The 144,179-nt window shown below is 41.4% G+C and overlaps 3 protein-coding genes and 1 pseudogene across 5 annotated transcripts in view; 2 read left to right on the forward strand and 2 right to left on the reverse strand.

Annotated features, from left to right (window-relative positions):
• The first annotated feature begins 9,361 nt into the window (after positions 1-9,361).
• Positions 9,362-35,336, forward strand: SAGE1 (sarcoma antigen 1). The gene is given in 40 exon segments (XM_063721115.1): positions 9,362-9,448; positions 14,663-14,795; positions 17,569-17,661; positions 18,345-18,485; positions 19,117-19,257; positions 19,504-19,644; positions 19,891-20,031; positions 20,278-20,418; positions 20,666-20,806; positions 21,054-21,194; positions 21,442-21,582; positions 21,826-21,966; positions 22,601-22,741; positions 22,988-23,128; positions 23,375-23,515; positions 23,763-23,903; positions 24,151-24,291; positions 24,926-25,066; positions 25,701-25,841; positions 26,088-26,228; positions 26,475-26,644; positions 26,811-27,003; positions 27,251-27,391; positions 27,639-27,779; positions 28,026-28,166; positions 28,415-28,555; positions 28,800-28,940; positions 29,187-29,327; positions 29,574-29,743; positions 29,910-30,102; positions 30,350-30,490; positions 30,738-30,878; positions 31,125-31,265; positions 31,900-32,040; positions 32,283-32,423; positions 32,669-32,809; positions 33,446-33,586; positions 33,833-34,207; positions 34,572-34,665; positions 35,074-35,336. Coding segments are annotated over 40 exon segments (5,838 nt in total). The 3' UTR covers positions 35,174-35,336.
• Positions 35,337-64,415: 29,079 nt separating this feature from the next.
• On the reverse strand, positions 64,416-68,548 carry LOC129052838 (cancer/testis antigen family 45 member A6-like; annotated as a pseudogene).
• Positions 68,549-83,422: 14,874 nt separating this feature from the next.
• On the reverse strand, positions 83,423-95,200 carry MMGT1 (membrane magnesium transporter 1). The gene is given in 4 exon segments (NM_001133933.1): positions 83,423-86,526; positions 88,743-88,846; positions 92,389-92,441; positions 94,912-95,200. Coding segments are annotated over 4 exon segments (396 nt in total). The 5' UTR covers positions 94,991-95,200; the 3' UTR covers positions 83,423-86,366.
• Positions 95,201-106,917: 11,717 nt separating this feature from the next.
• Positions 106,918-144,179, forward strand: part of SLC9A6 (solute carrier family 9 member A6) — a 62,106-nt gene continuing 24,844 nt past the window's right edge. For 2 of the 3 annotated variants that reach the window (XM_054543983.2, XM_054543982.2), the window contains exons 1-10: positions 106,918-107,261; positions 116,011-116,210; positions 119,298-119,375; positions 119,674-119,750; positions 120,048-120,160; positions 123,274-123,379; positions 132,050-132,191; positions 134,594-134,699; positions 134,994-135,082; positions 138,317-138,430. In XM_054543983.2, the coding sequence (XP_054399958.1) occupies positions 106,937-107,261; positions 116,011-116,210; positions 119,298-119,375; positions 119,674-119,750; positions 120,048-120,160; positions 123,274-123,379; positions 132,050-132,191; positions 134,594-134,699; positions 134,994-135,082; positions 138,317-138,430 (1,350 nt within the window). In that variant the 5' untranslated portion in view covers positions 106,918-106,936. 3 annotated transcript variants of the gene reach the window in all.

Raw genomic sequence — 144,179 nt, forward strand, 5'->3', positions numbered from 1 at the left:
GATCGCTTGAGGTCAGGAGTTCCAGAGGAGGCCGGCCAACGTGGCGAAACCACATCTCTACCAAAAATACAAAAAATAGCCAGGGCCCTGCGCAGTGGCTCGCACTTGCACTTTGGGAGTCTGAGGTGGGCATATCACTTGAGGTCAGGAGTTTGAGACTAGCCTGGCCAACATGGTGAAACCCTGTCTCTACTAAGAAATACAAACAATTAGCCAGGGGTGATAATGCTTTTCTATAGTCCCAGCTACACAAGGAGGCTGAGGCAAGAGAACTGCTTGAACCCCGGAGGTGGAGGTTGCAGTGAGCCGAGATTGCACCATAAACTTAATCAAATTGTTGTTCCAACTGCAGCTGCTGTACTACAGGTGGTTTTGTTGTGTCAGCAACTGTGACATCCCTCGGAACCTGATATACAATATTGATCAGGTGAATGTTTTGCTTTCTTTCAGTGATTGTCATAGACCAGAGTTTCGATTCAGCTAGGAAGGACAGCAATGTACTATCATTTCCTATTTCAAGCTTATATCAACTCTCTAGGTTTATATTCTAAACGAGTTCTTAGGGAAAATGGCCACCTTTCTCTTAAACCAGATGTGACACCATTCTTTGCAGTGATGACATTATGCTGACTGAAAAGGGGGTAGCAACTAATCCAGACACAGTAACAACACACTTGCAAGACATTATGTGAGAAATAATTCTCACACAAAATCAGGGGCCTTCTAACTGAGTGAAGCGTTTAACAATCTGGTAGTCTGGCATGTCAAGATGGTGGATATAAGGTGAACCGTAAGTTCTTACATCTTGCCTTTCTTACCACTAAATAAGGAACATGAAACGAGTTGCATAATAGATGCTTGTTTTAGCATATACCTAAATGTTGTGCAGTACCGTGACCCATTGACAAGTGCCTGAAACCCTGCTAGCATGGACCGGGGCCCAGAAAAAGAGAAGCTTCCCTAATCCTGCACCTGTGGTCTCATGTGGAGTTCCCTGTGACCAGTTGACTAGAAAATAAAAAACATCATGCCTGATTTTCATTTGTTACTTCAGAATATACAGGCACCACATCTATTAAGTTTGTTACTAATGCAAAAGAAATTGTCCCCGATTCCGCAGCTTAAAACAACACAAATATATAAGCAGTTCTGTAGATCAGAAATCCATGCAGCCTGGATTGGTTTCTCCGCTTAGGATCTCACAAAATCAAACTTAGGGTATCAACCAGGCTGCTGACTAACTGAGGACTCAGAGAGAAACTGTTTTCAAGCTCATTTGGGTTACGGGCAGGTCTAACTTCTTAAAGTTGTGGAACTGAGGTAGCCGTATACTTGCGGTCTTGGCTGAGGCCACTCTAAGCTACCTGAGACACCTCCATACCTACTTGGGTGCACCCCTCTATCTTCTAAGCAGTAATGGTGCATCATGATTATGGTGACCCCACAGGGCTACGGTCATGTGTCCGGGACACAGCCACCCCCACCACGTTCCATGAGCACAGATAGTGCCCCCAAGGCAGAGTCCCCCCTCAGGACAGCGACTGAGCGGGAAAGAAACACCGCCCCACCCGAGGCCGACACAGGCAACGAAGGCATGGCCGCCAGCCCCCGGGCTCAGGTCATTTCAGCAGGAAAAGTCGCCTTTTCCATCACCGAGAGGGAGCCCCCAAGAAAAGCCCCTGGCCCCACAACATAGCCGAGACGGGGTGCCCAAGGAAAACGCTCCCCCGCGGCTGACACAGGCGCCCATGGCGGTGTCCCCAGAGCTGAGCCACTTCCCCAAGGGAGCCGTCCCACACACCGGACAGAGAACACCACAGAAAAGACTCTTTCTGAGGAAAAAGGACACTTTCCAGGGCGAAATTAAAGCATCCAGGGAAAAACTGCCCACTCACAGTCCTGAAGTCCTGACCTTGCTGGAGGAGAGACGGCGGCACCTCACAAAATGGCAGTGAAGTTGTGGCGCCTCCCCACTGGTGGCACTTTCTAGAAACCTACTCTCTGGGAGTTGTGGGAAATTTGCCCCCTAGGGCACCTGGGAGTGATGTGCATGGGGAGGCGTCTCACCAGAAGCACCGATCCCGTTTGGCCCAAGGGGGGATGGAAGGAAGGGAAGTAGCCAGCCACAGCGTGCCTGCCCCAGCCGAACACTCGGAACCTGTTGGGGGCGCCAGAATCCTGAGAAGAAGCCTCGTGGCCCAGAGAACCGGGAAGCGCAGCCCTCCCCTTCGTTGACTCTGGCGCCCTCTACAGGCAACCTTCAGTAACAACTACACAGCAACATAAGCAGAGGAATGCAGAACCTTCTCACACAGCGGGATGAAATCGCCTGGGTAACATAGTGAGACCCCGGCTCTACAAAGCAACCAATCAACCAAAAAAAAAAAAAAAAAAGAAAGAAAGAAAAGAAAAATACAAAAATTAGCTGGGCATGGTGGTGCATGCCTGTGGCTGCAGTCCCAACTACTCGGGAAGTTGAGGTGGGAGGATCGCTTGAACCCGGGAGGCGGAGGTAGCAGTGAGCCGAGATCGCGCCAGTGCACTCCATCCCAGGCCATACAGGAGACTCCATCAAAAAAAGAAAAAGAAAAAAAAAGAAACAACAACAAACTGAAATTTTCATTTGAGGGGATTGTTTTTTAAAGTCAACCCCACCCGGTGCAGTGGCTCACGCCTGTAATCTCAGCACCTTGGGAGGCCGAAATGTCTGGCTCACCTGAGGTCAGAAGTTCAAGACCAGCATGGCCAACATGGTGAATCACGTCTCTACTAAAAATATAGAAAATTAGCCAGGCGTGGTGGCACGCACCTGTAGTCCTGCTAAGGAAGGAGACCACTACCACTTCTGCTGCCCTCCTCCCCCTACCTTGCCTAGTTCACAAGACAGGAGGAAAGAGAGAAAGCAAAAAGTTGGAAAAAAAAAAAAAAGTAAAATAAGTAGCCAGACCACCTTGGCACCACCACCCGGCCCTAGGAGTTAAAAACAGTAATAATAATAACATCAACCCCTGACCTAAACTACTTGTGTTATCTCTAAATTCCAGACACTGTATGAAAAAAGCATTGTAAAACTTTTTGTTCTGTTAGCTGCTGCATGTAGCCCCTAGTCACATTTCCCACACTTGCTCAATTTATCAGGACTCTTTCACGTGGACCCCTTAAAGTTGTAAGCCTTTAAAAAGGCCAAGAATTTCTTTTTCGGGGAACTCAGCTCTTATGACGCAAGTTGGCCAATGCTCCCAGCCGAATAAACCACTTCCTTCTTTAATCCGGTGCCTGAGGAGTTTTGTCTGTGGCTCGTCCTGCTACATTTCTTGGTTTCCTGACTGGGTAGCAAGGTGATTAACGGATAGTCAAGGCAGCCCCTTAGGCAGCTTATGCCTGCCCTGTAGAGCATCCCTGCTGGGAACTCTTGCCAGCTTGAGCAATGCGGATCCTGAGAGCGCTCTGGGGTAGGCATTTGCCCCGGTGGAACGCCTTGTCAGAGCAGTGCACAGCAGGCCCCCACGGAGGATCAACGCAGTGGCTGAACACCGGGAAGCAACTGGCACTTTAAGTCTGGACATCTAAAGCTTGGTAAGACTGGTCTTTGGAACTTGCCGACTCCATTTGAGTGGAAGCGTGGCCAGATCACCCACGGTGTGCCTGTACCAGAACTTTGGTTTTTGTTTTTGACTTGACTTGAATTGCTTGATACTTTTGATTTTGATTTTGACTTGACTTGAATTGCTTGATAAAAAGGCATGCCTTTATTGGCACTTTGGTTTTCTTCCCATGGAATGTAAGACATTATTAAGAGACATTATTGTTAATTCTCTCAGAATGATCATAGCAATCATATTTAAAATTCCACTGTGTTAACAAAATTTTTTCTGAAAATTGACAAACAGATAAATGTTTTAAGTATATGCAAATTGAAGATTTGGTAAAGCTAAGACAATCTTTAAGAAAAAGAACTAAGTTGGTAGATATACACTACTAAATATGAGATTTACTATAAAGGTAGAGTAATTAAAACGTTGTGGTATTGGAGCAATGACAGGCAAATACACCAAGGGCAGAGGACACAAAGGCCAGAAACAATCTGGAAATGGAAAATAGCTAGATTTACCACAGAAGAGCTCCTGTAAATCATTGTGGAAAGACTAGTGCTTTTAATAAATGCACTTCATAAATGCAGGGAAAATACAAACTTTGATTCTTACCCCATCCCACTGCAGAAAGCGTTATTAAAGATAGTGAATCCAGTAAAAAATATAAGATATTAGCTTTACAGCTTTAGAATAGGCCAAGGAGTTTTTGATTAGGATAAAAAAGCTCTAACCATAAAGAATACATTGTTTAATTAGACATAATTAAATGTAAAACTTCTATTCCTCAAAAGACACTCTTAAGAGAGTGGAAAAGCAAAGCATATATGTAGATTACATATTATATAATGTATAGAATAGGTTATATATAAAAATATACATTAATCATATATAAACATATATATATATATATATATATCTGACAACAACTGAGTGGAATCCAGAGTATATCCAGAACTACAAATCAATTTTAAAAGCAAACATCACAATAAAATTTGGGGGGAAAAGCTGAATATGCACTTCATAAGAGTCGTACTCAAATATAGCTTTAATAATCACATAAAATATATCTGGACTCTGACTATACTCCATTTCATGAAAATTTATTTGAGGTGAATAGGGGATCTAGAAGAAAACTTAGAATATTATCGTCATGGCATTGGGGGCGGCAAAGATTTTCACTTAAAATAATAAAAAGCTCTAGCCATAAACAATAGACTGATTAATAAGATTAAGAGAATCTGTTCATCTAAAACACATTATTGAGATAGTTTAAAAGCAAAACAGATTTGTAGAAGACATTAAAATTGTATATATGTTTTAATATATGTACGTATATGCCTGTGTGCATGTGTGTATAACTGAAACCCAGAATATATGTAAACTACAAATCCATTTTTAAAATACAAACATCTCAATAAAATTTGGCAGAAAAGACCTCAAAAGGAATTTCCTAAAAGACATGGTTAAATGACCAATAAACACAAAAAAAAGTGCTCCGAAAAAAAATCAATAAATAGCTGGGAGCAGTGGCTCACGCCTGTAATCCCAGCACTTTGGGAGGCCAAACTGGGCAGATCACTTGAGTCCAGGAGTTCGAGACCAGCCTGGGAAATTTGGTGAAACCCCGTCTCTACTAAAAAATACAAAGATTAGCCAGGCTTGGTGGCATGCGCTTGTAGTCCCAGCTACTGAGGCACGAGAATCGAGCGAGCCTGGGAGGTCGAGGTTGCAGTGAGCCGAGATCACGCCTCTGCACTCCAGCCTGACCTCGTCCCAAAAAACAATCAAAAATCAATAATTGAACACTTTTTTAAAAAGGGTGCTCAATCTCATTAATTAGCACAAAATTGCAAGTGTAGACATAAGGAGAGATCACTACACTCCCAAAGAGTGGCTGGAATGAAAGAATAATTGCACAGTAAGTTGTGTGCATGTGGCGAATCTAGAACCTTCAAACATTTCTGGACCCCGATTCCCGCACAGACATCCGAGGCTATGGCTGAAAGGTCAGATAGACCCCGGGGAAGAGCTCCCTCAGGACTGAGAACCAACCAAGGAAAAGCACCCAACCCCGGGGTGAGACAGAGCCCCCAAGGTCAGCTGGGCGCCCTCATGGCTGACACAGAGTTCCCCGAGTCCCACCACAGGCTCAGAGAATCCAAGGAACAGCACCCCACTCCCCCGCAGCACCAGGAGACAGCACCCACAGATAATAATTTTAAAAACCCAGCACCAAGAGAAAGCGTCTGGTAAGCGTCCCCATCAGGGATAAGCAGAACCAAAGAAAAGCCAACACATCCTAGCTGAGAGCGAGCGATATCTAAGGCCAAATGTGCCCCACAGCCGAAAACAGCACTTAAGGAAGAGTCCCTCACAGGCTGAGATAAAGCCCGCGACGGAGAGTGACCCCACAGGGCTGCGATCATGCGTCCAGGGCACAGCCACCACCACCCCGGCCCTTGAACATAGACAGAGTTCCCACGGCAGAGTCCCCCCTCAGGGCTGCCACCGAGCAGGGAAGAAACACGGCCACAGCCGAGGCTGACACAGGCAACCCAGGCAGGGTCCCCAACACTGGGCTCAGGTCATTTCAGCAGGAAAAGTCCCTCGCATCACTGAGGGAGCCCCCAAGAAAAGCCCCCCGGACCCACAACATAGCCGAGTCGGGGTGCCCAAGGAAAACGCTCCCCCACGGTTGACACAGGTGCCCATGGCGGTGTCCTCAGAGTGGAGCCACTTTCCCAGGGAACCCTACCACACACCCGACAGAGAACACCTCAGAAAAGACACTCTCTGAGGAAAAAGGACACTTTCCAGGGCGAAATTAAAGCATCCAGGGAAAAACTGTCCCACTCACAGTCCTGAAGTCCTGACCTTGCCGGTGGAGGGGCGGCAGCACCTCACAAAATGGCAGTGAAGTTGTGGCGCCTTCCCACTGGTGTAACTTTCTAGAAACTTGCCTTCTGGGAGTTATGGGAAACATGCCCCCTTGCGTGCTTGGGAGTGATGCTCATGGGGAGGCGTCTCACCAGAAGCACCAATCCGGAAAGGCTCAAGGCGGATGGAAGGAAGGGAAGCTGCTGGGTATCGCGTGCCCTGCCCCAGCCTAACACTGGGAACCTGTGTGGGGCGCCAGAGTCCGGAAGAGAAGTTTTGCGCTCAGCAGGACCGCTGGCGCCAGCGGGAGAACCAGGAAGCACAGCCCTCCCCTTAGCTGACTCTGGTGCTGTCTACAGGCGGCCTTCACTATCAACTGCACAGCGGGCAGAGGCGGAGGAACACAGAACCTTCTCACACAGCGGGATAAAAGGGTGAATTTGGAGCTGACAGGCAAATATATCTTGTGATATATTTCTCTGGCTTTGATATCAGGGTAATATTGGCCTCATAGAATGAAGTAGTGTTCCTCCGTTATTTTTTGGAAGACATTGCTAAGTATCGGTATTATTTCTTCCTTAAATGTTTGATAGAATTTACACGCGAAGCCATCTTGGCTTGGCTTGTATTTCTGGGGAGATTTTAAATTACTAATTAAATCTCTTTTCATGCTATAGTCCTAATTCGATTTTCTATTTATTATTTATTTATTTATTTATTCATTTATTTTGAGACAGAGTTTCGCTCCTGTTGTTCGCTCTTGTTGCCCGGGGTGGAGTGCAATGGCGCGATCTTGGCTCACCCAACCTCCGCCTCCCGGGTTCAAGTGATTCTCCTGCCTCAGCCTCCCAAGTAGCTGGGATTACAGGCATGCGCCACCACGCCCAGCTAATTTTGTATTTTTAGTAGAGACAGAGTTTCTCCATGTTTGTCAGGCTGGTCTCAAACTCCCGACCTCAGGTGATCCGCCTGCCTTGGCCTCCCAAACTGTTGGGATTACAGGCGTGAGCCACTGCGCCCAGCCTGTTTCTTCTTGAGTCAGTAATTTGTCTTCCAAAAATTTTTTCCATTTTACCTATGTTGTTTAGTTTGTTGGCGTAAAGTTGTTCATAATGTATTCCTTTTAATTTATATAAGGCCAGTATTAATAACCCCCCTTTCATTTTTGATTTTGATAATCTGTGTAGTCCTTTCTATTTTTCTTGGTCAGTCAAGCTAAAAGATTGTTAGATTTTTTTTCACCTTTTCTGTGAACCAACTTTTGATTTCATTGATTTTTCTGTTTCTTATTTCATTGATTTTCTTCTACTCTAATTTTCATCATTCCCCTCCTTCTGCTTGCTTGTATTAAATACATCAGTTTAAAACTTCAGGAATAACAAATGATTTGTTTTGCAAAGGAAAATTTGAAATCTTAGACATGTGGAAATGCTTATGATATTGCAAGTAGCAGTCATTTCGACCAGTTAACCAGAAGGAAATTCGGTGTGCTGAAACCAAACAAGTTTTTTTTTGTGCCGGGCTTTTACTGATTTTGAAAATATCAAGTCTAGTTTGTAGGAAGCTGTTTATTGCATGAGCAGTTTATTTTTTAATGTTTTAATATAGAGAATGCCCATGTTCACTAAATCCCACAAGTTTGTTTGTTTGTTTGTTTTTAACTTAAAGGAAAGTATGTATTAACCAGCACATACACTATCCTCTTTGTGCTTTATCTCTGGTAATCCTTATAAGAGCACCATGAGTTAGATACTGTTTTATGCCCTTTTTATGGAAATAGAATCTTAGAGTGTACATTTAAGTAGCTCTGCCAGGTATAACCAGCTGGAAAAGTGACAGAACCTAGGTCTCTCAGATTCCAGAGATTGCACACACGAATACTATATCACACTGCTTACTGCTGTGAGTTCAGCAGAGAATTCCTTGTTTATATGGAAATAACAAAACTGATATTATCCAGGATAATTGGCAACAGTTTACAAACCCTCTTTACCCCCACTTTGGTGATTTTCAGTGGGGTCATCTGTCCACTAAATTAAACAGATCTTAGGCTGGTCACACTTCTAAAATTGTACACCAAGTCTGTGTGTAAAGGTACTTTCCCAGGGAAAAATATCTGTAGATTTAATCAAATTATCCAAAGAGGGTTAGGCCCACTATCCAGCGTTCCGTGGATGATAAGAGAATGCCATGGAGCCTACACCCTTCCAGTGGGAAGAATAGTGCCAATTTATTTGCCATTTATGTGCTAGTTTTTAATCAGAGTGTTCTAGTCACACACACATAGTTAGCTATGAGGAATATCTGCAGATGCTGGTTCCTCCACTTCAAACGAGTCAGCTAACTCTAGGTGAAGAGCTTTATACTTTGGACTATGTGGTTATAAATGATGGGCAGGTAGGATAACTAGAACAGTGTATGTGCTCATTAATACATACTTATCCTTTAAGTCTGAAAAAATGAACTTGTGGGATTTAGTGAAAATTAGCATTCTAAATATTAAAGTATTAATATTTAGAATTATAGATTTTTAGTTGGGATGGTGGTATAAGGAAGGTCAGCCCATTCTCAAACCGGGCTGGAGGAATAAGGGAGTCGTTTAACCTAACCTAGTGGTGTGAACCTACAGGAAGTAGTGATGGTGGACTGAGTCATGACTTAGGTAAAGGGAGATGATTCTAGATCATGGAACATGATATAAATTCTAGACATGAGATTCTAAACTCTGTTTGGTACCAAGGCACACATTGCTAAGACAGTCTGTGATCATGTACTCTCAAGAGGATCATATATTTCAGCTGTATAGCGCCAATTTGTGTGCCAGTTACGTTCCAGTTATAAATCAAAGTGTTCTAGTAACACACATAGTTAATTATGAGGACTATCTGCAGATGCAGGCTTCTCCACTTCAAACGAGTCAACTAACTCCACCTGAAGAACTTCATGCTGCTGCCTATGTGTTTACAAATGATGGGCAGGTAAGATAACTCTTTCTATTTCTGCCCTAATTGTGACATTCTTCGTGTAATTATTTTCTCATTGGAAAGATGAATATAAACTATATGTGTTAATTCTCTTGATTTAAAAGATAAAATATGACACAGGAGATCTTATGTGAACATAAAATGGGAACTTTTTGATCCAAGAGTGGATTAGTTGTACTAGGAACTGATTTATTTTATTTTATTTATATCTTTTTTTTTTTTTTTTTTTTGAGATGGAGTTTCACTCTTGTTGCCCAGGCTGGAGTGCAATGGCACGATCTCAGCTCACCGCAACCTCCACTTCCTGGTTCACGTGATTCTCCTGCCTTAGCCTTCTGAGTAGCTGGGATTACAGGCATGTGCCACCACACCCAGCTTATTTTTTGTATTTTTAGTAGAGCCAGGGTTTCTCCATGTTGGTCAGGCTGCTCTCGAACTCCCGACCTCAGGTGATCCGCCCACCTCGCCTCCCAAAGTGCTGGGATTACAGGCATGAGCCACCGCACCCGGCCGAACTGATGTTTTTAATTATCACATTTAATGCTCATAGTTGTTCTGCAGATGTGTATTACTATCTACCCTTTAATAAGAAATCAAGGCTGACAGTGGTCAAATGGCTTGCCCCACGTGACACATGATAGGAGATAGAACCAGGGTTTGAATGCATGTCTTTCTGACTCCAGAGTCTATATTCTTTCCCACTCCCCACAATAACTCCTTTAATATCGAGATTGCAGTCTACAGTCTCTCTTTCTGTTATCCAAGTCACTAGTGCTCTGTCTAAAAAAATGACTAAGTATTCCTCGTGGAATATGAAGCACTAGGTGATGTTGCCATGATTGGATTGTCCTGATGGACATCTTAATGTGAGTTTTGTGTTGTGTATGAGAGAGACATACTAACTTCACCATTAAAACATGAAGACAAAGGGAATTGCATCTGCACTCGTGGAAAAGACCATTGGTATAAGGACGCAATTAGGCAATAATCTCTTCTGTAACAAAACCAGACTAAAGTTATTCCACCACATTCCCAAAACTCCTCAATTAATTAGGCTTTTCCTTAATTTTCTGTGCCTTTATTTTCTCTTTTTTAACAATAGTCATAAGAATCACACCTCACTCATAGGGATTGGCCAAGGATTGAGTTAATACATGTAAAGCATTTAGAACAGTACCTGGAGGGTAGTAAATGTTCAGTAAAAATGTTTTCACACATTCTCCACTCCGCTTTTATAGGAAATGAAAATGGTTTGGAAAATTTTTTAATCAAAATTATATATTTGAATATAATTTTCATTAAATATGCTCCTGCATATTTAATGCAAGAGCATATTCTTTATTTCTTCAACTTTTATTTTAAGTCCTGGGGTACATGTGCAGGATGTGCAGGTTTATTACATAGGTAAACGTGTGGCATGGTGGCTTACTGCGCCTATGAACCCATCACCTTGGTATTAAGCCCAGCACCCAGTAGCTATTTTTCCTGGTGCATTCCCTCCCCCAACTCCTCCCCCGACAGGCCCAGTGTGTGTTGCCCTGCGCGACGTGTCCATGTGTTCTCATCATTCAGCTCCCACTTATAACTGAGAATATGTGCTGTTTGGTGTTCTTTTCTTGCGTTAGTTTGCTGATGATAACGGCTTCTAGCTCCATCCATGTTTCTGCAAAGGACATGATCTCATTCCTTTTTTTTTTTTTTTTTTTTTTTGAGACGGAGTCTGGCTCTGTCGCCCAGGCTGGAGTGCAGTGGAGCGATCTCGGCTCACTGCAAGCTCCGCCTCCCAGGCTCACGCCATTCTCCTGCCTCAGCCTCCCGAGTAGCTGGTACTACAAGCGCCTGCCACCATGCCAGGCTAATTTTTTTTGTATTTTTAGTAGAGACGGGGTTTCACCGTGTTAGCCAGGATGGTCTCGATCTCCTGACCTCGTGATCCGCCCACCTCGGCCTCCCAAAGTGCTGGGATTACAGGCATGAGCCACCGCACCCGGCTGATCTCATTCCTTTTTATGGCTGCATAGTATTCCGTGGTGTATATGTACTACATTTTCTTTATCCAGTCTATCATTGATGGGCATTTGAGTTGATTCCACATCTTTGCTATTATGAATAGTGCTGCAATGAACATACACGTGCATGTATCTTTATAATAGAATGATTTATATTTCTCTGGGTATATACCCAGTAATGGGATTGCTGGATCAAATGATATTTCTGCCTCTAGATCTTTCAGGAATCACCACACTGTCATCCACATGGTTGAAGTAATTTACACTCCCACCAACAGTGTAAAAGCAGTCCTTTTTCTCCACAGCCTTGCCAACATCTGTAGTTTTTTGACGTTGTAGTAATCGCTGGCATGAGATGTTATCTCATTGTGGTTTCGAGTTGCATTTCTCTAATGATCAGTGATGTTGAGCTTTTTTTCATATTTTTGTTGCCCGCGTGAATATCTTCTTTTGAGACGTGTCTGTTCATGTCCTTTGCCCACTTTTTAATGGGGTTGTTTGGTTTTCTTTTGTAAATTTGTTTAAGTTTCTTGTAGAGTCTGGATAGTAGACCTTTTTCAGATGGACAGATTGCAAAAGTTTTCTCCCATTCTGTAGGCTGTCTATTCACTCTGATGATAGTTTATTTTGCTATGCATATGCTCTTTGGTTTAATTAGATCCCATTTGTCAACTTTTGCTTTTGTTGCCATGGCTTTTGGCATTTTTGTCATGAAATCTTTGCCGGTGCCTATGTCCTGAATAGTATTGCCTATATTTTTTTTCTAGGGTTTGTGTAGTTTTGTGTTTTACATTTAAGTCTTCAATCCATCTTGAGTAAATTTTTGTATAAGGTGTAAGGAAGGAGCCCAGTTTCAAATTTTGCATACAGCTAGCCAGTTCTCCCGGCACCATTAATTAAATAGGGAATCCTGTCCCCATTGCTTGTTTTTGTCAGGTTTGTCAAAAATCAGATGGTTATCACTGTGTGATCTTATTTCTGAGTTCTCTATTCTGTTCCATTGGTCCATGTATCTGTTTTTCTACCAGCACCGTGCTGCTTTGGTTACTGTAGCCCCGTAGTATAGTTTGAAGTTAGGTAGCGTGATGCCTCCAGCTTTGTTCTTATTGCTTAGGATTGTCTTGGCTATTCTGGCTCTTTTTTCGTTCCATATGAATTTTAAAATAGCTCCTTCTAACTTGGTGAAGAATATCAATGATAGTTTAATGGAAATAGCATTGAATTTCTAAATTACTTTGGGCAGTATGGCCATTTTCACAATATTGATTCTTCCTATCCATGAGCATGGAATGTTTTTCCATTCATTTATTTACTCTCTGATTTCCTTGAACAGTGGTTTGTAGTTCTCTCTGAAGAGGTTTTTCACTTCCTTTGTTAGCCGTATTCCTAGGTAATTTATTATTTTTGTAGGAATTGTGAATGGGAGTTCATTCATGATTTGTCTCTGTGCTTGCCTGTTTTTGGTGTAGAGGAATGCTAGCAATTTTTGCACATGGATTTAGTATCCTGAAACTTTGCTGAAATCGCTTATCAGCTTAAGAAGCTTTTGCGCTGAGACAATGGGATTTTCTAGATATAGGGTCATGTCATCTGCAAACAAAGGTAATTTGACTTCCTGTCTCCCTTTTTGAATACTCTTATTTGTCTTGCCCGATTCCCCTGGACAGAACGTGTAATACTATGTTGAATAGGAGAGGTGAGGGAGGGCATCCTTGTTTTGTGCCAGTTTCAAGGGTAATGCTTCCAGGTTTTTCCCATTCAGTATATTGGCTGTGGGTTTGTCATATATGGCTCTTATTATTTTGAGGTATGTTCCTTCAATACCTGGTTTATTGAGAGCTTTTAATATAAAGGGATGTTGAATTTTATCAAAGGCCTTTTCTACATCTATTGAGATAAGCATGTGGTTTTTGTCTTTAGTTCTGTTTATGTGATGAATTACATTCATTGATTGGCCTATTCTGAAACGACCTTGCATCCCGGGGATGAAGCCAACTTGATCATGGGGGATAAGCTTTTTGATGTGCTGCTGGATTCAGTTTTCCAGTATTTTATTGAGGATTTTGCATCGATATTCATCAGGAATACTGGCCTGAAGTTTTTTTTTTTGTATCTCTGCCAGGTTTTGGTATCAGGGTGATGCTGGTCTCATAAAATGAGTTAGGTAGGAGTCCCTCCTTTTTAATTTTTTGGAATAGTTTCAGTAGTAATATTACCAGCTCTTCTTGGTACCTCAGGTAGGCAGGAACATATTCTTGGGTTATCCTTTGATGAAAACAGCTTTTAGTTAACATACATACTATACCCTTCATTTTCATGTTTTATCTACCACTAACATTGTAAAGCACACCCTACCCCTATCTGATTCCAAGATCAACATATTGGAATCTCCACAAGGTTGGAGGTGGGAAAATTTACCTTTTCAATCTATCCTACCCTTCATTATCTATATGTATCATCTAATAAAGTATTAATCAGTATTTGTTAATAAGTAACTTTAAAGCACTAAAAGAGGCCGGGTGTGGTGGCTCGTGCCTGTAATCCCAGCACTTTGGGAGGCCGAGAAAGGAGGATCAGGAGGTCAGGAGATCGAGACCATCCTGGCTAACACGGTGAAACCCCGTCTCTACTAAAAATACAAAATATTAGCCGGGCATGGTGGCGGGTGCCTGTAGTCCCGGGAGGCTGAGGCAGTAGAATGGTGTGACCCGGGGAAGCAGAGCTTGCAGTGAGCCGAGATCGTGCAACTGGAATCCAGCCTGGGAGACAGAGTGAGACTCCATCTAAAAAAAAAAAAAAAAAGCACTAAAAGATAAAAAAGGTATTTCTTTTTTTTTTTTCTCCCCTAACAAGGGCTGAGACAAAATGATGTGTACTTCATGAGAGAGATAACCATATGTTTATTCCTTTGGATGATGAAAGCCACTCATTCCCCAAGCATTCTGATTTATCATGACTGTACCATGTTTGACTTTGGATAACACCTTGTATTTTACCTTCCCTTGTTTCACTGAGACTAGATTAAAATTAGCTTGCCTTTTCTGAGAGCATCGTGTGTGTTCAGGGATGAGAAATCTTTGACCTGTGACTAAAACTTACATTAGTGATATAAATGCATGGCTGTGTATGCATATAAAGACTGTGACTTTGCAATGGTTGGATTTGTCTTTAATGGAATATGTTCACTGATGTTTTTCAGCAAATGAGGAGTGATGAAGTAAATTTACTTGCAACGGGGCATCAAAGCAAAAAGAAACATTCCAGAAAATCCAAGAGACACTCTTCATCTAAGAGAAGGAAGAGTATGTCCCTGTGGTTAGACAAACAGGAAGGTGAGGGGCAATCCAATCTTTGGGCCTCAACCATGTCAAAGGACATTTGTAGTCATGTCCTTGAGGGATGAACAGATATGAGCACATTTGCAAGTGGAAGGGCAAGGTTCTAATTAGGTGCAACAATTTGGAGTTGCTGCAAGCGTTAGATGAATGAAGCAGGTTCCTGAGGCAGGAGGAGATGGTGGGCTCAACAAGAGGATGGGTCTCCTCACTTTCTGCCTGTCCTCACATTCCGCTCTAACCCAGTGCGGTCTGGCTTCTTAGTGTACTCCAATGAAACTACTATCATCAAGGTCACCAGTGTTTGCTGCACTTTGGCATTAATGTCTCAGCAGCATGCGACACAGTTGTTTAATCCCTCCTGCACGGAAAGCTTCTTGGGTCCCCAGACACCTGGATTTCTTACCCTGTTACTAGAGACTCATTTTCCTTCTCTTTTCTGTTTTTCTCCTCTCCCTTCCCACCTCTAAATATTTAGGAGCCCCAAAGCTTGATCCTAGACTCTCTTCTCTTCAATATACTATCTTTTTAGGCGATGCCATGCTGTCTTAGAATTTTAAATGATTCACACTGCAAGAACTCTCACCATTATACTTCTACACTACAACTTGCTCCTGAAATCCAGACTCAAATACAACTACACTCTCAGTATCTTTACTGGCTGTCTAATAGGCATGTAAAATTCAACTGACTCTACATGCTCAAATTTCTGACCTCCCTCTCTCCAAAAATACTCTACTTTTAGCTTTCACCATTTCAATTAAAGATACTGTCCATTAGGTGAAACATCCACAAAGGTGTAACAACCAGCTGTTCACAGGTATGGGGGATTGAGGAATCCTGGTTTTTACAGTTTGCAGCCATCCATAGAGCAGATAATCCCACCATGGCCTAGTTCAAGCTGTCAACGTAAGGTCACGGAACCAGATTCAGGAAGAGTTGGCAGCACTCAGCTCTCATGGTTGGTTGCCTAACACCTCCTGAACACTCCTGGTGTACTTTTACTTAGTAGTTCAAGTCAAAATACTTAAAGTCACTTATGAGTTATCTTATGATTCTTTTATTACTCTCTCATTTCCCATCTCTTAGCAAGTCCAGCAGTAGATGCCCAGCATAAATTCTGCGTCCAACCATTTCTCTCTATGCCTCCAGTGCACACTGCCGTGATCTCTCTCCAGGCTAGTACAATGCCTTCTTAGCTCTGTGTTGCTAATCTTCGCTCATCTATCACATACTCTCTAACCCTGTGGCTAGATAATTATGTCAGCACGTAAATCACATCATGCCATGTCCCTCCTGAAAACCCATCCTCATCTCTCCTAAGCTCTCAGAACAGACCCTGAACCGGCTTTGGTCTGCGAGCCTCTGCACGGCCTGGCTTCTGTCACCCTCTCCTAACACGGGTCCCATCCATTTCCTCCTGGCTCTCTCTGCCTCTGTCCTTCACCTCTGTAGTGGCCGGTCCATCTCCACTCCATTCCCTACCCTTGGCTTCACTGCAGCCTGGAACTCTCCCTCTGCCTCTGCACAGGAGGCTATGCTTCTTTCTCCAAGCCCTGCCCAATGGCACTTCTTCAGAAGCCTCTGCCAAACCAGCTGCAGCCCCGGGGGCTCCCTCTGCTGCTGTCTCCCACAGGCCTGTGGACTGCTTTTCCAACACCAGCCCAATGCTGCTTGTTTCATTTGCTCATTGTGCATGTACTGTCTGACTGCCCCATGAGGATGTGAGCTCCGCAAGGGCAGGGAACGTTGCTCTCTGGGCTGTTTACTGCTGATCCCCGGGTCCTGGCATGCTGCCTGCCACAGATGATGAATAAATAAAAGAGGCTTCAGACCTGGAGTGAAAAGAAAGTCACTTTTTCTAGATGAAAGGGAAGGATCTGTAGAATCATATAAAAATACAGATGTGTGATGATGGAGTGGAGATTAGAGTGTTCAACTCCAATAGCCACGTCTATTGTCTCAGAGTATTTGGGGTAGAAAGGAGGCAGGTTAAGGAGGGCTCACTTAGTCTGGCTTCCTGCTGTGCACAGCGTGGCATTTATAGGTGAACTATACAAATAATATCGAATGAGAATTGTCTAAAGGGCAGCAAGATGATACAAAATGAAGAATACAAAAACCTGTGAATGTTTATTCTGCTGTCGTGCTTCTTTACTGCATGTATTCATTATGCCAAGAGGTAAAAAGGTAGTTTTATTGTATTATCTGACCTGATCTCTGTCGCAAGATCTGAGATTTCCACGTGGTAAATCCTTCTGTTTCATGAAATAAATAGTTCTTTAGAACCTGATTAATACATAGCTGTCCCTCTGGGGGAGGATGGGACAAAACACACCTATGTTGCAGCTCAACCTCTTCATTTGGTTTCCAGCTGCTAGCGTCACTCACAATGTCCATGAAGAGAAGGTAAAAAAATGGCCAATCCGCACACAATAATGTCATTGCAACTGTTCCACCAGTGCTTATTAGTATGGCAGCAGCTGGTATTTCATCCATGAGTACCAGGGAGCAGTGTAAATTTGCTCACTTGTTATACTGTCCTACGAGGATTCCACTATGCACTATATATGCATAGTGTCATGAGGGAAGAAGGTAATTTTGTTGTATTATCTTTTCTGGCCTCAATTTTAGGGTTCTCAGATTGCTACCTGATGTATCCTCCTTCTTTATGAGATAATTTCCTAAATACTGAGCATCAGTGGGGTATGCCTGTGCCATTGACGTAATGCACTTACCTCACAGCTCAACCACTTACTTTGGTTTCCAGATGCTGCAGTCACTCACAACATTCGTGAAGAGAGGATAAATAATGGCCAACCAGCACCTGATAACGTCTTGTCAACTGCTCCACCATGGCCTAGTAATATGGCAGCAGCAGGAATTTCATCCATGAATATGAGAGATCTGTGTATGTCTGCTTATTAATTGTGCTGTCCTACTTGGTTTCCATAAGCATGCATATTTTCATGAATTATAGAAGGTGGTTTTGTTGTATATTCTTTCCTAGCCTCAATTTGAGGGGTATCAGATGGCAACCTGGCATATCCTCCCCTGCTTTTTTAGATAATTTCCTAGAAATTGAACACAGAGGAATATACCTGTGGGGTTGACATAATGCACTTACCTCACAGCTCACCTCTTCACTTGGTTTCCACATGCTACTGTCAATCACAGTGTCCATGAGGAGGGGATGGAAAATGGTCAACCCCAACGAGATAATGTCGTGTCAAATGTTCTATCAGGGCTTATTAATATGACAGGAGCTGGTATTCCAGCGATGAGTACCAGGGATCTGTGTATGTTTGTTTATTAGTTGTAGTGTCCTCCTTGGTTTCCATATGTATGCGTAATGTCATGAAGGGAAGAAGGTGGCTTTGTTGAATTATCTTTCCTGACCTCAACTTGAGTGGACTCAAATCATTATATGATGTATTCTCCTGCCTTATGGGATAATTTCCTAGAAACTGAGCATCAGTGGGTTATACTGGTGAGATTGTCATAATGCACATACCTCACAACTCAAACTGTTCCTTCGGTTTCCAGATGCTACCATCACTCACAATATCCGTGAAGAGAGGATGGAAAATGGCCAATCTCGAACTGATAAAGTCTTGTCAACTGTTCCACCATGGCTTGTTCATATGGCTGCAGCTGGTATTCCATCCATGAGTACCAGGGATCTGCGTATGTCTGCTAATTAGTTGTACTGTCATACTTGTTTTCCATAAGCATGCATATTTTCATGAAAGGTAGAAGTCACTTTTGTTGCATATACCTTCCTAGTCTCAATTTGAGGGGTCTCAGATGGCCACCTGGCATATCCTCCCCTGATTTCCTAGATAATTTCCTAGAAACTGAGCATCAGCGGGATATACCTGTTCGGCTGACATAGTGGACTTACCTCCCAGTTCAAACTCTTCGTTTGTTTTCCAGATTCAACTGTTGCTCACACTATCTGTGAAGAGAAGATAAAAAATGAAAAAATGGCACCAGATAAATTCTTGTCTACTATTACAGCGGGGCTTATGAATTTCACAGGGGCTGGTATTCCACCCCTGAGTACCAGGGATCAGTGTGTGTTTACTAGTTGTACTGACCTACTTGTTTTTCGTACACATGCAGTGTCATGCAGGGAAGAAGGTGGTTTTCTTTTATTATCTTTTCTGGCCTAAAATTCAGGGGTCTCAAATCACCACCTTATATGTCCTCCTGGTTTATGGGATAATTTCCTAGAAACTGAGCATCAGAGGGATATACCTGTGGCACTGACATAATGCACTTACCTCACAGCTTGAACTCTTCATTTGGTTTCCAGATTCTACCGTCACTCACAATATCCGTGAAGAGAGAATGGAAAATGGCCAACCTCAACCTGATAACGTCTTGTCAACTGGTCCCACAGGGCTTATTAGTATGGCAGCAACTCCTATTCCAGCCATGAGTGCCAGAGATCTCTGTATGTCCACTTATAAATTGTACTGTCCTACTTGGTTTTCATATGCATACATAGTGCCATGAAGGGACTAAGGTGGTTTTGTTGTGTTATTGCTTCTGGCCTAAATCTGAGGGGTCTCACATCACCACCTGATATATCCTACTGCTTTATGAAATAATTTCATAGAAACTGAGCACCAGAGGGATATACTTGTGAGTTGGCATAATGCACTTACCTCACAGCTCAACCTCTTCCTTTGGTTTCCAGATGCTACAGTCACTCACAATGTCTGTGAACAGAAGATGGAAAATGTCCAACCAGCACCTGATAACGTGTTGTTGACTCTTCGACCACGGCGTATTAATATGACAGACACTGGTATTTCACCCATGAGTACCAGGGATCCATGTAAGTTTGTTTATTTGTATTGCTGTCCTACTTGGTTTCCATATGCATGCATAGTGTCAAAAAGCATACAAGGTGGTTTTGTTGTATTGTTTTTCCTGGCCTCAGTTTCAGGGGTCTCGTATGGCAACCTGGTATAGCCTCCTGTTTATGAGATAATTTCCTAGAAACTGAGCATCAGAGGGATATACCTGTGGGGTTACCATAATACACTTACTTAACAGCTCAGCCTCTTCATTTGGTTTCCAGATGCTATCATCACTTACAATGTCCCTGAGGAGAAGATGGAAAAGGGCCAACCCCAACCTGATAACATCTTGTCAACTGCTTCAACAGGGCTTATTAATGTGGCAGGAGCTGGTACTCCAGCCATCAGCACCAATGGCCTGTGTATGTTTGCTTGTTAATTGGATTATTCTGCTTGGTTTCCATATAAGTGAATATTGTCATGAAGGGGAGATGGAGGTTTTGTTGTATCATCTATCTTGAGCTCAATTTGAGGGGTCTCAGATCGCCGCCTGTCATGTCCTCCTGCTTTATGCAATAATTTCTTAGAAGCTGAGCATCATAGGGATATACCTGTGGGGCTGACATAATGCACATCCTCACAGCTCAACCTCTTCATTTGTTTTCCAGATTCCACCGTCACTCACAATGTCTGTGAAGAGAAGATGGAAAATGACCAACCACAACCTAATAACATATTGTCAACTGTTCAACCAGTGGTTATTTATTTGACAGCAGCTGGCATTCCCGGCATGAGTACCAGGGATCAGTGTATGTTTGTTTACTAATTGTAGTGTCCTAGTTGGTTTCCATATGAATGCACAGTGTCATAAAGGGAAGGAGGTTGTTTTATTGGATTCTCTTTCATGAGGTCAATTTGAGGTGTCTCAGATCATCACCTGCTGTATCCTCCTGCTTTATGAGTTAATTTCCTAGACCCTGAGCATCAGAGGGATATACCTGTAGGGCTGACATAATACACTTAGCTCAGAGCTCAAGCTTTTCATTTGGTTTCCAGATGCTACCGTCACTCACAATGTCTGTGAAGAGAGAGTGGTAAATAACCAACCACTACCTAGTAACGCCTTGTCAACTGTTCTACCAGGGCTTACTTATTTGGCAACAGCTGATATGCCAGCCATGAGTACCAGGGATCAGCGTAAGTTTGTTTACTAGTTGTGGTGTCCTAGTTGGTTTCCATATGCATGCATATTGTCATCAAGGGAAGAAGACGGTATTGTTGTATTATGTTTTCTGGCCTCAATTTTAGGGTTTTCGATTGCTCCCTGGTATATCCTAGTTCCTTAGGAGATAAATTCCTAGATAGTGAGCATCAGAGGGGGTATTCCTGTGGGATTGACATACTGCACTTACCTCACAGCTCATCAACTACATTTGGTTTCCAGATGCTACCATCATTCACAATCTGCGTGAAGAGAAGAAAGATAACAGCCAACCAGCCCCTGATAACGTCTTGTCAGCTGTTACACCAGGGCTTATTAACTTGGCAGGAGCTGGTATTCCACCCATGAGTACCAGGGATCAGTGTATGTTTGTTTACTAGTTGTACTATCCTACTTGGTTTCCATATGAATGCAGTATCATAAATGGAAGAATGTGGTTTTATTGTATTGTCTTTCGTGAGCTGAATTTGTGGGGTCTCAGATCGCTGCCTGGTATATCCTCCTGCTTTATGTGACAAATTCCTAGAAATTGAGCATCAGAGGGATATATACATGTGTGCTTGGCATAATTCACTTAACTCACAGCTCGACCTGTTTATTTGGTTTCTAGATGCTACTGTCAATCACCATGTCCATGAAGCAAGGATGGAAAATGGCCAACGAAAACAGGATAACATCTTGTCAAATGTTCTATCTGGGCTTATTAATATGGCAGGACCTAGTATTCCAGCAATGAGTTCCAGGGATCTGTGTATGTGTGTTTTTTAGTTACATCCTCCTTGATTTCCATATGCATGCATAGTGTCATGAAAGGAAGAAGGTTGTTTTGTGAATTATCTTTCCTGGCCTCAATTTGAGGGGCCTCAGATCATCATATGATGTATTATCCTGCTTTATGGGATAATTTTCTAAAAACTCATCATCAGTCGGATATATCGGTAGGGTTGACATAATGCACGTACCTCACAACTTGACCTCTCCCTTTGGTTTCCAGATGCTACCATTACTCACAGTGTTCGTGAAGAGAAGATGGAAAGTGGCAAACCCCAAACTGATAAGGTCATATCAAATGTTGCACCACGGCTTGGTCATATGGCTGCAGGTGGTATTCCATCCATGAGTACCAAGGATCTGTGTATGTCTATTAATTAGTTGTACTGTCATACTTGGTTTACATATGCATGCATATTTTCATGAAGGGTAGATGTGGTTTTGTAGTATATTCTTTCCTAACCTCAATTTGAGGGATCTCAGTTGTCCACATGGCATATCCTCCCCTGCTTTCTTAGATAATTTCCTAGAAACTGGGCATCAGCGGGATATATCTGTAGGGCTGACATAATGCACTTACCTCACAGATCAACCTCTTCATGTGGTTTCCAGATTTTACCATCACTCACAACGACTGTGAAGAAAAGATTAAAAATTAGCAAAAAGCACATGATACATTATTGTCAACTGTTACAGCAGGGCTTATGAGTTTCACAGGGGCTGGTATTCCACCCCTGAGTACCCGGAATCAGTGTATGTTTGTTTAATAGTTGTACTGTCCTACTTGACTTCCATACACATGCAGTGTCATGCAGGGAAGAAGGTGGTTTTTTTGCATTATCGTTTCTGGACTAAATTTGAGGGGTCTCAGATCACCACCTGATATAGCCTCCTGTGTTATGGAACAATTTCCTAGAAACTGAGCATCAGAGGGATATACCTGTGGCACTGACATAATGCACTTACCTCACAGCTTGAACTCTTCATTTGGTTTCCAGATTCTACCGTCACTCACAATATCCGTGAAGAGAGAATGGAAAATGGCCAACCTCAACCTGATAACGTCTTGTCAACTGGTCCCACAGGGCTTATTAGTATGGCAGCAACTCCTATTCCAGCCATGAGTGCCAGAGATCTCTGTATGTCCACTTATAAATTGTACTGTCCTACTTGGTTTTCATATGCATACATAGTGCCATGAAGGGACTAAGGTGGTTTTGTTGTGTTATTGTTTCTGGCCTAAATCTGAGGGGTCTCACATCACCACCTGATATATCCTACTGCTTTATGAAATAATTTCATAGAAACTGAGCACCAGAGGGATATACTTGTGAGTTGGCATAATGCACTTACCTCACAGCTCAACTTCTTCCTTTGGTTTCCAGATGCTACAGTCACTCACAATGTCTGTGAACAGAAGATGGAAAATGTCCAACCAGCACCTGATAACGTGTTGTTGACTCTTCGACCACGGCGTATTAATATGACAGACACTGGTATTTCACCCATGAGTACCAGGGATCCATGTAAGTTTGTTTATTTGTATTACTGTCCTACTTGGTTTCCATATGCATGCATAGTGTCAAAAAGCATACAAGGTGGTTTTGTTGTATTGTCTTTCCTGGCCTCAATTTCAGGGGTCTCGTATGGCAACCTGGTATAGCCTCCTGTTTATGAGATAATTTCCTAGAAACTGAGCATCAGAAGGATATACCTGTGGGGTTACCATAATACACTTACCTAACAGCTCAGCCTCTTCATTTGGTTTCCAGATGCTATCATCACTTACAATGTCCCTGAGGAGAAGATGGAAAAGGGCCAACCCCAACCTGATAACATCTTGTCAACTGCTTCAACAGGGCTTATTAATGTGGCAGGAGCTGGTACTCCAGCCATCAGCACTAATGGCCTGTGTATGTTTGCTTGTTAATTGGATTATCCTGCTTGGTTTCCATATACGTGCATATTGTCATGAAGGGGAGATGGAGGTTTTGTTGTATCATCTATCTTGAGCTCAATTTGAGGTGTCTCAGATCATCACCTGCTGTATCCTCCTGCTTTATGAGTTAATTTCCTAGACCCTGAGCATCAGAGGGATATACCTGTAGGGCTGACATAATACACTTAGGTCAGAGCTCAAGCTTTTCATTTGGTTTCCAGATGCTACCGTCACTCACAATGTCTGTGAAGAGAGAGTGGTAAATAACCAACCACTACCTAGTAACGCCTTGTCAACTGTTCTACCAGGGCTTACTTATTTGGCAACAGCTGATATGCCAGCCATGAGTACCAGGGATCAGCGTAAGTTTGTTTACTAGTTGTGGTGTCCTAGTTGGTTTCCATATGCATGCATATTGTCATCAAGGGAAGAAGACGGTATTGTTGTATTATGTTTTCTGGCCTCAATTTTAGGGTTTTCGATTGCTCCCTGGTATATCTTAGTTCCTTAGGAGATAAATTCCTAGATAGTGAGCATCAGAGGGGGTATTCCTGTGGGATTGACATACTGCACTTACCTCACAGCTCATCAACTACATTTGGTTTCCAGATGCTACCATCATTCACAATCTGCGTGAAGAGAAGAAAGATAACAGCCAACCAGCCCCTGATAACGTCTTGTCAGCTGTTACACCAGGGCTTATTAACTTGGCAGGAGCTGGTATTCCACCCATGAGTACCAGGGATCAGTGTATGTTTGTTTACTAGTTGTACTATCCTACTTGGTTTCCATATGAATGCAGTATCATAAATGGAAGAATGTGGTTTTATTGTACTGTCTTTCGTGAGCTGAATTTGTGGGGTCTCAGATCGCTACCTGGTATATCCTCCTGCTTTATGTGATAAATTCCTAGAAATTGAGCATCAGAGGGATATATACATGTGTGCTTGGCATAATTCACTTAACTCACAGCTCGACCTGTTTATTTGGTTTCTAGATGCTACTGTCAATCACCATGTCCATGAAGCAAGGATGGAAAATGGCCAACGAAAACAGGATAACGTCTTGTCAAATGTTCTATCTGGGCTTATTAATATGGCAGGACCTAGTATTCCAGCAATGAGTTCCAGGGATCTGTGTATGTGTGTTTTTTAGTTACACCATCCTCCTTGATTTCCATATGCATGCATAGTGTCATGAAAGGAAGAAGGTTGTTTTGTGAATTATCTTTCCTGGCCTCAATTTGAGGGGCCTCAGATCATCATATGATGTATTATCCTGCTTTATGGGATAATTTTCTAAAAACTCATCATCAGTGGGATATATCGGGGGGGTTGACATAATGCACGTACCTCACAGCTTGACCTCTCCCTTTGGTTTCCAGATGCTACCATTACTCACAGTGTTCGTGAAGAGAAGATGGAAAGTGGCAAACCCCAAACTGATAAGGTCATATCAAATGTTGCACCACGGCTTGGTCATATGGCTGCAGGTGGTATTCCATCCATGAGTACCAAGGATCTGTGTATGTCTATTAATTAGTTGTACTGTCATACTTGGTTTACATATGCATGCATATTTTCATGAAGGGTAGATGTGGTTTTGTAGTATATTCTTTCCTAACCTCAATTTGAGGGATCTCAGTTGTCCACATGGCATATCCTCCCCTGCTTTCTTAGATAATTTCCTAGAAACTGGGCATCAGCGGGATATATCTGTAGGGCTGACATAATGCACTTACCTCACAGATCAACCTCTTCATGTGGTTACCAGATTTTACCATCACTCACAACGACTGTGAAGAAAAGATTAAAAATTAGCAAAAAGCACCTGATACATTATTGTCAACTGTTACAGCAGGGCTTACGAATTTCACAGGGGCTGGTATTCCACCCCTGAGTACCCGGGATCAGTGTATGTTTGTTTAATAGTTGTACTGTCTTACTTGACTTCCATACACATGCAGTGTCATGCAGGGAAGAAGGTGGTTTTTTTGCATTATCGTTTCTGGACTAAATTTGAGGGGTCTCAGATCACCACCTGATATAGCCTCCTGTGTTATGGAACAATTTCCTAAAAACTGAGCATCAGAGGGATATACCTGTGGCACTGACATAATGCACTTACCTCACATCTTGAACTCTTCATTTGGTTTCCAGATTCTACCGTCACTCACAATATCCGTGAAGAGAGAATGGAAAATGGCCAACCTCAACCTGATAACGTCTTGTCAACTGGTCCCACAGGGCTTACTAGTATGGCAGCAACTCCTATTCCAGCCATGAGTGCCAGAGATCTCTGTATGTCCACTTATAAATTGTACTGTCCTACTTGGTTTACATATGCATACATAGTGCCATGAAGGGACTAAGGTGGTTTTGTTGTGTTATTGTTTCTGGCCTAAATCTGAGGGGTCTCACATCACCACCTGATATATCCTACTGCTTTATGAAATAATTTCATAGAAACTGAGCACCAGAGGGATATACTTGTGAGTTGGCATAATGCACTTACCTTACAGCTCAACCTCTTCCGTTGGTTTCCAGATGCTACAGTCACTCACAATGTCTGTGAACAGAAGATGGAAAATGTCCAACCAGCACCTGATAACGTGTTGTTGACTCTTCGACCACGGCGTATTAATATGACAGACACTGGTATTTCACCCATGAGTACCAGGGATCCATGTAAGTTTGTTTATTTGTATTACTGTCCTACTTGGTTTCCATATGCATGCATAGTGTCAAAAAGCATACAAGGTGGTTTTGTTGTATTGTCTTTCCTGGCCTCAATTTCAGGGGTCTCGTATGGCAACCTGGTATAGCCTCCTGTTTATGAGATAATTTCCTAGAAACTGAGCATCAGAGGGATATACCTGTGGGGTTACCATAATACACTTACTTAACAGCTCAGCCTCTTCATTTGGTTTCCAGATGCTATCATCACTTACAATGTCCCTGAGGAGAAGATGGAAAAGGGCCAACCCCAACCTGATAACATCTTGTCAACTGCTTCAACAGGGCTTATTAATGTGGCAGGAGCTGGTACTCCAGCCGTCAGCACCAATGGCCTGTGTATGTTTGCTTGTTAATTGGATTATCCTGCTTGGTTTCCATATACGTGCATATTGTCATGAAGGGGAGATGGAGGTTTTGTTGTATCATCTATCTTGAGCTCAATTTGAGGTGTCTCAGATCATCACCTGCTGTATCCTCCTGCTTTATGAGTTAATTTCCTAGACCCTGAGCATCAGAGGGATATACCTGTAGGGCTGACATAATACACTTAGGTCAGAGCTCAAGCTTTTCATTTGGTTTCCAGATGCTACCGTCACTCACAATGTCTGTGAAGAGAGAGTGGTAAATAACCAACCACTACCTAGTAACGCCTTGTCAACTGTTCTACCAGGGCTTACTTATTTGGCAACAGCTGATATGCCAGCCATGAGTACCAGGGATCAGCGTAAGTTTGTTTACTAGTTGTGGTGTCCTAGTTGGTTTCCATATGCATGCATATTGTCATCAAGGGAAGAAGACGGTATTGTTGTATTATGTTTTCTGGCCTCAATTTTAGGGTTTTCGATTGCTCCCTGGTATATCTTAGCTCCTTAGGAGATAAATTCCTAGATAGTGAGCATCAGAGGGGGTATTCCTGTGGGATTGACATACTGCACTTACCTCACAGCTCATCAACTACATTTGGTTTCCAGATGCTACCATCATTCACAATCTGCGTGAAGAGAAGAAAGATAACAGCCAACCAGCCCCTGATAACGTCTTGTCAGCTGTTACACCAGGGCTTATTAACTTGGCAGGAGCTGGTATTCCACCCATGAGTACCAGGGATCAGTGTATGTTTGTTTACTAGTTGTACTATCCTACTTGGTTTCCATATGAATGCAGTATCATAAATGGAAGAATGTGGTTTTATTGTACTGTCTTTCGTGAGCTGAATTTGTGGGGTCTCAGAACGCTACCTGGTATATCCTCCTGCTTTATGTGATAAATTCCTAGAAATTGAGCATCAGAGGGATATATACATGTGTGCTTGGCATAATTCACTTAACTCACAGCTCGACCTGTTTATTTGGTTTCTAGATGCTACTGTCAATCACCATGTCCATGAAGCAAGGATGGAAAATGGCCAACGAAAACAGGATAACGTCTTGTCAAATGTTCTATCTGGGCTTATTAATATGGCAGGACCTAGTATTCCAGCAATGAGTTCCAGGGATCTGTGTATGTGTGTTTTTTAGTTACACCATCCTCCTTGATTTCCATATGCATGCATAGTGTCATGAAAGGAAGAAGGTTGTTTTGTGAATTATCTTTCCTGGCCTCAATTTGAGGGGCCTCAGATCATCATATGATGTATTATCCTGCTTTATGGGATAATTTTCTAAAAACTCATCATCAGTGGGATATATCGGGGGGGTTGACATAATGCACGTACCTCACAGCTTGACCTCTCCCTTTGGTTTCCAGATGCTACCATTACTCACAGTGTTCGTGAAGAGAAGATGGAAAGTGGCAAACCCCAAACTGATAAGGTCATATCAAATGTTGCACCACGGCTTGGTCATATGGCTGCAGGTGGTATTCCATCCATGAGTACCAAGGATCTGTGTATGTCTATTAATTAGTTGTACTGTCATACTTGGTTTACATATGCATGCATATTTTCATGAAGGGTAGATGTGGTTTTGTAGTATATTCTTTCCTAACCTCAATTTGAGGGATCTCAGTTGTCCACATGGCATATCCTCCCCTGCTTTCTTAGATAATTTCCTAGAAACTGGGCATCAGCGGGATATATCTGTAGGGCTGACATAATGCACTTACCTCACAGATCAACCTCTTCATGTGGTTTCCAGATTTTACCATCACTCACAACGACTGTGAAGAAAAGATTAAAAATTAGCAAAAAGCACCTGATACATTATTGTCAACTGTTACAGCAGGGCTTACGAATTTCACAGGGGCTGGTATTCCACCCCTGAGTACCCGGAATCAGTGTATGTTTGTTTAATAGTTGTATTGTCCTACTTGACTTCCATACACATGCAGTGTCATGCAGGGAAGAAGGTGGTTTTTTTGCATTATCGTTTCTGGACTAAATCTGAGGGGTCTCAGATCACCACCTGATATAGCCTCCTGTGTTATGGAACAATTCCTAGAAACTGAGCATCAGAGGGATATACCTGTGGCACTGACATAATGCACTTACCTCACAGCTTGAACTCTTCATTTGGTTTCCAGATTCTACCGTCACTCACAATATCCGTGAAGAGAGAATGGAAAATGGCCAACCTCAACCTGATAACGTCTTGTCAACTGGTCCCACAGGGCTTACTAGTATGGCAGCAACTCCTATTCCAGCCATGAGTGCCAGAGATCTCTGTATGTCTACTTATAAATTGTACTGTCCTACTTGGTTTTCATATGCATACATAGTGCCATGAAGGGACTAAGGTGGTTTTGTTGTGTTATTGTTTCTGGCCTAAATCTGAGGGGTCTCACATCACCACCTGATATATCCTACTGCTTTATGAAATAATTTCATAGAAACTGATCACCAGAGGGATATACTTGTGAGTTGGCATAATGCACTTACCTCACAGCTCAACCTCTTCCGTTGGTTTCCAGATGCTACAGTCACTCACAATGTCTGTGAACAGAAGATGGAAAATGTCCAACCAGCACCTGATAACGTGTTGTTGACTCTTCGACCACGGCGTATTAATATGACAGACACTGGTATTTCACCCATGAGTACCAGGGATCCATGTAAGTTTGTTTATTTGTATTACTGTCCTACTTGGTTTCCATATGCATGCATAGTGTCAAAAAGCATACAAGGTGGTTTTGTTGTATTGTCTTTCCTGGCCTCAATTTCAGGGGTCTCGTATGGCAACCTGGTATAGCCTCCTGTTTATGAGATAATTTCCTAGAAACTGAGCATCAGAGGGATATACCTGTGGGGTTACCATAATACACTTACTTAACAGCTCAGCCTCTTCATTTGGTTTCCAGATGCTATCATCACTTACAATGTCCCTGAGGAGAAGATGGAAAAGGGCCAACCCCAACCTGATAACATCTTGTCAACTGCTTCAACAGGGCTTATTAATGTGGCAGGAGCTGGTACTCCAGCCATCAGCACTAATGGCCTGTGTATGTTTGCTTGTTAATTGGATTATCCTGCTTGGTTTCCATATACGTGCATATTGTCATGAAGGGGAGATGGAGGTTTTGTTGTATCATCTATCTTGAGCTCAATTTGAGGTGTCTCAGATCATCACCTGCTGTATCCTCCTGCTTTATGAGTTAATTTCCTAGACCCTGAGCATCAGAGGGATATACCTGTAGGGCTGACGTAATACACTTAGGTCAGAGCTCAAGCTTTTCATTTGGTTTCCAGATGCTACCGTCACTCACAATGTCTGTGAAGAGAGAGTGGTAAATAACCAACCACTACCTAGTAACGCCTTGTCAACTGTTCTACCAGGGCTTACTTATTTGGCAACAGCTGATATGCCAGCCATGAGTACCAGGGATCAGCGTAAGTTTGTTTACTAGTTGTGGTGTCCTAGTTGGTTTCCATATGCATGCATATTGTCATCAAGGGAAGAAGACGGTATTGTTGTATTATGTTTTCTGGCCTCAATTTTAGGGTTTTCGATTGCTCCCTGGTATATCTTAGCTCCTTAGGAGATAAATTCCTAGATAGTGAGCATCAGAGGGGGTATTCCTGTGGGATTGACATACTGCACTTACCTCACAGCTCATCAACTACATTTGGTTTCCAGATGCTACCATCATTCACAATCTGCGTGAAGAGAAGAAAGATAACAGCCAACCAGCCCCTGATAACGTCTTGTCAGCTGTTACACCAGGGCTTATTAACTTGGCAGGAGCTGGTATTCCACCCATGAGTACCAGGGATCAGTGTATGTTTGTTTGCTAGTTGTACTATCCTACTTGGTTTCCATATGAATGCAGTATCATAAATGGAAGAATGTGGTTTTATTGTATTGTCTTTCGTGAGCTGAATTTGTGGGGTCTCAGATCGCTGCCTGGTATATCCTCCTGCTTTATGTGACAAATTCCTAGAAATTGAGCATCAGAGGGATATATACATGTGTGCTTGGCATAATTCACTTAACTCACAGCTCGACCTGTTTATTTGGTTTCTAGATGCTACTGTCAATCACCATGTCCATGAAGCAAGGATGGAAAATGGCCAACGAAAACAGGATAACATCTTGTCAAATGTTCTATCTGGGCTTATTAATATGGCAGGACCTAGTATTCCAGCAATGAGTTCCAGGGATCTGTGTATGTGTGTTTTTTAGTTACACCATCCTCCTTGATTTCCATATGCATGCATAGTGTCATGAAAGGAAGAAGGTTGTTTTGTGAATTATCTTTCCTGGCCTCAATTTGAGGGGCCTCAGATCATCATATGATGTATTATCCTGCTTTATGGGATAATTTTCTAAAAACTCATCATCAGTGGGATATATCGGGGGGGTTGACATAATGCACGTACCTCACATCTTGACCTCTCCCTTTGGTTTCCAGATGCTACCATTACTCACAGTGTTCGTGAAGAGAAGATGGAAAGTGGCAAACCCCAAACTGATAAGGTCATATCAAATGTTGCACCACGGCTTGGTCATATGGCTGCAGGTGGTATTCCATCCATGAGTACCAAGGATCTGTGTATGTCTATTAATTAGTTGTACTGTCATACTTGGTTTACATATGCATGCATATTTTCATGAAGGGTAGATGTGGTTTTGTAGTATATTCTTTCCTAACCTCAATTTGAGGGATCTCAGTTGTCCACATGGCATATCCTCCCCTGCTTTCTTAGATAATTTCCTAGAAACTGGGCATCAGCGGGATATATCTGTAGGGCTGACATAATGCACTTACCTCACAGATCAACCTCTTCATGTGGTTTCCAGATTTTACCATCACTCACAACGACTGTGAAGAAAAGATTAAAAATTAGCAAAAAGCACCTGATACATTATTGTCAACTGTTACAGCAGGGCTTACGAATTTCACAGGGGCTGGTATTCCACCCCTGAGTACCCGGGATCAGTGTATGTTTGTTTAATAGTTGTACTGTCTTACTTGACTTCCATACACATGCAGTGTCATGCAGGGAAGAAGGTGGTTTTTTTGCATTATCGTTTCTGGACTAAATTTGAGGGGTCTCAGATCACCACCTGATATAGCCTCCTGTGTTGTGGAACAATTTCCTAGAAACTGAACATCAGAGGGATATACCAGTGGTGGTGACATAATACACTTACCTCACATCTTGACCTCTTTATTTGGTTTCCAGATGCTACCGTCACTCAAAATGTCCATGAAGAGAGGATGGAAAATAACCAACCACAACCTAGTTATGACTTGTCAACTGTTCTACCAGGACTTGCTTATTTGACAGCAGCTGGTATTCCAGCCATGAGTACCAGGGATCAGTGTATGTTTGCTTATTCAGTTGTACTTTCCTACTTGGTTTTCATATGCTTGCCTAGTGTCATGAATAGGAGAAGGTAGTTTTGTTGTATTATCTTTCATCAGTTCAATTTGAGTGTTCTCAGATCGCATATCCTCTCCGGCTTTATGATATACTTTTCTAGAAGCCGAGCATCAGGAGGCTATCCCTGTGGGGTTGACATAATGCACTTAACTCAAAACTTAACCTCTTTATTTCTGTTCCAGTTGCTACTGTCACTCACAATGTCCATGAAGAGAAGATTAAAAATGGCCAAGCAGCATCCAATAATGTCTTCTCGACTGTTCCACCAGCACTTATTAATATGGCAGCAACTGGTGTTTCATCCATGAGTACCAGGGATCAGTGTAAGTTTGTTCACTTGTTGTACTGTCATACTTGGTTTCCATATGCGTGCATAGTGTCATGAGGGAAGAATGTAGTTTTGTTGTATTATCTTTTCAGGCCTCAATTTTAGGTTCTCAGATTGCTACCTGGTATATCCTCCTTCTTAATGAGATAATTTCCTAGATACTGAGCATCAGAGGGATATGCCTGTGCGGTTGACATAATGCACTTACCTCACAGCCCAACCTCTTCTTTTGGTTTCTAGATGCTGCAGTCACTCACAACATCCGTGAAGAGAAGATAAATAATAGCCAACCAGCACCTGGTAACATCTTGTCAACTGCTCCTCCATGGCTTCGTCATATGGCAGCAGCTGGAATTTCATCCATGATTACCAGGGATCTGTGTATGTCTGCTTATTATTTGTGCTGTCCTACTTGGTTTCCCTAAGCAGGCATATTTTCATGAATGGTAGAAGGTAATTTTGTTGTATATTCTTTCCTAGCCTCAGTTTGAGGGGTATCATATGTCCACCTGGCATATCCTTGCCTTCTTTCATTGATAACTTCCTAGAAACTGAGCATCTGAGAGATATACCTATGGGGTTGACATAATGCACTTACCTCACTGCTCAATCTCTTCATTTGGTTTCCAAATGCAACCGTCACTCACCATGTCCGTGGAGAAAAGATAAAAAACGGCCAACCAGCATCTCATAACTTCTTGTTAACCCCTCCATCAGAGCTTAGTAATATAGCAGGAGCTAACATTCCAGCCATGAGTACCAGGGATCTGTGTATGTTTTCTTATAAGTTGTACTTTCCTACTTGATTTCCATATGCATGCATACTGTCATCAAGGGAAGAAGGTGGTTTTGCTGTATTACTTTTGCTTGCCTCAATTTCAGGGTCTCTGATTGCCACCTGATATATCCTCCTGCTTTATGGGATAATGTCCTAGAAACTGAGCATCAGCAGGATATCCCTGTGGGGTTGTCATTATTCACTTACCTCACAGGTCGACCTCTTCATTTTGTTTCCAGATGTCACCGCCACTCACAATGTCCATGAGGAGAAGATGACAAATGGCCAACAAACATCTGATAACTCCTTGTCAACAGTTCCACCACGTTGTATTAATCTGTCAGGAGCTGGTATTTCATCCAGGAGTACCAGGGATCTGTGTATGTTTGCGTATTGGTTGTACTGTTCTACTTGGTTTCCATATGCATGCATAGTGTCCTGCAGGGAAGAAGGTGGTTTTGTTATATTATCTTACTTGAACTTAGTTTGAGGGGTCTTGGATCGCCACCTGGTGTATCCTCTTGCTTCATGAGATAACTGCCTAGAAACTGGGCATCAGAGGGATATACTGTGGGGGTGACATAATGCACTTATCTCACAGCTCAACTTTTTCATTTGGATTTCAGATGCTACTGTCATTCACGACATCCAGGAGGAGGAGATGGAAAATGGTCAAACCCCTCCTGATGGCTTCCTGTCAAATTCTGATTCACCAGAGCTTATAAATATGACAGGACATCATATGCCACCCAATGCATTGGATTCTTTCTCTTACGACTTCACAAGTCTCAGCAAAGATGAGCTGCTTTACAAACCTGATAGTAATGAATTTATGGTAGGCACCAAAAACTACAGTGTCTCTGCAGGTGACCCACCAGTTACAGCAATGTCTTCAGTGGAAACTGTGCCAAATACACCACAAATATCTCCTGCCATGGCAAAGAAAATTAATGATGATATAAAATATCAATTAATGAAAGAAGTTCGAAGGTTTGGGCAAAGTAAGTACTGCAAGAATGTCTATCAATGAAAGCATGAGAAGTGTCTCATTCTATGATTTAGAACAGAATTGAGCTGCCTCTTGAGCTCCTTGTTTGGCTGAATTGGATCTGTATATAATTTAGCATGGCTTTAATTTCACTGAAAATTGCTAATATGTCTGCTTAAGTGTTTTGTTTTCCTTTGTTAGTGTTCACAATAGTTTCCTTAGTAATATACAGATGTTGTGATTTAAGCATTCAAAACACAAACACTATGTAACATTGTAGCCCATGAAAAATGTATACTGTGGTAGGGGATGCACTAAGATTGAGGTATATTTCATTTTCGTAATTGTAGAAATACTAATTTTTAAAATATCTTCAGATTATGAAAGAATTTTCATTTTGCTTGAAGAAGTACAAGGATCTATGAAAGTCAAGAGACAATTTGTTGAATTTACCATCAAGGAAGCAGCAAGGTGAGTGCAAAAAGGAACTCTGCTATTGTTTTAAGCTCTTGCGCCCAATTTGGGACAGGGGCAGGAACAAATCATGGTTTGTGAATAGATCACAAATCATGGTTTGTTCCTCCTAATCCCTGGCCCTCAATCATAGTTCATGCTATTTCCACAGGCATTTAGGTTGATACTATCTTATTCTAACACTTTCTTCCAATACCATGGAGCCTTCCAAATTTATCAAAATCTGGGAGTGTACGTGGGCCCTCAGTTGACTCACTTTGTATTTTTCTAGTTTGTATCTTTCAGTGAGGATGCATTTTCTATTTGCATGTAGATGGTAAACTATATTTTGTATCCACTCTACCTCTTACATCTCATAGATCCTGTAGGTATCCTCTGGTGAATGGAATACCTCTTTAATTTCAGGTTTAAAAAAGTTGTCTTAATTCAGCAACTCGAGAAGGCGCTTAAAGAAATAGATTCCCACTGCCATCTCAGAAAAGTTAAGCACATGAGAAAAAAATAATTGTGTTAGTGCAAAGACCAAGGAGAAACAAGGACATATGCTGTAGGATGGAACAGGTTATTGCTGAAGCTCCCTATAATCCTGAAGTGAAGAGAATTCCCTTCCAGAAGCTACGAAAAAGGGAGCTGTTTAAATTTAATAAATCTCTGTTAGTAAAAGCTGCACTTTTCTTGTTTGTTGGTTTCTTCTTCCACCTGAGGAGGGATATGAGTTAATAACTCACCAAGATATTTAGTATTACAGTCCTGGTTTCTGCAGCAGCTCACATTGCTGTAGCTGGTACTTAATAACTGCCTTCTTTCACTGCCCATTTCTCATTCTCTTTGCCCTGAGATAGTATGTCAGCCGGTCATGGTGCTTGGCCTCGCAGGATGACTCAAACCTTCATTACTGAACATTCTGGACCATTCGATATCCTGCCTGGATTGGGTTGCTGTAATTTTCCATTAAGTGTAATCAAAAAACATGGGAGGGGCCGGGCGCAGTGGCACCCGCCTGTAATCCCAGCATTTTGGGAGACTGAGGCGGGCAAATCACAAGGTCAGGAGTTTGGGACCAGCCTGGCCAGCACAGTGAAACCCCGTCTCTACTAAAAAAAAACAAAAAATTAGCCAGGCATGGTGGCCCGCGGCTGTAATCCCAGCTACTCAGGAGGCTGAGGCAAGAGAATTGCTTGAACCTGGGAGGTGGAGGTTGCAGTGAGCTGAGATCACGCCACTGCACTCCAGCCTGGGCGACACAGTGAGACTTCATCTCAAAACAAACAAACAAACAAAATGGGAGGTCTAAGCAGCTCTCTAGACATATCAGACATACTCTTTTTTAGCCCCTGGTGTAGTGCAATTAATCCCCCTTTCATCATCAGGTTCATCACCCCCAGCCACTAGATGACCCCCTCCTTTGACTCTAGATGGAAATTGATGAAGACACCCAAATGGCCAGCTGGCAGTATCTATCTGTTCTCAATAGAATCACTGTTGTGTCGCTTGGTGAAAGCATTTATTCCTTTGGAACTAAGACTTCTAGTTCAGCTGAGCCTAAAGTCAGAAGGATAAGAAGCATTTTTGCTAGTCGATCACTGGGGTGAATAGTGAATAGATACACTCCCAGTTTTACTTCTTGATTCTAGGACCCATGAATCCTAACTATGGGAGAGAAAGCAAAGTATATTGGATGCAGATATACAGCAAACACTGCTTCCTAAAAGTAATTTCTCTGACCTGCAAGGTATTGCCACCTAGCTAGCACTGTAACTGAGTTCCACAAGGCCATTCCACTGTTCTGTTGATCCAGTCATTTTAAGATAATGGGAGGCACTTTGGGAGGCTGATGTGGAGTCCCAGACCAAGTGGGCAAGACACTACCATCTCTTGAAAAAATGATGGGGAATATGGGGATATACGTAATAAGAACAGTGAATTTCTATGAGCATGGGCCATCACTGCACCTTTTATATTCTGTGAAGTGAGTGACTTTTTTCGAGGTGATGCTATGTGGAATACCATGATGGTAAATAAGGCATTTTTCTAAGTGCACAAATGTTGCTTTTCTCAAAGTACTGTGGGTGGGAAGGAAGATCCTTAATCAAAGTAAGCGTCTGTTTGAGGAAGAACACAGCCCTGTCCCTTCCATAGTGGAAGTGGTCCAGTGTAATCACCTGCCATCTGGTAGCTGGCTGTTAATTCTGCAGGCAGGTGTCATATAAGAGGCTCAGTGTTGGTCTCTGTTTCTGGCAGATTGTACACTCAGCAATGACTATGTTGCAGAATTTTGCTTCTTAGATAAGCTAAAACCAAGTTCTTGTCACACGACCAGGAAAGATTAGGTTCGCGGATGCATTGAAGGGTGAGGAGCGGAATTTATTGGTTGAAAAGGAAAAATAGGAAGGAAAAAAACTCTCCTGGCAAAGCGAGAGGGAGTCCTGCTAACAGGACCCCATCTCACATATTGATTCTGGGCCACCACACAGGAACCGAAGAGACCAGGCTCCCCACCGCCACCCCTGCACAAGGTGCAAACTTCCCGTGGCTCCACATCCTTCCCCCAGTACACATAGCCATTATTAAGAAAGAATCAGTTGGGAAAGAGTGAGCAAACAGTGACAGTTCTCCCTCTGGATCGCGGGTTACATTCAGGACCAGCAGTCTGGTTTTTCAACCTTCAGGCCGTTTTAGGCTTGAAGGCAGGTTTCTCCAGGAATCCTTTGCTGTCTCATGTCTTTATCAACTGTAGCCAGGGTGGCCCTGGTGAGTGGAAGTCTATGCTACTGAAGCATAATCTCTATCCCTGGTCACCTTGGCCACTTTGTGAGCCCATGAGGTTGTGACACAAGTGTTGGGGAAAGAGGCTGATTAATATCTAGATAATAGGTAACTTATCCTTCAGATTATTAAAATTCTGCTCTGCTGAGGTTACCCTTTGCTGAGAACTCTCATGAGACCCAAATATCTCATAGGCCTGGCCATCTCTCCTCCACACAGGAGCACTGCTCAAAGTTCTTCCCTCTGGGAGAATTTCCCTTCACCACTGTCCTTCAGGACTATGCAGCTGTCCACTTTTGGCTTTTGTGGTAGGCAGGCATTATGGACCGACTGAATATTTGTGTCCTCTGAGAAGTCATATGATGAAACCCTGACTCCCAGTGGGATGATATTTGGAGGTGGAGCCTTTGGGAAGTAATTAGGTTTAGATGTGGTCATGATGTTTGGGTCCCTATGATGAGATTAGTGCCCTTATAATTAGAGAAAAGAGAATTTGTTCTTCCATGCCTCTTCAACATGTGAGGATACAGCAAGGTGGCTGACTACAAGTTAGGAAGAGGACGCTCACCAGAATTTGAGCATGCTGGCACCCTGATCTTGGACTTCTGGCCTCCAGAGCCATGAGAAAGAAATGTCTAGTGATGAAGCCACCCAGTCTGTGGTATTCTGTGATAGCAGCTCGAGCTGAGACAGCTGTAGTCTGATTCCCCAGATTCCCATCTCCTGTATACTCAATCAAGCACTAATCCAAATACTGCTATGGTGGGATTTTGCTGGATAATTAAACTCTCAAGTCAGTTGACCTTGAGACATGGAGGTGGTGTGGGTGGGCCAGACCTGGCGGGGGAATCCTTGAAAAGCAGAGCATTTTTCTTACCAAGGAGCAGAAGAAGAGGTGAGAGAGTCAAAGCACAAGAAGGATGTGACACAACAGGCCCGCTCTGAGGATAATGCTGTGCTCCTGAGAAGGTATATAGGGTGGCTTTAGGCGCTTAGAGAAGTCTCTGGATGACAGCCAGCAAAAAAAATGGGAACCACATTCCTACCACCTTAAGGAACTAGGTCTAAATGAGCAATAACCTGAATAAGCTTAGAAGTGGATTATTCCACAGTCTCCACATCAGCACCCAGCCGGCCTGACATTTTGAGTTGGCCTTGGGAGACACACAGCAGAGAGGCCAGTTGAGCCTTCCCGGTCTTGATTTGCAGAGCTGTAGATAATAAATGCGTGTTGTTTTAAGCTGCTCAATTTGGGGTAATTTGTTATGTGGCAATAGAAAACTAATACAGGTGCTGCCAGCCCATTATAAAGAAAGAATAGTAAGTAAGTCAGGCCTAGGGATTTTTTGATTGTTTCTTTTTTAGACAACTCTGTTCATAAGGAACCCCCCTCGGAGCCATAGGTTTGGGTTCAGAGAGCTTTTCCTTGTACTAAGCCAAACTCAGAAGTAGCAGATTTTCCAGTCATTAGCAGATAAGTCACAGCAGCACACGCCAATGAGGTACATGTTACCACCATCAGAACCTAAAGAGGCCCACTATTTTTTGTGTCCCCTTTGAGTGGTAGGAAGGGTAAGATGTACCAACTTGCTGTTCACCTGATAAGTACTATGTTGACATGCCTCTGAGCGCTTGACCTTTAAATATTTCACGAAGTTTAAAGGCCCCTGATTTTTTGTGCGAATTAATACTTCGGTTGTCATGTCGGTGTGTTACCAGTGTGTCTAGAGTAGTTGCTAGGTCCTGCCCAATCAGCATAATGTCCTCAATGCAAAGTAATGGTGTCACATGGTTGGAGGGAAAGGAGATCAAGATCCCTAAGGACCAGTTTGGGACATAAGTTTATGATGCAGGATACTTTCTTGACCCCTTCACAGGACTCATGACGGGGTGCCCACCCATTTTGGCACCAGCAGGAGCAAACTCCTTTTCCTCGGGCCCACCGCACACCACCCCTCATGGGAGGGAATACGTAGGCAAGTGAGTGTGGGAACTGGCCAGCTGCTTTGGCACTGGCAGGAGCAAACTCGGTCTAGGCTCTGTGGCAGCATCCAGATAGGAATGCCTGTGACCCCAAGGCCCCAGAGTGTGTGTTACAATGCTCTCCTAGCTCTAACATCCACAGACAGCAGTGTGTTATCAGCTCAGTGGGACCTTTGCCTCATTGTTTGGGGTGGCTGCCCTCTGTCAGCAAGGGCAAAGGCCCAGTGTGACAGCCTTTCTGGGTATCCACACATGGTGGGTCCCAAATTCTTGTCTGGTGCCCAAGAAGAATGAGGCCACACAGATGAATTGAAGGATGGTGAGTGCAGAGAATTTTACTGTGCAATAAAAGCAGCTCTCAGCAGAGAGGGGAGCTGGAAAGCGTATGGGAAGAGCAGGTCGCTCTCCCCTGAAGTCAAGTCGCCTCTCTGCCTCTCTCCTCAGAAGTCAAATTGCTTCTCTTGGACGTGCAGCCATCATCTCTGAAGTCAAGTCACCTCTCCCTGATGTCCAGCTACTTCTCATCTTTACTGGCTGAATCTGAAATCTTTATAGGCATGGGACCGGGAGCAGGGCAGACTGTAGGTAGTTATGGAAAAGGCAACATTCGATTGGTAAAAAGACATTATTCAGAAAGAACCAGAGTGGCCAAACTGGGATAGAAGTTCTCACTTCAGGCTTTTCAGCTTGAATGTGTGGTTTCACCAAGGAACCACCCTTGTCTGCTAGAATTTCTCTGCCTCCTGCCTCTATCACTCAGAGAGTTGATATAAGACTGAGGTAAGAAGGAAAAGGGGTTTTGCTGGCCTTGCCATCTGAAACAGTTCCTCATGATCTTTAAAAAACATGTATAGAGTAAAAGGCATTCGCATGATCTGACACACACACACATATAGATATATGTGTGTATATATACATATATAATGTTAAATACCTATCTAATTTTAAACATCTGTCTACATAAAAGGGAGTTGCCATGTAGAATTGGTTTGATATAGTATTTTTACATGACTATTCCGTCTCTATAAGGCTCTTATCTCACGTATAATACTGGATAAGGGGACAAACATTTCTGGACTTGCCAAACCATATTTTGTGCTTGAAGAATAGAGTGGAAGCACCCAGTGAGGGTGCGTTCGCTGAAATACTGCCCTCAGTAAGCAGAGAGGCTCTCACCCCAAATACTTGAGGCTCCTGGGTCTGGGCACGGAGCAGCCCTGTGCAGCAGGCAGGCTGGATATTTGGCTTCTTAGACTCTGTTCCAACCCCAGCTGCATACGACCTGGGATGGGTGTTTTCCTTCTCGGGGCCTCATTTGTATCTCTGGAAAATGACAATCCTGGGATAACTGAACTCTGCTGTTCCTTGTGGCCTTGATAGTCCTGTCTGGGTAGATTGCTATCCCTGGCCACAAGAGTGGTGTCTTTCTGTAATTCCCTTATTCAAAGACTTCGAGCTGGTCTCGAACTCCTGATCTCAGGTGATCCTTCCGCCTTGGACTCCGAAAGTTCTGGGATTACAGGCATGTGCCAACGCACTCGGCCCATAATTTTTTAAAAATCAAAATTAATAGAAAACTTCCACAATGAACAAAATATTGAAATTTAAAATAAAGGCAAGATTTGCCCTTGCACTTGCAGAGCCCTGAGAGTCATGCACATGGAGGGGACATGTGGGTGCCACAGGCCTCTGACCTAAAATCGTCTCACTTGCAGTTTTCTGTGATGACCACTGCTTCCTTCTGAGGGAAGCTGGCAATTGTTCTCTTTCTATGCTCATGCAATCCATAGTGCCACAGGGTGGAAAAAAGAAATAGTTTGATTTAATTATAAATATGTCTGTGCAATTTTTGAAAATATTCTAAAGAACCCTCAAGTAGGTCATGCAAATTTTATTCATTAAAATATTTGACTTTTCTGAAATGGAATTTCATCAAATATCAAACATTTTCTGAAATAGTATTCTTTCACAGGAAAATAGCAATTATCAAAAAACCTTTATACTTTCTTCACTGAAGACAGTTATGAAAATTACACTGGTGTTCGCTTCATTTTTAAAAAATTAATTTTCAATAATTTTTGACAGTCAGATTTGATAAGAAGCCTGGTGTGAAATTTTTTACTCTTAATAACTATTTTTTATCTTTATATAAATTTTTATGGACATCTGTGTAATGACTACATATTGTAAATCACACAAGTATCCATAATTAATATAAATTACTTGATTATGTATTAGAGAGCACATTTACTCTAAATAGATTGTATTAATTAAAAGTAAATATATTCGTAAATTATACTAAAATTATTTAGACAGTTAAGGCACCAAAGGTAAGTGGTGTAATGTTCAAGAAAGAAGTAAAATGCATGTGGAAATTTATCAAAATTATGGGAGTCATTCAATTATGAGGTTGACTTGAAAAAGTATTGCAGCTGCTGAAAAATGATTTCCTATCATTGACATTATTAGAATACAGTTACCCTCAAATCCACTGAAAACTAAGGAAACTTTTTGAAATGGTAAGAAGAAATTGAAGGGGAGTGTTAGATATTTCAGAAACACATAGTCATGAGTTTGGGCTAATAAAACAAAAGGGGCTTTACTAGACAGAATATGGACAAGACCAAGAACAACATGCAGATTCTAATGTATTCATATGATGACTGGAGATTTTTAAAAAGATGAAAAGATGGGTGTATGGCTGGGCATGGTGTCTCACGCCTGTAACCCCAGCACTTTGGGAAGCTGAGGCAGGAGGATCACTTGAACCCAGGAGTATGAAACCAGCCTGGGCAACATAGCAAGACCCCATCTCTACAAAAGATATGAAAATTAGATGGGTGTGGTGGTGCACACCTGTGGTCCTAGCTACTCAGGAGGCTGAGGTAGGAGGACCATTTGAACTCAGGAGATCAAGGCTGCAGTGAGCTGTCATCCCACTAGTGCATTCCAGCCTGGGCAACAGAGCGAGTCGCTCTCTAAAAAAAAAAAAAAAAAGTATATGAGAAAATATGCTAACAACTAACAGAGAGTGGATTCATCCTGACTGGATCGTTTATTCCAAATAATGTTTGTCTTTATCTGACTCTCTGCAAATACTTTTTAGCAGTAATGTGACAGAATCAGATGTATGAAACTCAAAAAAAAGGGAGTTCACAGATTGGAAGAACTGAAATAGAATTTGGTAACATGAGAATTTCCTGTTCCAGCACGATGCTTTTCCAAAATAGAAGTGTATTATGGTATGTATATACAGACTCGTAGCTTAATAGACAATGGTTTGCAGGTGATTAAATCAACAAAAGTGGTAGAGTATTTTGGAGTGTTGTTGACGGCTGTTCTGAGACATTGGTTCTTGTTTTCTTAGTTTAAAAGAATTTAAACAAGAGACACACAGCAAAGGAGATGCAGCATAGAGAAATTTATTGCAAGGGAAAATGAATATTTTGAAAGTTAGATGCAGAATACAACCTGAGAGAGACAGAGAAGATTCAGGGCTGGCTGGTCATAAGGATGAGACGGCATTGATTATTACTGGGGAGACTCCCTTTATGGGAGTCTTACATGATTATTCATAAGGAGGTGGGAAGAACTGTTACTAGTAAGCATGTTCTGGGTGGTCCTCTGGGTCCACATGCCCAGCAGCTACCCATGCTTGTTCATACATCACATGTCTCATTAGCATCTTAAATCTCCACCCAGGGGTGTGTTTTTTACTATTATAATGAGCAAAAGGTCAGTTTGAGGACAGGTGAAATCAAAGTGCACATGTTCTCTACAGACGAAATTCCCTACTGAAGATAGCTTTGCTTGAATGAGCTTAACTGCAATGTGAATGCTGAGGCTTATTGTGTTGGCTGTACAGTCCCCACGGTTGCTGCGTGCCAAGGGCATGGTCACTTCCTTGACTGCCTACCCTGCCTCAATTCCCCCCTAAGAGATCTTAGGGCCTATCATCATATGGGAGGTTGAGGGGCTAGGTCATTTCTTCTGAAGCTGCTTCCTGCTGAGTGGGGTGTTGTCCCTGCCTAGCCTGGGCCCTAAAGTCTCTTCCTGCCTGATCTAATGCGGTATAAACCTTGTTGTTCACAGGACTGGTGGGCAAAGCATGAGATAGCTCATTAGCAGCTCAAGGTTGAAAGCCTTGTGAAACCATCAGGTGGACTTGAAATTGCTGTAAGCAGGAGAGTAAGAAATCAGCATTATAAACAAAGTTGGACCAAAAGTTAAAGTTAAATTATGTTAATGACCGGCACTATTAAAGGGAGCAAGGCAGACAATAGCTACTGCTTCCTAATTCCCATGGAAGTTCCTAAAGTGTTAATTTCATTTGCCTGAGTAATGATATTTTTAATATTTCCTTGGACTAAACCAGACTGATTGATGTAAAAAGAGCATTCCTCTTTCAAATACAAACATGTTTCTCTTTGTCCAGCTGTGAGAAGATTTAAGGCTTTTCAGTTTTGTAGGATTATACTGGCGAGGGAGTCCAGCTGTTGTTGAAGTCCAGTGAGGCCCTCTTCCATTTGTTGGAGAGCCACCGTGATCTCCTAAAACAGTTTATGCTGGATTCCCAAACCTCCACCTCCCGTAGCTGACCCTGATAATCCCAATAGAGAGGGCAGTACTAAACATAGGGGAATATGGGGTCTTGCTCAGAGGTGAATCTTGCTATGTTGGTACATGGGGAAAGGGAGAGATGTGTTAGCCCATGCGAAAGTTAGATAAGGGGAAATGTAAGCGATGGAGCATCACCCCTTCCACAGTGGAGGTAATTGTAGATATGCTGAAGATCCACAAAACCCCAAAATTTTTTATGATGGTGAAATTTCTGCTGCAAAAGTATTTTGCATTAAAGTGGTGAATGCAGTGGAGGTTCTCTAAAAGGGGTCTCCTATTTTCTGGCCTGTAAGTGAAAGGTTTTGTGCAGATAAGTTGGCAATGGTTACTGGGTCTATTAATGAATGGTAGAGTTGGATGGTGGCATTAATAAGTTCTTTAAATAAAGTTCCCCCTTTAGGGTTCCACCACAGGACATAGTTATCTTGTGATAGAATATGTTGACAGTCCTTGGGGGATGTATTGAGATAAGGTGAATAAGGGCTTCCCGTGAGAGGATGGCCTCAGCAAAAACTAGAGGTTGTAGTTTGGTTGATAGGAAATAGAGGTGGTGCCAGTCCGAGGACATAATAGAGCAAAAAATTGGTTGTCTGGATGAGGTGTCCATTTATTATTAGTTTAATTCCCGTAGAGGTATTGACTAAAATATGGGACCCAGTGATAAAGGGTCAGCTACACTGACTCTCTTGGAGTTCTACGAAAGTGGCAGAACTGCCATGATTAATGTAAAGGCAGAAGGGGAATTGCTCTGGATAAAAGGTATGTAAGAAAGCATTTTTTCCTTTTGAGATATTTGAACTACTGTTGATAATTAGGAGGAGGAGCTTAAGGAACCCAGGACCTGACCTAATAAAATCCCTTTGTATGGACTGTTGGGCCTGATATCCCCACTCTGTGGGCCAGTGGGTTTGTCCCTGGAGATGTGCTGGGATGCCAGGCCAGTCTTCTCAGGGCCCAGGTCTGGCATATCCCCAGCCTTTGGTAGTTATGCAAAGTCAACAAGGTTAAGTTTTTTTTTGTTTTGTTTTTGTTTTTGTGTGTGTGTTTGTTTTGTTGTGTTTTTTTGTTTGTTTGTTTTGTTTGAGACGGAGTTTCACTTTTGTTGCCCAGGCTGGAGTGCAATGGCACAAACTCACCTCACTGCAACCTCTGCCTCCCGAGTTCAAGCAATTCTCCTGCCTCAGCTTCCCAAGTAGCTGAGATTCAAGCACGCGACACCATGCCTGGCTAATTTTGTGTTTTTAGTAGAGACGGGATTCACCATGTTGGTCAGGCTGGTGTTGAACTCCTGACCTCAGTTGATCCACTTGCCTCGGCCTCCCAAAGTGTTAAGACTACAGGCGTGAGCCACCATGCCCAGGCCTGAGTTAAGTTTAATAGACTAGCAGTATGGTTAATTACTTCCCCAGCAGACAGGCCAGTGTTCTGAAAGTCATTACAGTACGGCAGGCAAGTACCAAGAAAATGAAGATGTTACCTATCTTCCAGATTGGCTTTATCTGGAATTGTGTTCTAGAACAGAAAGTTTAGAGCCTCTATGGGCTGGCAGGTATAATTAGTAGCTTCCTCTGGTTCCTGTAAAGATTTATTGCAAAGTTGAATTCTGATCATGTGAACCCGACTGGCTATTCCTTGTAGCTCGACAGCCACTGGGGTGGTTAGTAGTACTTGCTAAGGTCCCTTCCATTTAGGAAGAAGTAGATCTGCCAGGGGGCCTTCCTTCCAAGTTTTTAATAGGACCCTGTCTCCAGGTAGGATTTGGGGGATGTTTTTCACTTGTCCAGGTGAGGGCAGCACTGCATTGCCATACTCCTGGATAGCTTGCTGTACCCAGGTTAGTTTTTTGTTTTGTTTGTTTGTTTGTTTTTGACATCAGAATATTGCTCTGTCGCCCAGGCTGGAGTCTAGTGATGCAGGCTCGGCTCACTACAACCTGCGTGATTCTCCTGCCTCAGCCACCCGAGTAGCTGGGATTATAGGATGGCCACCATACCCGGCTCGTTTTTGTATTTTGGGGGTTTCACCATATTGCCCTGGCTGGTCTTCAACTCCTGACCTCAAGTGATCCACCTGCCTCAGTCTTCCAAAGTGATGAAAGTACAGATGTGGATCACCGCACCTGGTCCCTGGCTTAGATTTCGATTATATTGTATAGTAGACAGGGTTTCTAGTTTGATTAACAGGTCTAAGGTAAGGAAGGGTCTCCCAGAACTCATCTCAAACGGACTAAATTTTGTCTTTTCTTTGGGTGCCACTTGTATTCTCATGAGGGCTACAGGCAACAGAGTGTACCAAGACTCAGAAGTTTCCTGGCACAGTTTCACCAGGGTCTGCCTTGCAATTCGATTAGTCCTATTAATCTTGCAGGAGGATTGTGGCCTCCATGAGGAGTGGAGATGAAATTTAATTTTCAAAGCTTGGGCTATCTATTGGGTTACAGTTGCAAGAAAACAGGGGCCTTTGTCACTCTGCAAGGAGCAGGGGAGGCCAAATCCTGGTATGACCTCTCTTGGCAGTGCCTTGGCCACTTCTGTAGCTTTCTCTGTTCTGGTGGGGAAAGATTCTACCCATTCAATAAAGGTGTCTACAAAAACTAAAAGGTATTTAAAAACCCGAAAGGAGGGCATTTGGGTGCAGTGAATTTGTGATTCCTCACCGGGATAGGTTCATTACCACTGGACTGAGGTTAATAAAGGAGGAGACCCTTGTTTTTTGTTTGTTTGTTTGTTTTGTTTGCCCCCAAGGTAATTTTGAGAGCAAAGTTCACAAGCCCGAGTGACCTTTTTTATTGTGGTTGCCAGGCCTTTACCTGTAAAAACATGGTTCATCCAGGCAGGTCATAGCGTCCTGCCCATATGGAGGGAATTATGTAAACTTTTAACAATTTGCCACGGTGGGACTGAGGAAGCAATAGCTTTTGGCGTATGAGTCACCAACCCTCAGGTGTTACGGTCTTCAATTTTCTTAACCCATGCTCTTTCTTCTATAGTATAGGATGGATTCATATCAAGAGAATGGGACGGGCATGGTGGCTCATACCTGTTATCCAGCATTTTGGGAGGCTGAGGCGGGCGGATCAACCGAGGCCAGGAGTTTGAGACCAGCCTGGACAACATGGCAAACCCCTTCTCTACTAAAGTACAAAAATTAGTGGTGTGATGGCACATGCTTGTAGTCCCAGCTACTCAGCAGGCTGAGGCAGGAAAATTGCTTGAGCCCAGGAGGCAGAGGATGCAGTGAGCCGAGATCATGCCACTGCACTTCAGCTTGGGTGACAGAGCAAGACTCAGTCTCAAAAAAATAAAAAATAAGATAAAGAGAATGGGCAGAGAGGAATAAGGCCAGCGGGGCTACAGCTTCCATAGTTGCCCTGCTATCTTGCCTGCCAGCCTTTGCATTGTCCAATGAGACTGAGGAGTTTCCTTTTTGATGTCTCTCACAGTGAATGACCGCCACTTGCTTAGGATCGTTCACAGCCTCTAAAAGCTGCAGTATTTCTTTACCATGTTCAATGGGGGAATTCCTTGCATTTAGAAGACCCCGTCCTTTACAGATAGCAACATGTGCATGAAGGACAAAGCAGGCATCCTTGGAGTCAATATATATGTTTAGTATCTTTCTCTGACCTACAGCCAGGGCCCTAGAGAGGAGAATTAGCTCTGCTTTTTGTGCTGAGGCATTAGGTGGCAGTGCCTGGGCATCTGTTGTTTGCTGTAGACTATCCACATTATATCCTGCCCTTCTTTTTCCATTTTCCGGAAAAATCAGTGAACCACTCAGCATCAATGTGATTAGATATCGACACATTTGTATGTGAAATAATTTACCTCATTAAAGATAACAGGAAATTATTGAAAGTCCAAATGCTTTAATATTTCTAAATTTAGGTGAACTTACAGGTGTTTATAATGATGTTATGGTTAACAATACAGCAATGGTCATGTGTCTGATTGGTCTTAAAATTTCAAAACAAATACTTAATGCTTCTGGGAAATCATGTCAAATCTTTTGAAAACCAAACAAGCAAACTGTGTATTCTCACCTTTTTAAATTTTACTTTATGTTCTGGGATACATGTGCAGAAGGTGCAGGTTTGTTACATAGGTATATATGTGCCATGGTGTTTTGCTGCACCTATCAACCTGTCATCTAGGTTTTAAGCCCCACATGCATTAGGTATTTGTCCTAATGCTCTCCTTCCCCTTGGAGCATCTATGGCAGGTGTATACAAGGGTACATACCTGCCAGAATTTAATCAAAAATCATTATGCCAAACATGAGACTCATTGGGTTCATTTTTTTGTGTGAATTCAATGAGTATATGGAAGTTCTTATATCTGTTCAAAATAATACATCAAAATATATCTGGAAAATTATATATTTATATGGAGACATACTGGGCTTCAAGATAACATGCAATCAAGAAACTAAAAACTAATTAAAGATGGTTATCAAATATTAAAAGACATGGCCGGGCGCAGTGGCTCAAGCCTATAATCCCAACACTTTGGGAGGCCAAGGCAGGCAGATCATGAGGTCAGGAGATCGAGACCATCCTGGCTAACATGGTGAAATCCTGTCTCTACTAAAAATACAAAAAATTAGCCGGGTGTGGTGGCAGGCGCCTGTAGTCCCAGCTCCTCAGGAGTCTGAGGCAGGAGAATGGCATGAACCCGGGAGGCAAAGATTTCATTGAGCCAAGATCATGCCACTGTACCTGGGCGACAGAGCGAGACTCCCTCTTAAAAGAAAAAAAAAAAAGACATAGTATGAAATAACATAAAAATTATGCCAAGTAGAAAGTGTCTTTTCACATGTAGGTTACAAATATTTGTGCAACATTTTGGTTTAATAATATTTTCAACCAAGTAGAAAAATTTAATAAAGCTCTACAATTAAAAAAAAAAACATAACTAGGCCAGGTATGGTGCTGAGGTGGGTGGATCGAGAACAGCCTGGCCAATATGGTGAAACCCTGTCTCTACAAAACAAAATAAAAATTAGCCAAGTGTGTTGGCATACACCTGTCATCCCACCAGCTACTAGAGAGGCTGATGGGGAAGGATCGCTTGAGCTCAAGAGGTCGATACTGCAGTGAGCCGTGATTGTGCCACTGCACTCCATCCTGGGCAACAGAGCACAACCCTGTCTCAAGAAAAACACACATAACTACACATACAAAAAAGCAAAACTACCTTTGCTTACAGAAAGTGGAAGAAAGTGTGTGTATATATATATATATACACACACACATATGTGTGTGTGCGTATATGTATGTGTGTGTATATAGTAAATAACAAAAATAAATTAAAAATAATATTGTAAGGTTTGTGCACCTACTTTGCAATTTTTCAATACATTTGCAACAACTTTAATGTTCTGGAAACACTAATTGTTTAAAAATTTATGAAAATATGTTTATCGAGGTGCACATTTCCCCTGTGCCTTGGGCTCCAGTGTGACTGCACAGCACTAAGTAAGGGCAGGGGATTAGGGCTCTCCACATCCAGGCATTGTGAGTGACTCTTCCCGGAATATAAAAAGGAGAGAAGTGGAAGAAGGTAGGGGTGGCTCTGAAAGCAGAGGTTTTTCAGCACCATCTCAGCTGACATCTCACTGTCAACAACTGGGTCAGAGGACCACCCTTACCGAAACAGAGTCCAAGATGGAAAATATTTTTTTAAAAGGCTGCCCAAAACAAAATCAGGGTTACAATAGAGAGGAAGAAAGGGGAATGGATAGCAGGTAGTCAGGTAGCAATGCCTGCCCACAAATGAGACACTGAACCATGACACAGATAGACTGCAAGTGGTAGTGCTATGATGAAAACAAGGGGCTGAAATTACTGAGGGTCTTACTTTAGACTGGATGACTAAAAGGTCTCTCTGAGATAGTGGTATTTAAGGAGAGATGGAAAAGATGACCAGGAGCAGTGGCTCACATCTGTAATCCCAACACTTCAGGAGGCTGAGACAAAAGGACTACTTGAGACCAGGAGTTCAAGACCAGCCTAAGCAAAATAGAGATTCCATCTCTACAAAAACCAATTAAAAATAACATAAAATAAATAAAAATAACAAAATGGGAAACAGTTATTTGGGCAGAGGAAAGAGCAACTACAAAGGCTCAGTAATAGACACATGCCTGTCATGTTTGAGGAACAACAAAGAGGCTGGAGTCACTTCAGCACAGGGATGGATGGGAAAGGGACAGGTGGGTGGCACCAAGTGTGGTTGGGAATATGAAGCAGGGGCCTCATGATGCAAAGCTCTTCCAACTGCCCCTTCTGTGATTGCATCATCAGTCTTTCTTGGATTAAAAGTTTAAGAATATGATTTGGGTTTTTGTTTTTGTTTTTTGGCCTCCATCCACAATATCCTCCCTGCCCATCGTGGAGTTGGGGCTGGCCAAGGCAGAACCCATTATTCCTCCAGTTCCTTCAGCAGCCACAGCCTGGGATTGGTCTTGCTGCCAACCTCCTAGCTGATGCACAGGGGATGAGCCCTCAGCCTGTGTTCACAGAATTCCTTAAAGCCCTTTTCCCTAGACATGGTCCAGCTTTGTGGGACTGCACTTCTGCTCAGTTTCCTTGAAAAGCACTCCTGGACCCTGTAAAACCTGGAGTCTACAGAACCTTCCATGTATTTTTCCAAATTCCACAATTTACAAAACCTTGCACATATTTTTCCATAAGAGGCCCAAACCTCCTCTTTGTATCTCCTTTTCTTCCCTGTTTCTTAAAGAGATTGCTCAAGGGGCACCAACTGGATTGGACTCTTCCAGTAAGCCTCCTTCTTGGACTCTAGGCTCTCCCCTTGGAAACTGCAATATTGAGGCTCCAGGACCTGCTAGCAAGCTCTGGCCTTGTAGATGACAGATTCCGGTGTCCCAGGAGCACCAGTCCATCCTAAGTCCTTCCTTCCCAGTTCAGAGAAAACCCACAGTGGCTAAGCTGAGTTCTGATGCAGACACTACCTCTTTGGGTTCAAACACAGGTCTGTACACCCCACTGCTGGCTGCATAGCAGACACTGGGAAAAGGCAAATATCTACATTCCCCTTTTTACATCTCCTTGGGAATCACTTTTACTAATCTCCCTCACAAGACTTGCAGAGCACTTGGAACTTTCTCGAATGGAAAGATCTCTGTATACATAATTTTATGATCTGCAACAACTTGTTCAGAAACTTCTTCATTCTGGTTCTGAGACTAATGCATTACATACATTGGATATCACACTTGTGAAAGTCAGGTTTAAGCAGAATATCAAGTATATTCATGGACCCCCTACACATCTGTGGGCAAAACCCTGTGGGAACCATGCTTTTCCACCATCAGAGAAGATCTACTTTAAAGGAAAAGCTCTTTTGGGAATCATCAGGTTGGGTTTGGCATGGCAGCAGGGGCAGGGATATTAGAACACAAGTTATTGTCATTCCCCCCTCATCAAGGCCCCTAAAAGCATTGGCTGGCTCCAGTGGCCCTGTCTGGTTGTCCTCAACCATCAAGATTTGGATTTGCCATTTACTGACAGTGGGACTTGGGTCGTCCCCTCATCTTCTGTGGCCTGAACTTCCTCACCAGTAAAATGGGGTGAGCAATTTCTACTCCCTGGAATCCTCAGCAGGAGTGAAAGAGGTGTAACATTCCAAGTGTCTGTACCATGCCAGGGCATAGTCAGAAAATTTGTGGGCTAACGATGAGGGCAAAGATGAATGATACTGGCTGGGCTCATCAGTGCTGCATGACATCTACAGGGAGACAGACTCTGGTGACCCCTAACCCCCAGGAGAAACTGAAAAGGTACAGAGATGTCCGCCATGGAGCACAGCCTGTGGACAGGGAAACATGCACTTCGGAGGCAGGAAGATAGCCCGATTTAAGATGCTCTACATGAGCTTTAAGCAGAATCTCCACTGTCTAGTGTGAATTGATTTTCTGAGTATCTCCCCTAGAAAAGAGACTGTTGTTCTAGGTGCAGGTTTTCAAAAGAAAGGACGTCCCTTTTTATACAAGCTCCATGTTGCGGAAATATCAAGCGTCTGCCAAGGGACACTTAGCCTTGTATTATGGGCTCTTGAACCTGATACAGAGTTGCATCATATTTTAAGATGAAAGGGGTTTTTGCCATGGGCTTCTCCACTTGGCAAGGCAAAATCTTCGCACATTTTAGTTTAGGGATCTCAGTTTACTAAGGAATTTAGTTGCCCTTTTGTGTAGTACAGTCACATTGCAGTAGAGTTCTTAGAGCATTGGCAGTGGAGTTAGAAACACCTGGGTTTAAATCTGGGCTTAGCTACCAGCTAGTTGTCTGTCCTTGGCCAAGTGACTTAATCTCTCAAGGCTCAGTCTCCTCAGGTGTTATTTAGAAACCATAGCTCCTATCTCAAAAGGTTGTATGGGGATTGAAGGTGAGCATAAATGTAAGAAGTCATAGGCAATGCCCAGCATGTTTTCATTGCTCATGCGATGTCCTTCCTGGGTTGGTACGGCATACAGGAAGCGGACATGGCCAAGTACCTAGTAGATGTTGCAGCTCTGGGGCAGAGCGAACTTCAAGGTGGGTCATTTGCTGATTTTCAGTGATCCGTTCTGGGGTACACAGAGTGAAGACTAGCCCAGAAGGCCAGCAATAAGCTGAGTGAGGGTAATTGGGCCCTGACAGGAGACAGCTTCCTAGGAGTACTCAGAGCTGACAGGCTGAGGCAGAGGCAGAAGCAGAAGATGGGAGCTAAGCCCTCCTTCTCCTGAGAGACCCTGTAAGAGACGACGAGTGAGTAGAGAAAGTTCTGGAGTCAGGGTCATGTGATGAGTAGAACACAATGGGAGGCTGTGGGTCAGGAGGAGCCTAAAGCTGGAGAGTATGATGAGGCTGCCTTGGATGAGTGGAAAGTGCTTTGGGTTCAAGACAGAGCTGGAGATGAGGTGCTGCTACAGGTATGCATTTATGTGCCTATGACCTGGCACTAGTTACTTAACCTCTCTGTGTTTCCATATCCTCTTCTGTAAACAGAGGATGATAACAGCAGCTATTCCCTAGGATTATTGCGAACAGTAAAAGAATTAATTCATTTATTCAATACTGACTAAAAACCCTCTAAGTGCCAGGCACTAATATCGGCATGAAAAAAACAGTGAACTAAACTGTTCTTGTGGATCTTACATTCCAGTGGAGGGCAAATGCACTAAACAACCAGAGCAACTACAGAACATGTTATTCACCAAAAGCAGAAGTCAGATGAAGAGATGGTACAAGAGTGGATGGTACTTTGAACTTGGTAGTCTAGGAAGGCCTCTCTGAGAAAGACACATCTAACCTGAGACAGGAGTAAAGGACCTTATGCATTTAGTTCGGCCCTGAAAGGCTCAGCTTCTGCAGAGTCCCCTCTCCTCCAAGGTCAGAGAAAAAGGAGGGACACGGATTTTAGTAAGTCTTCCTAAGGCTTTCCAGCTCATGTCTTTGGGTGCAGTCTGCATGTAATCTTTTCTTCTGCATGTCTGCCCTGCTCCAGCACCAGAGGAGGAGACAGCAATCTTACAGAGACTCCTTAATGAGCTCCTACCATTGCAGAAGGCCCTTTCATTATGAAAAATCTGTACACACAGATATTATCGCCTATTGGTTCTGCTTTCCTGGTTGAAGTTTGATTGATATAGATTTTGGTATTAAGTGTGATTTCAGAAGAACAGAATTTTAAGAAGAAATTCTCTGAAATTGTTCTGGGTTTCTGGAGTTCTCTCTTTTATCTAATTTGATTTAAAGGCCTTCGTGACCCTGTTTCTAATGGTAAAAGTGCACTGGTAGTCTACAGCAAGAAGTGGCAAGGGATTTTCTTAAATTATCACTTTTAGTTACTTGCACTCAAGCACCTATAAGAATGCCAGAGTCTAGGTGATCAAGTAGGTGATTTCCGTAAACAAGTATCCCAGAACGTAAAATAAAATAAAAATTTTAAAAGTACAAAAAAAGCCTAGTATGGTGGCACAGGCTACTCTGGGGGATACAAGGTAAGGGGGCAGGGTAAGGCCCAGGCTGAATCTTGCAGTTGGCTGAATTACAACACGAATGCAATTCGTAATCTCTCAAGGTCTCTTCTGTTCATGTTAGAGCACTGATTGGGAATGAATGGGATCCTGAACATTTTAATGTGACATATATGTAGACTTTGATGAAGCTGGGTACCTTGAACCCCTAAATTCTGTGAGATATGTCTTTCAGACACCCCAAAAAAAGGTGTAAAAAAGTAAAAAACACCTTCACTCCCGCCTGAGGAGTTTATTTCTCCTCTGCCTGAAGAACCTGCAATAGTCTGGTCTGAGGTAGTGGCCTTGCAGGACACTGTTGATCCTCCTGAGAAACTGCACCCACCACCTTTGCTTCCTTCAAAACCCTGTAAGACTCAAGTTTCCACCAGCCCCAAACTAGAGGGTACATAGTGGGACCCATTAGTAGGGGTAGAATTTACTATAACAACTACTGATGGTTTTTTTCCAATGCTAATAGGCAGAAACCTAGGGACTTTGTGTGGAAATGCTTCTTGAGGGTGGGGTATGAAGGCAGAGAAAAAATAAATTTGATACACACCAGATTTATCAATATAGAGTCATTAAGCCAAGGTTCTGGATTCAGTGTTTTTCTTTGAGAGGATAAGGATGGCTCTAGCAGTTTGCTTGGTTGGTTGACTAAAATAGGGAAGCAAATGTTGACTATCCTTAATTAAGGAGAAATTCAAGGACTTCCTTGGTATACTCCAAAGGCTTAAGGACACTGGAATGTTACAGTGAATTTATCACGGAAGAACTGCTCAGCCACGCTGGTAGGTCCAGAGGACGTGACTTTCACCAAGGCTGCAAGAAATTACTTTGTATGCGGAGCCCAGAAATCTGTGAGGAGTTTGTGGTGGCTCTCTTCTTTAGTCAGACATCACTGCAGGCTTGCCCTTGAGGAAAGATCATGCTGCACTGCCTAATAACTATGCTGTTAATCGTTGTCCCGACCTTCCTCAACAGATCTGCTCCCAATTCTTACTGTGGCAGTGCATGGTGGAAAAGTAATCAGAATTCTCACGGATTACTTGATAAAGGCTCTGAACTGGTACTAATTCCAGGATACCTAAAATGTCCCTATGCTACTCTAATAAGAGTTGTTTCTGTTAATTATGTGGTTTTTCATCAGGAAATTCATGTGGTTTAACATCAGGTCCAATGTACAGTGGACTAACTTGGTCCATGAATCCACCTTCTGGTTGTGTCCCAGCTTCAGAATGCATAGTTGGGGACATACAGGGTGACTGACAGAATCCCCACATTGGTTCCCTGACCTGTGGAGTGAGGGATACTATGGATAGAGAGGCCAAGTTGAAGCCACTAGAACTGCCCTAATTATAAAAATCATAATCCACAAGCAATACTACTTTCCTGGAGGGACTACAGTAACTGGTGGTAACACCAAGCGTTTGAAGGACACAGGCTAGTGATTCTTCACCCATCCCTTTCAACTGAACTATTTGTCCTGTGCAGAAATATATGGATTTGTGGCCAGGCACGGTGGCTCACGCCTATAATCCCAGCACTTTGGGAAGCCAAGGCAGGTGGATCACTTGAGGTCAGGAGTTCAAGACCAGCCTGGCCAACATGGTGAATCCCTGTCTTTACTAAAAAATACAAACAATTAGCTAGGTGTGATGGTGCACAACTACAGTCCCAGCTGCTCAGGATGTTGAGGCAGGAGAATTGCTTGGACCTGGGAGGTACTGCAGCTGCTGTGCTCCAGGTGGTTTTGTTGCTTTCGTAACTGTGACATCCCTGGGAACCTGATACATAATATCAATTAGGTGAATGTTTTTTTTCTCTTTCAGTCATTATCACAAACAAGTTTGGGTTCAGCTGGAAAGGTCAGCAATGTACTATGACCTCCTATTTCAAGCTTATATCAACTCTCTAGGCTTACATCCTAAACGAGTCCTTAAGGGTCCTTGACCACCGTTCCCTTATACCAGATGTGACACCATCTTTGCACTGAAAACACTATGCTGACTGAGCGGGAGGTAGCAACTAATCCAGTCGCATTAGCAACATACTTGCAAGACATTCTGTGATAAATAATTCCCACACAAAATCAGGGGCCTTCTAACTGAGTGAAACGTTTAACAATCTAGTAGTCTGGCATGTCAAGATGGTGCTTATAAGGTGAACAGCAAGTTCCTACATCTTGCCTTTCTTACCACTAAATAAGGAACGCAAAAACGAATTGTGTAATAGATGCTTATTTTCACATATACCTCAATGTTGTGCAGTACGTTGACCCATTGACAGGTGCCTGAAACCCTGCTAGCATGGATTGGGGCCCAGAAAAAGAGAAGCTTCCTTAGTCCTGTACCTGCGGTCTCATGTGGAGTTCCCTGTGACCAGTTGACTAGAAAATAAAAAACATCATGCCTGATTTTCATTTGTTATTTCAGAATATGCAGGCACAACATGTATTAGTTTGTTACTAATGCAAAACAAATTTTCCCCAATTTAGCAGCTTAAAACAACACAAATATATAAGCAGTTCTGTAGATGAGAAATCCATGCAGCCTGGATTGGTTTCTCCGCTTAGGATCTCACAAAATCAAAGTTAAGGTATCAGCCAGGCTGCTAACTAACTGAGGACTCAGAGAGAAACTGTTTTCAAGCTCATTTGGGTTACGGGCAGGTCTAACTTCTTAAAGTTGTGGAACTGAGGTAGCCGTATACTTGCGGTCTTGGCTGAGGCCACTCTAAGCTACTTGAGCCACTTCTATACCTCCTTGGATGCATCCCTCTATTTTCTAAGCAGTAATGGTGCATCATGATTATGGTGGCTGACATAAAGATTATTCATGGGTTTGGCAAGATGAACTTTCATTTACCAGGTCCATCTCACTACAGCCACTGCACACTATTCAATCTGCCAGCAGCAGAGACCAACACTGAGTCCCCAATGTAGCACCATGTCCCAGAGTGGTCAGTCAGCTTCCAGGTAGCACTGTGATTACTTGGGTCTACTTCCACAATTGAAGGGGCATCACTTTGATCTTGCTCAAATAGACACTTATTCTGCATATGGATTTTCATTCCCACCCACGGTACTTCAAGAAAACCAATACTGTGCTATTAGGAAAGGCTGTATCCACCATCGTGGTATCCCACACTGCACCAGTTTTTTTTTTTTTTTTTAATACTTTAAGTTCTAGAGTACATGTGCACAACATGCAGGTTTGTTACATATGTATACATGTGCCATGTTGGTGTGCTGCACCCATTAACTCATCATTTACATTAGGTATGTCTCCTGATGCTATTCCTCCCCACCCCCGCCTACCCCACGACAGGCCCCGGTGTGTGATGTTCCCCACCCTGTGTCCATGTGTTCTCATTGTTCAATTCCCACCTATGAGTGAGAATATGCGGTGTTTGGTTTTATGTCCTTGCAATAGTTTGCTCAGAATGATGGTTTCCAGCTTCATCCAAGTCCCTACCAAGGACATGAACTCATCCTTTTTTATGGCTGCATAGTATTCCATGTTGTATATGTATCACATTTTTTTAATCCAGTCTATCATTGATGGACATTTGGGTTGGTTCCAAGTCTTTGCTATTGTGAATAGTGCCGCGATAAACATACGTGTGCATGTGTCTTTATAGCAGGATGATTTATAATCCTTTGGGTATATGCCCAGTAATGGGATGGCTGGGTCAAATGGTATTTCTAGTTCTAGATCCTAGAGGAATCGCCACATTGTCTTCCACAATGGTTGAACTAGTTTACAGTCCCACCAACAGTGTAAAAGTGTTCCTATTTCTCCACATCCTCTCCAGCACCTGTTGTTTCCTGATTTTTTAATGATCGCCATTCTAACTGGTGTGAGATGGTATCTCATTGTGGTTTTGATTTGCGTTTCTCTGATGGCCAGTGATGATGAGTATTTTTTCATGTGTCTGTTGGCTGCATAAATGCCTTCTTTTGAGAAGTGTCTGTTCATATCCTTTGCCCACTTTTTGATGGGGTTGTTTGATTTTTTCTTGTAAATTTGTTTAAGTTCTTTGTAGATTCTGGATATTAGCCCTTTGTCAAATGGGTAGATGGTAAAAATTTTCTCCCATTCTGTAGGTTGCCTGTTCACTCTGCTGGTAGTTTCTTTTGCTGTGCAGAACCCCTTAGTTTTATTAGATCCCATTTGTCAATTTTGGCTTTTGTTGGCATTGCTTTTGGTGTTTTAGTCATGAAGTCCTTGGCCATGCCTATGGCCTGAATGGTATTGCCTAGGTTTTCTCCTAGGGTTTTTATGGTTTTAGGTCTAACATTTAAGTCTTTAATCCATCTTGAATTAATATTTGTATAAAGTTTAAGGAAGGGATCCAGTTTCAGCCTTCTACATATGGCTAACCAGGTTTCCCAACACCATTTCTTAAATAGGGAATCCTTTCCCCATTTCTTGTTTTTGTCAGGTTTGTCAAAGATCAGATGGTTGTAGATGTGTGGTATTATTTCTGAGGGCTCTCTTGTGTTCCATTGGTCTATATCTCTGTTTTGGTACCAGTACCATGCTGTTTTGGTTACTGTAGCCTTGTAGTATAGTTTGAAGTCAGGTAGCATGATGCCCCCAGCTTTGTTCTTTTGGCTTAGGATTGCCTTGGCAATGCAGGATCTTTTTTGCTTCCATATGAACTTTAAAGTAGGTTTCTCCAATTCTGGAAGAAAGTCATTGGTAGCTTGATAGGGATGGCATTGAATCTATAAATTACCTTGGGCAGTATGGCCATTTTCACAATATTGATTCTTCCTATCCATGAGCATGGAATGTTCTTCCATTTGTTTGTGTCCTCTTTTATTTCATTGAGCAGTGGTTTATAGTCCTCCTTGAAAAGGTCCTTCACATCCCTTGTAAGTTAGATTCCTAGGTATTTTATTCTCTTTGAAGCAATTGTGAATGGGAGTTCACTCATGATTTGGCTCTCTATTTGGCTGTTATTGTTGTATAGGAATGGTTGTGATTTTTGCACATTGATTTTGTATCCTGAGACTTTGCTGAAGTTATCTGCTTAAGGAGATTTTGGGCTGAGACGATCGGGTTTTCTAAATATACAATCATGTCACCTGCAAACAGGGACAGTTTGACTTCCTCTTTTCCTAATTGAATACCCTTTATTTCTTTCTCCTGCCTGATTGCCCTGGCCAGAACTTCCAACACTATGTTGAATAGGAGTGGTGAGAGAGGGCATCCCTGTCTTGTGCCAGTTTTCAAAGGGATGCTTTCAGTTTTTGCCCATTCAGTATGATATTGGCTGTGGCGTTGTCATAAATAGCTCTTATTATTTTGAGATATGTCCCATCAATACCTAGTTTATTGAGAGCTTTTAGCATTAAGGTGTTGAATTTTGTCAAAGGCCTTTTCTGCATCTATTGAGATAATCGTGTGGTTTTTGTCTTTAGTTCTGTTTATATGATGGTTACGTTTCTTGATTTGCATATGTTGAATCAGCCTTGCATCCCAGGGATGAAGCCAACTTGATCGTGGTGGATAAGCTTTTTGATGTGCTGCTGGATTCGGTTTGCCAGTATTTTATTGAGGATGATGCTGGCCTCATAAAATGAGTTAGGGAGGATTCTCTCTTTTTCTATTGATTGGAATAGTTTCAGAAGGAATGGTACCAGCTTCTCTTTGTACCTCTGGGAGAATTCGGCTGTGAATCTGTCTGGACCTGGACTTTTTTTGGTTGCTAGGCTATTAAATATTGCCTCAATTTCAAAGCCTGTTATTGGTCTATTCAGGGATTCATCTTCTTCCTGGTTTAGTGTTGCGAGGGTGTATGTGTCCAGGAATTTTTCCATTTCTTCTAGATTTTCTAGTTTATTTGCGTAGAGGTGTTTATAGTATTCTCCATTTGTATTTCTGTGGGATCGGTGGTGATATCCCCTTTATCATTTTTTATTGTGTCTATTTGATTCTTCTCCCTTTTCTTCTTTATTAGTCTTGCTAGTGGTCTATCAATTTTGTTGATCTTTTCAAAAAACCAGCTCCTGGATTCATTGATTTTTTGAAGGGTTTTTTGTGTCTCTATCTCCTTCAGTTCTGCTCTGATTTTAGTTATTTCTTGCCTTCTACTAGCTTTTGAATGTGTTTGCTCTTGCTTCTCTAGTTCTTTTAATTATGATGTTAGGGTGTCGATTTTAGATCTTTCCTGCTTTCTCTTGATGGCATTTAGTGCTGTAAATTTCCCTCTACAAGCTGCTTTAAATGTGTCCCAGAGATTCTGGTATGTTGTGTCTTTGTTCTCATTGGTTTCAAAGAACATCTTTATTTCTGCCTTCATTTTGTTATGTACCCAGTAGTCATTCACGAGCAGGTTGTTGAGTTTCCATGTAGTTGAGTGGTTTTGAGTGAGTTTCTTAATCCTGAGTTCTAGTTTGATTGCACTGTGGTCTGAGAGACAGTTTGTTATAATTTCTATTCTTTTACATTTGCTGAGGAGTGCTTTACTTCCAACTATGTGGTCAATTTTGGAATAAGTGCTATGTGGTGCTGAGAAGAATGTATATTCTGTTGATTTGGGGTGGAGAGTTCTGTAGATGTCTATTAGGTCCGCTTGGTGCAGAGCTGAGTTCAATTCCTGGATATCCTTGTTAACTTTCTGTCTCGTTCATCTGTCTAATGTTGACAGTGGGGTGTTAAAGTCTCCCATTATTATTGTGTGGGAGTCTAGGTCTCTTTGTAGGTCTCTAAGGCCTTGCTTTATGAATCTGGGTGCTCCTGTATTGGGTGCATATATATTTAGGATAGTTAGCTCTTCTTGTTGAATTGATCCCTTTACCATTATGTAATGGCCTTCTTTGTCGCTTTTGATCTTTGTTGGTTTAAAGTCTGTTTTATCAGAGACTAGGATTGCAACCCCTGCTTTTTTTTGTTTTCCATTTGCTTGGTAGATCTTCCTCCATCCCTTTATTTTGAGCCTATGTGTGTCTCTGCACAAGATGGGTCTCCTGAATACAGCACACTGATGGGTCTTGACTCTTTATCCAGTTTGCCAGTCTGTGTCTTTTAATTGGAGCATTTAGCCCATTTACATTTAAGGTTAATATTTTTATGTGTCAGTTTGATCCTGTCATTATGATGTTAGCTGATTATTTTGCTCGTTAGTTGATGCAGTTTCTTCCTAGCATTGATGGTCTTTACAATTTGGCATGTTTTTGCAGTGGCTGGTACCGGTTGTTCCTTTCCATGTTTAGTGCTTCTTTCAGGAGCTCTTTTAGGGCAGGCCTGGTGGTGACGAAATCTCTCAGCATTTGCTTGTCTGTAAAGGATTTTATTTCTCCTTCACTTATGAAGCTTAGTTTGGCTGGATGTGAAATTCTGGGTTGAAAATTCTTTTCTTTAAGAATGTTGAATATTGGCCCCCACTCTCTTCTGGCTTGTAGAGTTTCTGCCGAGAGATCCACTGTTAGTCTGATGGGCTCCCCTTTGTGGGTAACCTGACCTTTCTCTCTGGCTGCCCTTAATATTTTTTCCTTCATTTCAACTTTGGTGAGTCTGACAATTATGTGTCTTGGAGTTGCTCTTCTCGAGGAGTATCTTTGTGGCATTCTCTGTATTTCCTGAATTTGAATGTTGGCCTGCCTTGCTAGGTTGGGGAAGTTCTCCTGGATGATATCCTGCAGAGTGTTTTCCAACTTGGTTCCATTCTCCCCGTCACTTTTGGGTACACCAATCAGATGTAGATTTGGTCTTTTCACATAGTCCCATATTTCTTGGAGGCTTTGTTCATTTATTTTTACTCTTTTTTCTCTAAACTTCTCTTTTCACTTCATTTCATTCATTTGATCTTCAATCACTGATACCCTTTCTTCCACTTGATCGAATCGGCTACTGAAGCTTGTGCATGCGTCACGTAGTTCTCATGCCATTAGGTCATTTAATCTCATGCCATTCAGCTCCATTAGGTCATTGAAGGTCTTCTCTATGCTGTTTATTCTAGCTAGCCATTCATCTAATCTTTTTTCTAGGTTTTTAGCTTCTTTACGATGGGTTTGAATATCCTCCTTTAGCTTGGAGCAGTTTCTTGTTACCAATCGCCTGAAGCCTTCTTCTCTCAACTGGTCAAAGTCATTCTCCATCCAGCTTTGTTCTGTTGCTGGCAAGGAGCTGCATTACTTTGGAGGAGAAATGGTGCTCTTATTTTTAGAATTTTCAGCTTTCTGCCCTGGTTTCTCCCCATCTTTGTGGTTTTATCTACCTTTGGTCTTTGATGATGGTGACGTACAGGTGGGGTTTTGATGTGGATGTCCGTTCTGTTTGTTAGGTTTACCTCTAACAATCAGCACCCCCAGCTGCAGGTCTGTTGGAGTTTGCTGGAGGTCCACTCCAGACACTGTATGCCTGGGTATCACCAGCAGAGGCTACAGAACAGCAACTATTGCAGAACGGCAAATATTGCTGCCTGATCCTTCCTCTGGAAGCTTAATCTCAGAGGGGCACCCAGTTGTATGAGGTGTCAGTCGGCCCCTACTGGGAGGTGTCTCCCTGTTAGGCTACTTGGGGGTCAGGGACCCACTTAAGGAGGCAGTCTGTCCGTTCTCAGATCTCAAACTCCGTGTTGGGAGAACCACTACTCTCTTCAAAGTTGTCAGACTGTGATGTTTAAGTCTGCTGAAGTTTCTGCTGCCTTTTGTTCAGCTATGCCCTGCCCCCAGAGGTGGAGTCTACAGAGGCAGGCAGGCCTCCTTGAGCTGCAGTGGGCTCCACCCAGTTCGAGCTTCCTGGCCGCTTTGTTTAGCTACTCAAGCCTCAGCAATGGCGAACGCCCCTCCCAACCTCACTGCTGCCTTGCAGTTTGATCTCAGACTGCTGTGCTAGCAGTGAGCGAGGCTCCATGGGCGTGGGACCCTCTGAGCCAGGCGCAGGATATAATCTCCTGGTGTGCAGTTTCCTAAGACCGTTGGAAAAGCGCAGTATTGGGGTGGGAGTGTCCCGATTTTCCAGGTACCATATGTCATGGCTTCCCTTGGCTAGGAAAGGGAATTCTCCGACAACTTGCACTTCCTGGGTGAGGCAATGCCCTGCCCTGCTTCGGCTCACACTCCATGGACTGCACCCACCATCCAATAAGCCCCAGTGAGATGAACCCGGTACTTCAGTTGGAAATGCAGAAATCACCCGTCTTCTGTGTCGCTCACGCTGGGAGCTGTAGACTGGAGCTCTTCCTATTCGGCCATCTTGGAACCAGAAATGGCCCACACTGCACCAGTTTTAAACATGAAACTCACTTTACAGGAAATGAAGTATGGGAATGGGCTCATGCTAATGGATTTCACTAGTCTTCTGATGTTCTTCAACATCATGAAGTGGCTGGCTCAATAGAACAGTGGAGTGATCTTTAAAGCCTGAGTTGTAGTTCTAGCTTTCTGGCAGTGCCTTGAGGGGCTTGGCTGACAATCTCAGAGGTGGCAATGCTGTATCCCAGCTTCAAGTATATGGAACTATTTCTCCCATAGCCACATCTATGTCTTCAAGAATGAAAGAGGCAAGATGCGGGCCTCCTCTCACTATTACTCCTGGGTGTCTAGTAGCAAAATTTTTCTTCTTATGCTCAAGAAGCAAACTTTGCTCTCAAGAAGCCAACTTTTGGCTTTGCTGGACTAGAGGTCTTAGTTACAAATTGAGAAATTTTCTAACAGGGGAACCAAAAATGATTCCATTGAAATGAAAATTGTGTCTGCCAGCTGACCACTTTGAACTCTTCATTCCTCTCAACAAAGAGACAAAGTAGGGGGTCCACTACTGACTTGGGTGATGGAAACTGAAAAAAAAAGGAGATCAGGTTCCTACTACACCAGGGGCTAAGGAAGAGTATGTCTAATATGTCTAGAGAGCTTCTTAGTCCTCCTGTGTTTTGCAATTAGAGTTCATGGAAAATCACAGCAACTCCATCCAGGTAGGACATCTAACGGTTCAGACTCTTCCGTAATGAAGGTTTGAGTCATCCTGCCAGGCCAAGCACCATGAACAACTGACATGCTATCTTAGGGCAAAGGGAATGCGAAATGGGTAGTGAAAAAAGGCAGTTATAAATACCAGCTACAACAATGTGAGCTGTTGCAGAAACCACGACGGTAATACTATTTACCTAATGGGTTAATAATATCTACCAGCACAGGTGGGAATACAAAACAACCAAAAAACAAGTTATTCTTTCAAATGAAATGCTTAGGGAAAAAGAACATCTTTTCCTAACAGAAATTTCTTAGCCTCTGGAAGGCCATTTGATTCAGTAACATATGCCAGGAGACTTCAGCAATATCCTGCTCCATCGTAGAAAACAGTAATCTGATCCTTTTCTCTCCTGAATCATTAATGAGATTATGCATTTGGGGTGTGATAATCCTCCATGGACAAGTACTCCCAAATCATATGTTCCAGTTTCTTCTCAAGGAGCTGAACAAAGTCTCGGCTCATATATCTGAAAAGAAAGAGACATGTCATTAACCAAAAGATAGCCAAAGAACCTATGCTGTAGGAAGCACCATGAAGGATAGAAAGATGAAGAAACAATCAGCATGGAAATAGAAATTCATCTGCATGGTAAGAGGTAGTCTAGCCAGCAATAACAAATGCTGGCGAGGGTGTGGAGAAAAGGGAACCTTCATACACGGTTGGTGGGAACATAAATTACTACAACAACTATGAAGAACAGTATGGAGTTTCCTCAAAAAACTAAAAATGGAGCTATCATATGATTCAGCAATTCCATTGCTGGGTATATACCCAAGAGAAAGGAAGTCAGTGTACCGAAGAGATATCTGCATTCCTATGTTTGTTGCAGCACCATTCACAGTGGCCAAGATTTGGAAGCAACCTAAGTGTCCACTAACAGATGAATGGATAAAGAAAATATGGTACATATACACCATAGAGTACTGTTCAGCCATAAAAAAAGAATGAGATTCAGTTATTTGCAACAACATGGATGGAATCAAAGGTCCTTATGTTAAGTGAAATAAGCCAGGCACAGAAAGACAAACTGCCCATGTTCTCGCTTATTTGTTGGAGCAAAAATGTAAAACAACTGAACTAATGGAGATAGAGAGTAGAATGACGGTTACCAGAGTCTGGGAAGATTACTGAGGGTGGAGGGTGTGGGAAGGGGGATGATTAATAGGTAGAAAAATAGAATAAATAAGATGTAGTATTTCATAGCCCAATAGGGTGACTATTGTCAGTAATAATTTAATTGTACATTTAAAAATAATGAAGAGTATAATTGGATTGTCCGTAACACAAAGGATAAAAGCTTGAAGAGATAGATGCCCCATTTACCGTGATATGATTATTACACATTGTTGTCTGTATCACAATATCTCATATACCCCAGAAATATATGCATCTGTTATGTCCCTACACAAATTTTTTAAAAGGCGGTTGTCTAGCAAATACAAAGAGCGTCAATCGAGGGACAATGCACACCTCAGACTATGATGATATTGGAAGTCTCCATAGTCTTTGAAGAATGAGTTAGATTCAGATAACATTAGCCTAAGTAACTGTGGAGACAGCTGTAACTGTGAGTGAGGACCAGGGTTTGAGAAACTCAAGGCAGGGGCTGTTCCCCCACGCTCACCCCCAGTATTCTATTGGGCCCAAGTGCTTAAAGAAATTGGACAGTTCCTATTTCTACCCACCTTGCTGCTTCCTTAATGATGGATTAAAAAAATAGTTTCTTGACTTCTATAGGTCCTTGCACTCCTTAAAGCAATTTGAAGATTTTTTCATATTCTAAAGGTGTTTAAAAAAACCTTCAGTATTATCAAATATAAAGAAGAATACAAGAGAATCTATACCTCAGCAATCATGCTTCATAGGCTAAAAAGTTTCAATTGCTTAAATCAAGATACTTGCACATATAAAAACTAAATAATAAAAAAGACACCTGCACATACATACCAATGAAACTCTTTTAACCCTAACCAAGTAAGAAAAGAAAAGCAAAAGGCATACTATGCTTTAGTCAAAGAAAAGAGGAACCACCGTAAATTATGTGCAAACTCAACTCTGGCAAAGAATGAGCCTCAAGAGGTAACATGAATATCTTCTGAATCATAGAAAGAGAGACTTCCTATAGTTTTATAAAACAGACATTCTTACACTATTTACTTCATCCAATGCATCGGATTTCCTTCACTAATTGACGTTTTATATCAGCATTAATTTCTTCTTGGCTTTTGGGAAAAAGGACTATTTCTCTGCATTCTAGGTCATCTCCAGAGAAATTGCTGGTAATGATTCCTCCCACAGGTGCATTGCTACCAGATTTCTGCCTCATCCCATCTTTGCTGAAGTCATCAATCTGAGAATCCAATTGGCTGGGTGGAATACCATCTCCTGTCATAAGCTCTGGTGAAACAGATTTTGACAAAAGCCATCAGTTGGAGTTTGACCACTTTCTTTCCCCTCCACACAGACCTCATGAATGACAGATCTGGAAACCAAACTGAGAAGTTGAGCTGTGAGATATGTGTGTTTCATCACCCCTCTGGGTATATCTAGGTGCTCCTCAGTTTCTAGGGAATTAATTATTTCATAAATGGGAGGACATACCAGGAGGACATCCCAGACCTGACAAACTGAGGCCAGGACACATAATACAATAAAATCACCTCTTATTTTCTGGCTCTATGAATAGATATGGAAACCAAGTAAGACAGTACAACTCTAAAGCAACATTCACAGATCCCTGGTACTCATGGGAGTTTCAGCTTGTTATGCTTTACAAGTTGAAAGCAGCAAGTCTCACTTGATATCATGATTTCTCAAATTCACTTACAAACTGCTATGTTTTACTGAGCTGGAAGCCAGACAACTGGGATACAACTCAACCGGTCTCCTGTTATATCAAACATATTCTGAGAAAATAGAGGCGGCTATTACTGCTGAAATTTCTATACGCACTCCATCACCAAAAAGTCCCTTTTAGTGTATGATTTTCCTCATCCTTCCTTTCTGTCTCACAAAAGTGACTTTCTTTTCACTCCAGGTCTGACACCTCTCATTTATTCATCGTCTGTGGCAGGCAGCATGCCAGTAGCTGGGGATCAACAGTAAACAGCCCAGAGAGCAATATTCCCTGCCCTTGTGGAGCTCACATCCTCATGGGGCGGTCAGACAGTATGTGCACAGTGAGCAAATGAAACAAACAGCGTTAGGCTGGTGGTAGGGAAGCAGTCCACAGGCCTGTGGGCAACAGCAGCAGAGGGAGCTCCGGGAGCTGCCACTGGTTGGGCAGAGCCTTCTGTGGAGGTACCCTTGGGCAGGGCTTGAAGGAAGAAGCAGAGCTGCCTGCGCAGAGGCAGAGGGGAAGTTCCAGGTTGTGGTGAGGCCAAGGGTATGGGCTGGAGTGGGGATGGACCAGGCACTATGCGGTGAAGGACAGAAGCAAAGAGAGTCAGGAGATGATGGGGCCTGTGTGAGGAGAGAGTGATGGAGGCCAGGCCATGCAGAACCTCGCAGACCAAAGCTGGTTCACAGTCGGTTCTGAGTGCTAAGGAGAGTAGAGGATGGGTGTTCAGGAGCGACATGGCATGATGTGATTTACATGCCAACATGATGACCTGGCTGCAGGGTTGGAGGGTATGTGTTTGATGGGGACAATAACGGGAAACATGGAGGTATCACAGGAGCTCAGTGATTGATCATGGCAGAGTGGAATAGAAGGAGAGAGAGAGATGCTGGGGTTCAGAAATTTTTTACAGTATTTAGAGAAGAGAAGAAAAAGAAAGGTAGAAAAAAGAATGACAGGTGTCGGGTGCAGTGGCTCGTGCCTGTAATCCCAGCATTTCGGGAGGCTGAGGTGGGTGGATCACCTGAGGTGAGGAGTTTGAGACCAGCCTGGTCAATATGGCGAAATCCCATCTCTACTAAAATTACAAAAATTCGCTGGGTGTGGTGGCTGCTGCTTGTAATCCCAGCTACTTGGGAGGCTGCAGCAGGAGAATCACTTGAACCCAGGAGACAGAGATTTCAGTGAGCCGAGATCGCGCCACTGCACTCTAGCCTGACTGAGAAGAGCGAAACTGCGTCTCAAGAAACGGACAAGAAATTTAAAAAAAATTGTGGAAAATGGAAATCCTAGAAGGCTTTCATGAAGAAGCGAGTGAACAACTGTCAAATGCTGCTGAGAAATTAATGGCAATGTCAGCTGAAACTGTTGACCTTGTCAAGGACAGTTTCTCTGGGGGGATGAGGCAGGAGGCCGACTGCACTGGATACAGCATGAAGAGGTGATGAGGACAGGCTTACTTACTGTTTTCTTTGGACATGGCAGAGCCTGCAATAAGACTGTCTCCTGCTCCTTGTTTCCTTGCCAACAGGGCCATCTTCTGCCTTTTCTGATATGAAGGACTGTCACATTCCCTGGGACGTTTAAAAACGGTTTCAGGATCTACAGACACCTTCCCTGTTTTATCGGTTATTGTTTCCTGAAAAACATCAATGAACATATTCCATTCATGACAAAAATCTAACAATCACAAAATGGCAAACAGTTTGCATATGTGTATACAACCAAAACTTTGAATCATTAATTTCACTTTTAATCACGAGCCAAGATTTACCAAGTCTCAACAAACACTCTGTTCTCAGGAAAAGAAACCTAATTTTAATGTACACTAAGTAAAACGCAAGAAAGATGGTATAACCAAATCAATCAGAATGCTTGTGGAATAAGCAGCTGTCATCAACCAAAAATAGATAAAAATATTATTACCTATTTGAAGATGTATAAGCCAATCTGTATTAACCCTTATTAGGAAAAATACATGTAGAAACCAATATGTATTAACCCTTATTATACATTATATTTTAAATTATATATAATACATTATATTATACATAATATATATTTAATATAGAAGTATGTATACTTATATATTATATATAGAAGTATGTATACGTATATATTATATAAATGTAGAAGTATGTATACTTATACTTATGTATTAGTATATAAGTATATTATATATTTATTATATATTCAAATAGATGTATAAACCAATCTGTATCAACCCTTATTAGGAAAAATGAGGACAAAGAAAAGGATTTTAGAATATTGATACAAAACTGATAACAACATCTGACAAGGACTTTAGAAGAAAGAAAAGCTACAAGATCAAGCCAAAATACAAGCCAAGATCACCCCTGAACTTAAGACACAAAATTTCAAACTAAACGTGAGCAAATAAAATGCAACAGTACTTAAAAAGGACATACATCAGCCATGGTGAAGTATATTGTAGAAATGCAACATTGATTTAACATTTGAAAATCAATAAATGTAATTCACCATATTGACAACAACAACAACAAAAACCCAGGGAAACACCACATGATCGTTTTCATATATGGTCAATGCTTAAAGTCCATTCGTGATAAAAACTATCACCAACTTAGGAAAAAGGGCAACTTTCCCATTCTGTTTAGCATATGTACAAAAAAATAGTAAATGCCATACTTCATAGTGACGTGTCAGTATTTTCTCCCTGAGTTTAAAAACAAGACAAAGATGTCCACTATCCATTCACCAATTTACTGGAGGTTCTAAAAAGTGCTGTAGCATCAGGAAAATATAATACGTTTAAAATTTGGAAAGAAATAACCTCGCAGACCAAAGCTGGTTCACAGTCGGTTCTGACTGCTTAGGAGAGTTAAGGATGGGTTTTCAGGAGTGACATGCCATGATGTGATTTACATGCCATTCACAGATGACATTGTTCTGTACATAGAAAATGCAGAAGAATAAAATCATTATGGTTAATAAGCAAATTTAGTCAACATACTAGACCTAATAAAAACCAATGGCATTTCTGTGTAATTAATAGCAACAAATAATTAGAATATGAGATTTCAAATGTCATTAAAAACAGTACCAAAAACATCAAATATTTAGGAATAAATCTAATCAAGATGTGCTAGAGTACTACACAAAAATTATAAAACATCACTCAGAGAAATTCAAGACTGCAGTAAATGGAGAAAAATATTCTTTCTATGCATTGGAAGACTAGGCTAGAGTGGAGTGGCACAGTCTCTGCTCACTGCGACCTCCACCTGCCAAGTTCAAGAGATTCTCCTGCCTCAGCCTCCCGAGTAGCTGGGATTACAGGCATCTGCCATGATGCCTGGCTAATTTTTCTATTTTTAGTAGAGATGGGGTTTCACTATGTTAGCCATACTGGTCTCGAACTCCTGACCTCAAGTGATCCGCCCACCTCGGCCTCCCAAAGTGCTGGGATTACAGGCGTGAGCCACCTCAGAATGATCATAGCAATCATATTTAAAATTCCACCATGTTAACAAAAGTTTTTCTGAAAATTGACAAGCAGATCATTTTTTAAGTATATGCAAATTAAAGATTTGGAAAAGCCAAGTTTTTTTAAGCCAAGGGAAAGTCAGTTTTTTTAAGAAAAAGAACTAAGTTAGTAGATATGCACTACTATATTCGAAATTTACTATAAAGGTAGAGTAATTAAAACAGTGTGGTATTGGAGCAATGACAGGCAAATACACCAAGGGAAGAGGACACAGGACAAAAACAATCTGGAAATACAAAATACAGAAGAGCTGTAAATCATTGTGGAAAGGAGAGTGCTTTTAATAAATGCACTTGATAAATGCAGGGAAAATACAAACATTGACTCTTACCTCTTCTCACTCCACAAAACTTTATTAAAGATGGATACACAATCTAGTAAACACTTAAGATATTGTCTTCACAACTATAGAATAGGCAAAGATGTTTTTAATGAGGATAAACAAGCACTAACCATAAAGAATGAACTGTTTAATTAGACATAATTAAATGGAAAACTTCCATTCCTCAAAGACACTATTAACAGACTGAAAAACCAAAGCATGTTTGTAGATTGTACATTATGCAGTATAAAGTACAGGTTATATATAGAAATATATATTAATTACACACATATATGCATATAGATCTGGCAACAAATGAGTGGAATCCAGAATACATCCACAACTACAAATGAATTTCTAAAAAACAAACATCCCAATAAAATTTGGGGGGAAAAGCTGAATATGCACTTCATAGGAGTCATACTCAAATGGCTAATAATCACATCGAATATACCTGGACTCTGACTTTACTCCATTCCATGAAAATTTATTTCAGATGATTGCAAGATGAAAAAGTTCTGGAGATCTGTTTCACAACAATGTTAATATACTTAACACTACTGAACTGCACACTTAAAAATGGTTAAGATGGTAGATTGTATGCCATGTATTTTTTCCCACAATTTAAAAATTTAATGAAAAATGAACTCTCATGGAATGATACCCTCCAGCAAATACAGAGATAATTGAGGGTACAAGCGCACATAAGACCGAAAAGTGCACACTACTACCAGCTTTCTGAATCAGCCCATATTTGCTGAGACTAGTTAATTCATTAAACAGATAATACAGTTAGTTGGGTAGAATACCATATCCTGCCGTGTTCATAACCTCTGGTGGAGCAGATTTTGACAAGGAATCAGGTGGAGTTTGACCACTTCCATCTTCTCCTCATGGACATCGCAAATGACAGTAGCATCTGGAAACCAAATTAAGTGGTTTCACATAAAAGTCTCACATGATGTCATGATTTCTGAAACTTGCAAATTAAATGGTTGAGCTGCAAGGCAGGTGCATTTCTTCACCCCCACAGGGACGTCGCTGTACTCTGTAGTTTCTAGGAAATTATTATTTCATAAAGTAAAATGATAAACCAGACAGAAATCTCAGACCTGAAAAATTGAGCTCATAAAAGATAATACAACAAAACTACCTCTTAACATCCTGGCACTATCAATATGTACAGAAATCGAGTAAAACTATACAACTAATGAACATTCATAAATTCCTGGTACTCTTTTTATTTATTTATTTATTCATTTTGAGACAGGGTCTTGCTCTGTCGCCCAGGCTGGAGTGCAGTGGCATGCTCATGGTCATGGCTCACTGCAGCCTTAACCTTCTGTGCTCAAGCAGTCCTCCTGCCTCAGCCTCCCTAGTAGCTGGGACTACAGGCATGTGCCACCACCCTCAGCTAATTTTTGTATTTTTGTAGAGATAGGGTTTCACCATGTTGCTCAGGCTGGTCTTGAACTCCTGGGCTCAAGTGATCCTCCCACCTTGGCCTCCCAAAGTGTGGAGATTACAGGCGTGAATCACCATGTCTGGCCAAGAAACTCTTCATTTAACGTTACCTTTTTGCCTTTTACAAGTTGATGAGCTGAAAGTCTCACATGATGTCATGATTTCTGAAACTTGCATATAATTTTGTGTCCTTTCTAAACTGAAAGCCAGACAACTTGGATACACCTTGACCTGCCTCCTGTCTACATCAAATATATTCTGAGAAAATAGAGGCGGCCATTAGTGCTGAAAGTTCTATACGCACTCCATCACCAAAAATCCCTTTTAGTGTATGATCTTCCTCATCCTTCGTTTCCAGAAAAGTGACTTTCTTTTCACTCCAGGTCTGACACTTCTTTCATTTATTCATCGTTTGTGACAGGCAGTGTGCTAGGAGCTGGGAATCAGCAGCAAACAGCCCAGAGAGCAGTGTTCCCTGCCCTTGTGGAGCTCACATCCTCATGGGGCAGTCAGACAGTACATGTACAATGAGCAAATGAAACAAGCAGCATTGGGCTGGTGGTGCGGAAGCAGTCCACAGGCCTGTGGGAGACAGCAGCAGAGGGAGCCCCAGGGACTATGGCTAGTTGGACAGGGCCTTCTGAGGAGGTGCCCTTGGGCAGGGTTGAAGGAAGAAGCAGAGCTGCCTGTGCAGAGGCAGAGGGAGACTTCCAGGTTGTGGTGAGGCCAAGGGTAGGGACTGGAGTGGGGATGGACTGAGCACTACAAGGTGAAGGACAGAGGCAGAGTCAGGAGGAGATGGACAGGACCACTTTAGGAGAGGGTGATGGAGGGCAGGCCGTGCAGACCAGAGCCAGGAGTTCAGGATTTGTTCTGAGTACTTAGGAGAGTTGAGGACAGGTTTTCAGGAGGCACATGGCATGATGTGATTTATGTGCCAAAATGCTGACCTGGCTGCAGGGTTAGAGAGTATGTGTTGATGGGGGCAAGAATGGGAAACATGGAGATAGCATAGTCACCCAGTGATTGATCATGGCGGAGTCGACTAGAGGGGTGGAGAGAAATGGTGATGTTTGGGGATTATATTAGACATGAAGTTGCCTGGAGTTGCTAAGAGATTGAATGTGAGAGAAGAATAAAAGAGAAATGACAGTGATTGTAAGGTTTTTTGCCTGAACCACTGGGTAAATAGTAGGGCCAGGAGTGTTTAGGAGCCAGCACACAACTTGCAAAAGCAGATTGTGCCCAACTCTTCCTGACTCAGTGTTCAATGACCGCAGGTTGATAGCTCGACATTAGCCAAGTCAGAATTAATTTACACAACATAGTAATCTGCAAACACTACAAACAAGGGCTTCTCTACCCTACCACTCTACACACACCTGTGGACAGAGAATTGTTACAGTTTTACCAGTACATCACTGTATGGTGTAATTAACTGAGTTGGCAAGTGCTGTATGTAGAGAAGTTTTTTTGGGAGAGACAGTTCAGGAGTTCAGTTTAAACACATGGAATGGGTTGAATTTTAAATGTTTCTTGGACAAGTAAGTGGAGATGCCATCTATGCATTTGAATTTGAGTCTGAAAGAATGAAATTGGACCCTGATCTCTCAATATATACAAAAATCAACTCAACGTGGATTAAAGACTTAAACATAAGACCTGAAATTGTAAAACTCTTACAAGAAAACATAGAGGAAAAGCTTCTTAGCATTGTTCTGGGCAATACTTTTTTGGATAAGGCCCCAAAAGCACAGACAACAAAAGCAAATAAGTTCTGGAAACCTATTGTATAGTATGGTGACTATAGTTAATAACAATGGATTGTATACTTGAAAGTTGTAAGAGAGTATACTTTAAATGTTCTCTCCACAAAACAATAAGTATATGACGTGATGGGTACATTAATTTGCTTGATTTAATCATTTAATGATATATACATATATCAAAACCTCATGTTGTACACAGTAAAAATATACAAGTTTTATTTGTCAATTATACCTTAATAAAGCTGGAGAAAAATAAATCAATGTAGAAAATACATGCAATGAAACACAATAGTTTCATAAAGGACAAAAGTAAAAGCATTAAGTAAATCTACCAAAAATCTACAGTGTGCATTATTGCTAGTGATTAAAAATTAAAAATATTCTTTGTAAAATCAAGAACAAGACACAGATGCCCATTAGTGCCACTTCTATTCAACACTGCATTATGATAATTTCTAGCTTGCATCCTGAGATAAATTATTTGTCTAAACTAAAAGCTCAAAGTAGTCTGTAGACGAAGAACTTAACAAGGTGGCTAGATATAAAATCAGAACATAAAAATTAACTGTGTTTCTATATAAGAGTACCAAGAAACTTAGGAAATGTAACTTTTTAAGGTAACATTAGCAAAACTATATAAGGAATAAGCATATAAAGATATATATGTAGAAATATATATCATATATATGTAGAAATATATATCATATATATGGAATACATACGGCCTATATATATGAAGTATGTGAATGTATATATATAAAATGAATATAAGGAGGTGTACCAACCAATATGTAGATAATTATAAAAACTTACTGGAAGACATCAGAGAAAACTTAAAAGGGGGGCTACACTGTGGATAGGAGAACTCAATGTCCATCCCCCTCTCCAGATTAACATATAAATTCACTAAAATGACAAAGATCCCAACACGTTCTTTTCATGGAACTTGACAAGCTGATTCTAAAATGTATATGGGCTGGGTGCAGTGGCTCACACCTGTAATCACAGCACTTTGGAAGGCCGAGGCGGACGGATCAACTGAGGTCAGGAGTTTGAGACCAGCCTGGCCAACATGGTGAAACTCCGTCTTTATTAAAAATACAAAAATTAGCAGGGCATGGTGGTGCGTGCCTATAGTCCCAGCTACTCAGGAGGCTGAGACACGAGAATCACTTGAACCTGGGAGGCGGAGGTTGCAGTGAGCTGAGATTGCACCACTGCTCTCCAGCCTGGGTGACAGAGCAAGACTCTGTCTAAATAAATAAATAAATAAGGCCAGGCGCGGTGGCTCATGCCTGTAATACCAGCACTTTGGGAGGCTGAGGCGGGTGGATCACGAAGTCAGGAGTTCAAGACCAGCCTGGCCAATATAGTGAAACCCCATCTCTACTAAAACATCAAAAATTAGCCAGACACGGTGGCAGGCGCCTGTAATCCCAGCTACTTGGGAGGCTGAAGCAGGAGAATCGCTTGAACCCAGGTGACAGAGGTTGCAGTGAGCCAAGATCACGCCACTGCATTCCAGACTGGGTGACAGAGATTCCGTCTCAATAAATAAATAAATAAATAAATAAATAAAAGGTATATGGAAAAGTAAATTCTCAAGACCAGTCAAGATAAACGTGAAGAAGAACAAATTAGGGGGGAAATGCCTTACTGTTTTCAAGACATTACTAACCTGTAATAATAATGACAGTGTGATATGAATGCAGAGGTACATGAATTGAACAATGAAAATAGAATAGCACAGCCCAGAAAGAGTCCTATGAATATGTGGAAATTTGACACATTTCAGAGGTATCATTGAACATGATTGGAGGAAAGAATAGATCATGTAGTAGTGGACAGCACTGGGACAACTGGCAATCCTATGTGAAAAATAATGCCGTTGGATTTCTTTCTTATACCATATTTTTTAAAAAGAAATTTCAAATGGATTAAGTACTCAAGTGTGAAAGAAAAAATTAATAAGACTTTAGAAGAAATTATAGAAGAATTTCTTTAAGATTTCAAAATAGAAAAATATTTCTTCAAGAGGATACAAAAAGTGCTAAACAGAAAAGTTTACTGTGATGGCATTGATACTACTCTCATCTTACATTTGATGGTATGCCCCTTTTATTAAGTTTCATCTTATATATATGCTCTGTATAGTTAACACATTTGACTACAAAAAGAAAGGCATATAAATTATGTCAGAGCAAAAGGTCAGTACCCTTTAACAATCATGAAAAAATAAGCCTGACTTGTAGCAGAATTCTCCTCCTTTTAGTGAATCTGTGGTTTAAAGAAATTATCATAAAAGCAGAACTAACATTGAGGGAAATTTAAAACCAAAATCCTAGCAAGCTATTTTTAATGAATACTTACTTCATCTCATGAATGCAAAGATGGGTCAACATTTGAAAATCTATTCTTGTAATTTGCCATTTTAATATGTAAAAGAAAAAATATATATGGTTATTTCAATATATTCCAAAAATGCACTTGAAAAAATTCAAGATCCATTCCCGAATTTTAAAAATAATGATAACAAGGAGTAGGATACAAGGTTAATATACAAATTGGATTACTTTCCTAAATCCCAATAATTGGAATTTGAAATTTAAAGGCAATGTCATTCACAAGAGCACCAAAATAATGAAATATGAGATGGAGTTTCGCTCTTGTTGCCCAGGCTGGAGTGCAGTGGCATGATCTCGGCTCACTGCAACCTCCACCTCTCGGATTCAAGCGGTTCTCCTGCCTCAGCCTCCCGAGTAGCTGGGATTGCAGGTGCCCCCCACCACACCTGGCTAATTTTTTTGTATTTTTAGTAGAAACAGGTTTTCACCATGTTGGCCAGGCTGGTCTTGAACTCCTAACCTCAGGTGATCCACCCACCTTGGCCTCCCAAGTGCTGGGATTACAGGCGTGAGCCACCATGCCTGGCCAAAATAATGAAATATGTATAATCCAAACAAAATATGTACAGGATCTACATGTGGAAAACTACAAGGTCTATATAAATGGAAAGCTATTCCACCTTCACAAGTTGGAAGATGCAATATTATTGTCAGTCCTTCCCAGCGTGATCTATAGATTCAAAGCAATCAACATCAAAATCCCAGCAAACTATCTTAGAGATATTGACAAACAGATTATGAAGCTTCTAAGGATACAGGAAAGACCCTGAATAGCCAACACAATACTGAAAAATAACAACAAACTTGGAGTACTCATACTACCAAATTTCAAGACACAGTATAAAGGTACAATGATCAAGACACTGTGGGACTGGCAATAGACACATCAACCAATGGAACAAAGTAGACAGCCCAGAAATAGATCCACACATATGCAGTCAATTGGTTTTTGACAAAGGAACAAAAGCAAAGCAATGAAGAAAGCACAGTCTTCTCAACAAATGGTGCTAGGACAAGTGGATGTCCATATGAAAAAAAAAAAAGGAACCTAGACAGATCTTATTTATACCTTTTGCAAAAATTAACTTCAAATGGATTATAGATCTAAATGTAAATTGAAAACCTATAAAATCTTTGAATGGAAACATAGGAGAATATCTAGATGAGCTTAGGTTTGAAAGTGAACTTTTAAATTCAACACCAAAAGCATGATCCATGAAAGAGAAACTTGATAAGTTGAACTTTACTACAATTAAAATTTATCTGTGATAGACACTGTTATGAGAATGAAAAGAGAAGCCACTGACCAGGAGAAAATATTTGCAAAACCCACATGTGTAAAGGACTTGTATTCAAAATATACAAAGAAGTCTTACAACTCAACAATTAAGCAAACAAACCAATTTTAAAATGGGCAAAAGACCTGAACAGATAGATACCTCATTACAGGAGAAATGCAGATGGCAGATAAGCACATAAGATGCTTAACATCATTTGTTGTTAAAGAACTGCAAATTAAAACAAAGAAATAGCACTACACACCTATTAATAACTAAAATTCAAAAACTGACAATACCAATTGCTGGCAAAGACATGGAGCAACAGGAACTCTCATCCATTGCTGATAGGAATGCAAAATGGCACAGCCACTTTGGATGGCAGTTTGGCAATTTTTTTATTTTTTATTTATTTTATTTTATTTTATTTTATTTTGTTTTTTGAGACAGGGTCTCACTCTACCATCCAGGCTGGAGTGCAGTGGTGCGAACACGGGTCACTGCAGCCTGGAACTCCTGGGCTCAAGCAATCCTCCCACTTCAGTCTCCTGAGTAGCTGGGACTACAGACATGCACCACCATGACTGGCTAATTTTTTTTGTATTTTGTGTAGAGACGGGGTTTCACCATATTGCCCAGGCTGGTCTCGAACTTCTGGGCTCAAGTGATCACCCGTCTTGGCCTTTCAAAGTACTGGGATTACAGGCATGAGCCACCGCATTCAGCTTGGCAATTTCTTATAAAGCTGAACATAATCTCATCATATGACCCAGCAATTCTGCTCCTCGGTATTTACACCCAACCAATTTGAAAAATCATGTCCACACAAAAACCTGCATGTGAATGTTTATGGAAGATTTATTCATAACCAGCAAAGACTGGCAGCAACCAAGATGTCCTTCAATAGGTGAATGGATAAACAAAGTGTGGGAACATCCATACAATAAAACTATTATTCAGAGATAAGAAGAAATGAATTATCAAACTTCTGAGAGAAATGGAGGAACCCTGAGTGCATATTGCTAAGTGAAAGAAGCCAGTCTAAAAAGACTACATACTGCATGATTCCAACCACATGACATTCTGGAAAAGGCAAAACTATAGAGACACTAAAAAGATTGGTGGTTAACAGAGGCTCAGCAGAAGGGGAGGGAGGGATAAATATGTGAAGCACAGGGATTCTTATGGCTGTGAAACTATTCTATGTGATAATACAATTGTGGATACCTAACATTATGAATCCATCAAAACCCACTGAACTTTCAGAAACAAAAAGTGAACCTTAATGTACACACATTTTTAAAAACCATTTGGGAGGTCAGGAGAATACCAAAATCGAACGTAGAATGTGACAAAACAATCTAAGTTTATCACAAATTTATGTAACAATCTCACCAAAGGAGGTGAGGGAAAAGGTCCTGACCTAAGTAACTTTCAAAATGAGTAGCCTGTGAAACTAATGGCAGCAAATGAACAACCAACAAAGCTACATAATCACTGTGCTCTAGTTGATAAAGTTGTTTCTTGTGGGGGAAAGGGTTAACAATTCTGAAGCCAGTTTATATGTATACTGGAATTAAACAATTGAAGCAAGAAGAGAGCCGATGGTGGGAGTCGGGTTTCTCAGTAGCAGTGGAGGTTTACAGATACGCAAAGGGAAGAGGTTAGAATGATCTATGTGGTAATGGATTGAACATCAGTATGAACTCATGTTTCATTTAATAGAAATACAGATGTTACATATTTACACTTAGGCATAAATGCACAGGTTAGTATGCACACATATATTTCCTTGATCTGTCTGCTGAAAAGGCCTAGAGGCAATGAAACGTCAGCAGCAATGACCGAACCTAGTGGCCAGATCTTGGTTTGTAATACCATTCTTCAATGAAAGGAACCATGCTCCTTGGAGAAATGGCTGATTCCAGGACTGCGGAAGGAAATATACAACACAAGCCCGGAACATCTTTGTAGTGCCAGGAAGGAAGTACTCAAATAAAAAAAAAAAAATAGAAAACTCACAATGACAATGATGGGAATATGTCAAAGGGACACAGGAGTTTACTGAAAAAGCTTCCAATGTCTGAAACTGGAACAATTTCAACAAGATATAGTATTAAAGGATAAAGCAAGGTATGAGTCCAAACTCATAAAAATAAATGAATAAATGGGGGAGAAGAAGCATATCTCCCATGCAGAAGAATTCCAAATAAGTTATGTAGATACTCTGTCCTCAAGGAGGTGGAGCATAACATGTCACTCCTTATGTGTGGGCTGTGCAGAGTGACTTCCTTCCAAAAAGTACAGTATGGAAAGGGGAAAAAACAGTACTTTACGTGGGGAAACCTGACAAACACTACCTCAGCCAGGTGATCAAGATTAACATCAGCAGTATAAATGTGTCCTTGATATGATGTGATAAGAATAGCACTTTACCTTAGTGGTCTTCCTCCAAAAACACACACAACTCCAGTTTAATAACCAAAAAATCATCTAACAAATCCCAGTAGAGGAAGATTCTACAAAATACCTGACCAGCACTCCTGAAAACTGTCAAGATCATCAAAAACAAGGGAAGTCTAAGAAACTGTCACAGCCAAGAGGAGCCAAGACATGATGACTAAACGTAATGTGGTCCTCTTGATAGAATCCTAGAACACAAAAAGGATACTAGGTAAAACCAAAGGGGCTGGACGTGGTGGCTCACGCCTATAATCCCAGCCCTTTGGGAGGCCGAGGCGGGCGGATCACGAGGTCAGGAGATCGAGAACATCCTGGCTAACACGGTGAAACCCTGTCTCTACTAAAAACACAAAAAATTAGCCGGGCATGGTGGTGGGCACCTGTAGTCCCAGCTACTCGGGAGGCTGAGGCAGGAGGATGGCGTGAACCCAGGAGGCAGAGCTTGCAGTGAGCCGAGATTGCGCCACTGCACTCCAGCCTGGGCAACAGAGAGAGACTCCGTCTCAAAAAAAAATAAAAAGGAAATCTGAATAAAGTATGGACTTCAGTTAATAATAATGTATTAGTTCAGGCACGTTGGCTCATGCCTGTAATCCCAGCACTTTGGGAGGCCGACACGGGTGGATCACCTGAGGTCAGGAGTTTGAGACCAACCTGACCAACATAGAGAAACCCCGTCTCTACTAAAAATACAAAATTAACCAGGCGTGGTGGTGCATGCCTGTACTCCCAGCTACTCGGGAGGCTGAGGCAGGAGAATCGCTTGAACCTGGGAGGCGGAGGTTGCAGTGGGCGGAGATCACGCCATTGCACTCCAGTAATACCAATAATAGTACTACTACTAATAATGTATTGACATTGGCTCATTGTGTCAAATGCCTCATGCTAACATGTTAATAGAGGAAACTGAGTATGGAGTATGTGGGAATTCTCTGTACTATCTTCCCATTTTCTCCATAAATCTAAAACAGTTCTAAAAAAATAAAGTTTGTCTAGAGAAAATGCCAGCTTAAAAAAGAGGTAGACAGACTTGAAAAGAGACTACGGAGACACACTAATAACGTAATTTGTGAACCTTGGTGGGGACAGCTATAAAAGCTATTTAGGGGATACATAGGGAAATATGAATATGAAACTTTGGGTGGTTGATCCATTTTTTACCTGTGATAATGGAATTGTGGTTAAATGGGAGAATCTCCTCACTCTTGCAGGAAAGGCATGCTGACATATTTAGTGATGTCCTGAAGTGTGATGATGAAGTTTGCAACTTAGCTCAAATGAATCAGGAGGGGAAGAAAAGCACATTTGGAGAGAGCAAAAGCAACAGTGGTAAAATGTTAAAAATGGTGAACCTAAATGAAAAGTATACTGGTGTCCATCCTACTATTCTCTCATATTTTCTGTAGATTTGAAATTTTTCAAAATTAAATGTCAGGGAAAATATAATTTTAGATTTGGACAAAATGATATGAAAGCTTATCTGAAAAAAATAAACATGCAGTAACTAGAAAAAATTTCTAAAAATGAGGTACGGACTAGCAATACCCAAGACAAAAATGTATAACAATTTAAAATAATTAAAAGACTCGTATTTTTTGCAACAGACTACAGAACCCAGAAGCATATCTAACCAGACATATGGAAATTTGATGTATGAATGAGGATGATGGTTTTTCCAATCAGTGTTGAAAAAGTTAATAAATGGGGTTAGAATAGATTGCATTCGAGAGAAAAATGTTGAATCCTCTCCTCACTCCTACTACCTAGACAAATTCCAAATGAATCAAAGATTTAAAAGTTAAAAAAAAAACCTTTAAAATATTGGAAAAATACATTAAATTTATTCTTAAATGCAAAGTGGCCTTTCTAAGCAAGGCAAAATCTCAGAAGCTGTAAAGACTAAGTTTAACTACATAAATAAAACTTAGGAAAATATTATTAAACATGACAATGGACCAATTTTCTTAGCTTACAAAAAGCTCATACAAATCAATAAAACACATATCACCTAATAGAAAACAGAATATGACTACACATTTCACAGGAAATATCAGTAATCAATAAACATGAAAATGTGTTCCATCTCCTTCATTAAAATGTACCAGACCTTCATTAAAATGCATTAGAAGTTCATTAAAATGCAAGATACCATTTATTCACTTTCACATGATCAGACTTCAAAAGTTTAGTACCCAGTATTGGCATGGGTTTGGTAAATAATCATTCTCATACATTATATGTGGAAGCATACTGGGCAAAGATTTCTAGAGGACAATTTGGCAGTAACTACTGAACTGAAAATAAAAAATACCCTCTGATCCAGCAATTGTATTGCTAGGTACGCTGTAGAATAAAAACTCATTATATGTACAAGTATATTCACCACAATGGGATTTAATATCGGAAACAACCTAAAGAGCCTATCAGTGTTTGAACATTTGTAACACATTCAAACATTAGAATACCACACAGCCACTAGAAATAATGAGGTATTTTTATATATACCGATACAGAAAGATCTCATAAAACACAGGTAGCAAAAAAAGCAAGGTACAGAAGAGTATATATAGTCTGATTCCATTAACATGAAATTTTTTTAAGTACAAATTTGCTGCTAAAAAATAAAAAATTATTTTCCTGTGAGTACAAGACACTTGAAACTGGTTACTTTTGGAGAGAAGTATTAGGGTAGGAGGGAAGGGACCAAGTTTTTATACCTTTCTGTACCATCTGATCTTTTTGCCATGTGCATATACTATCTTTCTTGCCCCCACTCCCCTTTCTAAGAACACTTAACAGGTTATTTTGAGATATTCCTAGGTAGGTTTCAATACCGGTGGTGTTATTTTTCAAAATACTGTACATAAGTGCCAAGTTTTGCAATTTAGAACTTCCCCTTGGATTTTCACTAAACTTTATATTTGCTCCCTTGATGCTTTAATCATAACGATTTCCTATTAAGTATAAAGTGACAGTTTTAATGGGAGTTTGGCTTTATAACAAATTTGTGATGGAATCATTAGACACTGCTGCTCAAGAACCCATTTTTACACCCCAAAGGGCATTTGATGATTTATAAACATCATCAAGATTATACATTCTATTTTGACTAATAAAAACATAAAACTGCAGTAAAATTTTATATGTACAATTAAATTATCCATTGAATTTAGTAAAACAGCATCACAGTAGAAAAATACAGTCATAAAATTAGCTCTTACATTTTTCTGGGGACAGAAAAGCAGAAGAAATGAGATTAAAAGTCCAAAAAAAAAAAAGCCCAAAAAACACTACCAAAAACAGGGTGAGACAATCATTTATTTATTGGACAGGGCAAGGTCATTTAAAGATTGGAAACATATCCCAAAAACATGTGTTTAGTTTGGTGTTACAGGCATTGATACTCACAACAAACAACATTATTCAATACATCATGTAAACAGGCCACATAAAACCAGGAAGATGCTGTCAAGCCACTGAGAAGCCACAATGCTTAGAAAACAATCATTAGGGAGTTACAGAGAATAATCACCTCCAATTCACTGATATGCATATTCTGCGGCTGCACAGTATTTGGCCGGTTCCCTGGTTATTAAGTGAGTCGTTCCGTATTTTAAAGAGCCTTGATTGGTACACACTTCTGAATATCACTGAAATCAGTCAAGTAAAGGCTTAACTAGCTCACATCATATTTTTGAACTACCCTAGGTAATAACTGACTGTCTCACAATACTGTAAATAAAATTCTGTACTTAGTACATTTAGCAGTGTTACAACGCATCCAAATCACCTTTAAGTCCTATGGTACATACTTTAAAAAGACAGCAGAAACTCACTGGAGTAAATGAAAAAAGAAATTTGGGGAGCTCACCTGGCCTGAGGTATACAAGCTGCTAGCAAAGATAGACACACCTGAAAACCACTTTGTCAATTATTTGCCAAGTCATTTGGCCTGATTTTTGGCCTGATTTTTAGCCTGATTTTTAGCAGGACTCTTCCCGACTGAGGAGGCAAAGATTTCAACATCCATTCTAGAGACTAGCCACAGTATTATAAGTAGTAATATATCATAAATGCTTGGTTATGAGGAAAAACTATTCAGCATAAGATTCACGGAGAAAAACCTGTTAGGTATCTGGCCCTCCTGTCTGAAATCTATGGATTTTACCAACCACTCCCTTTCACAGCAATAAGCGTTCTCAAGATGAGAAGAATTTTCTCACTCCATATAGAAAATCACATTTGGGAAGTCAGTCCCAAAAGACCAAATATTGTAGAATTCCATTTATATGAAATGACCAGAATAAGCAAATCTACAGAGAGAGAAATAGATTAGTGGTTGCCAGGGGCTCGGGGACGGGGTGGGCACTGGGAGAAAATGAGAGGTGACTGCTCAAGGGTACAGGGTTTCTTTCTGGGGTAACGAAATGTTCTAAAATTGACTGTGGTCACGGTTACACAACTTTGTGAATACACTAAAAACCACTGAATTGTACCCTTAAAATAAGTGAATTGTAAGGTATGTGAATTATATCTCAATAATGTTACAAACATATTAAGAAAGGAAGACATACCCCAAAGAGAAGGAAACAAGAGGCTCTTCCAAACCAAATCATACCAGAAGAAAACAGTAGCCAAGTCTGATGGAAGGAGCTTGTTTCTTGCATGCTATTTTATCATCATCACTTTAACCCCGATTTCACATTTTTAGTTCATTTCTAAATTATTTTAGGTTATCGGCAGATTTCTAACTTTGTTCTCATTAGAGAGCAGAGTCAGCGTTCCGCAGACAGACTGGGCTGGCGTAACAAACCAAAACTAAACAATAATAAAAACCCAATGAAAAATAATCTCATGCTTTGGGGCTATGTGTTACCAGTCAGAAGAGAAGAAGAGCTGATGTTCATTTCTAACGGAAAATAAAATGCCTACAAGTACAATGGCATCTTATGACTCATACCTAAAGCACATTTCCTTTTCAAACCTGCATACAGTTATTCCCTTTTTACACCTATACAATTCAACAAAAGCAATGCTTTTATACCTGTACAATCCAAAAAAAGCAACGTTCTCTACAAAGAAATGTTGAGCTTCCTACAGCTCTCTAGCTCAAAGAGCTAGCCAATTTCCTTAAAAGTAAAATTACTGTTTCTAAAAATATCAACTCTGTATCCTCATCCTCACTTTCAGCAACAAACCGTGAAGATGGAAAACTTGAAGCCTGCTATAAATCAGAAACTACAAAACAATTTCTTAAATGACCTGATTTTTCTAAAAACCTTAAAAACATTAGTTCCAAATACTGAGAGTATATTTGGCCCAATTCCTTTGAACTCTGTCTTTAGATTAATGACGAGTTTCCTTTATTTCACTTATTCACTAGTTTAGTATGAAATAAACAGAGTTTGAATCAGTTAAACTGGCTAATGACAATTTTCCTCAATGATTTTTCTTCTGCATAGGCATGATAATGAAATCACAAAAGGTCTTCAACTAGTCTTCAACTATTCTTACACTATATAATCAATTAGGGAAATTTTTACAGACAAATGAAGAGAACACAAGTAGCTTTACAGCAAGTTGAGCTTGTTACATATATTTGTTGACAAAGAATTTCTGACACAAAAATTGCTCACTGCACACAGAATCTCAGAGAAATGATGAAACAAGACAGCTGATGGTAGAAGGTATATGGGAGCAGGGTAGGGTGAAAAGTCACAAATAAATTAAAAACTGGCAAGTACTTCTGAAGCAGGGCCACTTTTTAGGGGACACAAGAAAAACTGTTAAATCAACATTTTGGTCTCATTAGGGAAGTCCATTTGTTAAGAATTGAAGGCCATTTTACCATAATTCATGCTGCAAAATGCAGCAGTCACACAGTATTTCCAAAAGGATTCCAAAAATTGTAGTGCAAAAGAAAAGAAATCTAAAAAAATAAATAATCACAAAAACCATCAACATTTTTCAAGGAAATGTGTTCAAACAGTGGCTTTTACAAAAGATGTGGATTTGTTTTAAATGAAAAAAAATAATTCCTATATGAAATACCAAAGACTCATTTCACATATAACTTACACTGCATTAATGATTGGATTAACAGTATATAAACAAGGGCCATGGTTTTTTTCTAAAGTAGGTCTGAAAGATCAATATAAATACTAATGGGGGCAGGGAGGAGTGTTTTATACCCCAAACTCCAATATTCCAGCTCTGTGTCCTGTCCTATTATTATAATTTGTAAAAATCTTAACGACGCAGTGATTCGAGTTTTCGTAACTTCAATGATGTGTTAGAGGACAATGCATCTTGGTTTGAAGAATTTGCTGTATCCGAAGGCCGGAAAAGTACTCGACCACGATGATTAAATACATAAAAGGATGGGTGATTCCTTAACGTATCAAATGTCCTTGAAAGAAGAAAAAAGCATCAATTTTAGATAAACCTTTATAAAACCCTACTTGAAAATAAGTAGGCTTCTAATGAATTATCAATTTACTATGGGTTATATTTTTTAACAAGTATTAATACATGAAATCAGACTATAAATAATAATTATACTGTATCTCTTCTCCTATATAAAGAAAATAAGAAACCTGGAAAAGCAGCATAAAGCTCTCAAATTTCTTCTTTTTAAAAAAAATAGAGATAGGGTCTCATTCTGTTGCCCAGGCTGGAGTGCAGTAGCACAATCATAGCTCACTGCAGCCTCAAACTCCTGGACTCAAGCGACCCTCTCATCTCAGCCCCCCAAGTGCTGGCACTACAGATGCGCACCACCACACATGGCTTTCTTTTATTATTATTTTTTGTAGAGACAGGGTCTCCCAATGTTGCCCAGGTGGTCTCAGACTCCTGGGATCAAGCAATTCTCCTACCTCAGCCTCCCAAAGAGCTGAGATTACAGGTGTGAGCCACGATGCCCGGCTTCTAATATATTTTTTTTATCCAGCCATTCCTTCCAGAATGCCTATGAATAACAACACAAATACTAGCTCAACTGTTAATCTCCCCTGTAAATCTAACAGTAACGCATGCCGAATAGTCTTTTTAAAAAAGCAGCACATAGATTACAGCTTTGATTATTCTCATTTGGCCCTCATTATTCAAGCCATATGATCGTTTCACAGATCTGTTTTCCAAGAATCTTTCAAGTACAACAAAAAATTCCTTTTGGCCCTCTGTACCTGCTACTGTCCAAACACATATTTTTCTACCACCTACTTAATGACATTGTTTTACTTCTTTCTTTCCTGGCCCCTTGCCTGTGATTCTTTGTAGACTCTTTGTAAGAGCAAGCAGTGATGACAGTAAAGTATCCTTTCTACTTTTCCAGTGAGAGATATGTAGTCTAAAAGAGTTCACAAACACCTTGGTGTGTGTCCTTTATGGTTTTTGTTTTTCAATATTATTTTCCTGGAAAGGATAGGAGAACTCTTCCTTTCATAAAAGCTCAAATCTCAGTCAGCCCACCTAAACATTCAAGCATACCCCCATACAAAAAAGGAGGCCTGATATGTAACTCCTTAAAATGTACATATTGGGTGGGGCGCAGTGGCTCACATCTGTAATCCCAGAACTTTGGGAACCCAAGGCGGGTGGATCACTTGAGGTCAGGAGTTAGAGACCATCCTGGCCAACATGGTGAAACCCCGTCTCTACTAAAAATACAAAAATTAGCCGGGCGTGGCGGCAGGTGCCTGTTAATCCCAGCTACTCAGGAGGCTGAGGCAGGAGAATCACTTGAACTTAGGAGGCAGAGGTTGCAGTTAGCCAAAATCATGCCACTGTACTCCAGCCTGGTTGATAGAGACTCTGTCTCCATAAAGAAAGAAAGAAAGAAAAATAAATAAAATGTACATAATGAACTGAAAGTAAAAGGGGGATATGACTTTCCTCTAACACATAAATGTTTACTGTGACTCCTTCTAAGAAAATATTGTAAAGGGGTATCATGTCCAGGATCAAGAAGGTGGGTAAAGTCCAGAGATGGAACTGAACAAAGCTAAAGGATGATTTTAGAAAGTAAAAATATGAAAAATAAAAGCAAACACAGCTCATGAAAATAGCTTAGAAGTAGTCCAGGAGAAAAAAAAGAAAGCAGAATAACAAATATACTTTTAATCCAGTAGTAGAAAAGGGCCTGGGAGCAGAGCTTATCTCACAGACTAGGTTCAAGTGAGAGGGGAAACCGAAAACCACTTACTCTTCCGAAGACTAAGCTGGGACAAGAGGATAGAAAGAGGATAGTAGGAAGAGAGGGATGGAAGGAGAGAAAGGGGGAAGGGGGTGGGGAAGGAAGGGAGCAAGGAAGGAATGGAAGGAGAAAGGTTAAAAATTCTGAGGCATTATTTTTCTATATATCTATTTTCATCCATACAACCAACCAATAATTTTAAGCAACATATTTTTTTGATTCTACTGTTAATAATCTGGCATTATCTTCCATTTTCTTACAGTATCAAATACTGCCTCAATGTTTTTACCTTATTATTCATACAAACTGCGTAATCAAAATGCAGAAACAAAACCAACTTTTATGTACCAGAAAACGTACTTTTTAAAACTATGTGAACACAGCAAACCTCTATGAAATGCAATGCCTATGAAAAGAGAAAGACTTACTTATTTTTCAGTTCTGAAGTGGCATCCATGTCTTTAAACTCTCCTGCAATATGAACTATACCGTAACAGGTAACTGCAAAGGCCAGAAGTGTCTGAAGAACTATCTGTGAGTATAAAGATTGAGATTACTAAATAACACAAACATTATTATAAATATTTACAATTTTCTCTCTACCTCTTTATTGCCTCTAACAGGTAGTCCTCTCACGGCCACCTTCAGGGAGACAATGCTCACTTGAAATGACTGGGATTCAGACGCAATACAATCTATAAATTCTGTGGATTGGCTGCAAAAATATCTCTGATGCTTCAATAAATAAATCTAGTGTTCAAATAAGCAAAATCACTGAGTACTGAATGGTACTGAGCCACTCAGAACTCAATGATCAAATATTACCTGCTTCCAAGAGCAACTAAGAATTTTTAAGGTATTATTGTTTTTGTTTTTTTGTTGTTGTTGTTTTTTGCTTTTTGTTTTTGAGACGGAGTTTCCCTCTTGTTATCCAGGCTGGAGTGCAATGGTGCAATCTTGGCTCACTGCAACCTCCACCTCCCGGGTTCAAGCAATTCTCCTGTTTCAGCCTCCTGAGTAGATTACAGGCATGTGCCACCATGCCAGGCTAATTACGTATTTTTAGTAGAGACGGGGTTTCTCCATGTTGGTCAGGCTGGTCTCGAACTCCTGACCTCAGGTGATCCGCCCGCCACGGCCTCCCAAAGTGCTGGGATTACAGGCATGAGCCACCACGCCCAGCCAGTATTATTGTTACATATCATAGAGTGCAGAAAGCATATGTACACAGTATAAAGCAATTAAAAGACCATGTACCCACCACCCAGCTTAAGAAATAGATCATTCCTAGTACCTTTCAAGTTCCACATGTCCCTCTCAGATTATATCCTTTACCTTCCCTCTCAAAGTTAACTATGGTCCTGAATTGTATATTACTCAGTTTCTTGTTTTTCTTGATAATTTTACCAGCTATTAAATATATACGAATCTCTAAAACATATATGCCTTACTTTTGCCCATACTGAACTTTATTTAAATGGACTCAAATGTATTCTTTTGTGTCTAGCTTTCCTCGCTCAACATTATGTCATTGTGTTTGTGTGTGTGTTTTTTTCTTTTTTTGAGATGGAGTCTTGCTCTGTCACCCAGGCTGGAGTGCAGTGGTGCAATCTCGGCTCACTGCAACCTCGGCCTCCCAGGTTCAAGCGATTCTTGTGCCTCAGCCCCCAAGTAGCTAGGATTACAGGTGCCCGCCACTGCACCCAACCGATTTTTGTATTTTTAGTAGAGATGGGGTTTCACCATGTTGGCCAGGCTGGTTTCAAACTCTGACCTCAGGTGATCTGCCTGCCTCAGCCTCCCAAAGTGCTGGGATTACAGGCATGAGCCACCACGCTCGGTCAATTTTCACTGTGCTTTGTATTTCATGATATGAAAATACCACAATTTATCCATTCTGCTGTTGTTATTGGATATGTGGGTTGTTTCCTGTTACTTTCACAATCAACATGAATATTCATATGCATGTCGCCCAGTTCATACATGGAAACACTGAGTGTAGAGTATGCATATGTTCAATTTTATTGAGTAATATCAACTGCTTTCCAAAGAGGTTGAGCAAGCAAAAACGCAGAATGTTTTATTTTAACCAAGATGGGATTACGGGCATGTTGATTATAGAAAAAAGTTCTTTAAAATAGACATAAATGTGTGTGTGTGTGTGTGTGTGTGTGTGTGTGTGTGTGTGTGTGTATCTACCACAAAAAAAAAGGTGATAGGAGGAGTTAATAGCCTCATCAATCATATATTTAATTACAGACAAAGTCAAAATTAGCCACAATCTATTTTCCTGTTTAAATTAAAATCTAACATCATATACAATACCAATTTACATTCCCACCACCAGTCTACCAAGAACACTTGGTTTTTGTTTTTGAGATGGAGTCTCGCTCTGTCACCCAGGTTGGAGTGCAGTGGCATGATCTCGGCTCACTGCAACCTTTGCCTCCCGGGTTCAAGTGATCCTCCTGCCTCGGCCTCCCGAGTATCTGGGATTAAGGCGCCCACCACCATGCCCAGCTAATTTTTTGTGTTTTTAGTAGAGACGGGGTTTCACCGTGTTAGCCAGGATGGTCTTGATCTCCTGACCTCGTGGTCTGCCTGCCTTGGCCTTCCAAAGTGCTGGGATCACAGGCGTGAGCCACCATGCCTGGCCAGAAGACTTGTTTTATACAACACAGTCACAGGCACTTTTAACAAGAATCTATATGAGCTGTCATGAAAATAAGATTGAAGTTGTTAAGTAATAAAAAAGTTAATTATAAAACTATACATATATACACATGTATAACTTTTTAAAGAAAAAAATAATACATGTTTGGATTAGGTAAAACTACACATACATAATGTTGTTTGTGTATAGGAAGAAGATTGAACTACTGCTATACTCCAAACTGTTGGGAGTAGAAGTGGAACTGCCAAGGAATGGGGCCAGGTTTTCTGTTGTTGGTGTTTTTATAATTGTGTAGGGTCAGTTTTAGTTTTTACTGTTTGACTCTGTTACAAAGAACTTACTACTTGTGTAATTTCAAGTCTAGTAAAGATAAAAATTGTGAGTGATGCTGGAATACTTATCATTTTAGTTTTAAAAAACACTTTCCTGGTCGGGCGCTGTGGCTCACACCTGTAATCCCAGCACTTTGGGAGGCTGAGGCAGTGGATCACCTGAGGTCAGGAGTTTGAGACTAGCCTGGCCAACACGGGGAAACCCTGTCTCTACTAAAAATACAAAAAAAATAGCTGGGCGTAGTGGTGGGCGCCTATAATCCCAGCTACTTGGGAGGCTGAGGAAGGAGAATTGCTTGAACCTGGGAGGCAGAGGTTGCGATGAGTCCAGATCGCGTCACTGCATTCCAGCCTGGGCAACAAGAGCAAAACATTGTCTCAAAAAAAAAGAAAAAAAACTAAAACTACTTTCATTTTACCACCTATGTATGTCCCTAAACAATGTACTGTTGGCTTTATTTCCTTTACATAAAAATGAACTTTTCTAAGAAATAAAGCTAAATAATCAACTTTTGAAGTCCATCCCATACTATGGACAGAGCATCTTCGAGAAAGACTATTTCGACTACAGCTCTAGAAACCAAATAGAGAAACCTTTCCAAATCTTTGAGCTTTATGAGTGATGAAAAGTGGAGATCACAGGCCAGGCGCGGTGGCTCACGCCTGTAATCCCAGCACTTTGGGAGGCCAAGGTGGGCGGATCACGAGGTCAGGAGATCGAGACCATCCTGGCTAACACGGTGAAACCCTGTCTCTACTAAAAATACAAAAAATTAGCCGGGCATGGTGGTGGGCACCTGTAGTCCCAGCTACTCGGGAGGCTGTGGCAAGAGAATGGTGTGAACCTGGGAGGCGGAGCTTGTAGTGAGCTGAGATCACGCCACTGCACTCCAGCCTGGGTGACAGAGTGAGACTCCGTCTCAAAAGAGAAAAGAAAAGAAAAGTGGAGATCAGATGTTATTTCATGTCCGGAAAATTTTACGAAAAACCAGTTAAAAAAAAAAATTATTACAAGCTATGTGGCTAATTTTAAACATACATGTAACGGAATATAAATGACCAACTTACATCTATTGGCAGTGATTCATCTTCTTTTTCTGTTAATCGCATGTAAGAACGATCTATAAGCCAGAAGCATACCATTAAGTAAATTGTAGTTCATTTTTCTTTCTTAAAATGACGCAAATCAATATATCAAAGAAGTGGCTGACTTATGTGCAGCACACCAGCATGGCACATGTATACATATGTAACTAACTGCACATTGTGCACATGTACCCTAAAACTTAAAGTATAATAATAATAAAATGAAATTAAAAAAAAGAAGTGGCTGACTTATATGCTACATAAAGTAATGCTAATCCTGGATTCCTCAAAACCTTCTATCTTCTAAGGTAGTCAGCCCTATCTTAGTCAACTATTTTATTTTCATCATGACCTGCTTTGTCACCTTATAAAATGGGTAAGAGTGACAAGTGAGCAAGTATGAGGCAGAAATACCTTAGTATAATTTTTCTTTCATTATTATAGAAATACTAGAAACTTCTCAAAACTGTTGCTTTCACTAACTCGCCAAATAAATCACAATTATTTAAAAAGTAAAGTCTACAGAAAATCTCAACTCTGAAATAGCACCACCACCACACAGTATGGACAAAATAATACTGGTATGGAAATGGTTCTCCTGAGAGGATACGCTGGGGCAGTAGTGGAACAGGAATTCCATGAAATCAATTTCTGCCTCTACTAGTTAATTATAATTCCGCTGCTGCTGCCTTAACCTCAGGAGGCAGCAAGGGATAAAAGAAAAGGATCAGGATTTGGAAACTGGTAAGCCTAAATCAGTGCCAGCTCTTCAATTTACTATAATTTCATTTAATTAAAGAAGCCCTCAGTGATCATAATACATATCTCAAGTTCAGAGTGTTAAAATGGGGGGTGTCTTAGAATCAAAGAAATACAGTATCTATTTTTTTTCATTACCTGAATTTCCACAACAGTAAAATGAGAATAATGTGAGGTGAGGATTAAACAAGATACAGAAAATGACTGGTGCCCTACTATAACAAAGTTCATTACAGCAAAGATGAGCATGCCACAGCGCCACATTGTGCCATCTGTTGCTACAGTCTGACATGACACACTTAAAGTTACATAGTACTCTCTCCCTAACATGAGCATTATATATAAAGTGGTCTCACTGCAGTGGCAAATCCACAAGGCATTCTCATCACCCAAAACATAAAATACAAAAATCTTAATTCTAGATGAACCTAGGACAATCCCTATTTAATAACGTACTTTGGACTAAATAATTCAAACTGTTTTTGAGTGCATGTGTATTGACTCTTGAAGGAGAATGTGTTTACAGACATTTCTTAAGTTTTAACCTACAGGTTTGTCATAAAGACAAGTGTAAAAGAAACATCAAACCAATACCAAAAATCGATTTTGACTAAACTCCTATCTGGTTCAATTCCTAGCTAGCTTGCTAGTTTGCATGAAGCCTCGCCTGCTTCTAACACTACCTTTAACCAGGAATTTCCTCATCTGTAAAATGAAGGGGTTGGACTTCAGTGAACCCCAAGGGCCCTTCTCGCCCCACAATCATATAATTCTACAGTTAAAGCTTACTGTAGAAAATGACACAGTACTCCAGTGGATCCTAATCTCTTCTAGGACAGTGTTTCTCAAACTAATGCGCATACAAATCACCCTGGGATCTTATTAAAACCCAGATTCTGATTGAACAGGTCTGGCCTGAGTGTCTTCTAATTACCTGCCAGGTGGTGCTCATGATGCTGGTTTGTTGACCACACTGTAAGTAGCAAGGATCTAGGATACTTTCCTTAACCTCCCAGTTCCCCCAAATATGACTGTCCCTGCTTCCATGCATCCTTATATACTTTTAGCATATCACTTTATTGTAACTACTTCTTGGTCCACTTGTTTTCCTTTAGACTTTGAACTGGCTCAGGGCATCACTGTATCTCTAGCACCTAACCACAGCGCAATTTCAACCAGCGACCCAAAACTGAATTTCATAACGCAGTGTAGCACAAATCTTTTGCCCAACGTCACACAGATGTAGCGGTAATGCAAGTTTTTAACAACCAGTCCTTTAGACTCCCAGTCCAGTGCTCTTTCTCCTGCACTACAGTGCCTCCCTGAGGCAATCGGTCACTTAACTACTCAGTCTCTGCCTGGACAGCCCAAGAGTGCCCAAGATGTTGTCCACTTGGTTGTCGTGGGACCATGAGCAACCAGAGTCCTCAATCTCACAACTGTGCCTGATGTGCCCCATGCTGGATCTGACATCACTTGTCCTGGATTCCTGGAGACTCCTATTCTGAACCCTCTCCCAGACACCTCTTTCCAACCTTCCTGCAATTTCAGGTGCCACACTCTCTCCAAATTCAAACTCCGAACCTTCCACTGGGAACTCCTGCACTGATTTTCTTAGTCACCCCAAACTGTAAGGTCTCAAAGGACCATTAATCTGACACTCGGTCCGATGGTCCCTTAGAAGTGCGCCCACACACCGCCCCTAGGGTTCCACACCGAAGCGGTCCCTGTGCCCCAGGCACTTACGCTGCGCAGCGGAAAAGGCGGCGTGGGCTAGGGCAAAGAGACCGATGCCCACCAGCCCCTTCCACAGCGACGGCGCCATGATGCTGAAGGAGCAGCAGCCCAGCGAAAGAAGCGAAGGGCCGCGGAGCTGTTTCTTCTTCCACCGGCGGGTGTCCGCGCGCCGCAGAAAGATGACGTCACTAAAGTCCTGAGCGCAAAGTGTCTCAGTGGTGGAAAATCCAGAGGGCTGTTAGAAAACGGAAACAGGAATGCCGGGAAGAAGGAGACAGCTACACGGAAAAAGGTCCGCGAGAACACACGAACCTGCGCTATGGAGGCCTCTCTGGGAGGGGCGGAGCCCAACGGAGTCGTAAACGAAGAGCGAAAGCAGGAGCAACGGGGAAGCGAAGAGGAAGGGCGCCGGCAAATGGGGGCGGGGCCGGTGGCGAGAACAGGGTGGGGCAGAGGGACGGGGGCCTGCATAGAGAACGTGTGGGGCGGGGTGGGTAGATGGGCGGGGTGGGGAAGACGGGCGGGGCCTGCAGGAGGGTGGGTGTAGCCGAGGAGCGGGGCCAGTGGGTGGGTGGGTGGGGGTAGCCAAGGGGCGGGGCCCTGGTGGGTGCGGTCGAGTGGCGGGGCCTGCGGGGAGGATGGGTGGGGCCGAGGGGCGGGGAGGAGGTGGGGCAGAGGGCGGGGCCTACGGGAGTATGGGTGGGGCGTAGGTGGGGCGGAGGGGGCGGAGGGGGCGGAGGGGGCGGAGGGGGCGGAGGGGGTGGAGGGGGCGGGGAGGGGGTTGGGAGGAGGTGGGACCGAGGGGGCGGGGAGGAGGTGGGACCGAGGGGGCGGGGAGGAGGTGGGACCGAGGGGGCGGGGAGGAGGTGGGACCGAGGGGGCGGGGAGGAGGTGGGACCGAGGGGACGCGGAGGAGGTGGGACCGAGGGGACGCGGAGGAGGTGGGACCGAGGGGGCGGGGAGGAGGTGGGGCCGAGGGGCGGGAGGAGGTGGGGCCGAGGGGCGGGGCTGGGGGCGTTGGGGAAAGGCGGTAGGTGCTGGATATAGACCCCTGACAGTTGTGTTTTGTGTGTTGGTTGGTTTTGGTGTTTCGTGAAACTGTGCCTTTTGTTTTCTGTAGGCCTTTCCTGTGCTTCAGCTTCCTGGAAACTGGCACTGCAGAAGGAGGCAAGGGTGTTAAAACGAGGAGGCAGTGTCAGGACAAAATCCCAGGATCTGGAACCCCAAATACTTGGCTCGCGGGAAGTGCTCAGTAAACCCTTTTAAGGTCCTGGAGAAAGATTCGTGCAAAAAGAGATGTAGCGCGGGGGGAGTGTTTTGTCGTGAAAAGAACCAGCTTACATTAAGGAAGAAATGAAAGAGGAAATTTTAAAATGCTAATAACGCAGTCTTCTTGCCTTGTCTCTATCTCTGATCCCGGTAAAATGTATACTCCTCTGCCCATTTTTCTTTGTCTTCATCTCCTAAAATGTAGACATTTAATAATGAGCTTCTCCCCTTGACTTCATCACTCTGCTGTCCCCTGGGGAGCTCACCCATTCATTCCCACCGCTTCAGCCAGCAAAGGTATTACAGTGATTCCAAATCGACATCTCTATCGCAAATCTCTCTCCTTAGCTCCAGGCCTGCATTTCTGACTACCAGATAGGCATTTATTTCCTGTGGCACTTAAAACATAATATGGCTAAAATGGAATTCATCCTTTTTTTCCAAATTCTGCACCAATTCCTCCAGTGACCCCTGACTGAGTGGCAAAGCTTTGTAAACTGCATATCACAAGGTAAATGCAAAGTATGATCACCATTCTTTTCCTTTAACCCAATCAGAATTCTACGTTTTAGTTGCATCAATTTGCTTTTGCTCAAAGATGCCTCCTATCTTGACCACCCCTTTTAAATGTGCAAAATTCCTACTCCTGATCCCCTTATTCTGTTCTACTTTTTATATCACCTTCTAACATACTATATAATTTAGCTATTTACTATGTTTGTTGTGTTACTGTTTACTGTCTGTCTTTCCCCACTGGAATGTAAGCTCTGAGAGAACAGAGATTTCTCTGTACCTAAAACTTTGACTGTCATGTGGTAAGCTTTCAATAAATGCTTGTTGAATGACAAATGAATTCTGGAAAATAATTGGGAGAGTATCCCTATTTGAAAGGATCTCTACAGAGAGTCCTTCCAATCTTTTGAATTGGGCTCAAAAATCCCTATGGACTTGCATGTACTCTCACATTTTGACAACCTTTTGATTGTAAACATTTTCTGATATGCTTGAGCTTCCTCAAAGCTGGAGAAAACAAATAAGACATCTCATTAGCTGGGCATAGTAGCACATGCTTGTAGTCCTAGCTACTTGGGAAGCTAAAGAAGGAGGATTGCTTGATCCCAGGAGTTCAAGGCTACAGTGAGCCATGATTATGCCACTGCACTACAGGCTGAGTGACAGAGCGAGATCCTTTCTCTAACCAAAAAAAAAAAAAAAAAAAAAAAAAGGAGAAGAAGAAGACATCTAAAATTAAACATATTTCCTCAACTTTACTTATGTAATTTTTGTCCTAGATCTCATTTTCCAAACCTTTAGTCATGGTCATTATTCTTTTCTGGGCCCTTTCCAATTTCTTCACCTCTAAGCCAAAATTTTACACAATACTTGATCGATGTCAAGTGCAGTATAATGCATTCCTTACAAATGTAGTTCTATTTATAAACTTCACAATCAGGAAGAATCAGGAGATAATCTCTCTGTGGTTGACAGGAAAGTGCTTCCTTCTCCGCCCCGGGAGGTAATAAGATAGAAAAGATAGTTGGCCAAAAAAATCTTACAACTTTGTTTTATCTAAAATAATGGTCAAATTGAAATTAGCCTTTTCAGATCCCCTGTAAAATTACCCCTTCTTCCAGACCAGCCTGGCCAACACAGTGAAACCCCATCTCTACTAAAAATACAAAAAATTAGCCGGGTGTGGTGGTGGGCCCCTGTAATTCCAGCTACTCAGGAGGCTGAGGCAGGAGAATCGCTTGAACCCAGGAGGCAGAGGTTGCAGTGAGCCGAGATCACGCCATTGCACTCCAGCCTGGGCAACAAGAGTGAAACTCCATCTCAAAAAAAAAAAAAAAGAAAAGAAAAAAGAAAAAAAAAACCCTATTAATATCAATTTATCTGAAGCAGAAAATGATTAAGAGTTTTCTTATAGGACCTGAGATCTGGTTCTTTTCCTTTAAAAAGATGAAGTTATAGGAAAAAAGAAATTTAGTAATGAATCTGATATTTGTATAAACCACCAATGCATTATCCTAGTCTTCAGGGAGATCACCCATGTCCAGATACTGAGTTTTGTTTTCTCTATTGCCCTCTTAAGATGCATTTCTCACTCTCTTTTTTACCTCTTTACCCATATACTGAATGCAAGAGAAACTAGCCTCGTTTCACATTTTCTAGTAATACACGGTTAAATTATGTTCAGGGAGTGAGATTTTAATTGTCTTTTCTGTAGATTCCAACCTGAAGAGAAGCCAAGGTATTCATAGTCACAGTTACCAAGGACTGTATCATTCAAATAAGTACCTTGGGTTCGCTCATACATGGTTCTTTAAGTTGCAGTTAATCCCAAAGGTGCAAGGTACAGCTAGTGGTAGCACTGTTTTCATGAGCTCTTAGAACAGAAGTCAAACCTCATGAGAAAGTGCATTTAAATTCCTAAGTGACCGCAGAAGTGCTGTTTGTTTTTCCGAAGAAAGAGCCATTTTCCATATGCACCTTGGATAAATGATGTGGATGTTATTAAAGATGGGGATAATGGTCTCTAAAGCGTTTCCTACTGAGATGTTATTTGTGAAGACTCATCACGTTTCCCAGGCTAGTTCACTGAATAGAGAAAGCACTGCTATCACAGACTCATCTTCAAGCTAATTGACTTTATTACATGCCACCCAGCTCCATGAGTGTCTTCACACACTGCTTATCCACGTCTCCATTTTCCATGCAGATTTTCCCTCGATCTGGCACACTGTCCTTTCCCACCTGGTTCAAAATTCCACTTTCCTTAGGAATATGCTCCTGACTATTATAGATATTTATGAGATATATATCTATTGTAGGCACAAAACCTTTCTTCGAGCTATTTATATTTCATACAGCCTCTCTGGGTAACACATTCTAGAAGTTTACTACCTGCTAAGTAAACTAGTACTTTCAATATTGAAATCGCATCCTGTTTACTTTTTTTTTCATTACCAAAGTGGTATGAGCTCATTGTAAGAAATTCAAACAATAAAAAAAAAAGTATTTGTCTTGAAGCATTAAGTGGTACCTTGGTATTTTAAGTTTTGAATCTGAGTAAACAATACTATGGTTACATGATTCATATCTTTAAGATTTGTTTACTTGCTGGATGATCTGCACTACAGTGGTTAAAAGCATATGCTCTGGAATAGTATTGGGTTTGAATCCTTGCTTTTCCTTTTCTACCTGAGAGATTGGAGAAGTTACTTAACTTCACTGCGCCTCAGTCTTCTCATCTGTGAAATGAGGATAATAATAGTGTTTACCTGCCTAGGTTGTTATCAGGATTGAGTGAGATCATACATATAAAGTGATTAGAATAGTCTTACACATAGTAAACACTAAGTAAATGTCAGCCATTGTTGTTGTTGCTATTGACTCTTCTAGCTATTTTTCTAAGCTAAAGAGGTTCCTTACCTTTTTAGTCTTTCCTAAAACATCAATTGCTTCTCTCCTTTGACTATTTTAATTGCTCTTTTCTGGACCATTTCCAGATCTACTAATATCTCTCTTAGGTTTCATTACCACAGCTGCACAAAGTGTCCTAGGTTAGTTGTGTGAGGTTAATATGATTATTCATTTCAAATAGACTTCCTAGCTGGGCACGGTGGCTCACGCTTGTAATCCCAGCACTTTGGGAGGCTGAGGCGGGCAGATCACTTGAGGTCAGGAGTTCAAGACCAGCCTAACCAACATGGTGAAACCTCATCTCTACTAAAAACACAAAAATTAGCCAGGTGTGGTGGCGCATGCCAGTAATCCCAGCTACTCAGGAGGCTGAGGCAAGAGAATCACTTGAACCTGGGAGGCAGAGGTTGCAGTGAGCCAAGATCGCACCACTGTACTCCAGTCTGGGCAACAGAGCGAGACTCCATCTCAAAAAAAAAAAAAAAAAAAAAATCAAATAGCCTTCCTAATGACACTGCAAATCTTGTTTGCTTTTTGAGCACATTGGGTTGGTCTGTTCAGAAAATAAAGTGAAACTGATCCAATATTCCCATAGACTGTTCTTTTTGATAAACGTAGAAATTGACCCTTCTAGTCTTAAAGTTTGAAACTTATATTTGTTTGATCTGAGTTCCTTCCTCAGGAAAGGACCTTCAGGCCTCTCAAAAAAAAGCATCAAAGAACTGAAATTCACCAGACCACCACACCAGATACCACCACACCAGATACCACCACACCAGATTCCAGACCCCTCATTCGTCATGATTGCTTCCTTGCCCCTCCCTACTTCTTGTTTTCTTATACATTATTGCATTTCTTCCCTGCTTTGTAAACCCCTAGTTTTAGTCAGTCAGGGAGATGGATTTGAGACTGAGCTACCATCTTCTCGGCTGCAGCACCCAATTAAAGCTTTCTTCCTTGGTAGTACTTATTGTCTCAGTGATTGGTTTTCTGTGCAGCGAGCAGCAGGGCCTAGACGGGACCCCTGGTATTTCAGTAACAAAACTGAAAACCTCAGCATCCTTATCCTGGGTACTAGCTGTGACCCATTCTTTGTTCCACATGAATATAGGCATTTTCTATACTACTGCCTTAAGTCCAAGTCTCTTTATACCTTCTCTTCTTTGGTGCTCCCACAGCGTCAATATTATGCATATAGCTCAAAAATCCGTCACTGGTCCAGTCTTTACTTCTGAACTGCAGAGCCAAGTTTCTAAGTGCCTATGTTGACATCTGTTCTTGGATATCCTACCAGTCCCTTAAATCCAACCTGTCCATAGTTGAGCTCTGCTTTCTGACTCCCACATTAATGCTACTGACAGCTCTCTGTTTTTCAGTTATCCAGGTTCAAATCTTTGGAGTCATCTCTCAGTTCTTCTTCCTCAGGCACTCCCCACTCACCCACCCACTCAATTCCAAGACAGGTTAATCCTACCTCTGCATTGGCTCTTTGCATCTAACTTTCCATATGCATTCCTACTGCACCTGCTAAGTTAAGGCCTCACTACTTTTCAGCAAGATGACCTTTATAACCTCCTAACTGGCCTCCCTAGTACTTATCTTTCCACATTTCTTTTCTTTTCTTTTTTTTTTCTTGAAATGGAGTCTTTGTTGCTCAGGCTGGAGTGCAGTGGCACGATCTCAGCTCACTGCAGCCTCCACCTCCCAGGTCCAAGCGATTCTCCCACCTCAGCCTCCCGAGTAGCTGGAATTACAGGCGCACACCACCACGCCCAGCTAATTTTTGTATTTTTAGTAGATATAGGGTTTCACCATGTTGCCCAGACTGGTCTTGAACTCCTGACCTCAAGTGATCTGCCCACCTCAGCCTCCCAAAATGTTGGGATTACAGGCGTGAGCCACTGCACTCAGCCTCCACATTTCATTCGCCCCCTTTTCTGTTGCCAAATTAATATTGGGGAGGTTTTTGACCAGGAAAATGAATGAGTTAAGATTTTCTGTGGCATAGAGGACTTCCACAATATGACTTCAACCTAGTTTTTCAGCCTGTCCCCCAATACATGATTTTTTTTTTTTAAGATGGAGTCTCACTCTGTTGCCCAGGCTGCAGTGCAGTGGTGCAATCTCGGCTCACTGCAACTTCAGCCTCCCTGGTTCAAGCGATTCTCCTGCCTCAGCCTCCTACCAATACATGAATTATTTAATTCAATGTTTATCAGGCACCTCCAATGAATCAATGACTGTGTTGACTAAACTTATCTATGCTGTTCAATCATCTAGTATTACACTGAGTGAAGCTCTCTTTTCAGTTTATCCTTGAATTGAATCTCTCTACCTGGAGAAATTTAATGTTATCTGCAGATATGAAGATTTCTTTGACACTTCATTAAATTTAAGAGATATTTATTTATTATTTTTAGAGTCGGGGGTCTCACTCTGTTGTCTAGGCTGGAGTGCACTGGCATGATCATAGGTCACTGTAACCTCGAACTTCTGGGCTCAAGCAATCCTCCCACCTCAGCCTCCCAAGTAGGTGGGACCACAGGTGCACACCACCATACCTGGCTAATTTTTAAAATTTCTGTAGAGATGAGTTCTCACTATGTTCCCCAGGCTGGTCACAAACTCCTGGCCTTAAGCAATGCTCCTGCCTCAGCCTTCTAAAGTGCTAGGATTATAGGCGTGAGCCACCATGCTTGGCCTAAGAGACATTTATTGATGCACAGATATGTTTTATTAAGTTCCTGTTTCGGTTAGGCCTTATGCTAGATGCTGTCAGTAAGGAAATAAATGCCTAGTTCCTGCCCTCAAGATGCTCATGACCTGTTGAATGACGAACTTGTCAATCAAACATGACAGTACATCATGAGAGCTACTAGGATAGAGATCTTTCCAGGGGGCCATAGAGCCCTTTCTGAAGAGGGGCCCTGTATTAGTCTGTTCTCACACTGCTATAACGAACTGCCTGAAGACTGGGTAATTTATGAAGAAAAGAGGTTTAACTGACTCACACAGTTCTGCAGGCTGTACAGGAAGCATGACTTGGGGAGGGGGATCTCAGGAAACTTGTGATCATGGTGGAAGGCAAAGAGGAAGCAAGGAGTGTCTTCTTATGGCAGCAGGAAACAAAAAGCAAGGGGGAAAACACCACACACTTTTAAACCCTCAGATATCCTGAGAACGCACTCACTATCACAAGAACAGCATGGGGGAAACTGTCCCCATGATCCAATCACCTCCCATCAGGTCCCTCCCCCAACACGTGGGGATGACAATTTGACATGAGATTTGGATGGGGAGACAGAGCCAAACCATATCTGGCTCCTAATTCAGCCTGAGGGCATCCTGGAAAATTTGGTGATCTTTAATCTGACTTTCGTCAGACAAGTAGAAGTTAGTTAGGTGAGGAAAAAGTTGAGGACTATCCAAGCAGAAGGAACACATGGAAAGGCACATAGACGGCAGGAAACCACATGAAGCATTCAAGGAACTAGAAGGAATTCAGAATGGCTGAAGCAAAATATATTTGGGAAATAAGGACAGGATATAAGGGTGAAGAGGCAGTCTGGAGGCAGAGTGTGTGGAGCATTGGGTGCCAGGCTAAGGAGCCAGAGCCAAAAGCAAGGCGGGGGGCATTAGAGGATTTGTGTTCCAGAAACACCCCTCTTATAAAAGTGTAGAGGAATGATTGGCAGAGACTAAAGAAGAGGTGAACATATCTTTCTGGCAAAGGGCCAGATAGTATATATGTAAACTTTGCAGTCCACAGTCTCTTTTGCAACTGCTCAACTCTGTCCTTGTACTGCTAAAGCAGCCATAGACAATAAGTAAAGGAATGGACATGGCCATGTCCAATAAACCATTATTGATGGACACAGAAATTTGAATTTCATATCACTTTCACATGTCACAAAATATTCTTTAATTCTTTTTTTCTCAGCCCTTAAAACATGTGAAAAACATTCTTAGTTTCAAGACATGCAAAAACAGATAGCAGGCTGGATTTGGCCCTCAGACTGTAGTCTGATTTTTGATAATCCCTGCACTATCCCTGCACTCCCTGGATAGGAGTGCAGAGAATGCAGACAATTCCTTTGAGAAGCTTATCTCTGAAGAGGAAAGGAGAGATAGTGCAGTAGCTGGAGGGGTGTGGATGAAAAGGTGTTTCTCAGAGGAGAACTGAAAATGTTCATGGAGAGCAGAAAGAGATGATAGAGAAGGAGCCACTGAAGATGGTGGAGGTGGAGGGCGGGGGTTGGGGGGGCGGTGATTGTTGGAGTAGATCCTGGAAGAAGAGGAAAGAAAGTGATGACATGCAGAGTACAGTTTGGTCAATTCACTTTTTTTTTTTTTTTTTTTTGAGACAAAGTCTCACTCTGTCACCCAGTCTGGCCCAATATCAGCTCACTGCAACCTCTATCTCCTGGGCTCAAGCCCTTTTCCTTCCTCAGCCTCCTCAGTAGCTGGCGCTACAGGCACACGCCACCATGCCCGGCTAATTTCTGTTAATTTTGTAGAGACAGGGTTTCGCTATGTTGCCCAGGCTGGTCTTGAACTCTTGGGCTCAAGTGATTCTCCCGCCTTGGCCTCCCAAAGTGCTGAGATCAAAGGCGTAAGCCACCATGCCTGGCCAATTAGCTTCTTAAGGGAGAAGGAAACACTTCTTCCACTGTGGCTGAGGGGAGAAAGAAAGGATGGGCACTGATGGGATATTTAAGTAGATAGCAGGGTAGGATTTTCCTAGAATGCCTTGACTTTCTCAGTGACAAAAGAAGCAAGGCTGGATTCCCGGTGAGTTGTCTATATGAGCAGTGAAGTCACTCAGGATGATGTCAGGCCTGGGGAGTGGGGTGGGAGGAGAGAGGAAGCCTGTGAACCAGATTCCCTAGTACTCAGCAAATGTGTAGGAGTGACCAGGAAGTCAGTAAGTGAGGACCATGGGGAAGGAGAAGGTGTTAGAGCTTCAATGGAGGGTGGAGGGATAATGAGTTTGAAACAATGTGAAACAATGGGAAGTGAGCACAGTGCCAACTCCTTCAGGCCACCTGATGCAAGGTGTGAGTTGTGTATACGTGTGTATATGCGTGTAGGACAGTGGGGCTGTGACCAAATGAACATGAACAACCTCCACTTGCAATAGCGTCAGAGCATGTGATATCCTGGGAGAGACGTGGATTCTGGTAATGAGAGGAGATGGAGGGACCATCCATGCAGTGACTGAGAGGGTTGAGTAGTATGTTTACAAGGAAGAACGTTCCAGGGAGCACACTGACAAAGATGGAAAGGGAGGGAAGTAGCAAGAGGAGAAACCCGAGTGTAGGCGTCAGAACTATAGAGCAGTGCTGGATGGAGACAGAAGTACATTCTCGGGGGAGCAGAAGCCTCAGGGGGATTGGCTGCCTGGTAGAAGTTATTACCATTTCAAGATTCCTCCTAGAACTCGAGTACAAAGAGATCGCTGAGGGGCATACTAAGTTGCTGGGGCCACATAAACAGAGATGGAGTCTGGTGCTTGAAGACATTTTCTGACTCTGGTCAGGGAAGCAATCTGTGGCTTCATTTTTTTTTGTTTTTTTTTTTTTCAAGTTCCAAACACTCAGTGAAAAGTGGGTTTGTGCTGGGACAAAACAGCCTTGGAATGAGCAGTTAGCAGGTAAGCTCATTTACTAGGTCTTCTGGGGAGAGGATGATGGGGAGACTGGGAAGGATCCTCACCTAGGTTTCTTGCTTCCACAAAGCCCAGCCCTGTGTGAACAGGACAGTGTGGTTCAAGTGGAGTCAGGGTATAGGAGAACAGGCAGCCATGAGGTTTCTTGGGAAGACACAGACCCAAGTACTAATAGCAGAGAATGGGCACACAGTCACTGGCTCTGATTTGGGACAGTTCCTGACCTGACAGGGGCAGAAAGTGGAATTGGAAATCGTTTGAGTGCTTTTTTTGTTTAGCTCATCATCCTGAGAGCTTAGAGAGCTGGTTAGTGAGGGTGAATGCACACAGGGGCAGCTTGGAGTTGCCTGAATATTACTTGTTTTAGCAAGGAGGTTATATGGCCATGAGATGGAAAGAACCATTTGAGAATCACGAGTTCCAGGCAGAATGATAGGAATTGAACTGATAGTGGTACCAACTGATGGTATGAAGAATTTGAGAAGGAATTTGTACTTGTAGGGGGAACTCATTTCAAATGAGCTCATTTCAAAATATTTTTAGTTTTGAGGGTGGTAGGAGCCTCAACAGGATATGCTCAGAATCCAACAGGTAGAGGCCTGAAGTTAGGGCAGCAGGTCAGGGCTTGAGACTTGTAGATCATTCATGTTGAAATCAAAGTCTTGAGAAAACAAAGAGCCCACACAAACTAAGGAGCGATCAGAGAAATACGGAAAAAATAGGAAGTCACTGTTCTCAAAAGACAAAGCTCCAGTATGGAGGTGAGAACTGTGAAAATTCTGGTGAGAGAGGTTGGACAGGCTGAGAACAGAAAAAAAATACTGTCCTGAGGAATACTAAAGAGGAGAGATGAGATAGGGGTCAAGGGTGACTTCGGAGCTGGGGACATTTGCTTTAAAACAGCAGTAAAAAGGAGCAAGAGGAGAAGGAGAAATCCACCACACCACCCAAGATTTTTTCTTCCGGAGGGAAGTGTTTACGAGCATTGGGAAATCTAAGCACAAACCGATCCAATCTTTGCTGTAAGGTTGATGAGTTTCTGTGTACAGATTCCTAGCGTGAGAGATGACTTATATCAGATGTTTACATGTAAAGAAAACCGACTACACAGACACACACATAATCCATACCTTTGAGTCGATTGTTTTATGAACTGCTACAGTGCTCTGTGTGTGTGTGGTGTTTTTTTTGTTTTTGTTTTTTCTCGATGAGGACAATACAAGGAGAATCCGATTTAAATTTAAATTACAGAGATGGAGATTGAGGCTCCTCCCAAGGGGACAACTTATCCTGTTAAGAGACACTGGGGGACGATATTGAGATGGGTTATGAAAGATCGATTCCCCTGAGAGCTCGGAGAATAGGATCAAAGTAGAAAGCGCAGTCTGCCTCTGCTTGATTACACTGAGCCGATGTTTCTTTAGCCAAAGGCAGTGGGCTAGTTTAGACGGCCTTTCATTCCCGGCAGCGCCTGTGGGTGCGTGTGACCTGGGACAGAGGGGCAAAGGAACCTGGCAGAGCGAGCTTGGGATGCCGCGGCCCCTTTAAGAGCGGCGGCGGCGGCGCGCGCTCCGACGGCTACCCCCGGGCCCCGCCCCTTTCCCGTGAGCCCTCGGGGAGTGGTCCGACCGCGGGCGGCCGCCGGTGAGGTAGGGGCGGGAGGCGGGGGGAGACATGGCTCGGCGCGGCTGGCGGCGGGCACCCCTCCGCCGTGGCGTCCGCAGCAGTCCCCGAGCCCGCAGGCTCATGCGGCCCCTTTGGTTGCTCCTCGCAGTGGGCGTCTTTGACTGGGCAGGGGCTTCGGACGGCGGCGGCGGAGAGGCTAGAGCCATGGACGAGGAGATCGTGTCCGAGAAGCAAGCCGAGGAGAGCCACCGGCAGGACAGCGCCAACCTGCTCATCTTCATCCTGCTGCTCACCCTCACTATTCTCACGATCTGGCTCTTCAAGCACCGCCGGGCCCGCTTCCTGCACGAAACCGGCCTGGCTATGATTTATGGCAAGTGCCTCAACCCTTGTCAGCCCCTTGGCTCTGCCCCTTTCTCTGCCCGCCGGCTGCTTCGCCTCCTCTGCTGGCCCTGCTCGGCCTACGTTCGGCTCCCCTTCTAATTCCTTCCATTTTCTGCCTCGCCTTCCCCCTACCCCGCGTTTCTCTGCCTCACCCCCTTTCCTCTTCAGCCTCGCGCCCCATTTTATCTGCCTCTCCACACCTTTTTCGCTTCCGACCCCACCCCCTTTTTCCTCCGCACCCCCACCCCCCCACCCTTTCCCTGTCTACCAAGCTCGGGACCCGGGGCTGAGGATGGAAAACGAGTGGGCGCGGTGTCTGGAATTGGGCTGGGGGCTGGGGGAGGGGAGACACCATTGCGATCCATTTCTCTGGGGTGTCAGTTTGTTTAAGGTTCATTGAAACTGCAGTAGTATCTCTACTGCCCAGAGTCTGGCGTTCTTTTGGAGCCAGAGTCGACCTTTACTCAACACCTAGCTCCTGCTACGCCCTGTCCTTTCGAGGTTGCAAAGGAAAATCTTATTCTTGTGGAGTTCGAAAAAAAAACCCGAATGTGAAATAGGCTACAGAAGGCTTAGGGCATTTTTAATGACATCCCATTTATTGTACTATGCCTCTAATATCTGATATGGATACATATGTTTGACCCATCCAATTCAGGCATACAAAAGTGAGGACGAGGAAGAGTTAAGGTCCTTCCAGAAGTGTAGTGTACTATACGATGATCAGGACAGTTCAGACAAACAGTAATTATGAACACCACGCATATGCAGTATGGGTGACTTGCTGTTGGCATGAGGTTATTGACCGATTGTAGAATAAATGGCTTCTGTTCTTGTGTCTCAGTCTGCTTTCTGAGGTTTATTATTATTTATTTATTTTTTTTGGTGACAAGGCGAGAAGGGGTAAATCAAAGTGTGGGCTCAGAGGCATTTTGAGCTGTGCTGGGGCCTCAAGAGGAGAAAAGAAGATACATATTGCCGACTGTATTAATCTGACTGTGCGGGTATTGCTAAAGAGATGAGGGCGGACAGTTCTTTCTGTGCAGTACATGTGTGAAGATTATCTTCATTTGGAACAGTTAAACCGATGAGCTTGTTGAGGTTTGTCTCTCAGACTTGCAGATAGGTAGATGAAGCTTTGGCACAAAAGACATTGCTCCATGCAAACCCCCGCCCCCTAGTAAATCCAGACTTCTGGAATGTGCATCTCTCAAGGGTAGCAAGGAAAAGTAGTTGTGTGCCTCAGGAAAATGCATGAACTCAGGCTTATTTTTAATTTTTAAGAGAATACAGTTCTGAGCCTGCGTGTAAAATATCTCTGCTCACTAAGATTCCTAGTTTTTAGACATATTAGATGGTTTTTATATTTCATATGTTTTGCATTTCATTTGCAGTGCACCTTAAGCCAAATTGGCCGGATAAGCTATATATTTCTATACAATTTTCTGCATAACAGTGTGTGATTTATTTACTATCCTCAACAAACATTTATTGATAAACCTTCTATGTATTATGCTCAGAAAATACAAAGAGGTATAAGATCTTTGCCTTCAAGGAACTTATAGGCAGGTCGTATAAAGAAAATAATGGCATCTTAAGTTTGGTTAAATGCCAAATGAGTATTATAGAGTTAAAGTAATGAACTGGTCAGAGATACTTCTTTTATAGAGAGAGATAGTATGATGTGGTAATTAAAGGTACAAGGCTTTAGACCAGAGGTCAGCAATTTTTTTTTTTTCTGTAAAGGGCCAGGTAGTAATGATTGTTGACCTTGTGGATACGTAGATCTCTGTCTCTGTTGCATTTTTTTCTTTGATTTTTTTTCTTTTTATAAAGTTTTACAACATAAAAACTATTCTTAGCTCTCGGGCCATACAAAAACAGACCAAGGGCTGTAGTTTGCCAACCCCTGCTTTAGAATCAGACCTAGATTCCCGTCCCACTCTGCCCATAGGTATGTGTGATCTTAGACAAGTCCCTTACTCTCTTTTACCATCATCTATATGTTGGGGATGATGATAGTAGGATTATTGTGAGGAAGAAATGTTTTTAGACTAGTAACTGACCCTTAAGTAAATGCCCAAGAAATGATAGCTGTGCTATTATTATTATTATTGCTGTTACAACTGCATTTTCTCAGATTAGGCCCAGAACAACTCTTTTAATTGGTCGGTCTCATAAGTCAAGGGACAAATACAGTCTTTTTAAAAGAATCAAATAGGGGCTTTGAATTGCCCTGGAAATATTTTCTCTTTGGTAGCTGATATCATTAACCTCATCTAACTCTAGGACTGAAGTAGAAAAGAAGGATTACCGATTGCATTTTGTGAGGTTTCTAAGTTAATAAAAAGTGATAGAGCACCTTGGTGTTACTATTTTTTGAAGGAAAAACAAGGGTATCTCTTGTGGAATGTAAAGTGCAAGAGTGTTAGTCTGGGAGTCAAATCTGGAGTTGACTTGGCGTTCTTTAGCCTGTCCTATTTTCTCATTGTGGGCAATGGGTGCTGTGGACCAAACAGCCTCCTAACTTAACTCGCAAGTCCAGTTCGAGAATAGATGGGATTGGGTCAAAGTTTCTTTCTTTCTTTCTTTCTTTCTTTCTCTTTCTTTCTTTCCTTCTTTCTTTCTTTCTTTTTTTGTGGGGGGTCAAAGTATTTTCAGTACCATGAAAATTGAAGTTTTCTTTTTCCTTTTTTTATTTTTGATAGAGTGTTGCTCTGTCGCCTAGGCTGGAGTGCAGTGGTGGGGTCATAGCTCACTGCAGCCTCAACCTCCTGGGCTTAAGCGATCCTCCCACCTCACCCTTCTGAGTAACTGTGACTACAGGTGTGCATCACCACACCTGGCTAATTTTTTGTTTTTATTTTTGTGGTGACGAGAGTGTGGGGGGTTCTTCCCATGTTGCCTAGGCTGGTCTCAAGCTCTTAACTCTTGGGCTCAAGCTATCCTCTCACCTTGGCCTCCCAAAGTGCTGGGATTATAAGTGTGAGCCACCTAGCCTGGCCAGAAATTGAAGTTTTCTAGTCCTTATTTATTGTCTGTCATTTTTCTTATACCTCTCACAACATCATAGCTATCTTATTATTATTAATATATTATTTTAAAACCTTTATTTTTCAGCATGACTCTGGGGTCAAAATGGGATGCCTAGATCTCTAAGATTCAGCCCACTAGTGATCTTATTCCTGTGATATTGGGTTAGCTACGTAAATCCTGGAAAATGCTATTAAAAATAAGCTTTTCCTTTATCTGAGAAGCAAGAGTAAAAACAGTTTAAATTGCCAAAGTGGTCAGTTTCTAGATTGTAATGTGGATCAATTGCTCCAGTTACAAACACACAATTGCAAAGTACCCACATGTTTTGCTCATTGGGTTAGCTTTCTTAAGAAGCTTAAAAGTGAGTCACAGTAAAAGTTGTCGAGGTAGTTAAATTAAGTCTGAAAAGTGATCACTCACTACACTGTGCTTACAGATGGTGTAGAAAGCAAAATATGGCAGAAATATTTGTATTGCCTTAAGCTTAAGGCATCTGGAGTCCGAGGTTTAACCAATGTGATTCATCAATAAATATTGATTAGATGTCTATGATGTATGGGATATGATGAGAAAAACATGTTTGAGCCACAGTATCTGCCCTCAAAGCACTTATCATCTAATGACTATGGCTCATACCTTATTTCTCATCATATCTTTCACAAAACTAATCTGTAGAAATTGTATCAGTTTTGGCCACACTTAATGCCCTAGTGATGTTCTTCCTATATTTTTGACTATCAGAGGCTTCAGGTGTGATCGGCTGGAAGAATGGGCTGAAATCCATGAGGAAAACAGTCACTGCCAACTGGGAGAATCACACATTAGTAGTGCCTTGGGTGATGCTGATTTTTTTATCACTGGGAGAGTTTTCAGCACAGGAGGGTCAGGAATGTGTAGGAGGGTTAGGACCTCTCTGTTTTGTGAAAGATATCTCTTTGTGGTTGTGGTTTTTGTTTTTGTTTTTGTTTTGAGACGGAGTCTCGCTCTGTCTCCCAGGCTGGAGTGCAGTGGCGCTAACTCGGCTCACTGCAAGCTCCGCCTCCCGGGTTCACGCCATTCTCCTGCCTCAGCCTCCCGAGTAGCTGGGATTACAGGAGCCCGCCGCCACGCCCGGCTAATTTTTTTGTAATTTTAGTAGAGACAGGGTTTCACCGTGTTAGCCAGGATGGTCTCAATCTCCTGACCTCGTGATCCACCCGCCTCGGCCTCCCAAAGTGCTGGGATTACAGGCATGAGCCACAGCACCCAGCCATGGTTGTGTTCTTTGTTGCCTGTTAGTAGTCATTTAAAATTTCATAATATAAATATTTTCTGTGCCTCCCTCTATGTAGGAGGCTAGAAGTTTCTGCTTTAGTCTCTTAACAAAGCACTATTTTTGTATACTTTCACTGAGAATTGCTTTGACTCTATGACTAGGATTTGGCCTTTTACAGAACCCTTGTTAACTTGATCTGTGAATTTTTTTCAAATAAATCCCAATTTTTCAGATGCCTGGTGCCATAATAAAGGGATCTTGATTTTGTTTCCAACCTAAATAATTATTCTCCATGCTGTTGTTTTATCGACCAAGGTATGTGTTTCAAATTTGCCCAAGTGCCGAGCTCTCCTCAGGGTACCCAGTGATGCTTCAGCATAGGGTTAGGCAAACAGTAGAACCAGTGGGCACTCGGGAGGCGGAGGTTGCAGTGAGCTGAGATCACGCCACTGCACTCCAGCCTCGGCAACAGAGTGGGACTCCGTCTCAAAAAAAAAAAAAAAAAAAAAAAGCCATGGTTGGGCTTGAGGACATGGAAGGAATTTATACTGCCATTATTAGCATTTGTAGTAGCTTGTCTTTGATTTTTGCATGTAAATATAAGAGGACAGCTTTTACTGAGCCTCTTAATTAGCTCTTGTGGAATAGTAGAGAAAAGAGCTGTTTCTTTCTCATACAGGCAGAACGACTGGATCTACAGGCTTTTCTCTTCTAGGTTATGTCTGTCAAGCACATTTGCTATCTAACAGTCAGTTTTTAATTTTGTTTTTGGAGGTGAGATATTTTTAAAAGGTGTCTTTCGTTTATTTTAAATTTGAACCTTTGTTTAAACGTTTTTAAAGTTGGTGTCATTATACTACTGTTCACAAATGAATCATTACTACTCTAAAAAATATATGTGACTATAAATTGACCAGAAGGATCCCTCCTCTCTGCTCCCTCTCTGCTTCCTGGGCAACTGGGCAACTACTGCCTTTTTTTTTTTTTTTGGACGGAGTTTTTGCTACGTTGTCCAGGCTGGAGTGCGGTGGCATGATCTCGACTCACTGCAACCTCCACCTCCTGGGTTCAAGCAATTTTCCTGCCTCAGCCTCCCAAGTAGCTGGGATTACAGGTGCCCACCACCACGCCCAGCTAATTTTTGTATTTTTAGTAGAGATGAGGTTTCACTATGTTGGCCAGGCTGGTCTCGAACTCTTGACCTCAAGTGATCCACCCGTCTCGGCCTCCCAAAGTGCTAGGATTACAGATGTGAGCCACTGCGCCCGGCTGGCAACGACTGCTCTTATACCTCCTCGTTTCTGCTTCATCACTTCTCACTTGGGTCTGGTTTCCACCCCTGCTACTCCACTGAAACTGCTCTTATCGAGGTCACCTATGGCCTCCTTGTTGCCAAACCCAATGGATACTTCTAATGCCTGCCTTACTTGACTTTACTGTAGCACTTGATAGTTTTTATCACTTTCTTCTCCTCAGAAATGAATTTTTTCCCTTTCTTCCTGACTTTTTCACCACTGGTTCCTTTTTTTTTCTACTCCTGTGGGTTTTCCTTCTCAGACTCCTTCATCAGCTCCTTTTCCTCCAGCAGCCCCTTAATGTTGGCTATTAATAGATCAAACCCCAGATCTATATCATAGTCTTCTAACCATTTTATTTGCTCCCCTGGTGATCTCATCTACATCTGACTTCAACCATCTTATGACTGCACAGTGTATACCTCCAGTTGAGACTCCTGGCTTTAGCCCCAGATACCACATACTCAACTATGCGTGTGTCACAAGTACATCCAACTCAACGTGTCTAAAACTGAACGTAGCCTTTTACCCTGTAAATCTGTTCATCTGTGTATGTTCCTTACCTCATTGAATGCCCTTGTTATCCCCCTCGGTGCTCAGGCCTGAGCCTGGTTACCAAATCAATTAAGATTCCTCTTAGTCTTTCATCTTCCTTCCTCAGTCACTAAATCTTACTAAAATATAATACCTTCTAAAAATCCTTCTCCCCCCCTGTCAGTACTCTCTTAGATTAGGACCTAAACTCTTATTGCCTGAATGCCTACAGTAGCCCTGTATCTAGCGTTTTAGACCCTTTCTAGTCTAGACCAGTCTTTCTAAAGTCGAAATCTGCTATCAAGCCTCTGCCTTCTATGACTTCATTTTACTTTTGGGATAAACTTCAAATCCCCTTCCCCAACAGATAAGATCTTTTATGATTCAACTCCTGCCAATCTTTCAAACCTCAACTCTTGTCACTTTATAAGCCAGCCATACTGAACTACTTGATTCACTGGATGGGCTGTGTTCTTGCCATCCTTGACTGGATGTGTACTACTGTTCCCCTACTTGGAATATACCCATTTCTTCTAGTTTGTTACCTGCCCAGGTGACATCTCTGGAAAGACTTCCCTAATGTCTTACTCCCCCAGGCTTGGGTAGTTGTCTCTTTTCTGTTTTTATAATACCTTGTATACATATATATATATATGTATATTGCATTATGATTGTTTATTCAGTCTGTTTTCACTAACTGGACCAAGTTTTCCTTGAAAGAGGGACCTTGTTTTCATCTCTGAAGCCTGGAGGCCTACCTAGCATAGTACACTCATTCACATATTGAAAGAATGGCTGGCTAGTCAGAATGAAAGGCAATAGGAAGGTAAAATGCAGCTAGTAGTGGTATACCATGCATGGAGTTAAGGAAAGTTCCAGAAGTTTGGGTTTTATTTGTAGTCGAGGTATGTCCATACAATGAAATATCGTTTGGTCGTAAAAGTAAACGAGGTTCTGATCCATGCTACAACATAGATAAACCTTGAAAATATTATGCTAAGTGAAAGAAGTCAGACACAAAAGGCCATATATTGTAGGAGTTCATTTATATGAAATGTCTAGAAAAGACAGGTCCGTAAAGAAAGAAAGTAGATGAGTGGTTGCCAGGGGCTGTGGATTCGGGCATGGGGGAATGGAGAGTGACTGCTAGTAGGTGTGGGGTTCTTTTTGGAGGGAATGAAAATGTTCTAGAATTAGATAGTGGTGATTGATATTCAACTTTGTGAAAATACTAAAGACCACTGAATTGTACAGTTTTTAAAAGGATAAACTTTTGGTGTTTGAATTAGATATCAGTAAAGCCATTACTAAACAATTATAGTCGATCAATATAGTTTTATAGGGCTGGGCATGGTGGCTCACGTCTGTAATCCCAGCAGTTTGGGAGGCCGAGGTGGATGGATTACAAGGTCAGGAGTTCGAGACCAGCCTGGCCAACATGGTGAAACCCCATCTCTACTAAAAATACAAAAATTAGCCAGGCGTGGTGGTGTGCGCCTATAATCCCAGCTACTCGGGAGGCTAAGGCAGGATAATTGATTGGATCCGGGAGGCAGAAGTTGCAGTGAGCCGAGATCATGCCACTGCACTCCAGCCTGGGCAACAGAGCAAAATTCCGTCTCAGAAAAAAAAAATTAGTTTTACAGTACCTAGAACATTGTGCATATTTGAATGTCAATAGGATGATCCAGCAATCTGTTTGATGTCATAGTGCCAGATTCAGGACTTCTATTCCATGTTTTGATTTTGAAGCAGATATTTTAAAATTAAAATCTGACCTTTTAGAAGTAGAAGAACTCAATCAACCTACAAATATTATTGACTTTTCAATTTGTTAAATGTACGTTATTTGGCCAGTCATGTGCTTTGGGAATAAACTTGCAAAGTGCATTGTTTAAGTCTTATAAATTGATGAATGGACGTGAAAAACAAATTTCTTTTCTTTTTTTTTTTTTTTGAAACAGTTTTGCTTTGTTGCCCAGGCTGGAGTGAAGTGGCATGATCTCGGCTCACTGCAACCTCTGCCTCCTGGGTTAAAGCAATTCTCACACCTCAGCCTCCTGAGTAGCTGGGATTACAGGCGCCCGCCACCACGCCCGGCTGATTTTTTGTGTCTTAGTAGAGTTGGGGTTTCACCATGTTTCCCAGGCTGGTCTCGAACTCCTGAGCTCTCAGGCAATCCACCCATCTTGGCCTCCCAAAGTGCTAAGATTACAGGCATGAGCCACCGCGCCTGGCCAGAAAACACATTTCTAACATGATTGCACTGTCGAGTTGGGACACATTGGAGCATATTCTGTCTACAGATGATTTGAAGATATTTTCTCCTTTTGTTTCCTTCCTCATTACTTATTTAAATATTGATCTAGAAATGCAGCGATCTGTGCTGTTGTCCTAGGGAATGTTTTTCTCTCCTATTTCACCGGATTATATGAAGATTGGGCTGTTTGTTGTATGAATTTAGTAATACTTTAAAACATAACTGCATTTCATCTAAAAATCAGTTCTGAGCTACAGGGAACTACCATAAGAGATTTTCTCTTATCCATAGTTATGCGTGGGGTACAAAAGAAGTGGTCTCTGTCGGCAAGAAGAGCTTATGTTGTTCTTTTTTCCAGGTCTTTTGGTGGGCCTTGTGCTTCGGTATGGCATTCACGTTCCGAGTGATGTAAATAATGTGACCCTGAGCTGTGAAGTGCAGTCAAGTCCAACTACCTTACTGGTAAATGTTAGTGGAAAATTTTATGAGTATACGCTGAAAGGAGAGATTAGTTCACATGAACTCAATAATGTTCAAGATAATGAAATGCTTAGAAAGGTAAGTTCTTAAAGGAAATCTTTGAATCTTTTTTGTGTCTAACTAGCAGCAAAATGATTCAGGAGAAAATAAGTAATGGATTTTTAATGATATTTAAAATAATGAGTCTTTTTCAATGGAGTAAAACCTCAATTAACAAATGTAATAATGTAAGGAAATGGATATGTCTGTACAACTCATTTTCTGATTGAGGCTAAGTAGTATAACTCTTTTTGTTTCTCTCTGGATTGTTTACAGCTTGTTGTGATAAATGGAGACTGGGATTGAGTTAAGCAGAATTTATAAGCATTTCTTTCCATTTGCAGATGGTCCTTATAGTTTTCTTTTTCTTTTTCTTTATTTTATTTTTTCTGAGACGGAGTCTCACTCTGTCGCCCAGGTAGAGTGCAGTGCCATGATCTTGGCTCACTGCAGCCTCCGTCTCCTGGGTTCAAGCAATTCTCCTGCCTCAGCCTCCCGTGTAGCTGGGATTACAGGCGTCCACCACCATGCCCGGCTGATTTTTGTATTTTTTAGTAGAGACGGGGTTCTACCATGTTGGCCAGGCTGGTCTCCAACTCCTGACCTCAAGTGATTCCCCCACCTCGGCCTCCCAAAGTGCTGGGATTACAGGCATGAGCCACTGCCCCCAGCCGGTCCTTATAGTTTTATAGTACTTCCGCACATTGGCTTTATTTGATAATACCTAAAATATTCTATTAATATTTCTTTCAATTATTTCTTGCCTTGCTTGTATTCTATACTGATCGCAATTTAATCTTTCTTTGATTCACAATCTGACACAACTTCAGGGGCCCTAAGTGTGAGTCTGAGTTATTGTACCATGCTGTGCATAAAGCTTTATGTTAGAGTTTGAGTTGCAATTGTACTGGCTCCCAGAAATCCCTGGAGCTGCTTTCTCCTGTCTCCCTCATAGGTTTATCATGACGTTTCTCAGTGCCACTTTGCTCATGTCTCTTTGTTTTCTCCTACCTTTGCTGTTTGCCTTCACTTCTGTCTGCTACATTGGCAGGACTTGACTTTTTTTTTTTTTTTTTTTTTGACACAGGGGTTTTACTTTGTCACCCAGGCTGGAGTGTGGTGGCACGATCTCAGCTCTCTGCAACCCCCGCTTCCCAGGCTCAGGTGACTCTCCAACCTCAGCCTCCTTAGTAGCTCAGACTACAGGCACGTGCTACCATACCTGGCTAATTTTTGTATTTTTAGTAGAGTTGGGGTTTCACCATGTTGTCTAGGCTCGTCTCAAACTCCTGGGCTCAGGCGAACCACCCACCTCAGCCTCCCAAAGTGCTAGGAGTACAGGCAGGACTTGATTTTTATAGCTACTTGGTTCTGTTTCTGACCATCTTTAATGCTTTTAAAATTTCAGATGAACTTGAGGTTTACCTTGCAGCAAGAGTTCTTTCCACCTGTGGAAAATTCCAATTACTTAAAAGTTCTAGTAAACGAAGTTTTAGCATGGGTTTGTGTGTAGCTACTTTGTGTTCATGTCACATTCTACTGCAGCCTTATGAACAGAAGAGGGTATTTACATTTTTATGGTGACTAGGTCTTAAAATGAGTGGGCTATCGGAAGTAGAAATCTGAGCCGAACAGAAACTTTTTACTACAATATTATACACCTTTAGAGATGTTATCTATGTAAGAAATCTGTTTCTTTTTGCCAACAATAATACTGTACTCTTAAGTTTTATATTACCAGTTTGGCGTTTCATTCATTCACTTATTTGTTGTTATTGTTGTTGTTTTGTTGTCTTTTTTTTTTTTTTTTTTTTTTTTTGAGACGGAGTCTCGCTCTGTCACCCAGGCTGGAGTGCAGTGGCGCGATCTCGGCTCATTGCAAGCTCCGCCTCCCAGGTTCACGCTGTTCTCCTGCCTCAGCCTCCAGAGTAGCTGGGACTACAGGCGCCCGCCACCACGCCCGGCTAATTTTTTGTGTTTTTAATAGAGACAGGGTTTCACCGTGTTAGCCAGGATGGTCTTGATCTCCTGACCTCTTGATCCGCCCTCCTTGGCTTCCCAAAGTGCTGGGATTACAGGCGTGAGCCACGGCGCCCGGCCTCATTCATTTATTTTTGGGACAGAGTTTTGCTCTTGTTGCCCAAGCTGGAGTGCAGTGGCACAATCTCGGCTCCTCCGCCTCCCAGGTTCAAGTAATTCTCCTGTCTCAGCCTCCCAAGTAGCGGGGATTACAGGCATGCACCACCATACCTGGCTAATTTTGTATTTTTAATAGAGATGGGGTTTTGCCATGTCGGTCAGGCAGGTCTCGAACTCCTGAGCTCAAGTGATCCACCTGCCTCGGCCTCCCAAAGTGCTGGGATTACAGGCGTGGGCCACTGCACCCAGCCAGGCTTCTTTTATTTAAAGCAAAAATAATGTTCATGCTTTCTCTTACTTTTTTTTTTTTTTTGAGACAAAGTCTCACTCTTTCACCCAGGCTGGAGTGCACTGGCGCGATCTTGGCTCACTGCAATCTCTGCCTCCCGAGTTCAAGCGATTCTCCTGCCTCAGCCTCTTGAGTAGCTGGGATTACAGGCATACGCCACCACACCCAGCTAATTTATATATTTTTAGTAGAGTTGGGGTTTCACCATGTTGGCTAGGCTGGTCTTGAACTCCTGGCTTCAGGTGATCCGCCCACCTCCGCCTCCCAAAGTGCTGGGATTACAGGTGTGAGCCACTGCGCCTGGCCCTATTTTTAACTTTTTTCTTGGTTTGTTTAGATGGAGTCTTGCTCTGTCACCCAGGCTGGAGTGCAGTGGTGCAGTCTCAGCTCACTGCAGCCTCTGCCTCCCAGGTTCAAGCAATTCTCCTGCCTCAGCCTCCTGAAACATTTTTTAATGACATAGTATTTTAATACACTTTCCACAGATAGGCCTTAACTGATTGTTCCAATGCTATCTCCTGGTCGTTTGGTTGAGAAGTAGAACAGAAGCTATCCTATATGAAATATTTTTAAGTTAACACAGTAATGTTCTTGCCTTTGACTAGTTTAACATATAGTATTTTTACTTTTTGATCATTTGATAATGGAATATGAGGTCTTCTAGGGAATTGATCTAAAATAACTCTTTATTTTAACAGGTTACTTTTGATCCAGAAGTATTTTTCAACATATTACTTCCTCCTATCATATTTTATGCAGGTTATAGCCTGAAAAGGGTAAGTCCTTTTGTCTTTCATATACTTTGAATAATCTTAAACTCCGTGGGCTTTGTAATATTTGACACTTCAGAAATGGGCTGTTCTTTCCAGATTACCCTCCTTTCTCCTCTCCTTATCCTTTTTAGATGCTGAAATTTATACCTGTACAAGAATGCTTTCTCTTATTTATCCTAGTGAATAATGCATTTAATCCTAGTGAATAATGCATTTACTATTAGCATAGCATAGAAAACCTTTTCTTTTTCAAGTAACTGGTAAGTATTCTAACAGTGTAACTTTTTCTTTTTTTTGTCAGAGACATTTTTTTCGAAATCTTGGGTCTATCCTAGCATACGCTTTTCTTGGAACGGCAATTTCTTGTTTCGTTATTGGGTAAGTATTTTAAGCTTAAAATACTTTGTAGCCTTCAAATTATAATTTTAAAATAATATATTTTTGATTTATGCAGTGTTATATATTCCTGACTGGGTCTAAAGACTTTTGCAATATTCACGTAGGTAATAAGTTGTTTGAATTTTCCTTAAGGCCAAAGTATTACCATATTTCAATGACATGAATTAAATTTGGGATTAGTCACAAAGTACTACAGTAAACCCATCTTCTTACTTTATCCTAATTTTTTTAACAGTTTATATTTTTTTCTAAAGTAGGACTGTGTTTATTGAACAGGTCAATAATGTATGGCTGTGTAACGCTGATGAAGGTAACGGGACAACTTGCAGGAGATTTTTACTTTACAGATTGCCTACTGTTTGGTGCCATTGTATCAGCAACTGATCCAGGTATGTTTTATATGAGTGGAGTTTACATACTTGAGGTACATTGTTTTGCAGTCAAATACATGTGGGTTTTTCTTTCTTTGAGGTGTAGAATTCATGATTAGATACTTCCTTAGTACTATACTTTCTAATTGTGGAGGAAAAAACAAAATTCATGATTCCTTTTGGCTTCAGCACAAATTTGTTTTCCTTTTCCTTTTTTTTTTTTTATTACATTTGCCTATTACTGGTCCACAAGTTGACGCTGTTTCAACAAGCACTATAAGGTACTTTCTTCAGAAATTCATGTTGGTCTTTATCCCTAGTGATTGAGTGTAGAGGAAGATGAACTAGATTATAGATTAGTTTAATTGGGTAATAATTATATATTTCCTTTCAAGCTTTTAGAAAACCAGTTCCCTAAAAATCTTTCAGTTTCTATTCAGCTGTATGCATTTAACAGTAAGAAAAAATGTTTACACATGATTGTTAGAAGGCAGTTGTGCTAATACAGGTTTGATTTGGAGTCATTGGAGGACTTTAATATACATTAAAGAATTGTCTTTATAAAATTGGCTTTATGATTATACAGTTGTTTGTTTAATATTAACACAACTTGTTCCCCTGTGCTTTTAGTGTCAGATCTTCTAAAAGTTGTGTTCCAGAATGAATTTAATTGTACTGAGTTAGGTTTTAGTTTTCCTGATAGAGTACTGGTAAACTTAACAGCTACATTCAAATTAGGAATTTGGAGAAGACACAGAATGGAAAGGTTGGGGTAGGAACATAGACTGATGTTTTTGAACTAAGGATGGAAGTTTTCTTTTAGCATGCTTTAAGACTTTCGTTGAAGCTCATTTTGTTTTACTTTTTAATCTTGTAAGTTAATCATCTTTAATTGTCATCCAGCACAATTAAAGGTAGAATCCTAAGGTTATCTCTGCATTCCTGTGTTAACTCTGATAACACAGGGCTTTATGGGAAGGAGAAAAATGTGTTCAATACTCTATGAGAGATATTTTGGCTGGACACAGTGGCTCATTCATATAAATGCCAGTGCTTTGGGAGGCCGATGTGGTAGGATCACTTGAGACTGTGAGTTCGAGACCAGCCTAGGCAAAACAGTGACACCCTGTCTCTACAAAAAAAAAGAAAAAAAATAACTGAGCATGGGGGTGCGTGCCTGTAGTCCTAGCTACTTGGGAGGCTGAGGTGGGAGGACCACTTGAGCCTAGGAGTTTGAGGCTGCAGTGAGCTGCAATGAGGCTGCAGTCTCATTCTGCCTGGGTGACAAGGGCAAGACCCTGTCTCCAAAAAAAAAAAAAAAAAAAAAAGATTTTAAAAGATTAGAGGGCCATTTTAGAGAATTTGTGTAGTTTAGCATTTTTAAAACTGGAAATTAAATTGCTTCCTTAAAGACCACCAAAGCTGTCCTCTCATTGTTTGTAGCTACTCCCATTATCAACATGAAGGTAGGATGGTTTTTGCAAGGAGCCGGTGCTCTCTGATTTCTGTGTCCTTTCATTATAAGCAAGCTTCTCAACTTTTCAAATCCTATGAGAAATCTGAGTCCATTGGCTTGGCTACATTATTTCAACTTTCTGGTTTTGTTTGATAGGACTATTGCCTGAATAGCCCAAGCAAATATCTTTTGCTTATATAAAGTTGGACTGTTATTTTTTTCGGAATTATGTAGGCACTTGCCCCATTTCTATTATTTTGCCATTGTTAACTTGCTCTCAGAAGGGTGAGGTATGGGTTTCTTTTAGAAATTCTGCACTATTGCTCTACTCTCCTTCTCCCCCTCTCTTGATGAGCTTTGGTATCAGTATATTCCAGCTGCAATGCTTTGTAGTAGAAACTATAGCTTTTAAAATATACTGGACATGGTGGCTCATGTCTTTAATCCCAGTGACTCAGGAGGCTGAGGCAGGAGGATCACTTGAACCTAGGGGTTTGAGGCTGCAGTGAACTGTGATTGTGCCACTGTACTCCAGCCTGAGTGACAAAGCAAGACTCTGTCTCTTAAAGAAAAAATAAATAAATAAAATGCAAGCTTCTTGTTTTTATGATTGGCATTTGAAAAGGCTCTCTCATCTGGGCCCGGTGGCTCACGTCTATACTCCCAGCACTTTGGGAGGCCAAGACAGGTGGATCATGAGGTCAGGAGATCAAGACCATCCTGACTAACACAGTAAAACCCTATCTCTACTAAAAATACAAAAAAAATTAGCCAGGCGTTGTGGCGGGCGCCTGTAGTCCCAGCTACTCGGGAGGCTGAGGCAGGAGAATGACGTGAACCCAGGAGGCGGAGCTTGCAGTGAGCCGAGATTGCTCCACTGAACTCCAGACTGGGCGACAGAGCGAGACTCCATCTCAAAAAAAAAAAAAAAAAAAAGGCTCACCTCTGGTTATGTTAATTTTTCATGTCCGCTTGGGTTTCTTTAGTAACTGAGCTATGTGACTTAGTAATTAAAGTTATAATATAACTTCAATCTCATCTGATTTTCTAAGATTTCTCATATAACTGCTTTCCTAAAAGGAGGATTTATTGTTTTTCTTCTTAAGCTGGAATATTCTCATAGTTGGCTTCTTATTAAGACAAATCTAGCAGCTGTAATTCTGGTCATAAATTTTACCCCAACCAAAAACTAAACCTGTTTTCATTTCCTACTGTCTTTGCTAAACCTTTGTGCTTGCAATTTGTAAGTCAGGTACAAATGAGTTGTAAGGCCCAAAGAAACAAAGTTTGCAACATTAGATTCTTTTCATAATATTCTTCTTCATTAAAGATTAATGACTACATGGTCTATAAGAAATTCTGAATATATTCTTTGTGGGAAAGAAATGTACAAGACACGATTATCAACATCTGCGTGAAGAATGTAGGCCAACTCAGTTCTTCAAGGTTACTTTCAGCCATTTTTAAGAGAGAGAGGAGAAGTTTGTGCAGGTACACAATTAGAAAAGAAAAATATTTATATAAAATTACAGGGTCTTTAATATGGTAAGAGAATGTTTATTAGGATTGAATTCTAGGAGGAAATGAATTTCTAAATAACTCTCAGTCATCTACTGAGGAGAATATGTTATATTTGTAATGTCTAAGTATTCCTCTGACTCTTTTTACTTACTAGTGACTGTTCTTGCTATATTCCACGAGCTTCAAGTTGATGTTGAACTCTATGCACTTCTTTTTGGTGAAAGTGTCCTCAATGATGCTGTTGCCATAGTGCTGTCCTCGTAAGTGTTTGTTTTCTTATTATATTCTGAATATTAAGTGTGAGGGTACTAGGAACTGAAAGTCACTTATTGAATAAAGTACATTATGAATGGAAACATTTGGAAGAATAAGGCATTTTTTTCCCTCTTGAAGAAATCCATATTTTATAGATAAATTGGAAAATACAGGGAAGAGAAAAATATGTACTGCCACCACCTAAAGACAATTACTGTAAACATTCTAGAACATTTCCTTTTTCTATGTATGATATTGTTACATAGTTGTGATTGTAGTGTCTATATAATTTTGTATTCGGTTTTAATATTACAACATGAGCATTTAATTTTTTAAATTAGATTTAATATTTTCTTTCTTTTTCTTTTTTTTTTTGGAGATGAGAGTCTCACTCTATCACACAGGCTGGAGTGCAGTGGCGTGATCTCGGCTCAGTGCAACCTCTGCCTCCCAGGTTCAAGTGATTCTCCTTCCTCAGCCTCCCGAGTAGCTGGGATTACAGGCACCCACCACCATGCCCGGCTAATTTTTGTATTTTAGTAGAGATGGGTTTTCACCATGTTGCCCAGGCTGGTCTTCTCCTGACCTCAGGTGATCCACCTACCTCGATTTCCCAAAGTGCTGGGATTACAAGCATGAGCCACTGTGCCCGGCCTTAATTTTTTCTGAATACATAATATATTCACGTGGCTCATAAAGTCATGTAAAAAGTTACACACAGAAAATTCACACTCTTACATCTGTCCTCATCCACCTGTCCCCCAGTTCCTTGTAGATAACTTTTTTTTTTTTTTTTTTTTGAGACGAAGTCTCGCTCCTGTCCCCCAGGCTGGAGTGCAATGGCACGGTCTTGGCTCACTGCAATCTCCGCCTCCTGGGTTCAAGTGATTCTTTTGCCTCAGCCTCCTGAGTAGCTGGGATTACAGGCTCCTGCCACCATGCCTGGCTAATTTTTGTATTTTTAGTAGAGACAGGGTTTCACCATGTTGGCCAGGTTGGTCTCGAACTCCGGACCTCAGGTGATCTGCCCGCCTCGGCCTCCCAAAGTGCTGAGATTACAGGCGTGAGCCACCACGCCCGGCCTAGATAACCATTTTTATTAGTCTCTTACCTATCTTAGTATTTCTTTATTCAAATGCAGGCACAACTGTGAATAAATAGTCTTATTTGCCTCTCATTTCTTATTTTTAAAGTCACATACTGTCTATCTTCTGGAGAACTTTGCATGTCAAAAGAGTGAGTATTCTCATTCTTTGCAGCTATATAGTATTCTCTGTGTGAACTGCATTATTGTTTATTTGCTCAGTCTCCTATTGCAGGACATTTGAAGGGTTTTTAATCCTTTGCTGTCCCAAAAGGTGGTGCAGTGATTAACCTTGAACTTACCTTGTTTTATACATGTTTAGGTATATTGGTAGGCTGAATGCCCCAAAGTGAGATTGGTAGGTAGGTTAAAGGGTAAAATCCATTTGTAATTTTGTTTGACATTGTTAATTTGCTCATCAAAGGAATTGTAGCACTTTGCACTTTCACCATTAAATTATTGGTCTGTTTCCTCACAGTTTCGCCAGCAGAATATTTGTCAAACTTTTATATTTTTGCTTACTTGATAATTGAGAAATAGCTCATTGTAGCTTAATTGTGTTTCTCTTATTTGACATAATCATTTCAAAACATTTTTAATCTCTAGAAGTGTTAATATATATTATAGATATGTAGTTATGTATTACTTATAACAATTTAATTGCAGACAATTTTGAATGAGCAATATTTTTTATCTAATTATAGAAAGTACTATACATGTTACTATAAGGTGTTTGCAGGTTGAAGAATGAGTCTGAACCTCTGAGGAATTCAATCCTGCCTCCCTACTCTTTTTTTTTTTTTTTTTTTTGAGACGGAGCTTTGCTCTGTCACCCAGGCTGGAGTGCAGTGGCACGATATAGGCTCACTGCAACCTCCACCTCCCAGGTTCAAGCAATTCTGCTGCCTCAGCCTCCCGAGTAGCTGGGACTACAGGCATGCACCACCACGCCTGGCTAATTTTTGTATATTTAGTAGAGACGGGGTTTCACTGTGTTGGCCAGGCTGGTTTCGAACTCCTGACCTCAGGTGATCCACCTGCCTCAGCCTCCCCAAGTGCTAGGATTACAGGCATGCACCGTGCCTGGCCCCTGCCTAACTACTCTTATTAGGCAAATATCTAACTCTATAGGCAGTTGCCTTTACTTCATACCAGAACTTTCTATGAGAGAGAAGTAAGAGCCCTTCACATTTTCTCTTTATTTTTATTTCTCTCCTTAATTTCCACTTTGTTAGTTATGAAAGAATAAAACATCACTGGCTCTGTTTTGCATAGCCTGATTGTCTTCTGCAAAGTTGGAAATTATTATTTCTGAGATGTAACATTAATCCCTTAAATGTTGTGTATGAAGATATACAAAAGGCCATATCCTTTTTTGTGAATGCAATGTATGTAAATATTACCCCCTCCCCACCATATTTATTGCCAGATTTTTTTTGCAGCTGTCTGCAATTAATATAAATTTAACTTGAGAAATAAAACCTAAAGGCTGTAACTCACATTGATACTGAACTTTAGCACCTTCAATGATGATAGGTGCAGAATAAGAGTTTTATATTATTTGAAGTAAGGGAGAAATGGATAGTATGGTTATAAAAAATGTTATAAAAAATGAAGCAACAAAGATTGTTGAAGCTTCTAGTACATAGGTACATGCGCGATTACCAGCACTACAAAGTAAAGAGAGTAGGTACAGGCAGTCACTTTTAGCATTGATTCCCTATCCTAGACAACAATTCTACTGTTCAGTCATCTTACTAGTAACTGTTGTCTTATCATTGCCCTAATGGCCTAATGGATTAAGAGTTAGAAAATCTCTGTTCTGGTCTTATCTTAAACTGATGTGCCCTGTGCCTTAGTTTTTCCTATTAATAAAATAGCCTGTTTCCTGCATCTTTAGGAACAGTTGATTAGCATTAGAGGAAAAGATAAAAACCCTCATTGAAAGATTTTGAGCTTGGAGTTATAAATAACCTATTTCCTGCAACGTTAGGAATAGTTGATTAGTGTGAAAGGGGGCAAAACCTTATTGAAAGATTTTAAGCTTGGGGGTGTACATACCAGTGTTGGTGAAGAATAAATGCTAAAAAGAGAGAGCCGGCTGGGCACAGTGGCTCATGCCTGTGATCCCAGCACTTTGGGAGGCCGAGGCGGACAGATCACCTGAGGTCAGGAGTTCGAGACCGGCCTGGCCAACATGGCGAAACCCTATCTCTACTAAAAATACAAAAATTAGTCGGGCGTGGTGGCACACACCTGTAATCCCAGCTACCTGGGAGGCTGAGGCAGGAGAATTTCTTGAACCCAGGAGGCGGAGGTTGCGGTGACCTGAGATTGCGGCACTGCCCTCCAGCCTCAGCAACGGAGCAAGACTGTCTCAAAAAAAAAAAAGAGAGAGCCATTTCCATAGCAATTCTCACAAAGGGCCATACTTCTCCTTCTCTTGCAGCGTTTCTCAAACAGGGTTTTCTGTGAGAGAATGAATCCTTATAGGAAACAATTTGAGTGAGTCTTTTCTCATTTCACCTAAGGATGATAGCGAGCTAGTGCCATTTTAAATTTATAAGAGATAATACGTTAACTCATTACAACCTCAGTGGGATTCTGGTGGAGAAGGACTGTATCTTGAGAGGAGCATAACAGAGAAATTGTTAGCTCTGTGTCTTAATAGAGTTGAAAAAATGAGTTACTGCCCAAAAGCTGAAGGGAAAGCAGCCGTGTGCTCACTGTGGGAGTTTACTAGCTGGAATGATCAGTGGTATGATGCTCATCATTCTTCATTTACCTTTTTTTAAATTTTATTATTATTATACTTTAAGTTTTAGGGTACATGTGCACAATGTGCAGGTTAGTTACATATGTATACATGTGCCATGCTGGTGTGCTGCACCCATTAACTCGTCATTTAGCATTAGGTATATCTCCTAATGCTATCCCTCCCCCCTCCCCCCACCCCACAACAGTCCCCAGAGTGTGATGTTCCCCTTCCTGTGTCCATGTGTTCTCATTGTTCAATTCCCACCTATGAGTGAGAACATGTGGCACTATTCACAATAGCAAAGACTTGGAACCAATCCAAATGTCCAACAATGATAGACTGGATTAAGAAAATGTGGCACATATACACCATGGAATACTATGCAGCTGTAAAAAATGTTGAGTTCATGTCCTTTGTAGGGACATGGATGAAATTGGAAATCATCATTCTCAGTAAACTATCGTAAGGACAAAACTTCATTTACCTTTTATGTGTTTTGAAGTGGGTTAGATGCAGATAGTCTACTTTGTGTTAAATTTTCTTAGTTTGAGGATTATCTACTGTCTGTATTCTGTGTAAGCAGCTTTGGATCAAAGGGGAGGGAACCCCTTTTTGAAGGAGTTCTGTTTGGCAGTTAACAGGTTAAGGCAACTCATCTTGAAATTTATGTTGGAGGTTGTTTTTGTTTCTGTCTGGTTTTTTTTTTCCCAACTTTTATTTTAAGTTCAAGGGTACATGTGCAGGATGTGCAGGTTTGTTACATAGGTAAATATGTGCCATGGTGGTTTACTGCACAGGTCAACCCATCACCTAGGTATTAAGCACAGCATCCATTAGCTATTCTTCCTGAAGCACTGTTTTGTTTTGTTTTTTTTTTTAACCTATTGGAGTAGCAGTTCTTTTACTTTATTTTATTTTTTAAAATAATACTTTTAATCCAGTGAGGGTGAAGTGAAATTGACTCCCTCATACATGGCTGCATGAGGTAGATCTATATGTATATTGATATATTATGTTAGATACAGTATATGTAGTTAAAGTATACGTTGCATAATATTCCACTGAATGGATTACCGTGATTAGCCTGGGGACCTAAATTCACATTAGTTTAAAATATGTCGTTTACAGTCATTTATATTTTTATGAAAGAAGATGTACAGAGAGACAACAAACGTGATAAACTGTTTAACTTCACTAATTACCAGAGATACATGCTAGGATCAGTAGCCATTTCTACCTATTCAATTAACAAGACATAACTTTTTTTTTTTGAGATGGAGTTTTGCTCTTGTCACCCAGGCTGGAGTACAATGGCACGGTCTTGGCTCACTGCTACCTCCGCCTCCCAGGTTCAAGCGATTCTCCTGCCTTAGCCTCCCGAGTAGCTGGGATTACAGGTGCACACCGCCATGCCCAGCTAATTTTTCTATTTTTAGTAGAGGTGGGGTTTCACCATGTTGGCCAGACTGGTCTCGAACTCCTGACCTCAGGTGATCCGTCCACCTCGGCCTCCCAGAGTGCTGGGATGATAGGCAGGAGCCACTGTGCTCGGCCAGAATTGTTAATGATAATGACATAGTACAGTCATTCTTAGCCAGGGGCAATTTGCCACCCCCTCACCACACACACACACAGGAGATATTTGACAGTGTCTGGGGGCATTTTGGCTGTCATCAATGGGAGGGGGTTCCTATTGACATGGCCTAGTGGGTAGAAGTTTTCAATGCACAGGACAGCATTCCCCTCACCCCACCCCCATCATAGCCAACAAATGAATATCTGGCCACAAATATCAATAATGCTGTGGTTGAGAAACCCTGGTGTAGTAAAACTAGACCACTCATACATTGTTGTTAACATTGAAATTGGTATTACCTTTTATCACTATTTATGATAATGTTAAAATATATTTGTGGCAAAAATTCAAAGCATTTGACTCAGAAAGTAGAAAATTCCTGAAATTTCAGCTCAGAAATAACCACTATTAGGATTTTAATCCAGACTTTTTCCATTAAGATAGTAGTATACATATAAATATGTTAATAATTTTTATAAACAATAAAGGCATAGTAGTATATATACTTTTCTGTAGCTTTTTTACTTGGATATTATACTATGTTAATACCTCTATATTATCACATCGGGTGGATGCATTACAAATTTACCTCTCCAATCCCCTATTGATTGATTAATATTTGATGTTTTCTAATATTGTATTATTATGACTAGCATGGCAGTGAGCATGTTTATGTGTAAATCTTTGTAAATCCTTGTAAATATTTCTGTAGGGTATTTTTTAGGAGTAGAATTGCTAGGTCAATGGGTATGATCATTAAAAAAATTGGGAGATATTATCATATTTCCCTCCAAAAAGGTAATGGAGACCTTTTGGAAGGCAGTGGAGCAACATGTAAAATGAGTCATAGGTATAGTAATAGTCTGTTTTTAGAAATATAGTGCAAGGAATAGTCTAAAATATATAAAAAGCAAGAAGATGTTCTTTCAGTTATTTATAGTAGCAAAAATAGTAGAAGCAACTTTTAAATGTCTAACAATGAGGAAATGGTTGAATAAATTGTGCTATATCCATTTGGACCATTGTGAAGTCTTAAAAACTGTAGTTATAAAGACTGAATTTTTTTTTTCTTGAGATGGAATTTTTTTCTTACTGCCCAGGCTGGAGTGCAATGGCACGATGTCAGCTCACTGCAACCTCCACCTCCCGGGTTCAAGAGGTTCTCCTGCCTTAGCCTCCCAAGTAGCTGGAATTACAGGCATGCACCATCACACCTGGCTAATTTTGTATTTTTATTTTTAGTAGAGACGGGTTTTCTCCATGTTGGTCAGGCTGGTCTCGAACTCCCCACCTCAGGTGATCCGCCTGCCTCGGCCTCCCAAAGTGCTGGGATTACAGGCGTGAGCCACTGTGTCCGGCCAAGACTATGAATATTTTTATGTCATTGTCAATTAAAAAAGCATAATTCAAAACCACACATTCACTGTGATTACAGCTAAATAAGAATTAGCGTGCATGTAACACAAAGAGGGGAAAGGAATACAGAAGGAAAATAAAATCGATCTATCAGGGTAGTGGAATGATGGGAAGATTTTTCCACCTAAACTGTACGTTTTATTACTTTCAGGGTTTAAAAAAAAGTATTCATAAAAAATGTTACTGCCTCAAGATAAAATATCAATTGATACGGAAAAGATGAGTTAAGATTTCAATCCAGAGACTAGTGTCTGCCTAAGAAAGAACAAAACGAGCCTGTCATCTGTTCTCAGCCCATCATGTTTCCCATGTGTCCTTAAACATTTTAATGATTAAAGAATGAAATAATGATTAGTGTGAATCTTGAATTTACATGAACTAATCCAGGGAAAGCAACCTCAGGAGGCATGGCATAGATGTTTTGTTCCAGAGAGCGTTTTGAAAAATACCACCAAAGAAAAAGAAGATTGTATAGCAATTTTCTTTTCTCCAGCCAGTTACTGTATTTTCATGTTATAATGAAATCAGATCTCATTTATGGTAGTGGCACCCTTTATATATATGTAGGTAAGGTAGCATGATGTTAAGGGCCATTTCATATATATCAAAATGATATCAAATCTACTGTTCCAAAATGATCTGATTACTTTGCACATTTAAACGTAAATGTTTAACATTTTCAGTTTAAAGTGAGTCTCAGAAATTTCTGGATCCCAGTATCAGAAATTAATATTAGTGCTATATTTCAATAAAATAAGTACAAATTAGGAGATTTTAGTTTGATCTTAGATTTTTTTTTTAACCTGGGAGATATGAAAAGAACTTGTACATGGTATAGCAAACACATTTTTCAGCCTTGAATCAGAAAAAAACATTGCAGCGACCACAGGGAGAATTCATTATATTTTTAGGAATGTGTTTTTCCTTCTTTTCTTTGACGTGATTTGTATGATGTTGTTGAGTCTGGACTTTTTATAATGCTGGTCTCTCAATTAACTGAGATGAGAACTGATTTAGTAACGGTAAGCACCGTTGCCAAAGACCTGCTGGCAACAGCAATTTTCTCAGGCATTTCTATTTCCTGGGGTGGTAACTGTTATAAAAGAAGCTTTTTCAGACCAGGTTTGGACTGTGAGTTCAAGATGGAGAGCATCTCCTATAATTGCCTGTCTTGGCCTGATATAGAGTGACTTTCTTTCAGAAGTTTGAGGTGGAAGATCCAGCTGGTTGTGCTGAAAGTACTGTTGAGTGGATTCTAATTCCTTGGGAGGTCTTTCGAGTGCTTTTTCCTATAATAGTCCATTTCAGTGAATGAATAGATATTAGGCGTTTGGCCCATTCTGGAATTCTAAAAGTTGGAAGGGTCCTTCAGTTACCTTTTTTTCTCATAGGAAAAACAAAATGTGACTGGGTTGAGTATTGAATAATGTTCTTTATGTTCTTATGCCTCTACTGGAAACAAGTGGGATTTTTCATTAGTTTGTTCACATTAGTATGTTAAGGCTTTCGGACACTCAGTACTAGTAATTCTGAAACAGAATCACTAAACAATAATACTGCACAGTATCTTGGGGATGGGGAAAAAGCTTGGTGCAATTTTCATATAGAGGATTTTACAATGTTCTACCTCCCTGAAATTAACATTTAAGGGAAAGCCAAATTTTCTTGCTAGCCAGATACATTGCAGGATTTTTGGGTAATTTTGTCTTTATTTTGGCAATTCCAATCGAAAGCTTTTTTTTTCTTCTCCCTCTAATTTCATCTTTCAAGCTCTATACTACATAATGTTTTTTTAAAAGTAAAGGTTGCTTCCAGAAGTAAAAGCAGTCTCTCTTCTGTAGCTCAATAGTGGCATACCAGCCAGCTGGAGACAACAGTCACACGTTTGATGTCACAGCGATGTTCAAGTCTATTGGGATCTTCCTTGGAATCTTCAGTGGATCTTTTGCGATGGGTGCTGCTACTGGAGTGGTGACAGCTTTAATATCCTTTTGTTATATTTATCTTTTCTTGTTAACATAATATAGTAGTTGAATGCTGTATTCCGTTGTTTTTCCTAGTTCTATGATTAGAATTATGTTAGGATTATTAATCTTATAACTAAGTACTTGGTTTGAAAACATTAAGCAACAGTCTTTGCCAATAAATACATAAAAGAACTGTATTGTTCTGCATAGGGTTTGGTGCCCTAAAACTTTCACTGTAAGTATATAATTAGAGATGATATCTCTTTGAGGGTGAATTTTATAGTTGTAGATTAAATAGCTGTAAAGGTAGACATATTCCAAAGAGCCTCTGGGTGTGGGTGTTCTGTGTTGCTGGTCAGCCTGGCAGTCTTTTGCTCTTTGTTTAATAGGACAAATAGGAAATGTGCAACAGCGATGCTGAATGAACAAAATGTGTTTCCTTGGTTAGGATATGTAAGAGTTCATCTCAGCTCTCCCGATTTTAACTTTTGTGCTCTAGAGCCCTGGACAGGAAGCCCAAAGGACCTGAGTTGTAGTCCTGGTACTACCACTTAGTCAAGTTATTCTTGTGTTCATGCAAAGGCCATTTTATCCCGGACTTCACCACCATGCAATACATCCATGTCATAAAACTGCACTTGTGCATCCTGAATCTATAAAAACAAATTTTATTTTTATTTATTTATTTGTTTTTTGAGATGGAGTCTCACTCTTTCTCCCAGGCTGGAGTGCAATGGCACAATCTCGGCTCACTGCAACCTCCGCCTCCCGAGTTCAAGTGATTCCCCCGCCTCAGCCTCCCAAGTAGCTGGGATTACAGGTGCACAACACCACACCCAGCAAGTTTTTTTTATATTTTTAGTAGAGATGTGGTTTCACCATGTCGACCAGGCTGGTCTCGAACTCCTGACGTCAAGTGATCCACCCACCTCGGCCTCCCAAAGTGCTGGGATTACAGGCATGAGCTACCGTGCCCGGCCTAAAAACATGTTTTAAACCCTCCACCCAAACAAAAAGCCAGAAGGCATGTCTTGATAACCTGCTACATGTGCTGTGCTCTGTGTATCAAAGCTAAAGAAGACAAACATGACCCCTGCCTCCCTGGTGCTTTTGGTATAGTGGCAGACACAAACATGCTAGAAGCTTTGATACTTCGCCTCTTTGGATCTCAGTGTAGGAAATTGGAGGGTGGGGACGGCAGGAAAGAGGAGTGGGACTAGATGATGTCTAAAGAGTTTCCAGCTCTGGCCTGGTGCAGTGGCTCGTGCCTGTAATCCTAGCACTTTGGGAGGCCATGGCGGGCGGATCACAAGGTCAGGAGATCGAGACCATCCTGGCTAACACAGTGAAACCCCGTCTCTACTAAAAATACAAAAAATTAGCCGGGCATGGTGGTGGGTGCCTGTAGTCCCAGCTACTCGGGAGGCTGAAGCGGGAGAATGGCGTGAACTCGGGAGGCTGAAGCGGGAGAATGGCGTGAACCCAGGAGGCGGAGCTTGCAGTGAGCCGAGATTGCGCCACTGCACTCCAACCTGGGCAACAGTGCGAGACTCCGTCTCAAACAAACAAACAAACAAAAAAAAGTTTCCAGCTCTAAAACTTCTATGATACTTGTATAAAACAGATACGTTATTCTTTGTCAAGAACTTCTTAGTTTGGTATACTTCAGCCTTGTGCTGGAAAAGGCTTCTTTTATGGCTTTTTATAAGTGAACTGAGGCATAAAGCAGCAGTAAAAAGAGTTCTGAAGGTGATGCCAAGAGAGATAGTATCTCTTCCCCATTACAAGTTCCTTGAGGGTAGAGAGTATATCTTGTTAATCATTTTGTTGTAGTGCCTAGTTGTAGAAATGACTCTAGATTCTAGCCTGAGATTGGTCGTAACTTGGCACAGGCCCTTCCACTGTCAGCTAACAAATACTTGTTAAACTAGTATAAGGGAGTGAAGTGCCTCGATTTCTTCATCATGGAATGAATGCTCTATATCACAGAAGTGGTAGAGGATGAAATTAGTGTAAAATCTCTTGGAAATTATGTATTTTTATAAATGTAAATTGCTATAATTATGGAAGCTGTCTAGCTTTGGGTCTCAGATTCATAGAGGTGGCATGTTACAGATCTGATCTGTTACTCCCATCTCTATCTATCCTTTACTGCATGGTTTCTGGCAAGGTGTGTGATACCCGTGAAACAATTGGAGTGGCTAAGCCGTAAGGCTTCCTCACTGAAGGGAAGGCAGCTGACTCCTCAGTAAGATGCTCATTTTAAAAGTCTCCCTATTCTGGTGGTACCTTATTCTGGGATTTTTGTGTTAGAGAAGCTAGAGAACCTTTCTTTCATGGTTACCTTGCTTAAACTGTTATTTTTTCTAGTCACACTTTTGTGTTACAAGATCTCATTACCAGCCTTAACAGTCTTACGTGACAAAGTTCACCAAATTACGGGAGTTCCAGTTGTTAGAGACAGGCCTGTTCTTCTTGATGTCCTGGAGTACCTTCCTCTTGGCTGAAGCATGGGGCTTCACAGGTAGGTGACTTGCTCCCTTTGATTGTCAACCCTTAAAAGGAGTGACTTTGCCAGTCAATTTTGCTCCAAGTGGATCAGCTCCGTTAGCATTTGAACATACTTATTGTGGTTGGGATTTAGGTTGTTGCTTTAGAACCTAAAAAAAAATTTTCAGTGGAAGTGGTTCCTCTTAACAAAGTAAGTCACAAATGAGAATTTCCAGACAAAGCCTATAATCTACTGTGAAGAAAGAACCTCAGTATAAAAGGTGGGAAGCATCCTTTTATGTGAACTTGGAATTTGTTGTCTTTATAGGTGTGGTTGCAGTATTGTTTTGTGGCATCACACAAGCACATTATACGTATAATAATTTGTCCACGGAGTCTCAGCATAGAACTAAACAGGTAAGAGGAACTTTATAGTTTGTGAATAGGCTTTTCCTTCTTTCAGCAAAATAGAAGTCTTTTTTACTAAAAAAAAAAATAGTCGTTGATCTGTTCAAGATGCTATCTACTCATTTTAGCTCCTCTTCCTTTGACTCTAAAAGTAGGTGGGATTGGCAAAATGAAGAATGACAGCATTTAGGGTGGAAATAGATCAGCAGAATAGCCAGAGACTGTTACTATTTTGGCTTCAATAACCAGTGAAGTAGCTTCCCTTTCTCTCAGTGTTTTCCCAATTTAATGGCTTTTAAGGGGAATGTTTTGGAAGCTCACTCTGGTTTTACTCGAACTACTGCTGTGTGACGTAGATAGGGTTAACTTCTGATCTGACCAGACCTACTAAAAGATGACATAAAGAAGATTAACTTCTGATATTACTAGACCTTCTAAGACATGACGTAGATAAGATTAACTTCTGATCTGATTAGACCTACTAAGAGAAGATCAACTTCCTTCAGTCTGCTCAGGTGCTGCAAAGCTACTATGTTTCCAGGAATGTCAGGGGACTAGTCAGTGGTCTGGTTTTATTTGGTACCAAATGATCAGTTGTGCAGGGTGTCTGAAGGGAATTATAAAGGAGATAGGAATACAATTTTTCCAGTCTTAGGAGGTATGTGGGACAAATACATGAAAAAAGTGTAATGTCTGGAATAGAAATAGGTGCATACTTGACTATGGCTATAGTGAGAAACAGAAGGTTTAAATTTTGCCAAATGACAAGAAGGTTGTGGAATTCGCCTGAAAAGGAGTGGTGCTAAAAGCAGGAGCAACAGTATTTCTTCTTCCGGCTAGAGCCACAAATCAAGTTTATGACCTATGCTTTTCCCCAGCCCCTCAAAAGAGATTAGGCTTTTTCCCCCAAGTGTATACATTAGGGCTACAAATCCTTTTTACAAATTAATTCAGTGCAATAAGTAAAGAGAAGAAAATCAGCTGGCAGGGGGCGGTGGGGGAGGGGAGTCAGCATTTTTCCAGGTCGTGGGAAGGGAATAAAAAACAAGAACAGGCCGGGCGCTGTGGCTCATGCCTGTAATCCCAGCATTTTGGGAGGCCAAAGCAGGCGGATCACCCGAGGTCAGAAGTTCGAGACCAGCCTGGCCAACATGGTGACACCCCGTCTCTACTAAAAATACAAAAATTAGCCGGACATAGTGGCTTGCGCCTGTAGTCCCAGCTACTCGGGAGGCTGAGGTAGGAGAATCACTTGAACCCGGAAGGCGGAGGTTGCAGTGAGCCGAGATTGTGCCACTGCACTCCAGCCTGGATGACAGAGCGAGACTCTGTCTCAAGAACAAACAAACAATAAAAAACAACAACAAAAAACTAGAACAGGGTAAGAGCTTCCGGTGTTGTTGGTGATATGATATGAAGCTTATGTACATTTAAGAAATATGAGGAATAGGAATCCTAGATTATGTACTTGAGATTATATGTCATAGAAGACATCAGAGAAGTAGGGGAAATGGTTTGAGGCTTGAGGATCTGGAAAGCTATCCTAGAAGAAACAGTACCCTTAGAAGGTTGGGGAAGATTTAGGAAGGCCTAGGGGAGGCAGTACAGATAAAGGCAGGAATAAAAAGAAGGCAGTAAAGTGTAGAGCAGAGGGTGGCGGACTCCAGCCCTCCGGCCACATCCAGCCCTTGCCAGTGAGCTAAGAATGGTTTTCTTTCCATCCGTTTTTAATTGGTTGGCAAAAGATCAAAAGAAGAATATGTTGTGACCCATGACAGTTGTATGAAATTCACATTTCCGTGTCCACCAATAAAATTTTCTTGGCACACAGCCACACCCATTTTTTTAAATATATAGTCTATGGCTGCTTTTGTGCTTCACTGGCAGAGTGAAGTAGTTGTGACAGAGACTTCTTGGCCTGCAAATCCTCTCATGTTTACTCTCTGGCCATTCATGGGAAAATTTGCTGATCCCTATGTTGCAAAGTAAAAGCTGGGACTCTGGAGTCACTGTATTGTTTTAAATCCTGGTTCTACTACTTGCTGGCTGTGTGACCAGGAGGAAGTTCCATAACTTCTCTGTGCTTCAGTTTTGCCATTTTTGAAAATGGAGATAATAATAATACCTACCTCACTGAGTTTTTTTGGGATTAAAACGAGATAATGCATATGAAGTCCTTAGTATAGTATCAGACACACGGTAAAAACTGAAAAAGGTATAGCTGTTATCATTAGTATAAATAAGTAGTAATAATAGCATATTAAATCATTTAAAGAAAAATAAATATACGCTTACTTATTTTAATTTTTATTCTCATTTTTGGGTAATAAGGAAACCCTGGTTTAAAGAGATTAACTAACTTGCCCAAAGCCACACAGCCAGCAAAGGGGAAGACAGGGCTCAAGCCTAGGCATTTTGATTCCTAAGACCATGTTCTTAACCACTATTCTGTTATGTGTCAGAGGGCTCATAGTAACAAGCCATTGTAGATAACTCTGGTGGCCAGAGGGACACGAGATTATGAAGGGCCTTAACTTCATTCAGCAAGTATCATATACCATTGCCAAGGCTATGATGTGAATGGGATGGGGCAGGCGGGCAGCAGGGTTTAGTTCTCCCCACAGATAGTTCTGCTATCCTACAGATCGATCTCTTCCACAGTGTGGAAGCCCTATCTGTAGGACGCTTACTCCCTATATGAGAGGAAGACCCATGCAAAAAGTGAAGTCACAGGGCAAGCTGGGAGTACGAGAGTTCTCATGAAGCACTCTATGCTACGATCAGAAAGTTGAAATGAATCTTATAGCTTGCAAAAGGAAAGTATCTTGAAACTATCAGTTTTAGAGATTCATTGGTTTGGGGGAGCTGGAGGATGAGGGATGGTTAGAGGTCCTTTTTCATCATTATGGGTAGGAAGTGATGAAAGTTTGACTAAGGCAGTAGCAGGGACACAAGGAACATTAAAAAAAACTGACAGAGTTTGGAGGAAGAGGAGAGGAATAATTGAAGATGGGGCTTTGGAGAAGGGAAGCTGATTAGGGGAAATGAGGGGGCAACATTTCTGGCTTTTTCTGCAGGACTAGAAATGTCATCTCCACATTTGCTCCCTTCTGAACCACATATTTTGTGTGTATGCATGAAGTTTATATATTTGAGTGTCTGTTTTATTATCTTAGTAATACTCATGCTTTCAAATTATGTAACTTTTATTTGCTGGACTAATCTTTTACAATTTCGTTTCAGTTGTTTGAGCTTCTCAATTTCTTGGCAGAGAATTTCATCTTCTCCTACATGGGGCTGACACTGTTCACCTTCCAGAACCATGTCTTTAACCCAACATTTGTAGTAGGAGCATTTGTATCCTTTATTATGTGTTTTATTTTGAAAATATTTTTAATTGAGATTTTCATGTGGGTTTTGAGTATGTGGTTCATAAGAATACATTTAAATATATACAGTTTTCCTCTGAGTAAAACAAATAAGGATTCCAGCTCTTTTTTCTAGTGTATTTATTTTATTATATTCTATTTCAATTTGTGGTTATTGCACAAATAATGTTGACAGATTAAAATGACAGACAAGTGTCCCACTGTTCTGCCAACCCCAAAAGATAATTGTTTTCCCTTTATTACTACAGGGAAGGAGAGGTTGGATACTGGGGAGCAGTTAGCAGTCTATGCCACAGGGCAGAAGGTGAAACATAAGGAAACGTTGAATGAGGCCACTTTCTTTCTCTTTCTCTCCCTCCCCCAACCCCTCTCTCTCCCTCTCTCTTTTTCTCACATATATACAAAGAGTCTTAAAAAAAAAAAAACCCAACCTGGGCAATGTAGCAAGACCCCATCTTTACAAACAACATTTTAAAAACTAGCCAGGTATGGTGGTGCATGCCTGTAGTCCAAGCTACTTGGGAGGGTAAGGTGGAAGGATCCCTTGAGCCCAGGAGTTTGAGGCTGCAGTGAGCTGTGATTGGGTCACTGCACTCCAGCCTGGGTGACAAAGGGAGACCCTGTCTCAAAAAAAAAAAAAAAAAAAAACCAGAAAACCAAAAAACAGTTGGAAGGAAGAAACTGAGTATATGAAAGAGAGGAGGCAATAGTGAAAGTCTCTTGAGAAGGCAGGAATGAAATCCAAAGCATGTAGAGAGAAATTTTGCCTTCACTGGAGGGAGAGACAACTCCACCATGACTACAGGAGAGGATAGGGTATGTAGAAATGAAGGCACATTTGTAAGATGGAGCTCCTCTCTGATGGCTTCTATGTTTATCTGTTAAGTAGGAGGTGAGATCATCTGCTGAGAGTAAGATAGGGAGTTATCTATTGTGTAACAAATTACCTTAAATTTAGCAGCTTAAAACAACAGACAGTTATTATCTCACACAGTTTCTGGGGGTCAGGAATCCTGGAGCAGCTCACCTGGGTGATTCTGGCTCCAGGATCTCTTAAGAGGTTGCAGTTGTGCTCTTGGCTGGGACTGCACCTTCTCAAGACTTGACTAGGGCCAGGGAATCCACTGCAAGCTCACTCAACTCACATCACTGTCAGCAAGAGGCTTCTATTCTTCTCCACGTGGATATCTCCATAGGGCAGCTTACAACATGGCTTCTTCCCCCAAACTGAGTGAGCTGAGAGAGCCCTAAAATGAAAGCTGAAGTGCCTTTTGTAACCTAATCTTTGAAGAGACATACCAGCATCACTTCCATAATATTCTATTGGTTATACAGACCAACCTGGTACAGTGTGGGCAGGGACTACACAAGGGTGTGAATACTAAGAGGCAGGGATGGTTAGGGACTATCTTGGGGGATGGCTTACACAGATCATAGGGATTTTGAGGAAGGTGGAGTTTCGTGAAATAGTTGTTGTAGAGAGTGGGAGAATAAGTTGACCAAAGAAACTCAGCAGGACTGCTAAGAAGTACTAGGGATCCATTGTGTTTGAGAAATAGGAATTAGCAGTAGAACCAATCTGCCCCGTTGAATGACTTTGTCCAGCAGTACTTACTGTAAGCATGGAAAAAAGAGATAGTTGGCTCCTTCCAGGTTTGGAGTTTTTTCAAGTGGGTGCAATGAAAACAGAAGGACAAGAGATCATAGTGTTATTACATGACTGATGCAATCTAAACACTTCATTTAATGTTTAACATTAAAAGGTGTTATTAACATGATGGTAAGAAGGGAAGTGAGGAAAGAAGACATTGTTTAAGGAAAGAATATAGGGATCTTTGGACTGAAGGTCCCAGTGCTATGGAGGAATGATCAGAGTGGGATAGTTGGACACAAAATATGGAAGGAGCAGTTGTGGTCAGTGGGAATGTTTGAATAAGGAATTTTTAAAAGAAATATTTTAAAACCCCCATCAGAATGAAGATTCTGCCAAAGAGATTAGCAGAAGTTTTTTTTTAAATTAAAACTCTAGATAGGATCTCTGTTAGAAAGCAAAGTATTACTGAAATACTATTCTGCAGAGCCTTAGTCTGCGAATGAACTTTAGGCAAAAAAGATAAAGTACTGTTAATAGGAGAAGTTCTTAGCTGAAAGATAACCATGAGATCAGTAACTTAATGTCCTGCTAGTCTTGGAGAAAATTTGGAGCAGTCAAGTGGCTCGATCTACTATACTTAATCTGGAAACAAAGCTAAATATTCTCTGTAGGTTTCTGAGTCTGTTAGGAATTAAAATTCCTCAATACAAAATCCTACCATGAAAATGGCCTCTTAACAGGAGAGAGTTGCTCTATTTCTGGCTATGTTAGTTAGAACATAGGTTTGGTTTCATGTGAAAAGACTCAAACTAATCCAGGTTTAAACAACATAGAAATTTCTTTCTTATCTAAAAATCTGAACTGGTATGGCAGTTTTGCTCCATGGGGTCATCAGGGACTGAAGCAATATTGTTGCTAACATCCTTAGGGACTTGCTCTTGTTCTTGTGATCCAACGTGGCTCACCCCTGTCTGCCCATTGCCTTGAAGGGCTTGACCCAGAATGTGCACACGTCCCTTCCACTTAACATCATTGATTACACCTACTCACAAGGGAGGCTAGGAGTTATATACTTTATCTGGGTGGCTGCATAAAGATGAAAGGGAGGAGTGCTAACTACCAAGGAAGAAAGCAAGAACAGATGTTGGGGAGAACTAGCAGTCACTACCACATTGGCCCACGTGTTTGGTGGTTACGTTTTCTTTTCTTTTTAGGGAATCACTTTTTAAAATAAATGTTTGATTTTAGAATAGTTTTAGGTTTACAGAAAAATTGTGAAGATAATACAGAAAGTTCTCATATGCCCCACACTCAGTTTCCCCTGTTATTAACATATTAGCATGGTACCTTTGTCACAGTGAATGAACTAATATTGATATTACTAACTAAAGTTCGAACTTTATTCTGATTCCCATAGTTTTTCTCTAATATCCTTTTTCTATTCCAGGGTCCCATCCAGGATACCACATTACATTTAGTTGTCATGTCCCCTTAGGCTCTGCCTGACTGTGACAGTTTCTCATATGTGTTCATTGTTTTTGGTGACCCTCGACAGTGTTGAGGGGTACTAGCCATGTATTTTGTAGAATGTCCTGCAGTTGGAATTTGTCTGATATTTTCCCCATGATTAGACTGGAGTTACATGTTCTTTGGGAGGAAGACCACAGAGGTAAAATGCCATTCTCATCACATTATATCAAGGGTATATACTTAGTAATGTTAATGATAGTCTTAATCACTTGGTTGAGATAGTGTTTGTCAGATTTATCCATTATAAAGTTACACATTTCCCCCCCTCCCATGTTGTACTGCGTGGAAGGAAGTTGCTATGAGCAAGGATTGAGGAATGGGGAGTTAGGTTCCACCTCCTTGAGGACAGAGTATCAGCAAAATTATTTGGAATTTTTCACACAGGAGATTTATCTATTCTTCCTCATTTATTATTTTATTCAGTCACTTTTTAAATTATTATTATTATTTTTTTTGAGACAGAATTTCACTCTTGTTGCCCAAGCTGGAGTGCAATGGCGTGATCTCAGCTTACTGCAACCTCTGCCTCCCGGGTTCAAGCGATTTTCCTGTCTCATCCTCCTGAGTAGCTGAGATTACAGGCATGATCTGAGATTACAGGCATGCGCCACCATGCCTGGCTAATTTTTATATTTTCAGTAGAGGCAGGGTTTCGCCATGTTGGCCACTCTGGTCTCGAACTCCTGACCTCAACTGATCCGCACCTCTCAGCCTCCCAAAGTGTTGGGATTACAGGCGTGAGCCACCACACCCAGCCCAGTCATTTATTTATATCAATATGGATTCATTGATATTTATTTTATACTTTGAGTTATAATACAACTCTTTTATTTTCTTGCTCAAACTGTTCCAGCTTGGCCATCGAGAGCTCTTTTGGCAGGCTCTCCTGTGTGCCTTTGATATATCCTCATCATTGTTTTTAATTTTTATCCTCATCATTGTTTTTAATTTTTTTTTTTTTTGAGTACTTCCTTACTCCCTGGAACTATAAGATGCTTCAGGCTCATCTTGTATCTGTTCTGGCTCAGCCCAAGAATTGGCCATTTCTCCAAGAAGTCCTGGTTCCTTTTATCGGAGAATAGTATTAGAAACCAAAATCTGAGCACTAGGTGTGCTCAGTGTTACTTGGTGTCTTTGCTTCTAGGCCGTCTCAGCTGACAGATTGCTTCTAGGCTCTCTCAGCTGACAGAGCAAGGAATTAGATATGTATATATCTATATATCCATATATGTAGATATATATACTAACTCATATATACACATATATCTATACATATTTCTGCATATAACCATCTGTATCTCTGTTAAGCTCAATATGGGTTCATACTGATGTCTCCAACATTAATTCATTACCACATGGATGATTCTGGCCTCCTCCCCTTTCTGAACTGTAAACTCCCATTCTAACAGTAAGAAACCTTGCTGTCACCAGTTGCCATCCATTTACCTAATTGTTCGGTTTCAGTATACATGTATAATAGTTTCAGAATTGTTAACCAGTGTTCCCATGGGAAACAACTTTGTCATGGGCATAGAATGCTTTTGTGCAGTTCCTTCTGTCTTCAGTCTTATAGATTCTTCTCTTTTCCAAAGTTGCTTAGACCAACACCATTCCCCCCACCTTGTTTTTTTGTTTGTTTGTTTTTGAGACAGGGTCTCGCTCTTGTCACCCAGGCTGGAGTGCAGTGGCACGATCTCAGCTCACTGCAGCCTCTGCCTCCTGGGTTCAAGCAATTCTCGTGCCTCAGCCACCAGAGTAGCTGGGATTACAGGTGTACACCACCACGCCTGGCTCATTTTTGTATTTTTAATAGAGACAGGTTTTTGTCATGATGGCCAGGCTGGTCTTGAACTCCTGGCCTCAAGCTCTCCTCCCACCCCGGTCTCCCAAAGTGCTGGGATTACAAGTGTGAGCCACCATGTCTGGCCTTGTTCTGATTTTAATCTTAGATTTTCCCTTATATTTTTCTCAGGAAATGGGGTGGAGACTGTATCGTGACTCCTGAAATAAAAATTGCCATCATAAAGCAGGAGTCCCATAGACAGCAAACTGGAGAAAAAGATACTAAAATTGGTTTCTAGTTAAAACCAATCTGAATTCACATTAAACTTTCCCTTTGAAGCAAGTTGGAAGTATAAACTCAGTGGAGTACAGTGGGGCTGGTAGCCATTTTAGTGCTGTGAGGTGGTGATTCAGCTGCCCTTTTCTTTATTCTGAGGAAGGAAGGGGAAGTTTTCTCAGTATTACTCTTCTTCCTACCAACACTGACAATGAAAGTGAATTAACCTATCTATTAATAATCTTAAAAGTATAGTAAAGAAACTCTGCTTTTAAATGTGTTTCTCCTAATCTAGTAAATTTCCTGCATGTTACACCTGCTCTGTCCGATTTGGTAGCAACTAGCCAAATGTGATTATTTTAATTTGAAGTAATTAAAATGAAATAAATTTTCAGTTCCTTGGTCACTCTAGTCACATTTCAGGTGCTCACCAAATTGGACAGTGCAGATATAGAAAATTTCCATCGTTGCAGAAAGTTCTATTGGACAGTGCTATGTTAGACAATGGAACCAAGAGACTGTCTGTTAGAAACT

The sequence above is a fragment of the Pongo abelii genome, chromosome X, assembly GCF_028885655.2.
Source record: "Pongo abelii isolate AG06213 chromosome X, NHGRI_mPonAbe1-v2.0_pri, whole genome shotgun sequence".
Taxonomy (NCBI): domain Eukaryota; kingdom Metazoa; phylum Chordata; class Mammalia; order Primates; family Hominidae; genus Pongo; species Pongo abelii.